The sequence below is a fragment of the Emys orbicularis genome, chromosome 3 (genome assembly GCF_028017835.1).
Source record: "Emys orbicularis isolate rEmyOrb1 chromosome 3, rEmyOrb1.hap1, whole genome shotgun sequence".
NCBI lineage: Eukaryota > Metazoa > Chordata > Testudines > Emydidae > Emys > Emys orbicularis.
The window spans coordinates 13578371-13720924 of record NC_088685.1 but is presented as its reverse complement, the minus strand read 5'-3'; the positions used below and the strand labels follow the sequence as shown (position 1 = coordinate 13720924).

General features: G+C 50.7%; 4 protein-coding genes across 4 annotated transcripts in view; 2 read left to right on the top strand and 2 right to left on the bottom strand.

Annotated features, from left to right (window-relative positions):
- The first annotated feature begins 32872 nt into the window (after positions 1-32872).
- Positions 32873-33934, top strand: PAQR8 (progestin and adipoQ receptor family member 8). Its single transcript, XM_065401929.1, has one exon. It carries the CDS (start codon positions 32873-32875, stop codon positions 33932-33934), a length of 1062 nt encoding a protein of 353 aa, XP_065258001.1.
- Positions 33935-44691: 10757 nt separating this feature from the next.
- EFHC1 (EF-hand domain containing 1) lies at positions 44692-61791 on the top strand. Its single transcript, XM_065401705.1, has 11 exons — positions 44692-44754; positions 48159-48380; positions 49812-50099; positions 51277-51426; positions 52650-52842; positions 53247-53467; positions 55627-55767; positions 57025-57238; positions 58182-58329; positions 59615-59828; positions 61720-61791. Exons 1-11 carry the CDS (start codon positions 44692-44694, stop codon positions 61789-61791), a joined length of 1926 nt encoding a protein of 641 aa, XP_065257777.1.
- A 6187-nt stretch (positions 61792-67978) lies between these two features.
- Positions 67979-117189, bottom strand: TRAM2 (translocation associated membrane protein 2). The gene is made up of 11 exons (XM_065401612.1): positions 117070-117189; positions 92900-92963; positions 81227-81336; positions 80830-80946; positions 74830-74888; positions 73207-73291; positions 72384-72454; positions 71461-71565; positions 70139-70282; positions 69188-69351; positions 67979-68052 (listed from the first exon to the last, which is right to left on the bottom strand). Exons 1-11 carry the CDS (start codon positions 117187-117189, stop codon positions 67979-67981), a joined length of 1113 nt encoding a protein of 370 aa, XP_065257684.1.
- Positions 117190-134148: 16959 nt separating this feature from the next.
- Positions 134149-142554, bottom strand: part of XKR5 (XK related 5) — an 18291-nt gene continuing 9885 nt past the window's right edge. The window contains exons 4-7 of the mRNA XM_065402016.1: positions 140752-140961; positions 139788-139957; positions 138801-138912; positions 134149-135446 (exon numbers count right to left, since the gene is read on the bottom strand). Of these exons, the coding sequence (XP_065258088.1) occupies positions 134149-135446; positions 138801-138912; positions 139788-139957; positions 140752-140961 (1790 nt within the window). The remainder of the gene's footprint in view (positions 135447-138800; positions 138913-139787; positions 139958-140751; positions 140962-142554) is intronic.

Here is a 142554-nt window from a genome sequence, read left to right as displayed (position 1 = left end):
GATTGAGAATCACTGAACTAGGCCGACCTCCTACGTAACACAGGCCAGGGAATTCCACCCAGTGATTCCTACATCCAGTTCAGGCATCTTTGACTTTGCTTTCCCTCAATACTGGCTTCACACACACACTACACCCATTCTCCCTCTTAGGCTTTGTCTACACTATGCACCTTTTAGCGACACAGCTCTGCCACTACAGCTGTGCTGCGAAAAGACACGCAGTGTACAGGGCCGGCTTTATGAACTGCGGGGCCCGATTCAAATACCTAGCGGTGGTCCGGGGCTTCGGCGGCACTTCGGCGGCAGGGGGTCCGCTCCGGGTCTTCCGCGGCACCCAAGGACCCCCCGCCGCCGAAATGCCGCCGAAGACCCGGAGCGGGACCCCCCCTGCCGCTGAAATGCCGCCGAAGACCCAGACACCCTCCTCACCCCCCGCGGGAGCCGGATGAGTAAAAAAAAAAAAATTAAAAAGGCACCTAAGGCGCGGGGCCCTCTTAGGCGTGGGCGTGGGGCCCTCTTAGGTGCAGGGCCCGATTCCCGGGAATCGGGGGAATCAGCTTAAAGCCAGCCCTGGCAGTGTAGCCACTGTTTGTCGGCAGGAGAGAGCTCTCCTAATGACAAAATACTTCCACCCCCAACAAGCGGCAGTAGCTTTGTCAGCAGGAGACTTCTCCTGCTGACAGCGCTGTTCACACCAGCACTTTTCATCGTTTGGGGCGGGGGGGGGGGGGGGGTTCACATCTCTGAACGTCGTTCAGGTTCCAGTGTAGACAAAGCCTTAGTCTCTAGCTATTTTCTCTACAGACTGGGAAGAAAATAAAACACCATCAGGAGACTGCTATTGGTATTTCTGTATTGAAATGCTCGAGGAAGTGCACAGATACTACAATGCTATCCTATATCCTGGCCTGTTCTGATTCGTGCATGGGTGGACATGCTACCTCCAGATGCTGCTGTGGGGTATATGTGTTGGGCTTGTTGCTTTTTTGTTTCCATGTTGTCTGGGACAACGAATAAAACAGATCGTGATTCCTAGCAATAAAAAAAAATGTCACCGCCATGGCAAACAGAAACTGAGGAGTGGTTGGATCAACAAAACTCCCAATAGTATAGATGACAGGGTGTGTGTATGTGATAGTGGTGACACGTAATTAAGAATGTATGTATCACCTTTCACCTCTATGCGCTGAAGGCTGATCCCCTGCCAGGATTCACTTCTGTATATGGAGCCTTTGAGGTTTTAAGTAGCTATTTTTATTTTCTTTTGGCTAATTCTCAAAATCAACAGCTCATCTTTAAGAGTAAAAGATGTTTAAAGCATGATTTTCTTTAAGTTATCTCAAAAACTGCCCCCCGCTTCAGCTACGGCACCCTCCAGGATCAGCTCCCAGCTGGCATGGAAAATCTGTTGGGGGAGGGAAATTTCCCAGGCCACTTCCACGAGCTATTTTCAGCACTGGGAAAATAGTAAATGTCAGGAACATGGCTGAGTAATTTTTTAAGCCATAATAATAATTGTAGAGTAACAATAATTATTTGATGTCTAGTAGTCAGCATCAACAGAAGTTAGCATGCAAAACAAACGGACTGCGCCGACTCAGGAGAGCAATTAGCACTGCAGTGCAGTGAGCTGTAATAAGGTTACTCAAAGATTATTCACAGGTGTGTTTTAAGGTAAATACGGAAAAGCAATCTATATCACAAACCATACAAGAGGGAAAGCAAGGGCAAACCTGATATAGGCTTTACAAATCAGGTCCTCTAGCAGGATGGTCAAGCCCAGTCTACCTTCTCTCATAGATCTGTTTATGGTACTTTTTCCTACAAATTCATTCTGGCCTCAATCTGCCAGTTAAGCAGATACTCCTTAATTTGACATCTGCAAAGTGCTACCATTCGGGAAGCTGTAGACTATAATAACACCTCACCCGTACACAATATTTTTCATCAGATCTCAAAGCTCTTTACATTAACCCCATTTTACAGATAGGGAAACTGAGGCACAGCATGACATGACTTACCTAAAGTCACCCAAAAGGCCAACAGCCTAGCCAGAAATAGAAGCCAGGTCTCCTGAGTTCCAGTCCAGTGTTCTGTCCACTAAACCGCACTACTTGATTGTTCAGCTATTCCTTTCTAGCCCTTTAGTTATGTCTACCCAGTAGTGAACCTCACAGCCCAGCTTGACAGACTTGGGTGCACAAGGCTTGTGCTACGTCGCTAAAAATAGCTACATAGATGTTGCAGCTGAGGCTCTGATGCCCAGGGTGGCGGGTGGGCTCCAGCCCAAGCCGCACCTTCACAGTGCTGTCTACACAGCTGTTTTTAGAGCGCTAGCGCGAACCCCACAAACCAGAGCCTGTAAGCCTGGGCTGGGAGGCTCGCTGCTGTGGGCTGTGTAGATATGCCCTTTGGTGCCTGCATTGCAGATAAAGCATAGGAGCCAGCTCATCCTGGCCACCCTACTGTGAGGAAAGGAAAAGTAAGTTCCATCCAGAGACTATACGTCCTTGAAGGGAAACTCACAAGGAACTTGCTTGTTCCTGGTGGCCGCTAGCAGGCATTTCCAGCCTTCGACTCTTTCGAGTCTTTCCATTGACTTCAGTGGGCTATGAATGGCCATTTAGCAAGGATTATTGCCATGGTTATAATGTTACTGACAGCCAGTCAAGGAGATCTGTTCCTCTGGTCCCCTTCACCCTGGGCTCTGAGTTCTTACCCAATTGTGGCTCGCAGGCTAAAACCATGTCACTGTAGTGGGTCATAATTGCGACCTACTGTTAATTCACAGACTGCTGGCAGCTTCCAGCTGACCAGATACATGGGTGCTTAGGAAGACGGGCTGAAGCCTCCAGAGGGTCAGAGGGGTGTTTGCAAGGTTGGTAGGCTCAAAATGGGGCCATCATTTCTTCCTCATATTTTTGCATATAATTCTTTATATGTGGCTCCCCCTCTCTCCCAGAATAATTTTTTTGTATTACTGTAGCGCCTAGAAGCCCCAGTCACGGACCAGGACCCCATTGTGCTAGGCATCATGAGCAACCCTACATAAACAAACCAAGATGCATTTAGACTGGAAGGGGGGAGGGGGAACAACAGGGATTAAACTTGTGCAAAAGGTTATTTCATTGCATTTTTAAATGCCTTGATTTTAGCATCTTAGCAGTGATACATAACCGTAATTACCATTATAAGAGAAGTTACGTTATAAATAAAACACCATAGGACCACAGAAATCAGAGCTGGAAAAGACCAGTTAGGTTACCTAGTCCACAGCCACTGCTTCTGTAGCTCTGTCCCTGTGCTGTGGTCTGCGTAGTGCAATCATGTAACGCAATGACTCAGGCCATGGGGGTTCCACCACTTTCCCAACAATCTAATAGACCTTGTTTTTAGGATTTGTTTTTTCTAATTTTCAGCCTCAGTTTCCCCTGCTCAATTTCTTTTTATTCCTCCTAGTGATATACCTCTTTGGATCGCACAATCTGTGGCTGTACAGTCGCAAGTGGCTCTTGGATGCTGATGTGATTGTGATCCAATCCTAATGCACATGAAGTACCATTGAACTAGTGGGACTGGAGTGGCCAGGATCCCTGCAAGCAGACAGGAATGAGACGGTAAGAAGGGTGAATAATTATGAGACCGAAACACAGGAGTTTATCAATCAGACTACAAACACCTACTGAATTCGGTTTGCAGTGCTGTTGTGGCCATGTTGGTCCCAGGATATTAGAGAGACATGGTAGGTGAGGTAATATCTTCTGTTGGACCAACGTCTGTTGGTGAAAGAGACCAGCTTTTGAGCTTCCACAGAGCTTTCCTTCAGGTCTGGGAAAGCTACTCAGAGTGTCACGGCTAAATGCAAGGTGGAACACGTTGTTTAAGCATGAGGAGTTAACACGTACTGAATTTTGTTTCATGTCTACTTTTAGGCATGCACTTTGCAAGCTCTATGCTGCTCTTGAGCCACATGAGAAATTTTCCTGATGTCAATGGGGGCTGCAACCATGGATTGAGGGCATGCTATGGCCCTGTCTGTGTCACAGCATCAGTGTAAAGATCAAATGCTGAATTTAGCACAGTTTATGTTACCAACTAGCACCTGGAATTAATACATCTTTCTTCTCAAAAAGAATCATTAACTATACATGGGCCCACTTCTGCGGAGGAGACCAGCCTACAGAACACTGAACAAGAGAGCGGGAGGGAAAATTTTGGTTAAAGACATCAGGGCATAGCCCCACTGCTTGTCCACCGAGAGATCAAACAGGAACTCATTATGAAGACACACACACAGGGCACTGAGTGGAACTCAGTTTATCATCTCCCTTGGGAAGATGAATGGATTTGAACCTGGGGTGCAAAACAATGTTTGCCTTCCCAACTGTGGACCTGACTCAGTGAAGTGCTGAGCGTTCAACTCCAGTGGGCAATGAGGACAATAAGCACTTCTCAGGATCATGCCCCTGGTGCTTAGAATATTAGGTTATTCCCCTCCAGCATGGGATAATACTCTAACCAGGTGTTCTCCCCCTTTTTCTTTCTTCCCCCCAACATGCTATAAAAACTCCACGGCCCATCTGTGCCACAACAACTGTTTTTCTGCATATAAAAGCATAGGTGCTGGAACTAGGGGTGCTGGGGGTGCAGCCACACCCCTTGGCTTGAAGTGGTTTCTATCATATACAGGGTTGACAGTTTGGTTCAATGGTTCACAGCACCCCCATTATACAAATTGTTCCAGTGCCCCTGTATAAAAGCCAGGGCTGGAATTAGGGGGTAGCGAGCAAGGCAATTGTGCGGGGCCCCCGCGAAGCTAAATTGCTCAGGCTTCGGCTTCACCCCCAGGTGGTAAAGCTCGGGGCAGAGGGGCTTCAGCTTTCTGCCCTGGGCTCCATGCTGACCCTGCTTGGTGGACCCCCCTGAAACCTGCTCCCGGCCCCCAAGGGGGCCTCAGACCCCGGGTTGAGAACTGCTGCTCTAACCACTAAAGAGAGAAGAAACCAGTCATGTGTGAGTACAGTCATGCTAGAAAACAGGGTTATTCGATACAATAAACTGTCTCCCCATGTCGGAAATTACAAAACAGCAGCTCAGCGGAGGATGCAGAAAGGGGTTTAGTATAGAAGCAGCTGTGAAACTAGTTAACTTCCTAATTGACTGCATTTACATCAAAGCGGTTGCAAACCAGTTCCCCTTTTAAGACAAAAGACTCTTCCCTCCCATGCACTCTCATCAAAACCCCTGGGGTTGGGCAGGGCAGAATTTGGTCCATGGTGAGCAAAGAAAATTATTCAGGATCCAGACTATGTATATGTTGCAAGACTAGACCTGGGCTGAACAGGTTTCAATGACATGGTGAATAAAATGGCAGCAGCTGCTGCTACCTTGTCTACACTGGAACTCCTACTGCCGGTACCACTGGTGGAGCTGTACTGGAAGCATCAACAGTGGCAAATTTTAGTGGGAAAAGCCTAGTATCAATACAGCTGTAGGCACTCATCCTCCAACTTCTTGCACACAGGTGGACTGAAGCACTTGTCTGGAGTTACACTGATTTCAATGGGACAGTCACTCCAGGCAGAAGCCCCACTGAAATCAATGCAGGGGCAGTAAGTCCATCCTCTTGCAAGTAGTTGCAGGACTGGAGTCTGAGTATCTGAATGGCTGCAGAGGGGCAAGACTTTTTTCTGGATTGCCATCTAGCCCCCTCAAAATTCACAGGAGATGCCTGATTTTTTAAAGGCTATTCCATGCCCCATAAAACTACCGTTAGGATATTAACGCTTCATACATGTGTACTCTGAGCTGGGTGCTGGGCCAGAACACCGTGATTTGGGGCTGTCACAGAAACGCCATTGTGATTTTGCAATATCATGGTGTGACTCAGATTCCGTCTCAGATAAAAATAACAAGGATCTTGTGAGTTCTTCCTATTCAGAAAATGGTGTGTTTCAATGTCACCTTTTTCATACATTGCCAGAACAGAATACACAGGTCTGGAAATATTACTGAAAATACAATCATCTAAAAGAGATCAAACCTTTGGATAGGGGATGTGAATAGGCTTTCTGCTGCTGGTATCTAGAGCTGAGGATTGCTGATTTTTGACAGTAACCGACAATAATGTAGATTAGTAAAGGAGGGAAGACAGCAGGGATAAAGGTTTATAGAGTATTATATTGTGGTATTATACAGCAAGCACACTTTAAAGTGGGGGTGGGGGAACAACAGGGATTAAACTTGTGCAAAAGGTTATTTCATTGCATTTTTAAATGCCTTGATTTTAGCAGAACACCATGGTCAGTGTGTGCCTGCCTGTATGTGACTGTGTGTGTGTGCAGGTGAATGTAACTGTGTGTCTGTCTTAACCTGTGTGTTTATGTGATTTGTGCATGTCTCCATGTGATAATGTGTGTATGTGAATGTGACTGTGTGTCTGTGTTAAAATGTGGGTTTTTATGTGATTTTTGTGTGTGCGCCTCTAGGTAACATGGTGGGTGTATGCACGTGAATGTGACCGTGTTAAATTGCGTGTGTTTATGTGACTGCGTGTCAGGGTCTGTGTATGTGTGTGTTTTAAAGAGTGTATGGGAATGTGATTCCTGGGTGTCAAGGTATGGGGGGGAGGGTCAAAATGTGTGTTTTATGTGCATGTGTCAGAGTGTGTGTTGGGGGGGGTCAATATATGTTTGTGTATATGAGGGGGGAGATTGGTATGTATGTCAGATCCGGCTGTGTGTGTATCAGGGTGTGTGAAAGGGTCACTGTGGGAGAGGGTTGGGCTGGGTGTGTATCAGGAGTGTCAAGGGGATCACTGTTTGTGTGTGGATCAGGCAGTGTGTCTATCAGGGGTGCTGAGGGGCACTGTGCGTGTGTGTGCAAGATCAGGCTGTTTGTATCAAGGGGGCACTGTGTGGGCCAGAGACTGGGCTCTGTGTGTATATCAGTGGGTGTGAAGAGGTCACTATGTTGCGGGGATCAGGCTGTGTGTATCAGAGGTGTGGAGGGGGTCATTGTAGGGGGGATCGGGCTGTGCATGTATCAGGGTGTGTGGAGGGGTCACTATGTGGGGGGATCAGGCTGTGTGTGTACCAGGAAGTGTGGAGAGATCAGTGTGTGTATGTGGGAGATTGGGCTGTGTATCAGGGAGTGTGGAGGGGTCACTGTGTGTGTGGGAGATCAGGCTGTGTTTGTATCAAGGGTGTGGAGGGGTCACTGTGTGGGGGAGAGATTGGGCTATGTGTGTGTATCAGTGGGTGTGGAGAAGTCACTATGTTGAAGGGATTGGGCTGTGTGTGTACCAGGCAGTGTGAGGAGGTCACTGAGTGTGGACCAGGGGTAGGAGGACACTGTTGGAGGAGTCAGTGTGTGTGTACCAGGGGTAAGGAGGGCTCACTCTGGGGGGCGTTGTACTGTGTGTGTACCAGGGTGTGGGGGGGAGGGAGTCAGTGTGCATACCAGGCAGTGTGTGGGGGTCAGTGTGTGTACCACGGTTTGTGTGTCAGGGGGAATCAGTGTCTGTACCAGGCAGTGGGAGAGGGTCCGTGTGTGTGGGATCAGTGTATACTAGGCATTGGAGGGGGGTCTCATGGGGGGAGGGGGAGGGCTAGTATGTGTGTGAGATCAGTGTGTACCAGGCAGTTGGGAAGTTTTACTGGGAGATCAGTGTGTACTAGGCAGTGGGAGGTCTCACCCGACGGGGGGCTGGGGGGAATCAGTGTGTGTGGGGGGGGGGGGGGGGTCTGTGTGTACCAGGTGGGGGTGGTTTCACTAAAAGGGTCAGTGTGTGTGTGTGTGTGTGGCGGGGGGGGGGGGGGGTGTCAGTGTGTATCTGGCGGTGGGAGGGGGTCATTATGAACCAGGCGGTGGGGGGATCACTGGGGAGTCAGTGGGGGGGGGGGTCACTGTGTACCAGGTGGTGGTGGGGGTCACTGGGGGTTAGTGGGGGGGTCACTGTGTACCAGGTGGTGGGGGGGGTCACTGGGGGTTAGTGGGGGGTCAGTATTGATCGGGCAGTGAGGTTGGAGTTGGGGGTCACTGTGTACCAGGCAATGGGGGACTCACTGGGCAGTCAGTGTGGGGGGGGAGGTCACTGGGGGTTAGTGGGGGAGGTTCAGTATTGATCGGGCAGTGAGGTTGGAGTTGGGGGTCACTGTGTACTAGGCGGTGGGGGACTCAGTGTGTGTGGGGATCACTGTGTACCAGGCGGTGGGGGACTCACTGGGGGTTAGTGGGGGGGTCACTGTGTACCAGGCGGTGGGGGGGGTCACTGGGGGTTAGTGGGGGGGTCACTGTAGACTAGGCGGTGGGGGGTGTCACTGGGGGTTAGTGGGGAGTCAGTATTGATCGGGCAGTGAGGTTGGAGTTGCGGGTCACTGTGTACCAGGCGGTGGGGGGCTCCCTGGGGAGTCAGTGTGTGGGGGTCACCGTGTACCAGGCGGGGGGACACTGGGGGGGCCGTTCGGGGCCATGCGGGTGCCCCCCCCCCGCTGTAATGCCGGGTCCCGGCCCGGGCTAGACGCGGAACCGGCCCGGCCAGGTGCCGAGCGAAGCTGCCGAGGGAGGCGGGCGCAGTAGGCGGCCGCTGTGGGCAGGGCATGCGCGGGGCAGGGCTCCCCGTCAGCCCCCGGCCCCGCCCGCCTGCAGGCAGCCCCGGCGGGAGATGCGCAGCCCGGCCGGCCGGCGGCTCCATCCCGGGTACCCCAGGGCCGTGGCTGCCGCCGCCGCGCTCCAGGATCGCAGGGAGCGGCTGCTGCTGGAGGCGCGGTGAGTCTGCAGCGACACCGGTCCCGGGCTGGGCCCGCAGGGCGCGGGGCAGCAGCACCGCCCAGTCTGGGAGGTCCCGTGGGGCACCCAGAGCGGGCACCCCCGCACAGAAATAGATGCCCCCCGTGTGCCCCTCAGAGCGGGCACCCCCGCACAAAAATAGATGGCACCCTCCGTGCACCCCTCCCCAGAGATGGGCACCCCCCCTGCACAGAAATAGACGGGCACCCCCGTGCCTCCCCCCAGAGATGGGCACCCCTGCACAGATATAGATGGGCACCCCGCGTGTGGCCCCCTCTAGAGATGGGCCCCCCATGGCACAGAAAGAGATGGGCACCCCCCATGTACCCTCCCAAAGATGGGCACTCCCGCACAGAAAGAGATGGGCACCCCCGGTGTGGCCCCCTCTAGAGATGGGCACCCTTGGCACAGAAAGAGATGGGCACCCCGGCACAGAAATACATGGGCACCCATTGTGTGTGTCCCCCAGAGATGGGCACCCCCAGAGTAGCACACAGACAGCACCACTGTCTCCCCCCCCCCCCCAATTAGGGCCCAGATATGAGCTCCCCTTCTACACCAACATAGATACCATTGTGCTCCACCCCCACTCAGCTGAGCGCCTAGATTGAACACCCCTCGTATGCCCAAAGGATAGATAGGTACCTCTGTCCGTCCCAGAGATGGACATCTTTTCAATTGGGCACCTTTTGCGCACCCACAGAGATAGCTGTGCCTGTACTACGCTCCACACGGTGTTGATCCTGGTGGTATGAAAGGAAGGATGGCCCAGTGGCTAGGGCATAAGCCTGGGAGGCTTTCAGATCCCTGGGCCAAAACCAGTTACCCTTGTGTAACACCGACAGACCCCAGTCGTCATCGAACCTGAGACCTCTGGAGCTTAGTGCGTGAGCTAAAAGTCAGCTGGCTGTTAGCTAAGGCTGTAGAGCAGACTCATTTTATCTCTCTCTTTACGTGGTCTTGGTGCCACTAGATGGGACAGAACACCACACCCAGGAGATGTGTGGGTTACACTTGCTCAAGCAAAACTCTTGATTAACAGCTGAGTAAGGACCTGAGGATTTGGCTCACTATTAGTACATCATGATGCTGGTCATATTTCTGATCTGCCTTTCTCAGGATGCACTATTTTGTTTGTATCTTTTCTGGGATGTGTTGTTTTACATCACACACAGTTGCAAGGTGTGTATTAGCTGTGGGCCTGATTCAAGGCTCACTGAAGTCGAACAATGTGAGTCTTTCCATTGATTTCAATGACCTTTGGATCAGGTCCTTTGTTGCTTGTATATTTCACTAGTACACCTCTACCGGGATATAACGCGACCCGATATAACGCGAATTTGGATATAACGCGGTAAAGCAGTGCTCTGGGGGGGCGGGGCTGCACACTCTGACGGATCAAAGCAAGTTCGATATAATGCAGTTTCACCTATAACCCGGTAAGATTTTTTGGCTCCCGAGGACAGCGTTATATCGGGGTAGAGGTGTATTTGGAAAAGAAGTACCCTGCACTTAAGGGAAAGTGAGCCCGAATTTGCTTTTTCCTTTGGTCACTTTCTCTGCCTTTGTACTTTATAATTTAAACTTCTGTAACCAGTACTTACAGTGGTTTGGAAGAAGTGGGAGTAGGGGGTCTATCAGCAACTCTGCTCAATTTTTTTTCCCTGGGTCTGTGTCCCCTGCCCTCCCCCTCACCTTAAGCACTGCTTAAAATCTCATGGCCAAATTCTGTTCTCAGTCACACAGGAGTCAACACACAGTAACTCCTTTGGGGCTCACTCCAGTGGGACTGAAGGTGAAATCTCAGCCCCATGTGTATTAATTTTTACACACATATACTCAGTTGCATGTAGTATATAAACATGCTGTAGGGCACCTGATACGTGAACTAAGAGGCCTCTGCCATCTCTGATTTCTTGGATTTTATGAGTGGTTCATCATTGATTTCATTCTGCAAACCACTTCCCCCTGCCGCTTGGCACTGAGTATGTTTTGTCCGGAGAGGGTTCAAGAGACCACTTTAGTTAGGCTCACTCAAGAGAAGTTAACTTGAGGATAGATAACTAGAATTAACTCTGCAGTGAAAACATAGCCTGAGTTTACAAACCACAGTTTGAGAACCACAGCTTGCACGTCTACCTTGACTGATTAAGATTTAAAACAGGGGTGGGCAAACTTTTTGGCCTGAGGGCCACATCGGGGTTCTGAAACTGTATGGAGGGCCAGGTAGGGAAGGCTGTGCCTCCCCAAACAGCCTAGCCCCCGCCCCCTATCCGCCCCCTCCCACTTCCCATCCCCTGACTGCCCCCCTCAGAACTCCCGACCCATCCAACACCCCCTGCTCCTTGTCCCCTGACCGCCCCCTCCCAGAATCCCCCGCCCCTAACCACCCCACCGGGACCTCACCCCCATCCAACCCGCCCTGCTCCCTGTCCCCTGACTGTCCTGCCCCCTATCCACCCCCACCCCCTGACAGACCTCCCCGGGACTCCCAAGCCTATCCAACCCCCCCTGTTCCCCATCCCCTGGCTGCCTCCGCCCCATCCAACCACCCCCTGCTCCCTGTCCCCTAACTGCCCCCCAGGACCTCCTGCCCCTTATCCAACCCCCAGCTCCCTGCCCCCTTACCATGCCACTCAGAGCAGCAGGCCTGGCAGCCGCACTGCCTGGCCGGAGCCAGCCACGCTGCCGCGCTGACCGGCCGGACCTCACAGCCCCGCCACCCACAGCGCTGGTGGCACGGCGAGCTGAGGCTGCGGGGGAGAGGGGACAGCAGGGAAGGGTCCGGGGGCTAGCCATGTGTTTGAGTTACATGACAATCTGACAAACCCTCCCGCACTCTTCGCTTCTGTGATTTGTATTGCTGATCTAATGGATTGTCAGCAGGAGATTTAAGATCTATTCCTATCTCTGCCACCATCTCATAAAGTAACTTGGGCCGCTCACTTAACCTCTCTGTGCCTTAGTTTACCCATCTGTAAACGGAGGCAGTAACCCTCACCAACCTTTGTGAAGTACTTTGCTGAAAAAGAGCTCTAGCACACAAAGTATCATTAGTCATGAAAACATGGTTGCTGGGTTTGAAAAAAAGGCCGCTTACCAGTACTGTACAATTATGAAAAACACAATACAAGGTAAATGTGGTGTTGATTGCTCTGTAGCTAGTATTATTTGTTTTCTGTATACTCCCCTTTTCCTTTCTAACAAGGCTGTCAGCCTAGAGGGCAGCTGCTGTTCCATGCAGCATGTTACAGAAATGGCACACATGCTGTGCCTTCTCATGGAGACATCACTCTTGTTCCTTCTTGTTTGATTGTTTCCCTATAAAAAAAATCATTCAGGCTGAAAGTATATGGTTACCTCTTTGTATATGGGAGAGAAACATAACAGTGGATTATATAAAGAGGTTGTGCTCCTGCTTTAGCATTAAGGGACAGTGTGAATTTATCCAGATGTTGTCTAACAATTCCTAGAAACACAGAGAAAAATCAAGCCAAACCACCAAAACATTCTTTATTTACTCCTGTTTGCTGCTAAGGGTGTTTCCCACCAACCCCATGTGGTTGCAAGAAGGTTCAGACTCTAAAAATATCCTATGCGTCATTTATTATTATTTAATATTTCCACTGAGGCTGTGCCCAGTGGCTTCGATCGGGATCAGGGCCCCTTTGGGTTAGGTGCTCTGTAGACACAGATATATGGGCCCTATCTCGAAGAGTTTACATCTGATTGCAACATTGTGCAGCAAGTGAACAGAACAAACAACAGAGGGGGAAAAATGAGGGAGGATGAGGGTAACAATGAGATCATGTGGTTGCACAAGCAGCTATGTGCACAACTTGATGTTTCTGAATAATTTACAAGGTTTAGCTATAGCTGTGTCAGGAACCCTCTCCCAGCAACCTTTACTGGCCCTTTAATGATAGTGTTCATGATTGTGCAATAAATTCCCCACGAGTTATAAGTTCCTGTGAAGAGTTTCTAAGCCAGGGCTTCTTTGCCTGGGGTTGTGACTCTTGGGGGTAGTGTCACAAACAGGTGTCGGCGTTGTGATCACTTTGTCCTTTTCATATTGCTAAATGGGAAGGGGCTCCTTGCTAGATTGGAGGAGGGTGGGGGATGGAGGTACTAGTATGTAAATGAGACCTGATGTGGAAAATATCCACAGCTCTAGGCAATTAGGGTAGGACTGAGAACATCTCACTGGTTGGGTTGCCAATTTTGGTTGGTTTGGTTTCCTGGAGGTTTCATCACATCACATAATCTTTAATTAAAAATTAGTCTTTAATTCCTGGAGACTCCAGGGTAATCCTGGAGGGTTGGAAATCTTACTCACTGGTGTCACATTCTCTGCTTACAGGCGTGGCTGATGATGAGCATGATGTGTGTACATTTTTTTCTAGTGATTGTGGCACCAGAATTCATAGCCTTAAAAGTATTTCTGTGCATTTGTCTTTGTGGGGATGACATGTTTATAGCAAAACTAATCAGTCCAGCAGGATGTGCTGTGGGAGATTTTCTTGGCAACCGTCCTGTTGCTTTTCACAATGGTCTCACAGTTTTGTTTTGTTTTGTTTTGTTTGTTTGGCATGCTGCAGTTGGTCATCTGATCACAAAAATCCCACCCAGAATTTAAATGTAATGCAGTTGGGAGCACAGTTCACGCAGTGCAGCACACTTGTAAACCCCCCCTCCCCCCCCGGTCTGGGTAGCAGAACTAAGAGCACTTTCTTAGCTCTCATCAAATGACCTCTCTGAGGGCCTGATCTGGCAAACTCTTGTGTGGCTAGGCCTTGCTCACATGAGTCATCTCCACAAAGTCAATGGATCTATCTGTGTGAGAAAGGGTTTGCTAGACTGATTCCTGATTCTGCATCTACAGTAGCAAACCCCTCCACAATACCCCTCCAGCAGCATAGCACTCCCTAACCCCGTACTGGGGTATTGGTCCTGTACTGATTCAGGAAGAAGATTTCCTGGTCAACAGGCCTTGGATCTACAGTGAGGAAATGGACAGATGGAGAGTATCCAAAGAGTCGAGAGTTGCCTTCTAAAATGTTCTTATAACTCCCAGGCCTAGGAGGGTAGTTCCTAGCTGTGGTTTTTCAAGCGTATCTGTGACTGTTCACGCTCGTTGTTACCGATTCCCATGACTCACCTCCGCCATAGCAACCGTTAACAATGCTGAGTCTGCACTCTAATTTTTCTTACACCTGGTGGAATGTATATCCATAACGGACCTTGGTCTGCTTCATTTCCACGGTATGCCCAGCCCAACCACTGGCTGATGCTGAAGGTGCATGGCATTGTCCAGGGGATAAGGGCAGTGGTGATGACCTCTTGCAAACTACTTTGTAGGCTATACATGTGCATTGGCTCTAAAATGCAGCCACCTCTGGGGTACGTAGTAACACTGCACAATGATTTGGGACAAGAGGTGAAGAAGGATCCTATATCCTATATTGAAACTGCAATTTGGGAAGGCAGAAAGTGACTTCATTTGGAATTTGGTTAGGACTACGGTCCCTACTGTACAAATGAGCGATATTGTCTTGTGACAGAAAGATTCTGGCCAAAATTTTCAATTTTAGATGCCTAAAGTGAGACACCTAAATCCATAGCCTGCATTTCAGAGGTGCTGAGCAAGTTAGGAGTTGCTCTGGGAGCTCTGTACCTCTGCAAATCAGGCCACGTATTTAGGTGTCTAACTTAAGGTATCCAGGGTTAAAACTGTGTGACATAGTGACTTTCCCCAGGGCACAGAGGGCAGAGTCAGCAGCCAGGATTAGACCTCAGTTCCTGGCTCACAGCCATGAATGAGTTCAGTCTACTTACCCGCTCTTGTCCCCCAGGCACCAAAAAACCCATGAAGAATTCTCCAGCACATCTCATCTTGGCAGGACTTTGCAAACTGCCTTTCCCTGTGTTGGAGCTCCAGGATCATTGATGTTTTTGTCTGGCGATGCCCTTGCACAGTTTTGTCATAACTCACCCTCATCCAAGGCCCTAGTACTCTGTTTGTTGTACCAGATGCACAACTCTCATCTGCTGGAGACAACACAACTGACCGACAATGCAGTGTTGGTGTTGAGAAGTACATGGCTCAGCACAGCTGAGCTGGCTGCTAGCTGAGTCTGCCTCCAGGCCAGAAAACAGGGAGACCTGACATTCCGGTGGCTGTCCCGGGATTTAAATGGTGACTCCAGCTCTTGTCATTTTTGATGGCTAATCTCTGTAAATTGGGAGACGCCAATTCCCAATACTTATGGGGACAAATCCTGCCTTCAGCTCCCTGTATTCAGCTCCCTTTGGAGCTGTACATTTGTGTGTCTGACGGCAGAATTAGGGCCATTTTCTTTTCTTTTGTAACCCTCCACAGACTTGCTCCAGTCTTTTCTCTTGCACCTTCTCTCTCTCCATCACTTCCTGCTCCCTCCACCACCTCCTCACTTCACACACTCTCATCGCTATTGGTGCAAGAGCCATGTCCTCTGCAGCTCTGCCCTTTGAAATAGTCTCCCTGTACTGTTCTGTTCTCACTGAGCTATGTTTTCAGGATTTAGACCAGGCCTGCACAACTCGTAAAGCGGCGAGGGCCATATTACTCCAAAGAAAACAGCTGAGGGCCGAAACCCCCCGAGCGCCGCCAACCCCCCCCCCCCAGCGCCACCCAGCCCCCCCGAAACACAACACACACACCCCCCAGCGCCACCCGCCCCACGGAAACAACTCCCCCAGCGCTGCCGAAACACTCCCACCCCCACCCCCCCGCGCCACCTGCCCCACCGAAACAAACCCTCCTTCCCCAGCGCCACCCCACCGAAACAGCAGTATTGAACCTCGGTAATTTGTTATAGCGGGCCCCTAAGGTAGTATAATTAAGGTAAAAGAAAAATGTCTTTTTGCTAGAAGTAGAATAAGATCTTCCCCCCACTTTGTAATCAATTGCCCTGTTGAATGAATGAGGTGTGAATGAGGAAGGCGTGGAAGGCAGGCACCAGCAGACAGCTGCAACCCTTGGAGAGGGCAGGGCCGGCTCTAGGATTTTTGCCTCCCCAAGCAAAAAAATTTTTGGCCGCCCCCCCCCTTTTTTTCGTGCCCCGCCCCAACTCCACCCCTTCTGAACCCCTTCCCCAAATCCCCAGCCCCACCTCCTCCCCCGGCGTGCCGCATTCCTCCCCGCCCCATTGCTTCCTGCGGGCCCCCCGCGACCTCCCGCCCTAGCTCACCTCCGTTCCGCCTGCTCCCCCGGGTGTGCTGCCGCTCCGCGTTCAGGGGAGCAGGCGGAGCGGAGGTGAGCTAGGGTCGGGGGGCACAGGAAGTAACGGGGAGGTAGAGGAACCGCTCCCCGCTCCAGCTCACCTCCGCTCCACCACCGCTGCCTCCCCCGAGCGCCCCACCGCTCGGCTTCTTCTCCCTCCCTCCCTCCCAGCCTTGCTGCGTGAAACAGCTGTTTCGCGCGCGGCAAGCCTGGGAGGGAGGGGGGAGAAGCGGAGTGGCAGCGGCACGCTCAGGGGAGCAGGCAGAGGCGAGCTGGGGCGGCGAGCTGGGGCAGCAGGGGCACTTTTTCCCCATGCCCCGGAGTACTTTTTCCCCATGCCCCGGAGTCGGCGCCTATGATGGCCGGCGCCAGAATGCCACCCCTAGAAATGTGCCGCCCCAAGCACCTGCTTGTTTTGCTGGTGCCTGGAGCTGGCCCTGGGAGAGGGGATGGGAGCCAGACCAGATCAATAGAACAGGTCAGCCACCGATTCGCCGCTCGCCTCCTCAGCCCCCCTCCCCCGGCTTGCCTACTTACTCCCTGCCACTGCCCGCCCGCTCGCCTACTCAGCCCCCCTCCTTCACCCGCCGCTTGCCTACTCACCCCCCCGTGGGCCGCACAGTGAGCCCACCTACTCAACCCCCGCGGGCCGCACAGTGAGCCCACGCGGGCCGCATGTTGTGCAGGCCTGGTTTAGACACTTCCACCTCGTGCCTATGTACTGTTTGAGTTCACAGCCCCAGAGGCTGAACACAGAACAGCAGCCATGCCACCGAAGCAGCAAATCTAAGTGGATGCACAGGACGTGGGAGTTGCCATAAGATTCTGTAGTACCCATCCCAGTTCCACACACTTCAGGCTGAGTGCATTGTGCTACAGATGCTATAGCCGGAGATATTATAAAGTCAGATTTGAGGAGCTTTGCACCTAGTTAACACGCCTTTCCTTTTGAAACCTCCAGGCCAAAATGTTCCAACATGGGTGCCTACGATTAGGCATCTAAATCCATCATTTAGGCCCCTAAGGGTACGTCTTCACTACCCGCCGTATCGGCGGGTAGCAATCAATTTATCCAGGATCGATATATCGCGTCTCGTTAAGACGCGATCTATCGATCCCCGAACGCGCTCACCGTCGACTCCGGAACTCCACCAGAGCGAGCGGCGGTAGCACAGTCGACGGGGGAGCCGCGGCCGTCAATCCCGCGCCGTCTGGACCCCAGGTAATTCGATCCAAGATACTTCGACTTCAGCTACGCTATTCGCGTAGCTGAAGTTGCGTACCTTGGATTGATCCCCCCCCCCAGTGTAGACCAGCCCTAAGTAAAAGCAGCCTGATTTTCAGAGCTGCTAAGCACCTGCAGCTCCTGTTGACTTTGGTAGGATTTGTGGGGTCAGCAAACTCTGGAAACCCAGCTACTTTAATATGGGTGCCCAACAGCCCCCACATTAGAGCATTTTGGCCCAAGCGAGTTTTAGGGCTTATGAAATGTGCCTATTTATGTCCTTCCCCTCTCATCTGAGAGAACCAGTGGTGGAGGTGGTTGCCATCTAGTGGAAACCAGATTGGAGCCACCAACTCACTATGGAGAACCAAGTAACCAGCAGGTCGGAATAGCTTTTGGTTTCTGCCTAGTCTGGGTTTGAAGGAGTGACCTAGAGGTAAAAGGTTCTACAGCCCAATTCTAATGTCCTGACCCATTCAGTCCCTCACTTGGGTGAGTGCTTTGAATGTGTCCTTTGACTGATAGAAATCAGATGGAGTTTGGGTGAAATTCTGGCCCCATTGAAATCAGTGGCAAAGCTCCCACTGACTTCAGTGGGTCCCGGATTGCCCCTTTGTGTAGAAATAAAACCTATCTATTTAATATATGATGTAGTAACCGCACTTTGAGCACCTTCTGTCCAAGGATTTCAAAGCACACACACACACAAGGATGTGCCAGTAAAGCTGGTAGGTATTATTAGCCCCCTTTTATAGATTCACAAACCGAGACACGGAGAAGTTAAGAAACGTATTCCAATTGTGCCCTCTAATGTTGGTGCTTTGATATTTGAATGCACAGCGTGAGACAGCTGGGATCTGATTTTACAGAAATGCTGCGCTCCTGTCTGTGAGAGGTGTAGATGCTCAGCATGTCTGACAACTGGAGCCTAGATCATAGAATATCAGGGTTGGAAGGGACCTCAGGAGGTTCTAGTCCAACCCCCTGCTCAAAGCAGGGCCAATCCCCAGACAGATTTTTGCCCCAGATTCCTAAATGGCCCCCTCAAGGATTGAACTCTCAACCCTGGGTTTAGCAGGCCAATGCTCAAACCACTGAGCTATCCCTCCCCCCAATCAAAATATCACTGCGTCCTTTACTGCCACCTATTAGACCTTGGGTGAAATTCATCCCTAGTGTAAATTCATTGAATCTGCCCTCTTATATGTTACTACGGGGATAGTGCAAACATAGAGACCGATTCTGATCTCAGCTACTTGAGTGTAAATCCAGAATAATTCAAGTGAAGTCTGGATTTGCACAGGTGTAGCTGAGATCAGAATCTGTCCCTTAGTTATCTGAATGCACAGCACTCAGCACCGTCAAGCTGTAGCAGTTGGCAGGAAATGTGGAGGTGACAGGTTTATGCACCACAGGAAAAGGAAGTGACGACTGAGAGTGCAGGGAGCTACTAACAGCAAGTATGTGATGTTCTCTCTGTTTTGCAGCCAAGGGCAATAGTAGTTCCCAATGGTCACGTGGGTTAGGGCTGGGAAATATTTACAGTCGTGCTAGGCTGCTCATTTCAAAATAAGTTCCATTATTTCCCCTCCCCCCCCCTCCCCCGCCTGCTATTTGCTTCTAGACCAAGTTACTTCTACGATTGTAGAGGAGTGAGTTTGTTCTAAGGCGATTTGACTGGGGAGTGCAAATGGGCAGTGGGCCTGATTAGATATGCAGAGCAGTGAGTGGAAAGACTCCTGGTTCAGTGGACTCTGGATCAAGTCCATGGTGAGTGCATCTCTCACTACATCCTTTCAAGCTCAGCTCAGTCGATACCCAAAGACATGATCATCTGGTGGCCGTTTGGTGGGAGGTGGTGCTCTCAGTCTAGTTCCTAGTGGGGGGTGCCTTTCAGGTGAGATGCAGAGGGGCTCCTTACTTGAGAGAGCCCCGTCATTGTCGGGGAGTGTCTAGCCCAAGGAACTGACAGCAGGTCTCCCGCAACTGGTCTTCACTGCTGAGAAGGGGCAGTTTCTTTCTAATCACTGTCGCAGAGAAGCCAAAGACGGCCAACACCTTGAACTGCAAGTGGAAACCAGTGCAGAGATTCAGTCACCAGAGCTATGTGCTCTAGGGTATGTCTACACTGCAGTGTAAGCCCAGGGTTAGTGGGACTGGAGTCAGTTAACCTGTGTTGGGAACCCTGGGCTTGAGCATCTACATTGTATTTAAACCCTTCGTTACGGATTTTCTAACCTGTGCTCAAACCTAGGGCTCTGGCATCTGTACTGCAGGACCCGAGTCAAAGTAACCACATCCCAGAGACCACAGCGCTCCTCCCCTCCATGTTGCCGCTCTAGACCGTGGTGCGCTGTGGGAAAACTTTACTGCCTGCACTACATGTTACAAGTTCGCTCTCCTTTGCAAATTCAGGAGGCTCTCTGATAGTGTGCTTGCAGATCAGTGGTCAGAAGAGAATGGGTTAACGCCGACCTGAGCTGCTGCCCTTTGCCAAGGGGCGGGGGCTTCCGTTTTCAATAGAGTGGATTGCAGGTTGTTGGGATAGAAAGGACTAAGGAAGTTGTCCCATGGAATTGTGGGATACTTGCGGATGACTCCTGGGACCTGAGTCAAGCATGGCTGCAGCTACACTGCAAAGCAATAGGGCTCGGACCCTGTTTCCCAGCTTGACTTGAGCTCAGACCCTCCAGCCCTGCAGGGTCCCGGGACTGGGTAAGCGCAATTGCAGTGTGGACATAAGGGGGTTGAGCTTTGAGCCTGGGCTCAAGCGCGGGTTTACATTGCAGTATAGACATACCCCTTGTGACCTGCCTCGCTCAGCCATTAAGCAGCTGCATTCAGCATCCGTTGGGGCCCTAGGACAGTGGTTCCCAAACTTTAACAACCTGTGAACCCCTTTCACTAAAATGTCAAGTCTCGCGAACCCCCTCCTAAAAATGAAAATTTCCAGGGATTTTCTTCTTTACCTGAGTATAAATTATAAAAGCAGAGATCTTGGAAATATAAAATTTGTTTTTATGACAAGCTTATTACACACTATTTATTATTAATTATTATTTATCATTACAGTATTTTTATTACATTATAAAAATGGCAACACTCTTCCAAGATCTCACTTTCATAGTTTGTATCACTTTGAATAAGCCTGTTATAAGACAAGGCTCCTATGTTTCATCAAGGAGTATCAGATGTGAAACAGCATGAAGGTATTTAAGAAGCCAACTCAAAGAGTTCCTCCTACACAAGCATTCAGGTCTTGAGCAGTCCAGGCAAACAACACACGTTACAACAAAGCTTAAACTTGTTCTTCATAATAATTTTATAAACAATACTAGCTGCCTATTTAATTTTAAAAACAGCAAAAAATATCCACCTCCCTTTCCATTTCTTATAAGGAGTCTTGACGTTTAAATCTCCTCAGTGTGATAGATACGCTTGCTTTGATCTGCTTAGCTCTTGGAAGTCCAGGGGCTCCAGGCTGCTGGCCCCGTGCTGCCCGGGGTCCCTAGGGACAGCTCTGTCTGCCATTAGGGAATTTTTTCCCGAGAACCCCCTGTAACATTTCGCGAACCCCCAGGGGTTCATGAATCCCAGTTTGGGAACCACTGCCCTAGGGGGACTACCAGGGTCATCTCAATTCAAGAACATTATACTTGTTGAGCCTGGAAATGACAGCCATGTGTGTAGCTGTGACGTGGCCCACATTAGAGAGGGATGGTCACAACTTCTGGCCAGCTACAGATAGTAGGAATGAAAGGAAGCAGTGGCCCCCGCTGCTATCTGGGCAGTCATGGCTCCAACAGGGACGGAGGCCATTATCCGTCATGACGACTGCTAAACATAACCCTTCAACTTCTGTTCTTCTACACACTGCCACCAAGCACTAGGCATATCTTGTGCAGGTTTGATCACTCCCTCTCAGCTCCCAGTCTCAGCTGGATAGTGGGAAGGTAATGAGCCAACAGAACCTAGCTTTATTTCAAAGGAGACATAGAGCTGTCAGCTAATAAAACTGTGCCCCTTAGTTTTTGCAGTCCCCCTTAGTGGCTTCACATACACATCGAACAGGAGGGATGGCAAGACAGAAGGCAGAGTTTCTTTGGGGAGAAGGAATTCTGGAGCTAGTCACGGAGAAAACTTTTATGACAAATTCCTAAGTTGTTTTGTGTGTAGGCTTCAAAATGGGCCCACTTTGCATTTTTAACAAACTTTTGGCAACATTTTTGTGAATTGAAATTGTTACCGAAAACCTTGTTTTGTAAATGAAAAGTTTCCATAATGTTGTTTGATAAAGATGCCCATGAAAAATGCTTCAGAAAATTTCACAAACAATTAGCTAACATCAATAGTTTTTGCAAAAATATTTTGATTTTTAAAAATGGCCCTTTTTCAACCCAAAAACTTTGTATTTCAAAAAATGTCAACAATCTCTAATGATTTTGCTGAAGGGCCATCCCATCCGTCCTCACAAGAGCCGGCAGGCAAGTCAACAAAACCTTGTAGCCGATGGCACTAGAACCTTGCCATAAGTGGCAAGCATGCTTTTAGCACTGCATAAATAGTAATAGTAATGACTTGGGCGGTTGCTAGGGGGAGATCATTCACCATTGCTATTGTCATGTTATAGAGAATCACTGTCTTTCTTAAACAAGAGACATTTATTAAAGAAAACAATTGCAAATACAGATACAAACAGACTTCCATGCAGCTCCAGTTCCAGCTTTGTCACCCTTGTTTACCAGGAACCACACAAAGACATCTAGTGACTGAATAACATATTGCAAGTAAACATACCAGATCAGTACAATCTCTGTCTCTCAGTTCTGAGGCCAAAGTGATGGGGAAATAGAGAATTGTCACATAGCATCAGATTTTCCTCATTTCCTCTCCCCTCTAGACTTAGACCAAAAGTAAAGGTCTAGAAACAGTTTGGGTTTGCTAACTCTTTTAAACCTGTTTTGTGGCATTAATAAAAGGGGGGAAAGGATCATTCTCCTTGAATTTGCACATTTTTACTGGGCTTGTAATGACACAACTTGGCTGTGGTCCCCTCAGTCTTTCCCTTTTCTCAGATCCCAAACAAATGACACTTAGTTGATGTTGTTTGGGAACAGGCAAAATAATTGAATCCCCCAGAGAGCGGGGTGAGGACAGATTCTGAAATAGATGCCCTACAAATGAATGCAGCTTTCAGCTGAGACAACACCCCCGCGAAAGGGAGAGAATAGAAGCTCTGTGAAAGGGAAACAGCCAGTGCTGACCTTGGATTTCTTTTCTCTGTAACATTAATTGCTTGTTGCTTTGTTCACCACATGACTGCTGGAAATTGCCAACTTGTTCCTGCTCACATGGGCTCTGTTTAAAATAAGCCACCTAGGAGAGTCTTAACTTAGGGTTGTTTATCCAGGTTTCAAGTGTGTTTCTTGTGATTTTTTTTCTTTAATGCCAGGATATTATTGTAAAAATGTCTAGCCGTGGTTTATCCCTTTAAACATTAGCGCTTTCCAGACTGTTAGCTACATGATTGCTTGGAGTGTCAGTCTGTTTTCTATCATCAGCTAAGCGTTTGCAGGTACACTTGAAGTCAATGGGAGCTTGAGGGCTCAGCACTTTTGAAAAGCAGGCCCTACCTAGATTCTGGATGGCCTACACTTTGACACACACCGTACTAATTGTAGCCAGTACTAGTCTAGTACAGACGCTGGCTGGCTGGATACTACCAAAAGTTGCAGCGACCTCGCTGAATGTCCTCTGTGGCTTGCAGTGCCAAGGGGATGTAACGGGTGTGACCAGGCACCCAGGGTTGTATAGTCCACATGCACATGCTTGTACCCAGCTGGCCTGACCTGCTCCTAACCCCTCTGCACAGTCTCCCCCAGCCTTTGAGCAGAACGAGCAAGGAGCCCTGCACAGGCTGAACCAGGCTTCAGGACCGCACGATCATGTTGCTTTGGCCGTGTAGGAGTGCCCTGTTTGCAGGAGAAGGGGTCATCACACCCGCGTCTGTCTAATCCATCTGCCTAGCTAGATTTGTACATTGTGCCCACCAGCGTAGTGTCCGCTCAGCTAGGTGCTAGCCACCGTCTGACTCCTCTTATGTCAGTGCCACAGCGTTCAGTTGAGCGTTGGTTAACTTAAACTCTCAACCAGAGCCCCAGTGCCATCCTCTGACCCCTGTGCAGGCGGCTGCAGTGATCCCCGGGGCCATCCAGGAGGTTTGGGCCCCAAGCCCTTCGGATAAACAGGTCTGTATTGTGTAGAGCCAGGTCTGCAGGCTCCAAAGGGTTAACGAGGGCCTTGGGTCGTCACTCAAGCTAGCGATACCCATTCCGTCCTCCCTGCTCTGGTAAGAGCTGTGCTCACTGGTAGCCTGGCGATTACCACCCAGCTTTCACTTTTCCGCGGTAGGGCTGAATTCTTGGCTGCTGTTTGCTTAAAGGAGAGATGGGGAAGGGTTAGCATGGTGCTTTGGTTACACACCATCTCCCTTGGGACGGGCCAGTGGGCATCCCCCAAGCAATGATTCCACAGAAGAGAGGCTGATGATATGCTGAAAGGTGAGTACCAAGTGCCTGCACATGGAAGCTACAGCTGTCGCAGGAAGTTGCTACACAACTGCCCTCCATGTGGCTTGGCCCTCAGTGATCTGTGTGCTGTGACTGCCTCTCTCCCCCTGACCACGAAGGCCAGCTGACGTGCTCCAGCCAGGGCCGGCTGCAGGCACCAGCACAGGAAGCAGGTGCTTGGGGCGGCCAATGGAAAGGGGCGTCACGTCCGGGTCGTCGTCGGCAATTCGGCGGCGGGTCCCTCAGTCCCCTCGGAGGGAAGGACCAGCCGCCGAATTGCCGCCGAAGAATGAAGCGGCGCGGTAGAAGTGCTGCCGATCACGGCTTTATCTTTTTTTCTTCTTCTTCTTCTTCACCGCTTGGGGCGGCAAAAAAGCTGGAGCCGGCTCTGGCTCCAGCACCCAGTGCCCAGGTTTAAACATCAGGGGCCTGGTGCAGGACATTCCCAGCAGGCGACCCTCGCCTCTGGACCTTGCTGGGGACAATCGATGCTGGATTGTGAGCTTGGAGAGTGCCATTGGGATAGAAATCCAATCTGGGGCTTGAACGGCCTTCACCTTGCTCTAATTCAGAGTCATCTGAGCCCTGAGGCGGTGTTATGGCTCCAGAACCGTGGTGCGGGGAGGAGCGTGTTTGGCTGCTCCCTGCATGTGGGAATGGAGGGCATTGAGGGAGGGTTAAATGCTTCAATTGAGTTTTCAGCATCAAAGCTCAATAATAATTAAAAAGGGCTGTATCAGGAGCGGGACTGGGAGCCCAGTGGGGAGTGCAAGGTTAGGGTGTATAACCAGCTGGTGTGCACAGTGCAGCACAGGGTCAGTGCTCATGCAGGGGCGTAGTGCAAAACCCAAGGACTGTTTGATTGTCAGCTGGAGACACCAGACAATGGGATCTCTGCATTACAATAGAGACCATCCTATCTGCAAGATGTGTGGTCGTGTTTTCCTTCCAGAGCGTTATGTTTATTATTATTTGTATTGGAGTAGCCTCGAAGTGGGAGTACAAGGAACCAACGACACACTATGCTGGGAGCAGTCGATATCCCATAAATGCCATGCAGAAAACCTCCGCCACATTTGTGATATTACAGGTTTATCGTGCCCTTACCGCACAGTCCTGCTTTGGGGTCCGTGCAGAGCTGCACCCCAGTGTGACCTGGTGGAGGGATTGTTCCTGAAGTAGGCAGGTGGGAAGGTGATTGCTGCTATGGCCTTGGGATGCAGCACGCACTCACTGCACTGCGGGGTCTGATGTGCTGGGTGGGCCAGTGAGGGAAGCAAGGCCCTGCAGTAGCCCTTGCCCATTGGAGGGTCAAGGGCTACTGCAGATAGGATGACCAGATAGCAAGTTTGAAAAAACGGGACAGGGGGTGGGGGATAATAAGAGCCTATATAAGAAAAAGCCCCCAAAATCTGGACTGTCCCTATAAAATCGGGACATCTGGTCATCCTAACTGCCGGACATAGTCTTGTGCAGCCCCAGCACTGCCTTGGTGAAACTCCCCCCTGTGCGGAGGGCCAGCACGAGGCCGAGGCATCCGTAACTCCCACCTCAAGCTCTGTTGCGGAGGCCTACGTGGTGCCGAGGCCTTTGGCTGCCCCTGCACGGGAGCGAGTGTCAGACACAGCAGTGCAAGGAGAGGCAGCTGCTTTGCACTCCCCTCCCCCCCCCCCACTCAGGGCCCGAGACAGCCTTGCTGTAGTGGGAGTTTTGCAGGACCTAGTGTGAGGAGTCTGGACCAGCTCCTGGCAGGTGCTGAGCTGAACGTCAGTGGGAATTGTGGGTGCCCAGCAGCTTCTAGGATCAGGCCCTTTATGAGTATCCAAGGCACCAGGAGACAAAATACTCCGAGTGAGTTCTGCTTAGCATTGTCAACCCATTCCCCCGCTAGCCTCTGGCCCCTCCTTCCCCATGATGCTTTGCTTCTCCTCGCTGTTTGCTAGAGTTGATAGCTCCGTGCCAGGCAGCGCTAGCCGGGGGCTGCTGCTTCCTGTGGGGGAGAAGCACTGGTCTGGTTCCACTCTCCGCACCTTCCCTGATGCAACTGAGCTCGGGTCAGTCATCCTTGGGGGTAGGAGGGAAGGTTAAAGCTAAATAGGGAAGGGATCTGAATAGCGAGAGCCAGATCCTCCAGTCTATTAGAGCTTCTTTGTGCCCTTCTGGTAGACGGAGCCACTGGAGGGTTTTCATTCTGCAGGGGGATCCTCCGGTGGCAGCCTCTGAACTGGCCCTTCCTGGCTGCTGACACGGGGGGCATGGCTGGAGAAAAGGGGGTGTGGCTGGTGCATCCTTATGCCATGACGATCTGTGGCTGCCAGGACAGCAGCATGGGCAGCCAGCATAAAACAGAGCAGCCCTGAAGCTGCTCCTTCTTCCTGCAGGGAATGGCCCAGCACTCCCATAACTCCAGGATTGGGGGATAGGGAGGGGGAATGGGACCCAAATGTAGCTTAAAACCCTTCCGGAGCTGCACCAAATGCTGCTCAGACACAGGCCAGGATCTGGACCACAACGTTCACAGGAAAAACGGCGCTGCAGCGGGTGACAACAGCAGCACTGCACAACACAGCTGTCGTGGCTTCAGCATACAGAAGTACTCTCCCATGTGAACCCTTCCGGGCCCTCCTAAACCAGTTCTTTTAATACCTTGCCGAGGCAGCAACCCTTAGTGAGGGCACTGTCCAAAAGAGCTTTCACGCTTCAGGGTGGTTGTTTTTTTGCCATAGCCCTGTTTAAAACAAAAAACGAAAAGAACGTTGTAAATTTCCTCTCCTGAAGTGACCGAAGGGGACTTAGTCAGACTCACCAGACAAGTTCCCCATTGCCAAACATGGCAAATGACAGCCCCACGAGGCATTATTTTCAGAAAACAAAAGAACCGGGTGCTCTGCCAGAAACTCTTTTGCAATCTTAACGGCGGTGACCAGTGCCTGCTGGAAGCAGGAAGTTCCACCTAGATCTCTATTTACGGACTGGTTAGGTTGTTGGAGGAAGTGGGGAAAGCCGGGTCACTGCAAAATCAGACTCAGACCCTTCATTTCTGGCTCTTCTACGACTTTTTTAGTTCAGGAGCGTTGGCTTCAAATGTGGATCTCCTCCTGTGGTGTTTGCCATGTCCCGGCCTTCTCTCCCTTTGTGTTTGAGTGAAGTAGCTTTGGGAGGATCCATGGAGCCATTAGTTAACAGGCCCTTCCATACCAGATCATACAATGGGTCCAGTAAACCCTATATCCCGTCTCTGGCAATAGCCAGTGTCTGTTGCTTCAGAGGAAGGAGAAAATAGTTCAGGGGTGGGCAAACTTTTTGGCCCGAGGGCCACATCTGGGTATGGAAATTGTATTGTGGGCCATGAATGCTCACGAAATTGGGGGTTGGGGTGTGGGAGGGCTCTGGCTGGGGGTGTGGGCTCTGTGGTGGGTCCAGAAATTAGGAGTTCAGTGTGCAGGAAGGGGCTCCAGGCTGGGGCAGGAGGTTGGGGTGCAGGAGGGGGGCAAGGGCTCCAGCTGGGGGTGCAGGCTCCGAGGTGGAGCTGAGGATGAGGGTTTGGGGTGCAGGAGGGTGCTCCGGGCTGGGACCAAGGGGTTCAGATGGCAGGAGGGGGATCAGGGCTGGGGCAGGAGATTGGGGTGTAGGAGTGGGTCAGGGGTACAGGCTCCAGGCGACACTTACCTCAAGCAATTCCCAGAAGCAGTGGCATGTCCCCCCTCCGGCTCCTATGGAGAGGCGCGGCCAGGCAGCTCTGTATGCTGCCCCACCCGCAGTCACCACCCCTGCAGCTCCCATTGGCCGTGGTTCCCAGCCAATGGGAACTGCGGGGGTTGCACTTGGGATGGGGCAGCATGCGGAGCCCCTCGGCTGCCTCTACTTGTAGGAGCCGGAGGGGGACATGCCACTGCTTCCAGGAACCGCGTGGAGCGGGGCAAGCCCCCGACTCTGCTCCCCGACTGGAGCGCCGAAGTGGGGCAAGCCCTGGGCCGGATTAAAATGTCTGAAGGGCCGGATGCGGCCCCCAGGCCGTCGTTTGCCCACCCCTGAAATAGTTCATGCCCCCCCAAAAAACACTCCTCTGTGTTTACTTATATATGAACCGTCTCCACAACAGTGGTTGTTGAGTGCATGTCTGCTGAGGAGATAGGCACTGACCCTGCAAACATAGATACACATGCTTCTCTTTATCTGAGGAATAGGAGTTCTATAATGAGATCAATGGAAGTACTCAGATGCATAAAGTACAAGCATAGATAGGTGTTTGCAGGATCGAGTCCAAAGCTTGTCATTATTGTTTGTATTACATTAGTGTCTACAGGCAACAGTAGTACCCAGAGTTGTAATAGTAAATGCTAAACTAAAAGCGTTTTGGAAAGGAAATTAACCCTTGGGCTTCCGGGTTTCAGACAAGTTCTAAGGGATTAAGATGAGACCTTCATGGAGGCAGGTTACCCTACCTCTGCCTACTGTGGGGTTTTTACACCTTCCTCTGAGGCATCTGGTGCTGGCCACGGTCAGAGACAGGAGAGTGGATTAGATGAATCGTGGGTCTGATCCAGTCTGGCAATGCCTGTGTTCCTAGAGGCCCCAATTTAGGGATGAGGATGTCCCTGTGCTGGACACTGTACAAACCTATAACAAAGAAATGGTCCCTGCCCCAGAGAGCTTAGGGGCTGTCTACACTGTAATAAAAAACCTGTGGCTCAGAGCCTGGGTCAATAAACTTGGGCTTGTGTGGCTCAGGCTATGGGGCTAAAAATTGCAGGGTAGACATCTGGGCTCGGGCTGGAGCCTGGGCTCTGAGATCCCGCGAGGCAGGAGGGTGTCAGAGCCCAACCTCCAGCCCGAGCCTAAAGCCCAAATGTCTACACTGAAATTTTTAGCCCCACAGTCTGAGCCCTGCGAGCTCGAGTCATCTGATTTGGACAAGTTGCAGCCATGCTGCAGGTCCTTTATTGTAATGTAGACATGCCCTTAGTGTCTAAGAATAAAATGGGAGATGAGCGGTGGACTCAACAAACCAAAGGGAAAATCGTCTGGTTACCTGGTGCACATGCCCGATGGCTGACTGTGGCTCTTTGGGGGCAAGGACCTTCTCTGTTATGGGTTTGCACAGCGTCTGTGGCAATGCACTTAGTAAGACCATTCTGAGTATAACAGAGAGTGGTCATAGCACACCAGCTGCCTGGCCATAGCTGAGGGCATCATAGGCATTGCCGCAGAGGGGAGTTTTAAGGAAAGATTTGAAAGTGGCTTTGAGGGTTTTCACAGGGAGATCTTCCCATGCAGTATAGCCCTCCGCCTCCAGACAGCAGGGAAAAGGCTGAGGGCTAAGGTACAGCTCTGCAAGGGGAGTTGTGTGGAGCTACATCACCTCCCAGGGAGCCTCAGATGGCATTGCATTTCAGGGAAGTCCGCTGTGCTGCTGCCCAGCGTGCAGGAGGAGTGGGCCTGTTCCACCACCCCTTAGGAGGGTGCTACCTGTGCAGCCCTCCGTGGCAGGGGATGGTACTGCTTGGGTTGCTACAGACCCCACAATTTCATGCTGCAGGTTTCCATCTGCTGCAGAAATGTGTCTGGAGCTCCCAGGCCTTGCGAGTGGTGGGGGAGCTCTAACCCTCTCCCAATCACACACCACCCCAGTGCCTCGGAGCTTAGCAATGGTGGTTGCCAGGGAACAGAGCACTCTGGTGCAAGAATCCCAGACAGCGGTGGCTGTTTCTAGGGGCCAGGAAGGCCAGCCCACTGGGACTTGTGAGGGTCAGGTTATATGTAAGAACATAAGAACGGCCATACTGGGTCAGACCAATGGTCCATCTAGCCCAGTATCCTGTCTTCCGACAGTGGCCAATGCCAGATGCTTCAGAGGGAATGAACAGAACAGGCAATTATCGAGTGATCAATCCCCTGTTGTCCAGCTTCTGGCAGTCAGAGGTTTAGGGACACCCAGAGCATGGGGTTGCGTCCCTGACCTTCTTGGCTAATAGCCATTGATGGACCTATTCTTCATGAACTTATCTAGTTCTTTTTTTAACCCTGTTATACTTTTGGCCTTCACAACATCCCCTGGCAAGGAGTTCCACAGGTTCACTGTGCGTTGTGTGAAGAAGTACTTCCTTATGTTTGTTTTAAACTCGCTGCCTATTCATTTCATTGGGTGACCTTTGGTTCTTTTGTTATGTGATGGGATAAATAACACTTCCCTGTTCACTTTCTCCACACCACTCATAATTTTATAGCCCTCTCTCGTATTCACCCTTACTCGTCTCTTTTTCTAAGCTGAACAGTTCCACTCTTTTTAATCTTTCCTCATATGGAAGCTGTTCCATACCCCTAAATATTTTTTGTTGCCCTTCTCTGTACTTTTTCCAATGCTAATATATCTTTTTGAGATGGGGAGGCCAAAACTGCACCCAGTATTCAAGATGTGGGCATACCATGGATTTATACAGTGGCATTATGATATTTTCTGTCTTATTATCTATTCCTTTCATAATGATTCCTTCCCAATATTCTGTTCGCTTTTTTGACTGCTGCTGCACATGGAATGGATGTTTTCAGAGAACTAGCCACAGTGACTCCAAGATCTCTTTTTTGAGTGGTATCAGCTAATTTAGACCCCATCATTTTATATGTACAGTTGGGACTATATTTTCTAATGTGCATTACTTTGCATTTATCAACACTGAATCTCATCTGCCATTTTGTTCCCCAGTAGGGATGTAAAATGTTAAACGATTAACCAGTAAGCATCAGTGTTACCGGTTAACCCGCCTTAACTGTTAACCTCCGGGCCAGCCAGCTGGCCCCAGCAGCCCCACGCCGGCCGGCCCACTGGCCCCAGTGGTCCTGCGCCGGCTGGAGCAGCCCCAGCCGTGCCTGCCAGAGTGGTCCCGGCCCCAGCTGTACCAGCCGGACGGCCCTTTAATCAGTTAACCGTTTAAACAATTAAAAAATATTTTGTGTAAACGGTTAACTTTTTAAATGATATTTACATCCCTATTCCCCAGTCACCCAGTTTTATGAGATCCCTTTGTAACTTTGCAGTCAGCTTTGGATTTAACTATCTTGAGTAATTTTGTATCATCGGCAAACTTTGCCACCTGACTGTTCACCCCCCTTTTGCAGATCATTTATGAATAGGTTGAACAGCACAGGTCCCAGTACAGATCCTTGGCAGAACCCTGCTATTTATCTCTCTCCTTTGTGAAAACTGACCATTTATTTGTATCCTTTGTTTCCTCTCTTTTATCCAGTTACTGATCCATGAGAGGACCTTCCCTCTTATCCCTGACTGCTTAATTTGCTTAAAAGCCTTTGATGAGGGACCTTGTCATAGGTTTTCTGCAAGTCCAAGTACATGTCTCCCCAAGCCTGACTGACTGGATCTTAAAACAATCGGAGCCACATGGCTGCGTTTCAAGGCAGGTCCTAGAAAGAGGAGAAGGGATTGGCGAGGCTAAGCACTCCCTGGGTCACATCATCATTGTCTCTTGAAAACAGCATCTTCTCTCTGGCCGCTCCTTGCTGCCCAGCTGCTAAACTGCTGCCAGGGAAGGGAGAGGTCTGGAATGTCAACTGAACCAGCTGCTTGCTCCGTAGTGGAGAGGGGTCTGGCCCCATCCGGCGGCGCCCAGTGCTCCCCATCCAGGAGGAGGTGTGCATTTGGTTCGGAAGTTAAGTGGCTCAGCCTGCATCGCTAATTTATTATTACAGCAGCTCCTAGTGTATGTGTACTCTGCACACTAAGCCCGGGCTCTGACTCAATTTTGAGCCCAATCCCTCCTTCCATCCACACCCAAATCAGTCTGACTCGGTCAGCAAGCACTCAGAACCCAGATCCTGCGATCCTGCTAAGGGATGGCTCAGAGCCCGAGTCCTGCTGTGACTTGGGTCCAAGCCCTGTTATTTTGCAGTGTGGAGGCAGGTGAAGCCACAGAGCTGAGTCAGACGGTCTGTGAGTGCAGGCTTCCACAGACCCAGGCTTAGTGAGCTGTGTAGACGCACCGCTAGAGGCCGCCCATTAAGGCTGGGACCTCCCGGCCTTGGGAACTCAAGCTCTGTTCAGCTCTCGTGCTGTGCTTCATGGTATCGGAGCACCCGCGGGGGAAATCCTTAGCACTTTGCAAGCTCAAAGCACGGTGCGGGCCCTTGCTTGCTGTTGTGCAGTGACTCTCCCAATAATTAGGGCAAAACCTCCCAGATCCAACCCCACCCAAAGCACCCCTCTGCCCTGAGCAGCTTGGCCCAGGGAGGGGGAGAATGCTGCTGTTCTCACCACTGGCCACTAGAGGCTGCTGTGCCCCATTGGCTGCCTCTGTAACCCTGCCTCATGGCTTCCCCAGTCTGGCAAGCAGAGCAGCAGGTGACGCTCAAGCCCTTCCCCTTTCCTCAGGTGGGGGAGGGGGAAGGTAATGGGGAGAGAGGAGGGACTGGGCTGAGGGAGGGAGACCTTACAGGGGGCTGAGGGGAGAGGAAGCCCTCTTGGGGCGACTGCCCTTTGTCTCTCATCTCCTGTGTTTCCCCCACTCCCTTCTGCTGCCACCCTTCCGGTGGGGTGGGGGACGCACAGCAGAGAGAGAGCAATGGGGGAGATGTCCCAGGAGTGCTTATTTCCTAGGAGGGGACCAGCCGGCTGGGCTCCTCCAATCACAGTGAAGGGGGGATGGCAGATCTTAGACTTCCCCCTCAGATGATGACAACGGGATGGAATCCAGGGGCTTCTTGTTATTTGTTATCCTGTGTGCTTGGCGCTGTAGGAACCACCGGGATCAGGACAGTCCTGTCCACGGAGCTGTGGCATTACTTCAGGCTGTGTTTTGGCCCGCTAGGTTGTGTAGAACCCCAACTGAGCACAGGCCTTTGCATGGCCGATAGCCTCCTGTTAGCTGCGCCCAGCACACACCCTGGGATTGTGTGATTCACATTCCCTGGCTCCGTTCCGGCTTTATTCTGCTGTTCACTGCTCCCATTTCTCTCCTCACTGCAGGGCGAGGATTGGCTTTACCCGTCTGCGGACTCCCTTCTGCCGTGGGGAGCATGATGACAGCCATCCTGGAGCGTATCAGCACCTTGTCCGTCAGCGGGCAGCAGCTCCGCCGCCTCCCCAGACTCCTGGAGGAAGGCTTCCCCAAGATGCCCTGCACTGTCGAAGAATCCGACGTGCCCCAGCTCTTCCGGGAGCCGTACATCCAGACGGGGTACCGCCCCATCGGCCAGGAGTGGCGCTACTACTTCTTCAGCCTGTTCCAGAAGCACAATGAGGTGGTCAACGTCTGGACTCACCTGCTGGCGGCCTTGGCTGTGTTGCTGAGGTTCAAGGCCTTTGCAGAAGCAGAGGAGCTGTCCTTGGACGTCTCATCCTTGCCTTTGTTCATCTTCGTGCTGTCCTCCCTCACCTACCTAACCTGCAGCCTCTTGGCCCACCTACTGCAATCCAAGTCGGAGCTGTCTCACTACACCTTCTACTTCGTGGACTATGTCGGGGTCAGCGTCTACCAATACGGCAGCGCCCTGGCCCATTTCTACTACAGCGCGGACCAAGCCTGGTACGACAAGTTCTGGCTCTTCTTCCTCCCCGCGGCTGCCTTCTGCGGCTGGCTCTCTTGTGCTGGCTGCTGCTACGCCAAGTACCGGTACCGGCGCCCCTATCCCCTCATGAGGAAGATGTGTCAGGTGATCCCAGCAGGGCTGGCGTTCGTCTTGGACATCAGCCCAGTTGCACACCGGGTGGTCATGTGCCACTTGGGGGGCTGCGAGGAGCAGGCTGCCTGGTACCACACCTTCCAGATACTGTTCTTTCTAATCAGTGCTTATTTCTTCTCCTGCCCAGTCCCCGAGAAGTATTTCCCGGGCTCCTGTGATATAATCGGCCATGCCCATCAGATCTTCCACATGTTCTTGGCCCTTTGCACGCTTTCGCAGCTGGAGGCCATCTTCCTGGATTACAAGATCAGGCAGGAGATTTTCCTGAGTAGACATGGACCCCTCTCCATCTACCTGTCCTGTGCCTCTTTCTTTGGCCTGGTGGCCTGTAGTGCCATCACGGCTCACTTCCTGCAGTGCAGGATCAAAGTGGGGCTGGCTAAAAGAGACTCCTGAGAGACCGTTGCGAAGACTAGACAGACACTGACTGGCTGGTACTGATTCGGTGGAAACCAGCGGAGGATAATTTATAGAGACATAACAAATTGGTTTGTTTGCATAACAGTTTGTCTAATTTATAACTGAGAAATGGGTGGCAGGCTGGAGTCGCTTTATGAGAGCCCTTCTGTCTAAGGCATTTTTACTTGAGTGGCTGCCTCTTGCAATGCAGGGGTGTTTTTTTAAGCCAGATTGGGGCATTTAACCAAGGATGCTTGGATTAGGCGGAGGTTTCTAGTTTGTTCCACGCTAGTAAATCTGCAGGGAATATTACATTGAATATCAGGAAAAACTAAGGGTCATTAAACTGTAGAGCAGTCTCCTAGGGGAAGCACATGGCTAGAGTCATTTAAGACTTTACAAAGCACAGGAGACTGTGCAGTGTGGATCAGTCCTGCACTGGCAGGGGGCATGGACAAGATGACCTACTAGGTCTTTTCCATCTCTGCTATACGTGGGCTTGATCCTGCTCCCATTTAAGTCAATAGCAAAATTTCAGCAGGAGCAGGATTGGGCCATATGAATCTCAATTTTCAGGGTGTTGCTGCGGAGGTCTGGGTGGCACAGTGCTATGTAACGTACAGCTGCACACGCCCTTTATATATCTCCAAGTTAGATTCTTGTGACTCATGTTCTCTCAACTCTTCCCTCCTGAAATAAATCGTACCAGGTTCTTAGGATAACTTTGCCAAATCTTTGTTGTAGAGATGGGTCTGGACCAAAACTCTAGACCCATCTATCCCGAGACTTTGGGGATGTTCCAGACCAGATCACAACTTCATGCTTCGGGCCCATCTCTGCTTCACTTTTTGACTCTGACCCAGGTTTTCTTCCGGGAAACACCTGACCCAGTAGTGACATGAGCGAAATTCCCTCTTCTGTCACTGGGAGATTTCACCAGGGGTGTTTATAGAAATTCAGTACCAGGGCTGCTCATGAACATTTAAAACAACGAGGCGGACTCTCTCAGGGGCTGCTAATGGGATATGGAGCCTTTCCCTAGTAGATCTGTTGTTTGAATCCAGCCTGGGTCGGCAGTGATGCCGGTGACTGTTTGGTGGCCTGCATCAAATGAGTTTACGCTCGTAGCTCAGTTACTGGTGGAGCAAAGAGAACAAAGACCCTTCATTGTAGGGACAGTCCCCTTCCTGCCAGGAGCAGTGCTCTTTGATGGGGCATTTTGGGGAAGCTGGCACTTGCTATAGCCGGTGTTGTACTTATGAGGGTAAACAGAGGTCTTCAAGGTTGTGAGTCTGCTACCTTTCATCAACACTAAATAACATTAGAGATTAAAACGTAATCACTGGAGAAAAAACGGGGGGGGGGAGAAGCAAAATGTACACTCGTTCTCCCTTCGATGATCCCGCCTGATGTCCCCAAATGTCTGTTGTACTCAGAGCAAAATTCTTCTTCCATTTGCACTGCAGATTTCTATTGAATATTCGCCTCCTGCTGATGCCAGTGGAGTGGACGTACCATAAGGAACAATCCCACCCTGGCAGAGGAATGGACTGGATGTGTAATAGGCCTTTGCCCTCTGCTGCGGGAGCGAGCTGTCAGCGGATCATATGGCTCTAGGGCAGTGCGTAACCCTGACACTGTAGTATAGCCCTCCTGTAATATGGAAATGAGGGTAGCAGACAGTTGAATATTTCATGCTGATGGTTATGGGTCAGTCCCTTCTACCGTCCCAAATGAATGACAAAGGTTTTGGGTTGCTTAGAATGAATTCGCCAATTGGATAAGTCCCTTCTTTGTCTACTTGAGTGGGAAGTAGGCGATTGGAGGCTATGAGCCGGATCTCCAGCTGGTGTGAATTGGAATGACTGCACTGAAGTCAATGGCGCTTACATCAGCTGTCTAGGAGGCTCCGACTAAGTACAGTCCTCACAGGCCTAACTGGTAAGCACTTGTCTTGTCCATTCTGTCCTCTCCCAGTGTTAAATCCCAGTTCCCTTGTAGTAGATTATACCACTGCACTACCCATGTGTCCTGTGCAATAGCTTCACACCCAAATGGTCTGATCATCACCTGGTGTAAATCCCCATTGACTTCAGTGTAGCTGCGCTGATTTACTCCAGCAGAGGATCTGGCCCATCAAATCCAAGCAAAACTGGATTACTTGAGTGAGTTGAAACTGACCTTGGAAGTGAGGCTTAGAGATGTGACCGAAGGTCAGTCACTACAAGCCTGAGCTTTAGTGTTTGGTCTGGTTTGGGGGATTTTTGAACTCTCTTTTGTGTGTGTTACAACTCCCAGAAGGGCTCCGTTTTGCTTTGATGTTAGCAAACCCTTTTGCAGGGTGAAGGTCAGTCAGGGAGGGAAATGGTTCGCTGGTGGAGGGGAGCAGTAGACAATGGCAGCTACGGATGCCTGGACTCTTTGAAAACCAAGCCACTAATTTAGGTGCCTTTCTGTAGATAAGTGCCTACATCTGGGCACCCTAATCTGAAACTACTGGCCTTAATGACAAGTTAAATACCTTTATGGAGGTGGGGGGGAGGGGATTGGGTCAAGGGGGATTATGCTAATAGGATACAGAGGCTGTGAACTCTGCGTTCCTGATTCAAATTCAGCCCAGGTTGGTAACGATAAAAAGATGTTTATATGAGAGAGCTGGTCAGGGGCCTTTGTAAAATTACTTGTTGGTCTCTTGTCAGTTTTGGTGAAGAGTCCATCAGAGCGGATTTTCTTCTTTTGCCTTGTTTACACTCTAAAGTTGAACCACTGTAATTGCATTGGGTTAAAGCAGTACAAGCCCTCTAGTGTGGATGCAATTATAGTGGTGTGAATGTGTTTCTGTATAGGGAAGGGAATAAAGTATTCTGGTATAAGGCACCTTTGTACAATATAACTGCATCTACATTAGAAGTTGTACCAGTATAACTATAACATCCCTACCCTAAATACTTTGTTATGCTTGTACGAAATCTTTGTGTAGACCAAGCGTTAGCTCCTCTAAAGGATTTAAACTAGGCTGCACACTGTGACCCAACAGAGGAGGATACACCAACCCATGCCATCTCCCTGCAAGTGTTTGCAAACCACAGAGGACAAGAATGTGCATCGCTCTTAATGGAAGGACTGAGCCTGATGCTTTCCGTGACACTATATCGCCACCTACTGGTGTCACAAAGCAACTTATTTTTTCCTGTTACCTTTCCTCCCCGGTTGTTTTTTTCATTGTTCCCATGTTAACTCTCAGTCTATACCCCCATTCACCCCTGCAAATGAGACCAGTGACTGACCTCTCGGGGAATGATGGGGCTGACTTTGCAGGAAAGTACTGACCAACGCTGCTTTTCAGATAACGTCCTAAGGACACAGGGTGCTTCGTCAACACTGGAGTTAGTGCCATCCCTGCCGTCCTTCTCCCAGTGAGAGAGCCAGTCTTGTCAAACCCTCCCTCTTCCCAAGTTGTCTTGTACTCGTGCCTTACACATCTGGCTGGAGATTGCTCATGCGGACCTTGTATGTGTGCACTCCTGGGCTGGCTAGGAACCAGCAGGCCGCTGACAGTGCTACTCTAAACCCAATGAAGTCATCGAGAGTCTTGCCTTTGACTTCACTGAGGGTTGGTCCTAAGAGGACGTAAATGCCGTCATGTTCGGCTGTCAGCCTGTTACTCCTGCCACAGCTCCCACGCGGCCACTTGCAACTGGTCTTCCTCCCGCTCCTAGAGTCCTTTGCGCCGGATCTGGGTCCCCCCACAAGAAGCTCAGCCAGAACTGATGCAATGGTTCGTAGGGTATCTGATGATGACCTGGGCGCAAGAGGTTGAGTACATCAGCTTCAGCAGGTTGGCCATGGGAAACGGGGTCACAAACCTCGTTGGGGGACATGACCCTCAGGTGGAGACCAAGGGCCAAGTCTTTAACAGGTGTGGATCAGTGTTTCTCACTGGAACTATGCTGATTAACACCAGCTGAGGATCTGGTCCAGCATATATTACGCTGCTCACTCTTCGGACTTGCTCATTGGGAATGAGCAGGTTAGAAGCAGCATCTTTGTCATCTGCAGCCTCATGATTACACTTACTGGTTGATTTTTTACCAAGAGAGCTGCTTTGGTATTGACGGTGAAGGCAGAGGGGGTCAGTTAACCATGAATTTACTTTGCCTGCTTCATGTAGCAGAACAGGGGTGCGTGCTTCAGGCTACACATGTGCCTTGGTATTTACATCTCGTGCTGGCTGGGTTTTAAAAGCATTGCTTCCTACTAAACATGAGTAGTGAGTTTTGCATTTTTTTCTTTGGGAGTGTGGGAGGGGTGGGAGTATTATGCACCAACTATCCCCCATTTGTCCCCCAGCTTTGTATTGTTGAGACCACTGAAAACTTTGTACTGTATTGACAGCTATTCAAAATCCTCAGTAATAAAATCTATAAAAGCAAGACGAAGGGGTGCAACGTGAAATCTGTAACTCCACCAACAAAAGGGGGAATGTGATGGTCATGGCTGTAAGTTGTTCAGCAGAAAGTCTGGCCTTAAAGAGTTGATAATAAATAATAATAATCATAATTAATGTGCTTTGTCTTTCATCTGTAGATCTCAAAGCACTTTTCAAGCCGCACAACAGGTAGGTATTATCCCCCTTGTCCAGATGAAGCACAAAGTGGTTAACTGTGACTAGCTGGAGAGATTGTGATGGTGCATCAGTGGCAGAGCTATGAACGCAGGGCCTGATTCAGCAAAGCACTTAAGTGTGTGCTTAAAGTTAAGCACGGGAGAGTAGTGCTCTTGACAGTCAATGGGACTACTCACATGCTTAAAGTTAAGCACATGCTTAAGTGCTTTTCTGAGTTAAGGCCAGAACTCCTGATCATTGTTCCTCCTTGCTATAGCCATCTGGTCACCTACAACTACACACTGTTTCCCAGCGAGCTTGTAAACCCTGGGAGAAAAGCTTGACTCATACAGGTTGTCTCCAGGAATCTGAGATGGGAATATTTCCTCCTTCTATTAACGAGTTGGGTTTTTTTTAGGTTTTTTTTTTTTTTTTTGGCCCTTCATATATAACAACACATGGGTCTGTGTTTCCCCTCCCCCCGCCCTCCCTCCGGCTACTGCACTGTGTTTGCATTTCCTTCCACCAGATGGCAAGATTTCCTCACCCTCAGCAGCAGAAAACACGCTGGTTCATGCCACGAATGCAGTATCTGCATAACTAACTTCCAAATGAACTAAGAAAAAAAAAGATTGAATTTGAGTCGGCATCAACTCAGTGCAGTGTGGCTATTCCCGTGCAGGGGATTCCTTTCTTTAAAGTGTTATTTGTCATGGAAATTACAAAGACAATCTTTTAAATGGGTGGTTTGGGCTCAAATCTTAAATGTTTGTAAAATACAAAATTGAGGGGATGGGAAATTTACAAAACAGAATAGGGGATTTAAAAAAAAATCAATGAGGACAGGGATTTTTGAGATGCAGAGAGGAGAGATTGTTTTTTTTTTTTTAATTTATACATCTCAGCCATATTGGAAACAGCTGCAGGAAAACCTGAAACTGACTATAAATAGAAAAAAAGTGGACTTGACTAACCCAGCCCAAATTGAGTGAAGTGCAAAGAGTGAAACAACATCAAGGGGAAAAATTACAGTGAGGTTTAAAGTTTTTTTTTTTTTTTAAATATCTTCTGGTGTTATTAATAGCAGTGGGAAAGATTTTATTGAATGCATAACTTGTCACCTGGGGCGCCCAGATACTGCAGTAATGAGCATCCGCCGTGACTCAAAAGTGTTATCTGGTCTTATTCCTGAAGCTTATTGTTAACATGCATTAAATAGGCCAGGGGCTGGGAAATGGGTTTAAATTATGCAGGCTTCATTTTATTCTTTCCACAGCCAACTACCCAATTAAAGGAGAAAATCTCATTCCCTGTGTCAGAGCTGGACCAATGTCCATCACTGCCTGGAGCTCCCATTGACTTCAGTGAAAGTTGTGGATGTTCATTGCCTCTGAAAATCAGGCCATAAGCGGTTTGAACCTGAAGCTTACGGCTCCAAGCCCTCCCTTGTGGTCTTAAACAGTGCAGCCATCTCCAATGTCCAGGACCTCACAGCTCTTTGCTTTGTTCTGGCTGAAGATAAGAGAGACTTTCTATCACTCTAACAGAAAATGCTCCTAGACGGAAATAAGAAAGCACTAAAAATCACTCCTTCCCACTACCTGGCTATCATAGCTGTGTCAACTAGTAGGGACTTGCTCACAGGAGGGGAAACAAGGTCATGGCACGTCATGGGATGGCTGCCGTTAAATTAGCCCCATGCAGCACCAGCCAATGGAACATAGTGGAGTAGCTCACGTGGGAAGCCTGCTCACTCCTTTTGTGGCTTGAATGTTCACAGGGTCTGACCTCTTTGTAGTGTTACTCAGTATCTGTGTGACAGGACGAGCTAGTGGCCCCAATCAGGATCTGTGTTCCTGAGTGTTAGGTGCTGTACAGACACATTCTAAGCCCCTGCTCCAAAGAGCTTAAAATCTGAATAGATAGAGACAAAGGAGGCATTATTATCCCCATTTTACAGGTACGGTACTGAGGCACAGGAAGATTGTCCCAGGACACAAAGGGTAGAGGCAGGAACTGACTCCAGCTGCCCGGAGTCCCAAGCTGGTGCCTTACCCACAGGACCATTTTTCCTCCTTTCTGCTTTACTGCAGTCATTAAATGTTTTTTTCTGAACTGTCCCACTCCTCCCAGAATATCTGATAGGAATGTGTTGGGAGCATGGGGCAAGAAGGGATTAACTGACTCACCACCTGGTGGACTCAGGTTCCGGCTCTGCTGCAGCTTTCCTATATGGCCGGGGGCAAGGCATTTAGGCCCAGCTCCTCAAAGGTATTTGGCCCCCTAATTTTCATTGACTTGAATGGAGGTAGGCGTCTAAATACATTTGAGAATCTGGGCCTTCGGCTCTCTGTGTCTCAGTTCCCCATCTGTACAATGGGGATAATAGCACTACCCTGCCTCCCAGGGGTATGGTCCATTCGAGATTGTGAGGTGCGCAGATAGCACCATGATGAGGATAAGTACATTAGCGTGATAGCGTAGGCCCAGTGGCTGGTTGTGCCTCTCTTTAATCTCCTCTCTTTCAGAACTGGTTGGCCTTGAATCTATCATTTTACTTTCCAAGCTCATCAGACTCCTTTTTTATCTCAGCACGGCTGGTTTTCTTCTCTCTCTCCCACTCGAGGGCCAGGGTTGTGTCTCTCCCTGCCCGACCTCCATTTGAAGAACTCCGCGTCCCACCGCCCGTTCGCACGCTACAGCGTGGCCTTTGTTGTACTTTTCTGATAAAGCAAGGCAGGAGGAAAATAATCCCCCTTGCTGACTGATCCACACCTCCGCTGTCGGTCGCTTCAAGGATTTGGGGATGAGGAGTGCTTTCTTCACAACACTCTTCTTTGAAGGTCTCTCCACTCCCTTGTTGTTGCATCTTTTTAAAGGAGATAAAAATTATGTGTAGAGGAGGGGAACAAACCTCAGCGTAAAATGCAAAGCGCACAGTTAAAATTCACCAGAGTCTGATCCCCGCTTTCTTTGAAGCCAATGGGAGTTTTGCAAGTGTCTGTAATAGGAACAGAACCAGGCCCGGATCAGGAAATGTTAAGTTGCAGGGGTCCAGCAGTCACTTACCCCATGGCATATTATGATGTACATTTGCAACATAAACAACAGCTGTGTGCAAGATAATGCAGCAAACCCGTTGTTCCTGTGGCTGACAACAAGCTCTGAATATCTCAAAGAAGTGGTCAGTGTGTATCCCTATTACTGCTGTAGAATGGCAATTGGAACTGCTCAGTGGTATGTCATAGAGTCTGTAGTGCTAACAGTGAATGGTGATTCTCCTGTGGCTCAAGTAGACCCTGTGATTTGAAAACAGGAGGATCTGAGTGCTCTCAGAAAAGAAAGAAGTCTCACAGGGGAGAGAAGAGCAGTTGGAGGAGGAGAATAAAGGAACGGGGGGAAGGAGTGGGGGGCAGATGGTAATGGAAGGAGGAGAGACCAGAGCCCTTTTGTGCCCATTTAATGCTACCTTTAATTGTCCCAGGCCTAAATATCATGGTGATAGGTGCCTTTGAAATGTTTGAGGAAGATGGACAGATGGATAGCTCCTGCTGCTGCCTTGATGATGTGAAAAAAACCATGGTGTGCAGTTCAGGTGACCCATGGCCTTCCAAGGAATTAAAGGACAATGGTATGAAAGATCTAGGAGCCAGCTTCTTTTTTAAAAGTCAACCTGCCATTCCCCTCCCCCCTGAATGTTTTATTTACGGTACAAAATCATACGTAGCAGAAAATCCTTCCTTTCCGTCACCGCGTTTGATCTTTTGCTGAAACATAGGCCAGGGTGGGTTTTACAGCGAGAAGGACACTAGGCAGTAAATAAAGATACTTCAAGTGCAGCTCAGTAAGAAGCATTTCTAAGTGTCTCTGCATTTTATTATTTATTTGCACTATTAGAGCAATGGCGTGGCCATTCTCAGGTTTTGCGGGCGGACCATTAAGGGGACCTTGTGTCCTTGAAGAGCAGGAATGTCCCAGTCGTCAGGGCCTGTCCTGATGTCCCTGTTGTATTTTGTCCAGGTTTTCTAACTCTTTGCAGCCCAGCCACCTGCAGGAGCCCTTAGCCGACTGCTATGGTGACACTGACCACAGGCACGCTGAGGGCCTGTGAATTTCCCAGAACCTTCCCAGGCAGAGCGGCTGCATGTTGTCACTTGGCCCTCCCCACCCTCACACCTTTCCCCACCAGCTTCTGCCCCCTCCACATGAGTCCCCGAGCTAGCCTGACCCCTCACTTGGTGTGTTTGTGGAACGATGGAGGGCTGTTGCCCTAAAAAACAAACCCGTCCTGGGTGCACCCCCTGGGTCCTACCCACACCGCAGCTGTCCCTGTTTTCCCGTTGAAGAGCTGGTCACTCCTGCATAGATGCTGTTTGGACACGAAGAGAGTGTGTGAAATGGGGGGAGGTTATGGGATGGCCCTCAGTATGGCCAGCCCCAAATGTTCAAAAATCATGAGTAGGGCCCTACCAAATTCATGGTCCATTTTGGTCAATTTCACGGTCATAGGATTTTTAAAAATCATAAACGTCATGATTTCTGCTATTTAAATCTGAAATGTCATGGTGTTGTAATTACAAGGATCCTGATCCAAAATGGAGTTGGGGGGGGTGTGGGGCAGAGAAGCAGCCCAGGGAGCAGATCCGTGCTGGGAGTAGAGCTACACCAGCCAGAGCCAGAGGGACCAGAGAGCTGTGCTGGGAGGAGAGCTGCAGCAACCAGATCCAGAGAAGCAGCCCAGGGAGCTGTGCTGGAGGTGGAGAAGCAGCAGTGCTGGGGCTGTAGCAGTCCGGAGCCAAGTGCAGTGAGCAGCTGGGAAGAGCAAGGTGGGACCCGGGGCAGCGGGCCCCATGCAGGGAGACACCCCCAGCTAAGAGGTCTTGCAGGCCAGACCTGGAGGGGATCATAACCCTGACCGGGGGATGATGCTGGGAAGAAGAGCTCTCCCACCTAGAGCCTGAAGGCATGTGGCCACCGCCAGAGCAAGTGTTCGACCTGCAGCACAGCCAGGGCCTGTAAAGGAGGCCTGGCACATCTGATGAACAGACTGAACTTCCCTTACATTCCAGAAACGGCTGTTTGTGATGTCCCCATGCCACAGAGCGGGGTGATGTTTCCCTTTAACCTTTCCCAGTTTTTCCTTATTTTTTTTAAATTGGTTGCTGTTTAATAAATTGTATTTGCTTGAACTATGTGTAATGATCAGTGAGCCAGGAAAGCATCCAGAGCGGGGAGAGTATCCCGGAATGGGGATACCCTAGCCCCTGTCCTAAGTGACCACAACAAGATCAGGGGGTCGAGCCCCTCACGAATCCTGGGCCCAGCCTTGTCGGGGTTACGAGGACTCTGCCACACAAGAGACTGGAAGGGGAGTCCTCGAGGTCAGGTAGGCCTCTGGGTAAAGGAAGTGGGAGTGATGACTCAGATCCTTTTGCTAGCCCAGTCCACCGGGATAGTGTATAAGCCAGGAAAGTGCCTCACAATAGCGGGACCATTCCCCCTCCCCCTGATTACACCTGGATAGTGTGACCTCTCCCCCAGCCCAGCAGGTGGAGGGGACCTGGTACACACTCCCGGGGGGGCAGGGTACTGGCCAGCCCAGGGTGTGTGATTCCCCCCCCTCCCTCCCGCCCAGCAGGTGGAAAGGGCCCTAGCGCACAGACAGAGGGGTGGGCAGGGGACCCCCCCAGCCCAGCAGGTGGAAGGGGCCCTAGCGCACAGGCAGGGGGGCAGGGGACTGGCCAGCCCAGGGTGTGTGACGACCCCTCCCTCTCCCCCCGGCCGGTGGAGGGGGCCCTAGCGCACAGGCAGGGGGCAGGGGCTTGGTGCTGCGAGTCCTTGCCCAGCCCCGTGCTGGCTGCGCTGCACCCTGGCACGGGGGGGGGAGGCGGAGGGGGCTGCCAGATGGGGCTTGGCAGCGCTCTTTGGGCAAAGCCCCCACCCCGGGAAACACTCGCACTAGCCCCCGGCTCCCGCGGCAGGAGCCGGCTGCACCCAGCGCGCATGCCCAGAGGCGGCGCATCCCTCGCAGCCCGCGCGCTTAGCGAGCAAGCAAGCGCTGGAATGTTTACGGTTGCCAGGGTGACGGCGTTGCCGGGCGCCGGGGCAGGCTGGGGACCAGAGCCGCCGCGCCAGGCGCCCGCTGGCCATGAGCGCCCATCCCGTCCAGGGGCTGCCCCTGCTGCCGGGCAGCGCCTTCGGCGACCCCACGGTGAGGAGAGCGCGGGCCCGCGCCCCCGGGACCCGATTCCCCTCCCCCACCCCGAACCGAGCCCCCCGGGACCAGGTCTCCCTCCCCCCACCACCGGACGGACCCCCGGGACCCGATCCTCCTCCCTCCACGGGACCCGATCCCCCCCCAGACCGAGCCCCCACGGGGACCCGATTCCCCTGGTGCCCGATACTCTCCCCCAGCCGATTCCCTGGGACCCAATCCCCACCCCCCATCCTACCAGGATTCAATCCTTCCCCCGACCGGATACCCCTTGGGACCCAATCCCTCTGCCGATCCCCTCCCACTCCTGAGCCTGGGACCGGATCCCTTCCCGAACCAATACCCCCTGGGACCCGGTACCTCCAACCCAAGACCCGGTACCCCCGGCTGATACCCCCAACCCTGGGACCCAATTCCACCCCTATCCCCGGGACAAAAACTCTCCCGGGACCGGATACTTCCCCTCATCCCCCGACCCTTGGACCCAGCCCCCCCTGGGACCTGATACCGGGGGACTGATACCCCTGACCCCAAGATCCAATCCCCTCCCCCGGATCTGATACCCATGGATCGACATGCATGACCCTGGAACTCAATCCTCCCCTCCCCCCGCACCTCATACCTCTGATCTCAAGTAGGGTGATCAGATGTCCGGATTTTATAAGGACAGTCCCGATTTGGGGGTCTTTTTCTTATATAGGCTCCTATTGCCCCCCACCCAATTTTTCACATTTGCTGTCTGGTCACCCTGATCTCAAGATACCGCCAGATGGATATGCCCGGGACCTGATCCCCATGTCTTCCCAATATCCCTCCCTGGACCAATCCCCCTGCCCCCAGGACCAGATCTGCCCCCCATAGGACCCAATATCCCCAGACTGATACCCCTGGGACTTCTAATGTTCCCTGGCGCCTGGAATCTCCACCCCTCCAAGATGACACACTCCCCTGCACAGGATCCCCCCTCCCCTGGACCCAGTCCCCAGGACCTGATTCCCCCGACTCCAGAAACCTGATACCCCCAAAAGTGACCCCCAGTTCCCCTGCAAACCAATCCCCCACTTCCTGGGACAGGATCCCCTCTGGGACCCAATAACCCGAGAACAGGGAACCTTGTGCCCTCCCAATACCTCCCATGGGACTCAGTACCCAATGACAACTGCTACCCCACGACAGGGATCCCTGTGCCCTTCCAATACTCGAGGATATGGGACCATTGGTTCCAAATTGTCCTCAGACCCCCATGGGTCCTCACACCCTCCTTGATAGGGATGGGACCCTCATGAGAATCTGATATCCCCAGGATAGGTACCTCTGTGCCCCATGGGGCTTGATAGCTCTGTACCCTCCTGATATCCCCATGGGACCTGATACTCCATGATAGTGACCCTATGCATCCCGATACCTCCATGGGAACCCAATGCCCCCCAATGGGCTGTAGTGTTCCCCAGATACCCTTCCAACTGCACTCTAACACCCTGGTTGAATATCTGCCCCCCTGGCCCCTGATAGAGCCTGCTATCCCTGAAGGGATCTGATTCTCCCCTGGGCAAAGATCCCATGCTCTCTTGCTACCCCCGTGGTACCTATGCTAACCCCATTACTGCTGATTGGATACCCCCATATTCCTTTTGAAACTCAGTGTCCCGCAATGGGACTTAATTTCCCCAATCGTCCTTGATGGGATCTGAGGACCCATTAACCACTCCTCTGCTTTTTTTCACATTTGCATGGATTATGATTTTCATGGAGACACGGGGCTCAGCTCAGCATGCAATTGTTGGCCAGTTGCATTCTGAGGCACGCAATCAATCAGCCTGACAAGCCACTGAGAAGTCAGCTGTTCAGGGAAGAGCTGTCACTCCTTGCCCCCACACCGATCAGACACAGTTAAAAAGGCTTTGTCCCAGCTGTTCACCATTTAAATTTTTTTTCTCACCATCGTTTATAGCCCCTTACCTCAAATCTAGTTCCTTGCCCAAATGTTTCTTTCCTCTGGCCTGTAGAAATCCTGCTTGCCCTACTCATGTGAGTCGTTTCATTGACATCAGCAGGACAACTGGTGTCATTCACAGTCACTTCTAGATTCGAAGGCCAGAAGGGCCTGTTGTGGCCATCTAGCCTTCCCTCCTCTATAGGACAGGCCAGAGAACTTTGCTGAATTAATTTCTGTTTGAACTGGAGCGTATCTTCTAGCAAAAACATCCACCGCGAGCAGGAGTTGGCTAGTCGGGTTATTATTAACGGGTTGCTCAGAAGTGTTGAGCTGGGTGGCAGCAATTTGCACTAGGAAGGCAAAAAATGGTTGATGTGTTCATTGAGGGGGAGAATGGGCTAGGAACTGCACTGAAGTCAATGGTTGTTCCTTCAGATACTTGCTGGCGTAGCTGAGACCAGCTGCAGCAGCTTACATTTAGGGCTCTCTCTTTACATTCACATCAGTCATTTGGTAGGAGAGTCCTGATCTGGAAGCCAGACTCACTTGATTGGTCCTCTTAACATCACTGGGAGTCCTTATGGGCCCGATCTGTAAAGGCAGTTAGGGGCCTAAGGACACAGATAAGCACTTTTAAAAATTCCATTAGGTGCCTAGGCGACTGCCTTAGTGCCTTTAAGGGCTGCAGGACTGGGCCCAAATACACTGCAGTTTACTCTGTCTTAGGATTGCTGTTCCCCGCTTTAATAAATAAGCGTCCTGGTTTTGTCTCAGCTGTCTTTCCCACAAACACCTCCACTTCGCCCAGGCATTTATTTACCACCAGGAAATGGTTATTCTGCAGCAAGTATAATATTTATGCAACTGTCCATTAATTTCCCTTAAATAAACCCTCTTGCTTCACTGCTGCTCTGTCCTGAGCAGCGCTGGCAGAGGCCACTGTATTTAAGTTTAAGGAAAAATGGGCAAGTACTTGGAATGCTATTGGTGCCTTGGGATTAGAAATAGGATTAGAGGCTTAACAATTGGGCGGTTTGTTCACATGCTCAAGGCTGAACTGATTGCAAAGTCAGGGCACGGAAGGAGTTTTCTTTCCATATATTGTAAATGTGATGGTTCCCACCTCCTTCTATGGCATAGAATGAGAACGGCTCAGCAGTGTGTCAGAGGCTCTATCCTGCTAAGGACAAATTGAGATTCTCCTTTAGATCTATTGACACTGATCTCCTGATTTCCAAACCAGTGCCTGCTCCCCAAAACACCTGTCCTCTCTGCAACCTCCTTTGGCTGAGTGGGACCAGGAAAGGTTAAAGTAATAATTGTTGCAAGAGATTACAGTAACATGCGCTGCCATTTTTCAGGATATTTGACACCTGGAGCTGTTTTTTTGGTGAAAGAATTTGCTTTGTGTATCAAGATCTAGCTGGTGCCAGATTGTATTTAATGGTTGAATTGCTTTCCTTAGAAATCGGCTTTCCATCGCTCCCAGACACTGGGCTATAGGAATGGCTTTGCCTGTTCACGGCTACCGACGATGGGGATAGGCAGGGAGCGACTCTATGTGAACCAGCTGTCCCAGGCCGAATTAGATGAACTGTCCAACAAGAGACCCACGCTGACCTACGGGCAAGCCAAGCAGGCCCCACCTTCCGACTTCATTCCAGCACATGTGGCTTTTGACAAAAAGGTACAGAGAGCCTTAGTTCAGGAGCATTGCTAGCCAAACCCAGGGCTGTGAGCCGTGAATACCAGGGTCTGGGGAACAGACAGTATAGAATGTATTTTCCAGATGCTGTAGTCCTTAGTCATAGACAACTGATGTCTGGATTGAAAGAGGCTTTCTTTGCTTGCGAAGAGGATTACAGTAAGTAAACATTATAAAGCATTCCCCACGAGCTACGCAAGGACATTTCCAGTAGTTTAAAGAGAACTCGGATGAACTCTGGATGCTTCACTTTATAACCATCTCCCTGTAAGTCCCACCCTCTCATGTTCTCCTTGCAAAATGATGCTGGAGCTGCAACAGAGCCAGGCTCCTACAGGGCCCATGCAAAGCGGGCATCTCCTGTTTGTCGAGCTGGGAGTTTATACCGTGCTCATCACCACAGTGTCCGTGTGCCTGTACTGCCCCATATAGACTTCCTGCATTAGTCGTCGTCAGCGTATCTGCTTCGGGCCAGACTGTGTCCTTAAGGAACGTGCTGCACCACCCCTTGCAGAGCCTGGGAGGGATCATGCCCCAGCAAGTTGCAATCCTGCTCTGAGCTCGGAGAGCCCAAGGGGGAATGCGTAGGCTGGGCCAGCTTTTAGGGTGGCACCATCTGCTGCCCACAGCATGCCTGGCCAGCTCTGTGGGCTGGTATGGAGAAGCAGGCAGCTCCATGGCCCTAGCTACTCCACACCCCTTGCAGCCTGGGATCTCATGGAGGAAACATTCCTTGAGCTTCGCCCAAGCACAGGAACTGTGATTGTGGCTGTACTTGGGTGACCAAGACAGGGCAGTTGCCTTGTGCCCTGACCCTCCCTCGCCACCACCTCCCCACGCACAGTCTGGGTCTCGGTGTCAGCCTGCAGGGCAAATGCAACTGCAGGAGAGCGAGGCAGATTCTCAAATCCAGTAGAGCACAGGAAACCTTTTCAGTAGTGGAGCCAGAGAACGTGAGAATGGATTCCTCTGTTGGCAGCTCGGCAGCCACATTGACTCAGAGAGGCTGAGCATATTAAAGAAGCTTGTGTATGTCAGTAAGCTCCACCAAGGGGAACCGGAGAGCTCAGTAACTTGCTAGGCGGGGCCCCTGGCTGTAAAGGGCTTGGAGATCTTTTGGGGGGGCAGGTGCTATGTTTATTCAAGCCACTTACACTCGGTCCCTGGGTGCCTCGGACAAGGGAAAAATTTACAAAATATTGGGCTCTAGAAAAACCACCAGCAATGAAAGCTCCCCTGATGCTCTTGCAGTCAGTCTGTGGTCAGACTCTGGGGCCCTCGATGGCATGATAAGTACTAAGCCCAGTGACCCATGTTGTCAAAGCAGAGGGCAAACGTTAACAAGACCTTTGATTAATGCCGTCACTAATGTCAGTTCCTTCTCTCCTTCTGGGGTCCTTCCCCACGTTGCAGGTGTTGAAGTTTGATGCCTATTTCCAGGAAGATGTTCCTATATCCACAGAAGAGCATTTCCGGATCCGCCAAGTGGGTATTTATTACTACTTGGAGGACGACAGCATATCTGTCATGGAGCCCATCGTGGAGAACTCGGGTATTCCTCAGGGCAAGCTCATCAAACGCCAGCGGATACCCAAGAATGACCGAGGGGACCATTACCACTGGAAAGACCTGAATCGGGGCATGAACATCACCATCTATGGCAAGACTTTCCGCATAGTCGACTGTGACCCGTTCACACAGGTGCATCAGGGATGCAGGGAACTAGCCGAATAAGAGAATCCTAGGAGTTAGCGATGGGCAAAGCTCACTAGAATCCCTGCTCTGTTCCCAGCACACAAATGAGTAAGATCAGGGATTCTCAGCCTCTTCCATACTGGGGCCTCACCCCACATAAGACCATGGGACAGGTGTGATGGTCACTCATGACCCCCTGACACCCATTTCTGACACTCCCACCCCGCAGGGTTGTGACAACACATTGAGAACCTGTGATGTAGACTGATCTCTTTTATAGAGCTGGTGCAAACTGGAACTGAGTGACCATTGAAGTCAGTGGAGTTATGCCTGTTTACACCAGCTGTAGATCCAGTCCCTGATATGACTCTAGGGTCATTTGGTGGCTTATGTAAAATGAGTTGATGATGTCGTCCAGTTCCCATTTCAAAGCGTCTGCATCTCAAACCTGCCACTACATTTAGCATAAAGTGGCATCCTGAAGGCCAGAACTACTAAGCCATGCAGCCCGACCCTTCCTTCTCAGCCCTGGTGGTGATCTCTCCAACTCAGGGGTCAATTCCCTGGTGGGGAAGCTTGTGCTGCTGCTTCCCAAGCTGCCTGTGTTCTGGGCCAAATCTTGGTGACGTAGGCAGGCGAGCAGTCCCACTAGCTTCAGTGGCTCTCCCGGGTGAGTGCCGCAAGCGTAGAAATAGGGCTCTGCTTTCCAGAGCTGGCGCCTTCCAGGAGCATCGCAAATTAAACCAAAAAAGAGAGACTTGCCCTCTCGATTTGTAATAGAAACATAAAGGGGCAAGACCTGAAGTCCTTCTTCAGTCTTTACTCCGGCAAAACTCCCAGGAGTGAAGCCAATGGGAGGTTTGCCCGAGTCTAACCTGAGGCAGGACTTCAAGATCTGGCTTGCAATGAGGTCTGAAAGGTCCGTGGAAACAAAGAGGCAACTGACAGTTAAAAACCTTTATGAATGATGATATGATCACAATGATCCCTTCTGACCTTAAAGTCGATGAGTCTATGATTATTGTATAGCACCTAGCATATTGGGATTGGAGCTCTAGGTGCAACTGCAAACAGTGAGCTTACAGGCTCCTGCTGATACCCTCCCAAACCCAGCCCAGAGCTTTCCTTGCCTCCTGACCCTAAGAGCCCATCGCAGCATTAATGGCCCAGACACTTTCCCTAGGTATTTCTGGAGAGCCAAGGAATTGAACTGAACCCTCCTGAGAAAATGATTTTCGACCCATACACGGAGCTCCGGAAGATGCCCATGCGCATGTACGTCACGCCATCGAGCTTCGACCAGCTCAAACAGTTTCTGACCTTTGACAAGCAGGTGAGTGGGGTGCAGGTGCCTTTCCTTGGGGTGGGTCATTCCCTGTGTGTGTCTGTGATTCAGAGTGGTACTTATATGTGACTCTTATGGGTGTCCGTGAGCAGGTGCCTCCCCCAGGCAGCTCTGCAAACGCAGTCCATACATTGTGCAGAGGCCAAACACATCCTACTTCTCTGGGTGTCTGGCTTTGTCAATAAAGAAATCAATAAAAAGAGAATACAAAGTTCAGCTCTTACCTTCTCCCCAGGCTTGGCTGCTTCTAGAGTTCCTCCTTCAGAACAGCTCAGCCCACACTCTAGATTCTCCTCTCTCTCTCTTTCTTGCTCCAGAAAGCCTTATGTCCAGGTAGGGTAACCAACCACTGGCCCGAGTGCATCAGAGGCATTGACTGTTTGGCATCTGAAGACTCCTGATTTCACATCTGCTGTCATGAAAGGCACATTATAATCCAGCTCTGCAGCTAGCTGCTACCTCAGTGGGTAATGACGTTGCATTGCAAACATCCATTGCTGTGTGATGATTTTGACCTCTGAGGCAAATAAACCACAACCCCACCCTAGAGTAGCTATGGTGTTTAGGCAGCCTGATGGTTGAGAGCAAGATGCCTGCCACCCATGTCTCCCTGTGATCTGGGCTGGAAGGAAGTTCTGTCATGAAGAGGTCACAGTTCGAGCCTTGTTGGATCAGCTAGTCTGGCTCATGGGGCCGGTGCTAGATTATTCTCTAGTGTGTTGTCCAGCCTAGTTATCAATGTCCAAGCGCTGCCCTTGGGAACTGATACATTTCAGTGCTAGGGCATTTTCCCCAGTATTTCCTTTGATCACTTTCTTCCCCCTCCTGTCCCCTGAACTACCCTGAATAATTCCTGTCCCTCCGTGGTGTTTCAGATATTTGTAGATGGGTCTTCTCTCCCCTCAGCTGCTGCCTAGCCCAGCTAGTTTTGTTTGGTTCTCTTAGTCAAAACCCTCCTGCTGCTGAATCATTTCTGCTTCTCTTCTTTGAACTGCCTCCCTCAATGACTTTGCTGACCAGAGCCCATAAATCAGTGCAGGATTTCAAGGCCAGTCTCACCAGTGCTTAACACAGGCAGACTGGCATCCCTGTGCTCTGGGCACGATCCTTCTGCATCCACAGCCCCCAAATCACACCAGCCTAATCCGGACAGGGCATGTTTTAGTTTCATGTTGGGTTCATGGCCTTGCTTGGCTCTCCACCGCCTGCAGGTCCTTCGCTTCTACGCCATATGGGACGACACCGAGAACATGTTTGGCGAGAACCGGCCTTTCATCATCCATTTCTACCTGGCTGACGACACGGTGGAGGTTCGGGAACTCCACGAACGCAACGATGGCAGAGACCCTTTCCCGGTGCTGATCAGACGCCAGCGCTTGCCCAAAAGCTTTGTGGACAAGATGAGTAAGAGTCTGTGCTTGGGGCTTTACCCGTTTTCTGTTAGCCGGAAGAGAGAGAGGGAGAGAGAGAGAGAGAGTGTGTGTGTGTGTGTGTACGTGAGCATAGATGGGTGGACATCTGCGTGTCTCATATTATAAATATACTGTCTATGTAATTAATCCCAGGAACCTTTCTTGAGTTTACAATTTCTATCCAACAGAAACAATCTATTGGTTTTAAAACATTTAACCTTTTGCTGCCGATTTGCCAAAGCAAGTGCGACATCTCCAGCATTCCACCACTGGCCCACTGAAGCTGTTCATACCTGTCACATACAGACAGGCTTTTCTCGTCTCTTGCTTTGTATGCGGTAATAAAGACTACGTCTAGCTCACTGAGCTGCCTTTTCTACCCCTGATCTTCCCCAGAAACCTTCCCCCGCTGCGTGCTGGAGATCTCCAATCAGGAGGTGCTGGAGTGGTACACTGTTAAAGATTTTGCCGTTGGCAAGCCCATCACCCTCCTAGGGCGCAGCTTCTTCATCTACGACTGTGATGAGTTCACAAGACAGTTCTATTATGAGAAGTTTGGCATCACTGACTTCCAGCCGGTGGCTGTAAAGAAGAAGCCACCAGAGGAAGTGCCACAGGTACTGGGAGAAAATTCACAGGGGGCGGGAAAGAAACCCATCAGTCTGTACAAGCCACATACCCTTAGGACTCCTCAGTGCCGTTATCGTAAGCCTTTTAGAAATACTTTCTCCTAATGTTGTTGTGTTGCTCAAGAGGGTCAGATTAAGGGGAAGCCAGAGGGAAAGACTAGTGTGTGTCAGCCAGGGCAGCAGGGCTGTGAGTCTTAACCTATATAGCAGTGAAATACTGGATAGCTCTCTACTTCTAAGGTTAATTCCACTGCTGAATGACACAGCGGCTGGAAGACAAAACATCTGCTAATGCTCTGGAATGCACCTTGTGCCTTTCCCACAGTGTTGAGTGGACTTGTGGAATTTGCTTTGAGTACTGAAATTTAAAAACCAATAAACCTCATTAGATGTTGATATGAATAAGTCGCCACAGGACCCTACTCAGAGCCAAATTCTGCAGCCCTGACTCACAGAGCAGCAGTTATTCACATGTCCCCAGCGCTGGAGGTTTCTCAGAACAGGTTGGATAAATGCTTGTCAGGGATGGTCTAGGTTTCCTTGGTCCTGCCTCGGTGCTAGGGTTTGGACTCGAGGTCCCCTCCAGCCCTACATTTCTATGCGAGTAGAGTCCTACTAAAGACTCCATGAAAACTGAACAAATAACTCAGGCTTTTGGCCAAAGAGAGTACACACGGTTAAGTACAGGGGCTATCACCGTGATTCAGGGGGTTGGGTGAGCAGCTGGGCTAAGGAGACAACTGCAGCCCCTGTACACTGTACACTTGCACACAGGTAGGCACATTATTGCCGAAGGGGCCCATGTCTTTCTCAGGAATGTCCAGTACTGGCCCGTCGTAGAGAGAGGATACAGGAGTAGATGGACATTGATCTGTTCCACTATGGCAATTCCAGAGCGGCTAGTACTTTCATTGGGATGCCATTCCAGCAGCGGGGAAAGGCTTAACATCACAGCTCATGTAGGAAACATCTGCGTAGCTTGGTTACCTCCAACCAGCGGGCTGATCAGGTTGAGTTGGTGAGTCAGTTAATTTGGCCATGTTCTCCGCTCTCGGGGCGGCTGCCATAGTACAGAGCAAATGTTATAGGTAACATTTGCCAAGATGCCTAATGCCCAGATCCTCAAAGATAGTTCGTCTCCTAACTCCCATTGGGCCTAAGTGATTTAGGCGCTTAAGTCACAGGATCTGTATTGTCAGCAGAATGGGTTAGTTAGCTTCAATCAGGGTACGTCTACACTTACCGGAGGGTCCGGCAGCAGGCAATCGATGTTCTGGGATCGATTTATCGCGTCTGGTTTAGACGCGATAAATCGATCCCGGATCGATCCCGGAAGTGCTCGCCGTCGACGCCGGTACTCCAGCTCGGCGAGAGGAGTACGCGGCATCGATGGGGGAGCCTGCCTGCCGCGTCTGGACCTGCGGTAAGTTCGGACTAAGGTACTTCGAATTCAGCTACGTTATTAACGTAGCTGAATTTGCGTACCTTAGTCCGAAGTGGGGGCTTAATGGGGACCAGGCCTCAGTTACAGCTTATAGGGTTGCTTGGAAAGGAAAGCACCCAGCTTGAGCCTTGAGCTTGAGGCTGAATTGGCAGGGTTTGGAACTAGGAAAACAAACATCATTTGGCTGGAGCACATTCGATCTGGAGTCAGAGACAATAAACCTGAAACCCTGCAATGCCATCACTTCCCTGCCATTGCAGGGGCTTCTGGGGATTGGTGCACCTCTCTGCCTGGCCCATTGCGGGCTGGTATACTTTGATCTAATGCTGGTCGTTGGCTTGGGGAGGGGGTGGCTGTGGGGGGTTGAGTGGAGATAAGAGGTCAGACTGGATGACCTGCTGGTCCCTCTGGCCTTAAACTCGGACTTGTTCTTCCAGAGCATGTAAAACATAGGGCCAGCTGCTGTAACTGAAGCCATGGGAGGCCTGCTGATTTACAGCAGCTGAGGCCCTGGCCCATGCTGCCTGGCTGTACAGTCCAGGGTATCATGGCACAGCTTTGGGGAAAACGGCACTGCCCGTGGGGAAGGTATTCAGCACTGGCACAATTCTCGCTGCAGAGAACGGTTGCCCGGAGCTGCTTCCTGACCCTTGTCTTTTTGTTAGTTGTCACCACGTGTGCCTCCTGTCTCTTCTGTGTGCAGATCATTCCTCCCTACAATGGTTACGGCTTCCTGGAAGACTCCCTGCAGAACTGCTTCTCCCTACTGCCGCAGCCTCCCAGGAAAAACTTTATTAAGATGCTAGAGAATGACCACAAGGTGCTGCGCTATCAGGTTGCACTGGTGAGAGCTTGGTCCATGAGTAAGCGCTACCTGGTTACACTCTCCAAATCAGAAGGGTTGGGGGAGAGGTGTGTTCTCGGTTAGCTGCCTCCAAGTGCTATCCTATGTTAATGCTACAAGAAAGGTCTCCAGCAGCCACCAGCGCACAGCCCTCTGCTTGAGGATGGTCATGTGTTCCAGTATGGCCTTTAGGACAAGCAGTAATAAAGACAGAATAAAAGCAGGACCAGACAATACTACATGGCCCTGCACCACTCCCCCATTGAAGTCAATGGAAAGACTCCCCTTGACTTCAGTAGGTGTTGGATCAATGCTCAGATGAGCAGTATTGCCGCCTGAACCTGACTTTCATCCGTCCTCGCCCCCCACGTCCATGCCACGTCACATCATCTTCTTCCAGTAACACCTGCTAGCACCTGTGCACACTACCCCCTCCTCCCCAGGGCTAATCCCAGCTTCAGAAGCCAGCTGTGGTCCGTTACATCAGGACTGTCCAGCGGTTTGCAGGCTTGGAAGCTGGCGAGGGAGCCCAGCTGAGAGCTGTGCTCTTCACACAGAAGCAGCTTTTGGGCCGCCATGTGCATGGCCTCTGTGCTGTAGCAGTAGTTCCTATGCTACCCTTGGGTCAGCTGACGTCTGCCCCTCCCAAATTCTAAGGGGGATGCCATGGCTGTTCTCTCTCGTTGGCTGTATTTGTTCCTGAAGGCCATAGTTTAGTGCTCAGATCAAAGCTAATTTTAATCTAACCACATAAATCCAGTGGCGTGCTCAGAGGGTTCCGTCTTGTGGTTAGGAGCTGGGATCTGTCCAGACCTCACGGCGGTACAGACTTTAATTCTACAGCTAATCCTTCTTTGTGTGATGAATCACTTCATACGGGATACACCTTGCTCCTGGAGTGCTGAGCATGTGGACGTAATGAATGGACCAGATTCTGCCACAGTTAGGCATGAGGAGCAGTACCTTGAGCTGGGAGTAGTCCAATGAGCCACTGATATCCCAACGTTGAACGTAGTCTGTGGTTTTATTACAGTGCAGCAGGCTGGTTACTCCTCTTGCCTTCTTTAGGCAGGGGCTCGAACCAAGTGTTGTAGGTGTTTAGACAGGTGTAAAAAAATGAAAGCTCCAGGTTCGGTCCTTGGCTGCTTGGGGGTGTATAGGAGTAATCTGTGAGTATCCAAGAAAAGCAGCTAGCTTTGAATGTCCAAATATGTGTTTCCTGACCACACAACCCACTCCGGTCCTTCTCTTCTCTAGGAATCGCCAAACCCTGAGGAGAGAAAGCGCCAGTTCATCCTCTCCTATTTCCTCTCCACTGACATGATCAGCATCTATGAGCCGCCTGTCCGCAATTCAGGCATCATTGGAGGCAAATACTTAGGAAAGACCAAAGTCCCCAAGCCAGGCTCCACTACAGATAACCCTGTTTACTATGAGCCAGCAGACCTCACCATCGGTGCCACGGTTGAAGGTAGATCTGGAACTGGCTCGATGGAGCCATTAGAGCATCTATTCTTTAGAGCAGGCTCGTTGTTTTAAATGAGTTTTCTGATGCACTACAGGGGGAGATCAATCGAAGTTATGCGACTTCAGCTACGTGAATAACGTAGCTGAAGTTGACATACTTAGATCTACTTACCACGGGGTCCACACTACGCGATGTCGACGGGAGACGCTCTCCCATCGACTCTCCTTGCGCTTCTCGTTCAGGTGGAGTACAGGAGTCGAAGGGAGAGTGATCGGCGGTCGATTTAGCGGGTCTTCACTAGACCCGCTAAATCAACTGCTGATGCATCGATCGCCGCATGTCAATCCCCCGGTAAGTGTAGACAAGCCCTTCCTTTTTGCACAGATATTGCACACAACATCCTCCGCCTACAAACTGTTAGTTCTGGATCAAGTGTAAAATGCAGCAGATGGTGGGAAAATGGTATAGTTCCATTCATTTAGCTGGTCCTCTCATATATATATATATATATATATATATATACAGAGAGAGAGAGAGAGAGAGAGAGAGAGAGAGAGAGAGAGCACTATATTTTCCTGAGCATATGTGCAGCTGGTGTTCTGGGGTATGGGCTAGATGAAATCCAGTAGCCTACGTCATCAGTTCATGCATGGAGGAAAATAACCCTGATCCTGAAGCATGTTAGAAAATAGACAGTGTTAAATGCATAATTCCTCTGGGCCCAATCCTGAGGCCTTTACTCAGTGGCTCCTGACCTAGGCAAAAAACGCCCATGGAATTCATGGAGATCTGTTCCTACACCAAGACAATAAAAAACTGCGTGAACTGCTCTGATTTGGCTCTGACATCGCAAGTTCCTCAGGGCAGGGACCTTGTCTTCTCCTGCGTCAGTAACATGACTCGCCCATACCCGGGAGTAACACTTGGTTTGCTGTCGCTTGCCCAGTGTTTGGCCACAGGTTTATCATCACCGATGCGGACGAGTACGTCTTGAATTACATGGAAAGCAACGCCGAGAGTTTCCCTGCAACAACGCTGCAGTCTCTGCGGGATCACTTTGCCCCTCGACGAACGGCAGTGCAGACAGCTGAGAGGTAGGTTTCAATGGCGAGCACCCGAGAGGCAGGGAGCGCTGGGGTTAATAAGTCATTCAACTTTTAGCTGGTCAAATGGCTATTATTTATTTGCAGTAGCTCCCCTAGTGCTGTGCGTTCTAGTGCCACGTTGCGTAGAGCGTCATTAACCAATGGGACCACGCTCTAGCCTGTTACTCTGGGACTGCTGGCTAATGACTGATCAGTTGATTGTTCCACTCTGGGAACCCCTCCTTGGGCACAGAGAGAAGGAATTCAGTGTATGCAAGGTACCAATAAGGCTGCTTATGTAAGAACTGCTGAGCTGGGCCTGCCACAGCTCAGGAGCCTGAAATCTCCCTTAGAGAGCATTGGCTCCGCCCTGAGGCCTGTAGCAAAGATTTCTCTTCAGCACTGCTTAGGAGCAGTTAAGTAGTCCTCCTTCTGTGGAGGACGGCAGCGCTCGGTAATAGTGCTGCTCACAGTACCAGCACCAGCCTCTTGTTGCACTTTGGCTAAGAGAAGCCTAACTGAGAGTTCTCGTACCATTGCTATTAGGTCATTTGGGCCATTCCTTGGCCTGTGAAGGATGGGACGTACCCTATTGTCTAGGGTCCAGCCTTATTTTATATGACCTCCCTTCTCCTCTCCGTGGGGCTAGGGCTTCCATCCCATTCCTTGGGAGACCACGCCACAATGCTGAGCTGTTGTGGGCTCCAGCCACTGATTTTTATGGCAGTGCATAGAGGCTTCAGCTGAGAATGGGGCCACTTGGCACTATATGACCACACAGAAGGAGACAGTCCCTGCTCCAAAGAGCTTACACTCTAAATAGACAAGACAGACAAAAGGAGAGAAGAGAAACAGAGGCACAGGGGGAAGGGGCAGAGCTGGGCAGAGGCCTCTTGGCCCCTGCCTTCCACCCAATGTCCTGTCCACCAAGCAGGTGACCTTGTTATTCAAAGGAGCGTGTCTTTGGAAGCCTACTACAGGCTGTCCTTGACTTTACGACATTAGAGTTACAACGAATGGCACTTATGTTTATAAATTGTCATTGTGTTTCGACTTTATGACGCCTGTTTTGACTTTACAACTCTCGATCCAACATTGTTCCTATGGGAAATTAGAGTTACGATGTTTTTGACTTAAGACGAGATGTTCAGGAACCAATTGTGTCATAAGTCCGAGGAAGAACAGCTGGCCACCAGAGATTTTAGTTGGTGGAACACATGAGAGAAGGACTTAGCTCAGATGTGTCAAGCATGACTTCTGCATGCAGTCATTTCCTTCCTTCCTTCCTCCACAGCCAGTCAGCAGCGGGGATGGGCAGGCAGGAACTGGAAGAGCTAGTGAAGCAGGTTCAGGAGCAGCTGAAGCACCATAACTACTTGAGTAACAGCAGCATGCGGGAGGCGTTCCTTCACCACGACAAGGATGGCTCCGGATTCCTCGACAAAGAAGAGTTCTTTGCCCTCTGCAACCGCTTCAACCTGCCGGTCAGCGACGCCCTGGTTAACAAGGTCAGGAGGCAGCGCGGTCAGTGTGTGCGGAGTTTGGCTTTTAGCTGAAACGTTGACCTGGGAGCCACGTAATATTGCACACAGCACTGTCCTCTCTTACTTGTCTCGGCTCTTCCAAAGGAGCTTCCCTCTCCATTTACAGAAGGCAGCCAAGCCCAACTGCTGGCAGTGCCCCATCCCCGGGCAATGCCATGAACTAGACTGTGTGCTATCTCCCCCCCTCCCCCGGAGCATCTCTGCTCAGGGCCCCAGAGGCGGAGGAGACCCACACATACAGTCTGGCAGTGGGGCTAGGAAGAGGTGGGAGAAATTCCTTCAAACCCTGAGGTGAAAACCACTTCACCCCAGTGCGTGTTAAACAGAAGCCGGGGGGAGAGGGGGAAATCCAATCCCATATAGGCCCCAAGATAGCACTGGAAGCCAAGTATTTAGCCTTCCTCTAGGGGTATGTTGTCATGGGCACCACAGTCATTCCTCCTGCAGGGCAGCTTCTGATCACCAATTGCCTTTGCATACCGCATCCCAGTTGAATTGCCAAGAAGGTACAGTAAGCCCAAGCCTGCGGGGCATCTCCGCCATCTCCACCTCAGGCCTCCGCTAAGGCCGGATAACCTTATGGGCTTAGCGAATAAGGGTAAACGGCAATACAGCTACGGGGCCATGAGCAGAAGCCAGCCGAGATCACAGGCTGCCTTGCAGGAAACAGGACCGAGAACCATGCGTGTGAGGGAAGAAACCAAACATAGTTGAACACAAATGTTAACTTAACTGCTGCGTCTGTTAGAGATACAAGTGCAGAAAACTTCTCCAGCTGAAGAAATGTATAAAACCTGGGGACTATGTCCCCCGTTTTCTTAATAAAATTAGCAAAAATTAGATTGGATGGTAGCCAAGGGATCAAACAATGCATTCGAGCTAGACTTGTTTCTTTGGTATTATAGTAAAGGCAACAAGGTTATTTCATCACCAGGGCCCTGCTGTGCTAGATTCTGCGGGAGATTCTTCCCGCCATACCCAAAATAATGGGAGAAAGGAGGGATTGTTATCCCCATTCTAACACATGGGGGAACTGAGATTCAGAGCAGATTAAATAACGTGCCCTAGGTCACCCTGGCCAAGGCCAGGAATTGAACCCAGCTTTGAGTCCCAAGCCAGGGCCTTAGCCCCAGGACCACCCCTCCAGTCTAGCTGTATAATACATAAGGTGCCTAGAGCCCTAGTCTAGATAACAGAGCCGCAGGCTAAAAATAGACACCAAGCAGCAGCTAATGCTTACCTCCAAACCAGAAAAGAATTAACCAACTATGCAAGTGACCATGAAAACAAGGTGACGAAGGGTGAGTAAATCTTTCAAAGGAGTTATGATAATCCCATGGTGTTAAAGAGGAGACACTAGCTACCCCATTAAAAACTCTACCCACCCCCTAAAAGCCCCCAGGGATAGTAATACAGCCAGTGCCAGTTCATATATGCTGTTCCCTCCGCTGCCTTTAGGCAGGGGCTGGGAGCTGCTGCCACAGGGAAACGGTTCCTTAGGAGCTGTGTCAGTGGGACCTTCTGTGTCTGGACAGCAGAGGCAAGGGGCACCCATGTGGGTCCCTCTCACTTCCTGTGGATCCCCCGAGGTCTGTAGGTGAAGGGCGGGGAACATTTGGCTTCTTCCTGCTAGAATGAGGAGGAAGCTGGGTTGAAACTTCATGGGGCAGGTAACTCCCGAGTGAATGGGGCTATTTATTATAAGGGAAAGTTTTCCTCTCCTGTAGGGGGGTGCTCCCTACAGGGAAGAACAGGGCCCTTTGCCCTGGCCCACAGGAACTTCTCACTGGAGTTCTCGTTTAGGGAAACGTGACTGTACTTCTCCCCTGTCCTCACGCTGCTGTTTCTTTTCCAGCTGATCAGCCTGTGTTCGCATGGGGAGAACCAGATCAGTTACCATGACTTCATCAGAGCGTTTTCCTGCTGAGCAGCCCCCAGAAGGGGAGACACAACCCAGCCAACTGTCCCAGCTGAAATGACACATATTCAAAGGTTGTACCTCTAGACTTCCCCCCCCCCCCCCCCCCGTCGCTTCATTGAGCGCTGCTCGGCCCTTCGGCACCAGGTCACCTCATCTCTGCCCCACTTACCTTCCTCCCTCACTGAGCTCAATGTCCCAAATGCGGGGCCTGCAAGCAGAGCCTGTAGAAAAAGCTTCATTTGTATTAAAGAAATGACTCCACATCGTTCCAGGTTGTCTCTTCCTGGGCTCTGAGGCGGGACGGGGTGGACTGGATGGATTGAGAGCTCCAGGCCTTTCATACAGACTGCCCGAGGAGGACTGACAATCTCCCGAGAAGCAAAAAGCAACTGGGTACCATTTCAATTTATGATGTTGCTGCAGAAGGGCCTAAAGGCCCCAGCCATGGAGCAGGGCCCCATTGTGTGAGGTGCTATGGTATCCGAACCCCGGCAGCCATGTCTGCTGCGAAATGGCAGATACGTGTGTCTGCTGTAAATACACCCACCAAGTAGCCTGAATAGCTGAGGATTAAAGCAAAAGATCAAATAAATAGCATTCTGCTGGCTTAAAACAGAATTTAATGCTGCGCTCTTGTACGGTTCGTGACAGCAATTCCCGGAGAGGCAGGCCCCTGGCAACAGCCCTGCTGGGCTAGATTCTGCAGGAGACTCTTCCCGCCATACCCGAAGTAATGGGAGAAAGGAGGGATTGTTATCCCCATTTTAACACAGGGGGGAACTGAGATTCAGAGCAGGTTAAATAACGTGCCCCAGATTATGGAGAATGGATATAGATACATATTCTCCCACCACCCCCGCCCCCACACACACTGGATAGTCTCTCACTTTATTTGCCCTACTAGAAATGCTGGCCCCATGAGGAAGTGATGCTATTGCCTGGACAGTGCTGTTTCCCTACAGTGACGAGAGAGACACGGTTGGGGTGAGTTTATAGCACTCTCACCGTTTAAAAAGTCTGGTCGCTCCCCCTTACATGAAGAAAGCTGCCACAGACCCACCCACCCCCATTGTGCCGTAGGTCAGCCAGCCAACTGCGCCAGTGAGGAGCAACTAGGACAGAGACCGTGCAGGTCTCCACCATTAGCCACCCTTTCTGAGCAAAATGCTTATTTTATCCGTCCCTTTTTTGGGGTGGGGGGAGTGGGGGTTCCCATTTCCTCTCAGATACTTGAGAATTCCAACACACAACCACACACGGGGCTCAGTCACACACCGGATCCCACCCTCTAGGTTACGCTCTCGCCTTCCGGGGCGATCCGTGTCGTTCTTTATTCAGAGCATCGACAAGGGCACCACCGGGCCACCTCCGCGCCTCCTCAGCTTCTAGAACCTGCTTCCAGCCCTCCTCACCCGTAGGCCCAGAGCTGCAGCCCGATCCCCAGCCTGTCATAATCACCGTGAGTCTTTCCATGGACGTCAGTGGCCCTTAGCACAGGCCACTGGTGCATTGAGCCATAGAATCACCCTTCAGAATCCACTTGCTTTCTCAGCATGTTGGGCAGGAATCACTTACCCTACATGTTGCCTGCACCCAAACCATGGAACGGGTCCTAACCATGGAAAGAGCCAGTCACCGGCAGATGTGTTGTCTATGACAAAGACAGAAGGTCAAACACCAAATGGAGCAGATGGCACCTCTCTCTGCCATACCTGGTGGGTCTGTCCCGTCATGCTTTGGGAACACTAGAATAGCTAGTCATAGCAATGAGGTATTAGCGAATTGAGGAAACACACACACCAGTGTTAAGCACCAGTTGATGATTCTATGCCTTTTATTATTTCAGAAAATATCTTTGTTGAGAGTTTGCTCACAAAAGCCATTTAACAAAAAAAAAAAAAAATTCCGTACAAAATTGGTTTTTATTTTTTAAATGACGGGGAAGAATAAAAACATGTGGTGGTGGGGGAGGAGAGTTGAAACGGTTATCCAAACCCCCCCCCCCCAACCAAACCAAATTAAAATACACAACAAAGGAAGAGAACGTTTGCACTAAAGCATAAATATGGAAGAACAGAATTTTCCTTGAGTTTCTTTGTTGAAGTTTGGTCCGCAGAATTAAACAGGTTAAAAAGAGATACAAGCACCCACCCAAACTTTGCATCTTGTGTCCATCCCTCCCTCTGGCAAGAAGTACACATGACATAGGGAGACGAGTGACCCAGTTTATAGCATCAATATAAAGACTGCCAACTCGAGCCATCTGTTACGCACTCAAAGGTCACAAAAAGGAGCGGCTATAGCTGTACAGTCAAGACAGCTGTAGACGCCCTCTACTGTAGAGAAAAGTCAGCTGTAGCTGCAGCTTCCAACTACTGGACTCCATAGTCAGATGTAGCTGTAACTCCAATCCACTGGAATGAAGACCACCCATCTACAGATTTCATGACTAGTTCTGAAAAGAGACCATCCTCCACTTAATAGAAAAACCAGGGAGAACCCCATCCCTTATTCGCTACATCTGTGCATGATAGGCAGGGAAAAGTCATCCTACAAAAATACAAACTTGAATGCCCCGTTGAGCAAGGAAGATTCATTCAACAAACTTTTTTAAAAAAAGATACTGATCTGCAAAATGCTACATTCTCCCCAACATCCACCCCTCTAAGATCCATCTGGGACAAGGAGAGAGGGAGAAGAACTGCTGGTTCTTAAGAGACTTTGCCAAAGCCCGGGTGAGGAGGCGTTCTGTGCTCCATGCAATTATCACAATTTGACCTCATCTCAGGGATCCTCCCCTCCCAGGGTTTGGTGACGGATGCAAGCACTGCAGGAGTGACCACGATCCAGGTGGGTTATTGCACAACCCAGGAGGGAGTGGAGTAGCGGTGCTATAACACTGAATCCGGGACCCAGGTCCCAATTCTGCATGATCCTGAGTACCCTCAGCCTTCTAGCAGATGGGGGCACTCAAACTGTTGCAGAAGATGCGCAGCACTTTGTGGGATGGGGCCCAAGAGAACCCATTCGAGAAGTGGGTCTCCCCTTCCCCCGGCTCTCTGCACCTTTGTATGTGGATTGGTCGATGAAAGAGTTAACACTAGAGACTGGAAAAGAAAAGAATCCGTCCAGGACGAGGTTCTCCAGGATACAGGGGAAGTTTTGGTTTGCTAGGAAATGCAAGGAGAGCTGCACCAGTGACTGCAGAGCCAGGGACGGTATGTGCACTGGAGCAGAGAGGAGTAAGAGTTTCTGTGTTGGGAGGGATGGGATGGGAGCCCCTCCGGCCACAAATGACCCCAGCGATGCCTCTGAAATGGCAGCCAGTGGGCATCGCTGCAGGGGCCAACCCATCTAGGCAGAAAAAGGGAAGGGGATTTTAGCCACCGAGGAAGGAACCATTCTACAAATCGAAAAGGCATAGAAAACGAGGGGCTACTTCCAGCGTGAACTGTCCCTTTCCCCAGTGACTAAATATGGAACACACACATCAGACATATACACAGAGCCTGGGGGCACGGAGCTCTTGAGGCAGCGCATAGGCAAGAGGGTACAGACTATACCGCAATGTAAGGCACTTGGTATATAGAGAACAATGAGCTACTTTACGGCCTCGCAGGCTTGTGCCAGAGGAAAGGCTGCCTGGAGCAGGGCAGGCTGGGGGAAGGAATCATTCAGCAGCCTGGTTTATTTGGATCTGACAACAAGCCACCTTTTAACCAGGTGGCTCAGCTCCTCAGCTGACGTCAGAGGCGCAAGGCCAGTGCCGGCTCTGGAGAGATCTGGGGAGCAGTCACTCCCTGCAGGGCTCAGCGACCCCCTCCCGGCTGGGAGCGGACGAGAAAGGGGAGAGGGATGGAAGGGTGAACTGTGCTAGGCCCAGGGGCCAACAGCTTGTGGCCCAGCTCGCTCTCCCGCTGGTGTAACATTCCTTTCCCGCCCGGTTCCTCTGCTCCTCCCATAGAGCTCCCTCTGCCCAAGTGCTGGCTTTGCTAGTATCTGTCCAGCCCGGGCTAAGGAGGGACAGTCACAAGGTGTTCCCAGGTGCTCTGCTCCAAGATACTGGGGGAGCGGGAGGAAGATCCCTGGGAGATGCCAGCTAGTGGCGCTCCTTTGACATTCAAAGCTCCTGGGGGATGGGGGAAGGAATGGAATCTGACCAGCTGCATTCAGGCTCCCACGTATTCTGTCTCCCCCACTGGCAGCCCCTGCCCGTGCTGGGGAGAGAACAGGTGTGGAGAGGACTCAAAATCTGTGAAAGCAGCACAGCCAGCCAGGTCCTCTCACCACCCCGAAAAACAAAAGGCCGGAGAGCATGAGTTACAATCGCATCGAGCAAGGCAGGCCACAGGGAGGAGCATGAAACAAGCCAGGAACATCGTGTTTGGTTTATTCTGGCCCATGTCACTCACCCCAGCTAGGAAGGAAGAACCCTGATCCCAATCTGCATTAGAAGTGATTCCATGACCCTTCACCCCTGCTACCCCCTGCCTGCCTCTCTCCCTGCCCCTTCTGGAGCAGCAACACCCTCTCCACGCTCAGCCAAAGGGAAATGCTACCCATCCGGGCGGCAGCAGAAAGGGCAGCCGAGCCAGCGTTGCCGAGAGGGAAGCTCCCACCCCAGCGAAGCAGAAGGGAAGCGCCAAGTCACCTCACTGCACTGAAACATGCCCACTGCAAAGTCTGGCTTACGGGGACCTTCCTCAGAGAGAAATATCCTCCACTGCAGGGCAACCTGGCCAGTCTTGACCAGCACATGGCACTGGAAGAGCCCTGAAAGTGGGACGGCTCCATCCATTCGGAACAGGGCAGTGGACAGAATCAGTGGGTGCTCGAACAATTCCCGGACATCTCCTCCCAACATACGCAGCCAACGAGGGGTCGAGGGAGAGTGGTTGTATGAAAGAGGCGGCCTCTGAGGTAGATTTGAGATGATTCCACCCACCAGCTGGGGAGGGGAGGGTGGCATGGATCGAGCGAGAGGCACTCCCACTTCCACAGGCTGCTCTCTGCTATTCCCACCCAGCCCAGGAAGGGAGGCATGGGCTGGATCCCGGATTAACCAATCCCCTCAGGAGATATGAGGCCTGTGAAGCGGAAAGACAAGCTGGTGGCTGCAGCCAGAGCAGAGAGGGCACAGCTGGCCTGGGATGGCAGGGGCAGCAGTGAGGTATGAGGTGAAAGGCAGATAAACTCTGAGTGGCAGGGAATCTGCTCTCCTGCATGCAGCACGAGTACTACGCGAACACAGCGCCACAGGATTAAGCCAGCCCTTGGGTGAGGTAAAGCGGCACATCCTGAAGGAGCAGCGAGGTGTGGGACCAGGGCTGACCTGCTGGTGTGTGGCTCAGGGCTTACACATCCTCAACTGAGTTTGGCCTGAGCTACTCCCTGGGTGACATCATCCCAAGTAAGGCACTAGGAATTGCAGGGCAGAGGCAGAGCCCAGTCACCGCACCCAGGGGAGGGAGAGAGGTGGGCAGAACCGGCCGCAGACTGCCAGGGATGCCACTTGCCGGAGCTCCAGCACGATGCAAAGCACGTCTGAGGTCACCTCCCTGTGCCCTGAGGCAACAAGCCCAATCCAGACCTGACCCGCCTCTGCAATCCCGCTGGGCGTGCTGGAGGCAAGGCTGCCCTGCAGTTCACCCAAGAACTCCAGCAGCGGCAACACCACCCATGGACGCCACCCTGATACCGAGAGGCGCTCTGCACACAGGGCATGGCTCCCCCAGCTCCCCAAACCTCTACCCTCATGATCACAGGGCACCTTAAAGCAGCCGCCTGCCCCTCCAAGGCCAGGACGCAGGGCAATGCCCAGAGGGGCAGGGGAAGAACCTGCTTTAGAAGAGGAATTGTTTGCTTGGAACCATCCCATGGCGCATTTGTAACAAAAACACAACAGGAAGAAAAAACACTCAAGAAGGGGGGCGGGGGGGGGGGAATTGCACGCTGATTGACGATAAAACTGAGAGGAAGGAGAGGACGGGAGGTTTGGGTCTGGCTCCTGCAGGCCATGTGACGGAGCAAGGTTTTTTTGGTTTTATTGCAAATGGTTTGGGGAGGGGGGAAGGGAGAGAGACCTTGGGAAGATGAGACGTTTCCAAGCCATTCAGCACCTGGGAGGCCGAGGGAGGGGCTTGGGCTTAGTCCTGGTCTCTCGCCCTCCTCCCCGGCAGAGGAGCCTTCAGCTCTACGGAGACTTGAGCTTCTTGGTGCGTGGGGAGGTTCCGTTCTCGGCTTTCACCACTCCGTTTTCATGGTAACCTGGGGGCAGGGGAGCGCAGCGAGTCAGGGACACTCAACTGGGGCCTCATTGGCCTAGAGGGGGCAAGCGCTTAGCGCCAGGGGTAAGAACGGTCATCTCCTCAGCTTCCTCTGGCCTGGGCTCATGCAGGATTGCAGAGGGACATCAGCACCCTGCAGCCCTTCCACCTTGTGCTGTGGTGCCACCAGACCCCACGGGCTCAGGTTGCCTCATGGAACACTGTCGCTCCTGAGCAAGGCCCCAGCACAGCCTTCGGGGCACGACACTGCTGGACAGGCAGAGTAGGGTTGCCAGGCATCCGGTTTTCGACCAGAACGCCTGTTCAAAAAGGGACCCTGGTGGCTCCGGTAAGCATTGCTGACCGGGCTGTTAAAAGTCCAGTCGGTGGCACAGCAGGACTAAGGCAGGCTCCCTGCCTGCCCTGGCTCCGCACAGCTCCCAGAAGCAACGGCCAGGTCCCTGCGGCCCCCTAAGCTCAAGGGCAGCCACGGGGGCTCAGCGCGCTGCCCCCTCCCCGAGCACCAGCTCTGCAGCTCCCATTGGCTGGGAACCATGGCCAATGGGAGCTGCGGGGGCAGCACCTGCAGACGAGGGCAGCGCACTGAGCCCCCGTGGCCGATTCTGCCCTGTGCCTAGGAGCTGGAGGGACATGCCAGCTACTTCCTGGAAGCCACCTGAGATCAACGCTGCTCAGAGCCTGCACACCAAAACCCCTCCTGTGCCCCAACCTCTGCCCCATCCCTGGGCCCCCTCTCGCACTTCCAACCCCTCATTTCTGGCCCCACCCGGAGCCCTCACCTCCCCTGCAGCCCAACCCACTGCCTCAGCCCGGTGAAAATGAGTGAGAGAGAGTGGGGGAGAGCGAGTGACGGAGGAAGGGGGGGTGGAGTGAATGGAGGGTGGGGCCTCGGAGAAGGGAGGGAGCCGCAGGGCTGGGGGCGGGGCAGTGGTGTTCGGTTGTCTGCAAACAGAAAGTTGACAACCCTAGGACAGAGCTGGGGCCCTGATGGCTCCTGGCCATTACTGATCCCTCTGCAGCAGAGGAAGGGACCCGACAGCAGCCTGGGCCCTTACCTCTCTCCCCCAGCTCAGCCACACCCGGCCCTGCTCTCAGCACCCCACCCCGGCACTTACCCGACTCCCTCTTGACGGGCTTGGACTGCTGTTTGGTGAGGGCAGCGGCTCTCTGCCTGGCGCTCTGCTCATTCCGGTACTCCCGCCAGCGCCGCAGCTGGAACCGGATGAAGTGCCACATCAGCCAGGCCTGGAAGAGGCACACCAGGGACAGCACAAACATCCTGGGGGCGGGGGCAGAGAAGAGTCAGGCTGAGAACGGAGCAGAGAGGCTGAAGCCAGGGGCCCTGCAGCCACTTCCACACCCAACCAAGCCAGCTAGTAAATGGCCCTTCACACCCAAAGACCACAGCGATCTCAATGCTACAGAGGCTGGTGCTCTCCAGAGCCCACAGAGCAGTCCTGTGAGGACACCTGAGGGGAGGGAGTAGCTGTTCCAGGTACCAGCCCCGACGTCAATTTTTGCTTAGGTACAATCACGCCTGCCACGTCCCTAGGCTCCTCTGACAACAGGAGGGAAGACACGGCCAGACAGAAGTAGGAGTCATGTTGACCAGGTCCCTTAAATTGCAGTTATGGCTAGAAAAGGGATTGTACGTAAGTGCCATCTCCTTACATGACAGATCTGCTTGGAGGCTCTCTTCATCCCTCTACTGAGCAAACAAGGATTTTTCTTTTCTTCACGCTATGGTTCACAGACAGACAATTTTGCTGAGCCTCAAGACAGCCTCGCATCCAGCGTGCTCGCCCAGTGTTATGCTGCATCTACAGAACCCTCGGTACGGGAGAAGTTCCAAGCAGAAGACAGCTGGCTTTTCAGACCCCTCGGACTTTGCAGGCCCAGCCCTGAGGAGCTGAGTGGGAGTGGATGGGTAGAGAACCTGAACACGGGCATCCCTACTGCTTTCATCAGTCCCCTTCCTGACTAAGTGAGCATGCGTTAAGCAATCCGGCAGAGCATTTCAGCCTACGGACAGAAAGCCGATGGAGCAGCACATGGCCATGTCTTACCTGGAAGACAGAGTGCTGAAGTTTCCTTTCTCTATGTTGAACTCCTGGTTCTCCACCCGATCCAGCCCAAAGCCAATGACCAGCACAGAAAGGGTGAGGGTGAAGAGCCGGGTGACCACGAACACCACTGCCCAGGCATTAAACCTGTGTGAATTCAAACAGGAACGTCACTGGGACAAGCCTCCATCCGCAGTGGGGGCGCACACCCAGCCTACCCGGAAGGGTAGCAGGAGTCGCAAGACGCAGACATTCAGGCCAGGAAACGGCCTCAAGATGCCCAGGAGCAGCACGTTGTTCATGGGGACCCACTTTTAATAAGGTTGAACTTTGGGGGAAAGAGAGGTGATTTCAGCCTAGGAGTGCTATGCAAGTGTCACAGCTGGCCCCCTTCCTACAGCCTCAGCACGGGTGCCATTGCCTGAACAGGCCACGCGTGAGATGGCCCTGCCAAGTCAAGCGGGAGGCAGGTTGGCTGGTGCCCGTGCTGAACAGGATGGGCAGAGCTTAAGTCCCCAGGGCTGTCAACCTTCCACTCCAGAGGACACCACTTGGTGCATGCGCGTAGGGTCTCCTGGCACATTTGCCCACAGTTGGCACTCGTGAATTTCAGGCCCGGGGGACTTCGAGTCCGATTCTCTGATGCCCTTTGCTGTGTGTGGTCATGCACCCCACTGCAACAGGAGCATCAAACGTCACCACCATTCCAGTATCTTTTTATATTCATTATTCTTTGTGTTAGGAAAGCACCCTGCTGCCCTAACGGAGATCAGGGCCCCACTGCGCTGGGCTCTGCACATACACCTAGTGAGAGTATGTCTTGACGAGTTTAAACAGACAAGACAAAGAGTGGGAGGGTAAACACAGGCACAGGGAGAAGGTGGGACTGGCCCAATATCTCTCAGAAGGCCAACAGCGGGGCCAGGGATAGAACCCAGGTCTCCTGATTCCCAGGCCCGTGCTCTATCCACTAGACCACACCACCTCCCCAACTTTGCACCACCGTACATGACTACACAAGGTCCCAAGCCCTTCACAGGCTGCACTGATCAGGTGTTCTTATACCTACCAAATCAAGCCTGGGAGTTAATCCAGCGTTGAGTGCCCTCTTCGTACCTGTGCTGTGGAGATCTCCCAGCCCACTCCCAACAGGCTAGTCAGGAACTGTAGCACCCATGACCTCTCCCACCAGCCCCAAGGTGAGAGACATCTTGGGGATCCGTTCTGGAGAAGGAAGACAGACTTCCCTGCTCCCCCTAGACTCCATTTGATGACAGCTCTGGCTGGCAAGGGGCGAATCTTTCCTCTCAGCTTGGCGTACTTACAGCTTCTCGTTGTTCTCATCCGTGAAGTAGAAGAGACGGGCCATGTGGAAGAGGAATTCAGCGAAGTACTGCAGCAGCAAGAGGATGAGCCCCAGGCGGGTTAGGCTAAAGAGAGGAGACACAGGCATTGCCATATTGGAACAGACCTGAACTCCAGGCAGCCATCTACCGTATTACCACTACTTTGTGTTTGTTCTGCGGACTACATGCTTCAATCAAAATCAGGACCCTGTTATGCTGGGCCTTGGACATACACATGCCTGCCCAAGACAGGTTACAATCGAAACAGACATGACACAGTTTAAGGGGAAACCGAGGCACAGAGCCCACTATCACTGAGCAGATCAGTAGCAGAGCCGGGAACAGAAGCCAAGGTCTCTTGAATTGTAGTCCAGCGCACTAGTCAGCGGACCCTGCTTCCTCTCACACAGGCTGCGTGCTTCACAGGAGGGTGTATGGAAACCTTTAGAATGCATTTGTCTAACTGTGCAATACCAACCCTGTGAGAAAGACTTTCCTGACACCAAAAAGGGGATTACACCTTCCAGCCTGAGACTGACAGCTCGCAGACGTTTGCGTTGTACGATGCTCTGAAAGTATTAGGTGCCGGCATGTCATCCGTCCTAGCTGATGTGACATGACAATATCTTCATTCCTAAGAGTAGCTATTCTCCTATTTGGAAACTGTTGGCTTCAGTAACACACTGTAGCTGGGAGTTCCACAGGCTAATCATTTGTTGCATTTATTGCTGGTCCTTAAATCACCTTCTTTATTCAAGTCTCAATGTGATGTCCAAGATTTTCACAGTGACCAGCAATTTTGGCTGCCCAACCCTCAGCAAGTACTGAGCACTTGCCCTCCGGAAACCAGGATTTTCCCATCATTCTTAGCAAGCCCATAAAGCAAACTCCGCAACACTCACTTTAAGAGGTATGCTCCAGCTATATGCATCAGGTAGAAGCTGATGTACCGCAGGTGACGAGGAATCTCCTCCTGGCAAAGGAACAAAGGTTTAAGATTAAGCTCAACCTTCCTCACTTGGAAATTTGAATCAGTGCACACCATGGAGCAGCAAAGCACGGAGGTAAGTCCGGGGCTCTCCCTGCTCCTCCAAGATTTGTGGAGCGCTCCCCAGCGGTACATGCAACGTCATCCTGCGGCCGTGACGATTCAACCTAATCGGCCAAGTGTAAAGGCAATGTGGTGACAAGGGAACCTATGGCAGCTGAGAGAAAGCAGCTTCCAAGCTCGCTCTCAGTAAGTCTAAGTTCAGCCTGGTTAGCTCAGTTGGTAGAACCTCAGACTTTTAATCTGAGGGTCCAGGGTTCATGTCCCTGGTCAGGCAGAAGGACACTTTCACCCTGTGATATCCCCCAAGAACTTCAGAAGGCATCTCTTGAGGACTCGGGGGGAGGGATAACTCAATGGTTTGAGCATTGGCCTGCTAAACCCAGGGTTGTGAGCTCAATCCTTGAGGGGGCCATTTAGGGGTCTGGGGATTGGTCCTGCTTTGAGCAGGGGGTTGGACTAGATGACCTCCTGAGGTGCCTTCCAACCCTGATAGTCTGTGATTCTAAGGGGAACATGCAGCAGCTGTGCCTTTCCCAGCCTTGCGCTTCTCCCCACATTCCACGCATGCAGTCTGGTATTTTGCTTCTTAAAGCTACTGCAAATCCACTGGCCAGTGGTTCCACCTGATGAGGCGGCCTTTGCAAAGCTTGCAGCGCGGCCTGTCCAGCACTCACCTTGCGCACCTTCTGGAAGTACAGCTCAGGCAGTGCGTGCAGCCAGTAGGCCAGCTGGCAAAGGTAGAAAAACTTCACCTGGAACCTGAAATGCAAGGACAGGACAAGTGAAAGCCTGGCGGGCAAACCCAGCTCCAGACTGGAAGTTCAAGGTGTGTAAATATTCCCTATACCATGGACTGGGATGGGGCATCACCCCTTTGGGGGTCGCGGGGAGAACTCCTCTGAGCAGAAAGCACATCCCCCGAGCTGACCCCTGGAAATCAAACCAGGCGGGGGAGAAGACTGCCTGATCTACTAGGCCAATTAACTCAGCAGGAGGTATGTCCCCTGCTGACTTTCCCCAGAAAGAGGAAGCTTCGGGCAAGGCAGAGAGCCTGCAGGGAGCAGCCCTTCCCCTGGGCGATGAAGGTCAGGTTCAGGCTAGTTTTTTATTCTCTTATTTGAGGACTGGGAAACAGGCACTGGCCTAGGGCCTTAGGCAAAGAAGTCAAGTGGTTACTGCTTTTCAAGAGCTAATAGCTATGGCACCCCAGGAATGGGAGGGAAGAGAGAGGAGAATTTTCCAGCAACCAAAATGCAACATTGGGGGTGTGCTGGCAGGCCTGGCAGCCTCAGCCTCGTTCTGGATTTGGCCTGCGGGTGCTAGAACTCCATGCGCACTGCACGGGGCACCACCGAGCACTCCACTCCCTACTACTTTGCACCTACACTAGGAGTCGTTTACCCACTAGCATTCAGGGGAGTGCACACATAGGAAGGAGGGGCCAAACGTAAAGATTTAATCATTCACGGAATCCAGGATTCCTGGGCCAGGACAATGTGGAGTCACAGATTTCAAGGCCAGGAGGAGCATTGTGGTCACCTCCTAGGCTGACCTCCTGCGTAACACAGACCAGCCAATTCCACCCAGGGATTCCTGCATCCAGCCCCTAACCCCACTGAGCTCCTCCTGGGGATTTAGCATGGAAGTGGGAGCCAGGAACCGCCTAACTTCTAACCCCAGCTCTGCCGCTGACTGGCTGGGCAAGTCCCAACTTCTCTGCCCCCATTAGCATCCTAATAAGTGGACAGATCACCCCTGAATTTCTGAACCCATGGTTCCCAGACATTGGCTATACACTGACTGGAGCACCCTCTTTCTGTCTGGGTACTTATCTATTCCCCCAGCCTCACAAACCTTCCCAAATTCACCATTACAGCATCCCTATGAGGAGGGGAGAATTATCATCCCTCATTTTACAGATGGGAAACTGAGGCACAGAGAAGTTAAGTGACTTGCCCGAAGTCATTGGGAGCTTGGAACTGAACCCAGGCCTCTCGAGTCCCAGACCACCGGGGCAGGCGTGCTCTGAAGCGCCTGATCACACAATGCCCCCCCCCACACCCCGCCACCCCCTGAATTTGTATTAAGATTTCAAATGTCCCCCAAGACCTTTGTAGAAAGCAGGGTTTACTGGCAATCCCAGCATGGGACGGGGCTGTGGGATCCTTTGTACAGTGCTTTGAAAATACACAGCAAGGTAAATGCTGCCTATTCACACGGCACTGACTCCCAAGCCTCGTCCTCACATTAACGTAAAAAGAGGAAGGAAGCGGTCAGCTGAAGAACAGAGCGCTTACGGGAGAAAAACATGAGGGTAGTTTTCCCACCAGCTTCTCGGGTTTGACAAGTATCCTTCCTGAAAGAGAAGAGGAGAGGCAAGTTCTAAGCAAAGGAAATCATCAGCCCGTGTCGGCTCTGGGGTTACCCACATCACTGCCAGTTCTAACCACGCAGGCTAAATGCCGGGTCAATAATGAGAAACCGAGAAAAGGGGCCTGGAGGCTGGATTCTTTCAGAGCGGCTGCACTTACTACAAGCTGAAGCACGTTAGGTAAGGCCAGCATTAAGGTTGCCAAAACACTGCCATTCTAATAGGCCTCTTACGGCTGATAATAATGTTGTCCAACTTCCACATAACGGGGCTGCACCTCTCCAGGTCTCCTCTGTCTCTGAAGGGGAACTGAAATAAAGATTGGGCAAAACTCCTTCAGCCATTTTTGAACATCGGGAGCGTTTTCTGTTATAAAGCTGCTGCAGCCCAGCTAATCTCTCAGTGGGAAAGGGCAGAAACCTGACAGTTCAAGGATGGAGACGGTCCCATTTGCCTTTTAGGGTTCCAGTGAAAGATTCCACCAAGCTATAAAGGGCTTACAAGAGTGTGCACCGTCCGGCCAGCACACTGAACAAGCTCTGGGTCCGGTAGAGGTGACGGGATGAGATCCTGTAATTAAACCCCATCATAAACCCAAAGGGGTGAAGTTCAAGTTGTGTCTCAGTGTTTCCTTGTGCTCCCCTGCTGGCCTGTATCCATCTGTAATCACTTGTCTTAGACTGTAAGTTCTTTGGGGCAGGGACCCTCTTTTCATTCTGTGTTTGCACTGTGTCTAGCACAATGCGGCCCTGGCTCCTGGTCCTTGACTGGGGCTCTGGGGTGCTAGGAGGATACAAATAAATAATGGTTGTGCGGGAAACCTGAACTTGGACATTCCCAGATTTATTTTTTAGTGCTTTGCTCTGCAAACTTAAGTGCTCTTTTAATGTAGCATCTTTGCATGGAATCCATATTTACTTCGGTTTACCAGACACGTGTCTTCAACACTGCAGGCTGCTTCGGAATTGAGAGATACAAGTGGCTCAATATTCAGGGCTTGTCTGCATGGAGCAGCTAGTGCGCACTAAGCCAGGGTGTGATTTTACAGCGCAATAGCTACCTTGCGCTAGATCCTCATGTGGACACACTGACTGGGCACCTTGGAAGCGTACTAAGCTGAAGCAGAGTGAGGCGCTGTTAGTGCAGAGTAAGAGTGTCCACACGGGGGGTTAGTGCAGATTTGCTGGGGTGCACACTAACGATTCTGGGCTTTCTTGCCGTGCAGACAAGCCCACGCTCAGGGGCGGCTCTAGCTTTTTTGCTGCCCCAAGCACGGCAGGCAGGCTGCCTTCGGCGGCATGCCTGCAGGAGGTCCCTGGTCCTGCGGATTCGGCGGCATGCCTGCAGGAGGTCCGCCAGTCCCGCAGCTTCGGCGTACCCGCCGCCGAATTGCCGCCAAAGCCGCGGGACCGTCGGAGCTCCCGCAGGCAAGCCGCCGAAGGCTGCCTGACTGCCGCCCTCGCAGGGACTGGCAGGGCGCCCCCCGCGGCTTGCCGCCCCAGGCACGTGCCTGGAGCCGCCGCTGCCCACGCTCCCAAACCAAAGTAGGGTGACCAGATGTCCCAATTTTGGGGTCTTTTTGTTATATAGGCTCCTATCACCCCCCCCCATCCCGTCCCAATTTTTCACACTTGCTGTCTGGTCACTCTAAACCAAAGGGAAGTCTCTTCCCATCAACTCCCCCTCCCTTAAGGAAAGGGTGGGAGAATAGAGGCACCCTGGAGGCCGACAGATCTTGGCTTTGTCGGACATAATTCCACCTGGTGCCAAATTGAAGTTGGGGGGGAAGTTGGGCTCTGGAGGCGAAACGCGCAGCCAGGCCCAGCTCTGACAATTCACCCTCATTTACAGCGTCTTCTCTGCAAACCCGCCCTGGATACCGAGCTGCAGTCAGAGAGAGGGGCTGGCTGGGGGACAGAGCACACAGAGTGAGAAAGCTCAGAAGCCTCTTTCAGGCAGCTGGCACGCCCCTCGGGGCTCCCTGGCACAGCAGCAGCTTGGGATGTTTACAGAGGAGGCGGCGGCCCCCAGTTAGAGGCAGGAGGGCGGAAGCTCCCTGCAAAATGGGGGAGGGGGACAGAGGAATAGAAGGGGGAGTATGAGACTTGGCCGGGGGTGGGAGCGGGCAGCCAGCTTCAGCCTTGGAAGGACAGTCCTGGGGCTTCCATTTCAGCTCCTCCAGGTCCTGCTCCTTGGCCCGGTCCTAGGCCCTGACGCAGCCATTCTAGCCCCTCTGGGTTCAGCTCTTGCCTCTGCAATGCCCCCCCCCCCCCAATCCACCTAGGCATGTGCAAGCTGATGCAGGGACAGCGCCCCCACAATATTTCCATTGCAGGGGCTCTAGCCCCCCCCCCCCCGCCTACCAGTTCTGCCACCCCTGGCTAGTGGAAATGTCTGAAGCAGGATGGTGCTGGCGGTGAGGAGACTGCAGCCGTGAAGCACTCAAACAAGGGTGATGCTGCTAATTCGCTCTCAGGGGGCACGAGCAGCCCACACTAAGGGCATAAGAGATGCTGGAGGATGGACAAAGTCTTTTTAACCCTGTGGACACCAGGCTTTCCTGATGGGAGGGAGAGGGGAACAGAAATAGGTACCTACATGGGCAGTCTCCAAAGGGTTAACGCCGCACTAACAAGAGACAAGGTGACCACCGCCAGCAATGAGAGAACAGGCACCATAGGGCGGATGCAAAGCCAATTGAAGCCAACGGTAGCTTTGCCACCTGTTTCAATGGACCAGGCCCCATATCATTCATAGGAGCATCCACCAGTCACAGGCGTCTCAGGAATGAATGGACTTTAAAGTAATAGAGGCTGAGGCCTGGTCCCCACTAAGCCCCCACTTCGGACTAAGGTACGCAAATTCAGCTACGTTAATAACGTAGCTGAATTCGAAGTACCTTAGTCCGAACTTACCGCGGGTCCAGACGCGGCAGGCAGGCTCCCCCGTCGATGCCGCGTACTCCTCTCGCTGAGCTGGAGTACCGGCGTCGACGGCGAGCACTTCCGGGATCGATCCCAGAACATCGATTGCCTGCCGCCGGACCCTCCGGTAAGTGTAGACGTACCCTGAGAAAGAGGGATGCTCTGTGATTGGCTTGCAAAGCAGTGCAGGTCAGGAGGGGTTGGCAGGTCCAGGTGAAGCTTCCAAAGAAGCATTTACTCGGTGGTTTTAATTAACTGGAAATTAAAGAGTCACTGGGAGCCCTGGGCCTGGCCAGGAGCCCATTACACCAGACTGGGAAATTATGTGAGTCAGAAACAAAATTACAGTGAACCTGCTTTTTTTTTTTTTTTTTTTTTTTAAATAAAGTGTCTCCCCCCCCCCAGATAGTTAGCAACAAGAACCTTAACCCCTAACACCCTGGCTAATTCTTAACAGTGGAGAACAGTCAGTTCCCTGGTCACAGCTAAGGGGAACTGAGCACCGGCAGGAGGCCAGTCTTAGCAAGTGGTCTTGATCCATTTTTTGTGTGCAAATCTCTCTTTCCCCCGCTCCCCCCACACACTGCAGGTTCCTGATACCCACCTCCCTCAGGCTGGGCCCAGCACTGTGGAGGTGAGTTACATCTGGAGGGGTAAAACTGGGGTGGAGTCAGCGCGCTGGAGGTGGAGTTGGGGCCTGAGGCAGCATGCAGTTGTCAGCCTGCTGGGAAGGACATGGTACTAGGGTGGTGAGGCAGGTGCTGTAGATGGAGTTTAGGGTTATTTACTGAGGGGCTGGAATCGCATGTAATTTGCGACAGTGAATAGTCAGTTACTATCCAGCACTGGCTGGATACCACATACTGGGGCATTCCTGACACTGGGGGATGTGAAAGGCTTAATACAGCTGGTTAAGTGGTAACTCTCTTTAGTAACTGTTAGCACCCTTTCAATTCTTTGCATGAAGCTTTTTGTGTGGGACATGTATTAATGCACGTATTTAAGAGCAATCCAAACATACCTCCCCGCCACACACACCCGGCTGAGTTAGCCTTGCCAGGAGCAGGGCCGACTCCAGGCACCAGCTTGCCAAGCAGGTGCTTGGGGCGGCCACTCCGGAGGGGGGCGGCACGTCCAGCTATTCGGCGGCAATTCGGTGGACGGTCCCTCACTCCCGCTCGGAGCGAAGGACCTCCCGCCAAATTGCCGCCGCAGATCGCGATCACGGCTTTTTTTTTTTTTTTTTTTTTTTTTTTGGGTGCCGCTTGGGGCGGCAAAAAGCCTAGAGCCGGCTCTGGCCAGGAGGATCCTTAACTTTTGCATTGCCTGACTTTTGTCCACTGCATTTATGTTCTGTGGCATTAAAGTTGAAATTACGTAGGTTTTGGTTGGGATTTTTGGGGGGAGAGGGGGACATGGATGGGGGACACTGGCTAATGCGTTAAACCCACATATTACAGTATGTTTGCACAATGCCTCTGCCTTATCTAGCCTCCTGCCCCCCAGCAAACTGATCCAAATCCAATGGAAAGTCAGTTTACATTTTCATGCAGATTAAAGTCTCCTGGCATCTCCAGTCTTTTATGCTATGCTGCTCCCCCAGCTTGGAATCAGAATGTGAGCAGAATAGCAATTGGTACTAAGACACTTGGAGTTCAGAGACCTTAACTGTGTTTAGCAGAGTTTATCCCCGTCTCTCTGCTCATTCCAGGGGTTTGGTATCCTGGGTTAAGAGATCTGCTCTTGCTAAAATGCACACAGCTAGCCCCACCCCCAGCTACTCCTTGCAGCAGCTTTGTTGACTATACAGTACTGTGTTGGCTCCAGTTGATCGGATGGCTCCCTTGGTTGAACATTTCCCGCTTTCTCATCTTGAATAAAGGGGCCTCACGTAGCAGAAAGCCAGAACAACAGGCTTCCCAGAGAGGGGGGAGAGCAGGCTGCCAAGGGATTGTAAAGCAGGGCCCAGGATACAATGCAATTCCATGGTTAGGGGTTTTGCCTGAGAATCTTCTCCTTGTCATAGAAATGTGCTCCAGAATCTTTCCCTACAACACAGGCTAGGTGAAACCCTGGTGCCATTATAGTCAGCGGCAAAACTTCCCCCAGCTTTAGTGGGGCCAGAATTTCACCCTATGTTTGTAGCCTTCATGCTTGCAAAGAAAACCTTGAAAACATGAACCAAGTGTAAACTGACATGGTGACGTCTGCCTGAGTCTGCCGGCAGCCTGAAACAACAGCTTAGAGGGGTTAACTGTCCCATTCACCTCAGTGTGTGCGTGTGCTGACTCTGAATCCTGAAGTGACAGTTTAAATGACAGCTGCTGTCCCAAACTGTCTCCTACCCCTCACCGAGGTGCCAAGATCCTCCAGCGCTCTCTATGACAACTTCTACAATGCAGCTTCATTGTGCGCTTTGCGAGCTGGTCATAAAAAGTGCTATATAAAAGGCAGGTATTTATTATCATTATTATTACGCCTTGTCAATACAGAGTCGGTGTCACATTGACAACGTAAAGTCTGGAGACAGCTTCAAATCAAGTAAATGTAATATCAAAATGAACAGCACAGTTGCTGCCGCACCGACTGCATGATTCGCTCTCAAATCGAGTTCATTCAAGTCCGTTTTTAGCTCAGTGAAACGGACACAGAATTTTCCATCTGCCGTGCAATCCCCTAACTCTGACAGAGACTAAGTCCAGCTCGCCAAGCACTACACGGAGCCTCCACTGTACGTGCTGCTCTGGAGTCTGGTCGCGTGCTCTCTTGAGACTCCCTGACCCTGCACAGTAAGTAACTTTGGAGGGATTCCTACCAATGAGAGCATGGGCCGTGCCTGCCTCAAACCAACACGCACAGAAAACACCCAGCAGAGGGAATGCTAAAGTACCCATGCGGGCAGGTATCTGCTGCAGACTCCTTCAACCTAGGCCCAATTGCTGTAAAAGAAAACCTGAAATGGACCATGCCGAGTCTCGGCTGGGCTCTCGGCCATAGCTTACCGTCACTACTACATACAAGCACCAGATCATGGAGGTGAGATGGAACGCTACCAGCTGCCCTGATTCGTTGAACTTGCTGTGTTTGACCTTGGAGAGGTGGAGCCGCCTGTTGATTTTCTAGAGGAAAAATAATAAGAGGGCATAAGCCGCAATGCTGGCAATTCACCCTCCTCACTCCCCAACACCAGCCACTCCCTCCTGCCCCTGAAGTGAAAGCTCACCTGCCACCATGTCAGCCCTAGAGAGACCCCCTCCACCCAGATCAAACCAACCAGCACAGAAAGGCCAGCCAGCATGCAGAGGCCAGCTGCGGCCACTAAGAGTCAACATAGAGGCCTGCGGCTCTTTAACAAGAGGCCCTCCAGGGATTTTACCTCAGAACCGAAGCAGAACTTACATCGAGGACGTAGTCCTGCAACACCATATGCAGGATGATTGCTATGAAGACGTAGAAGAGGATGGTGATCAAGTCCTTTAGCCCGTAGCGGTAGTGAACTAGCTCGCCGTCTGGGGAGAGACACGAACATCATCACTGCAACTGTTGGGGCGAGGCCAAGAGGCCATTGTTTTCTGACGCCAAAGAGGGGGGCAGGGGTTGGGTTTTAAAGGCACCCAGAGATGCAGTGGTTTTTTTAAAATAAGCTGGATACCAAGCCTGGAGGTCTCTGTTCATCTGGGCCCAGCATGGGCAGCGGCAGGGAAACCTCCCCCCATACTGACACGTAGCTGAGCTAGATACAGCTCCCTAGTGCCTTGCGGTCTTCAATGGATTTATCCTCCGAACACCCCTGGGAGGCAGGGCAGTGCTATTATCCCCGTTGTACACATGGGGAACTGAGGCACAAAGAGACCAAGTGACTAAGGACACACAGGAAGTCTCTGGCATAGCCAGCACGTAAGCCCAAGTCTCCTGAGTCCCAGACTAGCAGCCTATCCATTGGGCAGGCTTCTTTTTGACAGAAGTCAAACTGAGGCCCTGTGAATGGCACCCTTGTTCCCATGGGACTAGAAACACACACGGCAGCGCTAAATGGCTGCGGCCTTCCCGGGCTGTTGTGTGGCCCGTGGGGAAATGCCCTGCCTCACAGGAGTGTCGATGCTCAGATACTATGGTAACGAGGGCCATAAGACAGCCAGCTTCAGATTCGTCCCTCGGACGTTTTAAGCATCACCCAAAAGGGGGTGGGGGGGGACCACACCCAGTCTTATAATACAGCTTGCAACACAGTCACAAAAGAGTGCAGCTGGGTAACCCAATCACCACTTGCAGGACAGTCCTCCAGCAAGCCTGGCTCCTGGGGTGGGTTTTCTGGAACACCACCCACACGACAGACAGAACCGCCTGACAAGGGACTCTTATAAGAGAGGGGTTTAATTCCACAGCTCACAGCAGTCACTGTTCAAAGAGCGAGAGACCAGTGACTTCTCACTATTCAGATTCCAAGTGAAGGTGTCCCTCGCCCAACCCCTGCTGGTGACTCAGCCCAGACCCAGGGCTAGAGGGTCGAGTTCACTGCTGACCGGAAGCCACAGGCTTCCCCCACTAAAGCTACACCCACCCCATGAGAGAGTCACCAGCTCACAATAGCCGAGATGCAGGCGGGAGCAGACGGACAGGCCCAAAGCCCATTTCTCATGAGCACCCAAAAAGCCTAACCCAGTTAGCACTGCATGGGGACTGTGGTTGGCCGGTTGCTAAGACTGGCCTCCTGCTGGTGCTCAGTTCCCCTTAGCTGTGACCAGGGAACTGGCTGTTAAGAATTAGCCAGGGTGTTAGGGGTTAATGTTCTTGTTGCTCACTATCTCCAGGGGGGGGGGGGACACTTTATTTAAAAAAAAAAAAAAAAAAAGCAGGTTCACCCACACTCTGGCTCTCCGGTGCCTCCGGAAGGCGGCTCATCCCTGCCGAGCTGCTGCAGCAGCCCAAGCCCTGCAAAGCCAGTGAGTGGACTCAGGGCGGTGGCCGCCGGGGTGGGGTGGGGAGGGGAGGGCTCGCGGGGGGGCTGTGCACCCTCCAGGGGAGTTCAGGAGGCGGGAACCTGGTCTGGGGAGCAGCCCCTGGGCACGGCTGGCCCCTGGGCAGGCTGGCCCCTGGGGTCTATAAAGGCTCGTTGGGATCTGCCCCTCAATGAACCGATGTGCAAGGGGGGGGGGGGCGCAAGGTGGAAGTTTCGCCTAGGGCGCAAAATATCCTTGCACCGGCCCTGCTCACTCCACCCCTTCCCCCAAGGCCCAACCCCTTCCCGGGCTCTTCCCCACCTCTTTCTGCCCACTCCTCGGAGCGCACCCTATCCTTGCTCCTCCCCCTCCCTCCCAGCAACTCGTGCACACCCTGGAACAGCTGGGAGGGAGGGGGGGGGAGTTGATTGGTGGGGCCTCCGGCAGGCAGGAGTTGAGGGGGCAGGAGGGCAGCTTGGCTGCTGGTGGGTACTGAGCACCCACTAATTTTTTTCCGTGGGTGCTCCAACCCTGGAGGACCCATTGAGTCGGCGCCTATGACTATGGGGTCACATCAACAGGAAGGACTAGGATTACGGCATGAATGGTAGCACTGAACTCCCTCAAAAGAGGAACTTGCTCATGTTAAGAAAAGCACAAAGATGCTTCTCGTTCAGTATTGGTTAATGCAACCTACATTTAGGGCCCCTGCCAAGTGAGGGTCCAATTGAACAGAGCACTGAAGCAAAGGGTTAAACTCACGGGTAGATGCTTGGCTGAACAGAGATGCACTTAAGCCCACACTAGGGGCTTAGCTTCGCTGGGGCCTGTGAGTGCCCTTTAAGTCTTAAAGTTTAAGACACACTTATACCTTGAATAGTGATAAGACTCTCGTTCAGCAGGGCACATGGGGAACCCCACGGGACTCCTCCGCAGGCTGATGTACCTTGCAGAATCGGGGTGTAAAAGGACCCAGGAGGATTCCATGTTTGTCGCCTCTCCCTGACCCTCGACAAGACTGCTCAGTTCACAAGTGAACGGCAGTTTCCCCTAACTGCCACCTCACCAAGCTCTGCCCGAGATCAGAGCTCGGGTAGGATTCTCTCTGACGCAGGCACTAGCAGCTATAATACAGAGCGTGCAGGCCACGTCTGCTGCCTGAATCAATGGAGTTACCGCGGCTTTACCCACTGGCGTGACTGAGAGCCCAACCTGCCCCTCCGGTAGGAATTCTGGTGATGAGCAAACCAGACAGGAACCCCGCTGACCCTCCCACAGCTGGGTCAGTACCGCACTTCATAAGCGGGATCAAGTTTAGGAACCAGGTTGTGACTCAAGTCTGCAGGCACAGCTTGAATACACGCAGGGAGCTGATCTGTTCAAACAGGTGGCACCATTTTTACTTTTCCCTTGTAAAGCCACTGGAACATGCAGGGGTTGTCTGTATGGGGAAATAGCCCAGGACAGCGAAGGGCGGAGTAGCCACTCAGCAAAACTCCCCGCATGGATGCACTTACTCCACTTCAGAGTGTCTTTGTCCAGTCTAGGTTAATCCACTTTGGAAGAGGATTAAACTAGACTGCAAAAAAGTGCTCGGCGGGGTACGTCTACACAGCAGCCGGAAGTGTAATTTCCAACTCAGGCAGACACATGCGTGCTAGCTTCCATTGAGCTAATGCTCTACCAAGCAAACTAGCAGCATAGCCCTGGCCGCACGACCGGCGGCATGAGCTGGTGGGCACCCTTGTACAATCCCATCCGAGATCACAGGTACGTACTTGGGCCACTACCTGTGCGGCTGCGGCTACATGGTTGTTCTTGGTGCACTAGCTTGGTCAAAGCTAGTGTGTCTACCCGACCTGGAAATTATGCCTTCAGCTCCACGGTAGAGACACCCCCTTGATGCAGAATAAAAATGTCCGTATGGGGGCTAGTGCACAATAGCCATTGTACTTTGAATTCATACCCCAGCTTTTCACAATAGCTTCTCCAGGTAGACGAGCCCTACGCTAAGCTGCCTTAACTCTCCTGTGGAGTGTTTCCACCCTCTCTTAATATCTGTGCAAGGATCCTTTAACCAGGGGGCAGGGCTACTCAGGAAGAGCAGAAGGTTTAAAAAGCCAGCTCCTAAGTGAGCAGAGGAGCTGGCGAACAGCAGCAGCCAAGGGAAGTTTTGTGAGGGAGTTGAGAAAGGCAGCATGAAAACCAGATACACCTCACATTCTCTAACCTGAGGCCAATAAACAAGAAAACCCCCTAAACAGCCCTCCTACTTTTTTGCAGGAGTAAAAAGAATGCAGGCAGAAGTCCAGCAGCAAAGCAGACACTATCCAGTTTATTGCACTGAATGCATGATTACCTGCCTTGAGGGCAGGTGGTGTATTTGTGCATTCGGTGCAAGGAGCTCCTGGCCTTCAGAGACCAAGTACGGGCTCTGGAGAACAGAGTGGCTGCACTGGAGGAGCTAAGCAAGACAGAGGTACATAGATGAGACTTTCTGGGACACAGTAAGAGCGGTCACACCTCCAGTAGGACAGCCCCTGGGCTGTTAAGGAGGATGAAAGTCTCGGGGAAGGAGAACATCAAGCTGGAGTGGACGAAAACAATCCCATAGTGGTAACCCACTTTCCAAATGATGTCATGGTATCCTCTCCCGCTGAGGATACCCCTCCAGGGGAGGGAACCCCAGTTATTAGGAAGAGATAGGTGAGAATAATGGGTGATTCAATCATTAGAAATATAGATAGTTGGGTTTGTGATGACCGGGAGAACTGCATGGTGACTTGCCTGCAAAGGCTGCAGATTTCTCAAGCCATCTAGGCAGGCTTATGTGCAGTGCTCAGGAGGAGCTGGTGGTCATGGTACATGTAGGTACCAGTGACATTGGGAAAGGTAAGAGAGAAGTCCCAGAGCCCAAATTTAGGCTGCTAGGTAAGAGATTAAAGTCCAGGACCTCCATGGTAGCATTTTCTGAAATCCTTCCAGTTCCACGCACAGGGCCAGTTAGATAGGCAGAACAGCAGGGTCTCAATGGATGGGTGACACAATGGTATAGGGAGAAGTGTTTTAGATTTATTAGTAACTGGGGAACCTTTTGAGAAAGGAGGAGCCTATGCAGGAAGGATGGACTCCACCTAAACCAAAATGGAACCAGACTGCTGGTATGTAAAGTTAATAAAAGTCGTAGAGCAGTTTTTAAACTCAGCGCTGGGGGAAAGTCGACAGGTGCGGAGGAGCATGTGGTTCAGACAGAGACATCCCGTGCAGGAGGCTCTATATTCGAGTAAAAAGGAGAAGACACAAGTTGATAAAGTACAGGTAGGAACTGAAGAGAAATAGTCAAATGAAAAGGAGTCCGAATCAATTACATCACATGAAGGCAGACAACTAAAAAGTGACAAATTTGTAAGTGCTTGTATACAAATGCTAGAAGTCTGAATACTACGATGGGTGAACTAGAGTGCCTGGTATTAAATGAGGATATTGATATAATGGGCATCACAGAAACTTGGTGGCATGACAACCATCAATGGGACATGGTAATACCAGGGAACAAAATATACAGGAACGGCAGAGTAGGTCATGCTGGTGGGGCAGTGGCACTATATGTGAAAGAAAGCATAGAGTCAAATATATTAAAAACCTTAAATGAATCAAACGGTACCATAGAATCTCTATGGACAGAAATTCCATGCTTGAATAATAAGAATATAGCAATAGGAATATACTACCGACCACCTGACCAGGATAGTGATTATCAAATGCTCAGGGAGAACAGACTGACTATAAAAATAGAAAACTCAGTAATAATGAGGGATTGCAACTATCCCCGTATTGACTGGGAACATGTCACCTCAGGATGGGATGCAGAGATAAAGTTTCTAGACACTATTAATGACTGCTTCTTGGAGCAGTTACTCCTGGTACCAACAAGAAAAGAGGCAATTCTTGATTTAGTCCTAAGTGGAACACAGGACCTGCTCCAAGAGGCGAATATAGCTGAACTGCTTGGTCAGAGTGACCATAATATAACATGTCTGAGGGGGTGAAAAATATCAAAGAATCCCACCATAGTAGCATTTAGCTTCAGAATGCAATGAATTCTTTGCATCAGTCTTCACTGCAGAGGTGGTTATAAGTCTGAGGAACTATCCCAGATTGAGTTGCCAATAAAGGAGGTTTTGGAACAAATTGATAAACTAAACAGTAATAAGTCCCCAGGACCAGACAATAGTCACCCAAGAGTTCTGAAGGAACTCAAATATGAAATTGCAGAACTACTAACTGTAACATGTAACTTATCACTTTAATCAGCCTCTGAACCAGATGACTGGAGGAGAGCTAATGTGACACCAATTTTTTAAAAAAGGCTCCAGAAGTAATCCTAAAAGGTACAGGCCGATAAGTCTAATATCAGAACCAGGCAAATTGATTGAAACTATAGTAAAGGACAGAATTATCCGACACAGAGATGAACTGGATTTGTCGAGGGAAGAGCCAACGTGGCTTTTGTAAATGGAAATCATGCCTCACCAATCTATTAGAATTCATTGAGGGGGGTCAACAAACATGTGGACAAGAGTGATCCAGTGGATATAGTGTACTTGGACTTTCAGAAAGCCTTTGAAAAGCTCTCTCAACAAAGGCTCTTAAGCAAAGTAAGCTGTCGTTCGATAAGAGGGAAGGTCCTCTCATGGATCGGTAACTGGTTAAAAGACAGGAAACAAAGAGCAGGAATAAACAGTCAGTTTTCACGAGAGAGGTAAACAGTGGTGTCCCTAAGGGATCTGTACTGGAACCAGTGCTGTTCAACAGATTTATAAAAATGATCTGGAAAAAGGGGTAAACAGTGAGATGACAAAATTTGCCAATGATACAAAATTACTCCAGGTAGTTAAATCCAAAGCTGACTGTGAAGAGCTACAACGAGATCTCACAAAACTGGATGACTGTACAAAAAAAAAAAAAAAAAAAAAAAAAGGCAGATGAAATTCAATGCAGATAAATGCAAAGCAATGTACATTGGAAAACATAATCCCAACTATACATACAAAATGATGGGGTCTAACTTAGCTGTTACCACTGAAGAAAGAGATCTTGGTGTCACTGTGACTAGTTCTCTGAAAACATCCACCCAATGTGCAGCGGCAATCAAAAAAGCTAACAATGTTAGGCACTATGAGGAAAGGGATAGATAAGAAGACAGTAAATATCATGCCACTATATAAATCCATGGTACACCCACACCTTGAATACTGTGTGCAGTTCTGGTCACCTCATCTCAAAAAAGATATATTAGAAATTGAAAAGATACAGAGAAGGGCAACAGAAATGATAATGAATGTGAGCTTCCATTTGAGGGGAGACTAAAAAGACTGGGACCGTTCAGCTTGGAAAAGAGACAACTAAAAGGCGATATGATAGAGCTCTATGAAATCATGAATTGCGTGGAGAACGTGAGTAAGGAAGTGTTATTCATCCCTTCACATAACACAAGAACGAGGGGTCACCCAATGAAATTAATAGCCAGAAGGTTTAAAACAAACAAAAGGAAGTACTTCTTCAGGCAATGCACAATCAACCTGTGGAACTCATTGCTGGGGGATATTGTGAAGGCCAAAAGAATTAGAGAAGTTCATGGAGGATAGGTCAATCAAAGGTTACAACCAAAATTGGTCAGGAATGGAACCACATGGCTCTGGGTGTCCCTAAGCCTCTGACTGCCAGATACTGGGACTGGATGACAGGGGCTGGATCAGTTGATAGTTGTCCTGTTCTTTTCTTTCCTTTTGAAGCATCTGGCAACGGCCACTGTCGGAAGACAGGATACTGGGCTAGATGGACCATTGGTCAGTCCCGGTATGGGCATTCTTAGGTTTTTATATTCTAAAATAGTTTGTACTGTCAGCTTTAATCTGTGTATCTTTAATGAACATTTTGGGCAAAATTTCCAAAGGGATTTAGGTGCCTAAAGATGCAGATATGCACCTAGGGGGATTCTGAAAAGCAGTTGATGTGATTAGACTCCTAAGTGCCTAAATCCCTTTTGAAAATAAGATTTAGGGTCCTAAACCACATAGGCATCGTGATGCTGAAAACAGCAACGCTTAAGTACTTTTAAAGAGTGGGGCCTAATCTTTTAAACAGGCAGGACTCATTTTAAATAGGCCAATTTTGGTGTTTGAGGCCTAACAAATGTGGACAATGTCACTGTGACATTGAGAGGCCAACTCAGATCAAAGCCATGGACCAATTCACTTGTGGGTGAATATCAAAGAAGTGTTAATATTATTGTCTTCACTTACCTATAACCTGTCGTTTACTATCGCTTTACACTATGTATACCTGGTAATTAGATAATCCTAGATTAAAGGATGCGTTAGTATTAAAATGTGAATGTACTGGATGTGTAAACTCCATGAAAACTAATGAAGGATTGTTTCTGGCTATCACATTATGTTTACATTAGGTTTAACCATCACACAAGATTGAAGCCTTGGAAATGTAAAAGACTGCTAACTTCGAAGCATGGGTTGTTGTGTTTGACAACGGAAAGTCACCAGCTCAGTTTGTATTTAGTCCGCAAAGAGAGAGCCCATGCTGTGATGAAAACCCTTGCCAGATTGCTTTCCACAGAAAGCAGCTGTAAGGATGGATCCAGGGATCGAGCCTGTATCTCTGGACTGTTTGGACACTCATAGGGGAGCACGCCAGAAGCAAGACAGAGATCCCCAAAGTTATTTTGGGTAACTCTGAGAGGGGTATGGAAAACTCGCAAATCACTACATCTACACTATCATTTTGGACTTACAAACTTTGACTCATCTGTTAATGTATTTTACCTGTTTTAACCTCTCAGTAACTCTCATTTCCTTTCTTAGCTAAAAAACTTTTAGTTAGTTTACTAGAAAAATTGGCTACCAGAGCTACCTTTGGTGTGAGATAGAGACCGGGGTAAGTGACTGACCCTTTGAGGTTGGGAGTAACATAATGTCAAGTGATATTTGGTATAAGGGACCATTATCACAAAGTCCAGTTTGTCCGAGTGGCAAAATTGGCTGGACAGCCTAAGGGAACTGCTTGTGACTCCATGGTAAGGCTAATACAGTGATCCAGAAATTCACAATTGTTACTGGCTTGGTAAAATCCAATTATACCACCAGTTTGGGGTGTCTACCCTGTTTTCTGACAGTCTGAACTGAGGGCACATCTTCACTACCCGCCGGATCGGCGGGTAGCAATCGATCTATTGGGGATCGACTTATCACGTCTAGTGAAGACGCGATAAAATCGATCCCCGATGGCTCTGTCGTCGACTCTGGAAATCCACCGCGGCAAGAGGCGGAAGCGGAGTTGACGGTGGCGCGGCAGCGGTCGACTTGCCGCCGTCCTCACAGCCAGGTAAGTCGACCTAAAATACGCAACTTCAGCTACGCTATTCACGTAGCTGAAGTTGCGTATCTTAGGTCGACCCCCCCCACCCGTAGTGTAGACCTAGCCTTAGATTGGCACTCACAATTGTGAGCTACTCCAGACAGCATGAGTCACATTTTAAATATGGAGTTTGTATAATGCCAGCTACTTGTGGTATCTGATCACATTTAAGTTATTAAAATAAGTACTGAAGAACTGGAGGGGGCTGAGAGAAGAGTTATGAAAATGATCAAGGGCCTGGAAAAACTCTCCTAGGAAGGGACTGATACCTTACAGATGAATAATCGGAGTCCTGATAAAAAAAAATAAAAATAATTACTGGTCTAAAGAAGGTGGATTGGGAGCATCTACTCTCCCTGCCTCATAACACAAGAATCAAGGGACATGCAATGAAACTGAAAGGTGGGAATTTCAAAAACAACAGGAAATACTACTACATGTAAAACTTAAACTGTGGAACTCATTGCCACAGGAAATTGTTGAGGCCAAGAACTTTGCAAGATTCAAAGCACTGGACATTTATCTTCATAACAAGAATATCCAGAGTTCTAATTAAAGACAACGAACATTTTGTAAAGGATATTAGCCCTCAGAGACAGGGACAAAACCTGTGTGTGATCTGCCCATTGCATGGTTCTTACACCTTCCTCTGAGGAATCTGCTGCTGGCCACTATCAGAGGCAGGATACTGAGCTCCATGGAGCTTGGGTCTGAGCTAGTCTGGTAATTCCGATATTAAATGTTGCAGGGTTTGTGAGGTTTTTAGCAGTTTCATTACTTGACACACCATAGTTGGACCATCCCATCTCCTTTAAAGTATTTCACAGACCTTTCTACCTGCAATTGTTCTTTTGCTAACTGCAGGAGAAGGTACCGCTCAGTAACTTAATTAGGGTCTGTTGGATTTATGAGCAGCTAGTGTGACAGTGTCTTCATCTCGAGATGGAGATGAAGCTGAGCCAAGAAAAATTGAAGCTAGCAACAGAAGTTTCCTACAAGTGCGTTCTACTGCACTACCGAAAAATTGGGTCAGAGATGAAAGGAGCCCTATTAGGCTAGCTACTCCATCTCCCTGCTGCCAATGCTGGGCTGTTCCCTATTATACCCAATGGTTGGTCCTGTTTTTACATGTCCCAAATGACGGGGCTTCCCCCACTTGCCTTGGGAGATTATTCCATAGGTTCACAGAATTCACTCCACTGGGTGGAATTCTCTGGCCTGTGCTATACGGGTCAAACTAGATGATCAGAGTGGTCCCTTCTAGCCTAAACATGAATGTCATGATCAGAAACGTTCCCCTTTCATCTCATTAGCCTTAGGCCTGGTCCACACTAACCCCCCACTTCGAACTAAGGTACGCAAATTCAGCAACGTTAATAACGTAGCTGAATTCGAAGTACCTTAGTTCAAACTTACCGCGGGTCCAGACGCGGCAGGCAGGCTCCCCCGTCGATGCCGCGTACTCCTCTCACCGAGCTGGAGTACTGGCGTCGACGGCGAGCCCTTCCGGGATCGATCCGGGATCGATTTATCGTGTCTAGACAAGACGCGATAAATCGATCCCAGAAGATCGATTGCTTACCGCGGGACCTGGAAGTAAGTGTAGACCTGCCCTTAGTTATACCCCACACTGTTAGGTTATGTCTTCACTCCAAATGCTACAGCAACACAGCTGCAACACTTCAGTGTAGACACCAACTACAGCGACAGGGAGGGATTTTCCCATCGCTCTAGTTAATCCACCTCCCAGAGAGGTGGTGGCTAGACTGGTAGAAGAATTCTTCCTCTGATCTAGGGCTGTCTACACGGGTGTTAGATTAAATTAACTTGATCTCTCAGAGGTGTGAGTTTTTCAAGTGCCCGCCCCCCCAGGTGGTGGCTCTGCAGATGTAACATTTCAGTGCAGACCAGCCCTTAGTTCCCTTTCCTTCCTTGGCGTTTACACACATTAAATATCTGCAGATTGCCACGCACCACACACTCATCCCCTCAGGCACCACTTAACCAAGCTACATATAGCGAATGCTTAAACCTAGTCTCCCAGAGAACACAGCAGATGGGTCATTACTTAGGACAATGAAAGTAAGACTGGACAGAGCACTGGAAGAGATACCGTAGGAAGAGCTCTGGGTAAGAGACGGGCAAGACAGCCTAATAGATCTTTTCCATCTCCAGTGGCTAGGATGATCAGAAACTGCAAGCTCTTTGGGGAAAGGACTGGCATTTACTATATGTCTGAACAGAGCATGGTAGATTGTGCTGCATTTCTTTTACTGGGGCACTCACATCTGACTTCATTTATACAATAATAATGTTTTTCAGTGATCTTGTTCCCTATCTTTTTCTTTCCACCCAGCAACTAACTACATCAAGAATTAAAAGTTGTAGGAATTGCCAAACTGGAACAGGCCAATATCCCATGCAGTCCAACATGCTGTCTCAACCAAATGCTCCTTAGCAGACAATAAAAAACACCCGGTGCATAGAGCCAGGCAATTCTCTTTTGTCTGAACGTTAAGACAGTTTGGGAGGATTATGCTGTGAAGTGCCCCGATTGGTTTGGCCAAGTGGTTTTGTGGGAGAGGGATGGAAGAAGCATTACTACTACTATGTGTCATTAGGGAAATTTTCTTCCTGATCCCAGCTAGTGGGAAGTTTATGCCCTGACTCATGAGGATTATGGTGTGGCTGCTCTTACCTGCTGTAGGCACGCTAATGTTATACTGAGGTAAGATGAATAGGAAGGCAGTCTTGGCTGTCGCCTGTTAAAGACAAAACACACACCTGGTTAAAGTAAACCATAGTATTTTCAATGAACCAGGTACAGATTCCCCCCCCCCCCCCCCAATATCCCAGTCAGAACAATCCACCCTGCAGGAACCATCCCCACTGAAATCCCAGCTCTATACGGCTCATGGCAAAGGGTTCCCTGTTTAGAGCCAGCTACATCTGTTTGTATCCCTCTGCCTCTTCCTAGCCAGCTGCCTCTGCTCCACAAAGAGGACTGCTCAGTAACCAATCACAAGGAACTCCATGCAGGAGACAAAGTCCAGTCCTGTCAGCAACCTCTTTCCCCCTGGGTCACATGTCCCATCCCCAATCACACTGCAGTGCATGCTGGTTAAGTCCAGATCCTCTGCCCAGCCAACAGTCTAAACTGATTTATGAGACTAGGTGGGTGGAGACTACGATTTGCTGGTGTCCTGGGCAAGGCTGGTACTTTCTGTCCAATCCAGTTTGCAGGTGAAGTCTGTTACCACTATTAGCTCCCGTTAATCATCGCAGCTCATTGCCTAGAGCAGATCCCTTAAAATCAGGGTTGAGACATACCAGCAGGGCAGCATGGGGGGAGGAGATTACGCTGCCCTGCTGCACCACTTCTGTGGGTAAACAGGAGGCATCAGCTGTTTCTTTGGGGCCTTCACCTTGCTGCAAAAGATTAAGCTTAAAAGGGAAACGGCAAAGGGGCAGACGGGACCACGTTCTAGTCATGATATCATATCATGGAGGGGAGTTAAACTGGATTTAAACTTAACTACGGAGCAGCCATGCAAACAGCCGGACTAAGAAACAAAGTGCCCCATTGGAAAGCGCGGGGAGGCGGGAGGGGGGGGGGGGGGGGAGAAAACAGACTTACAGAAAGTTGTGACGACTAGCGATCAGGATGGAATTACACGCCCTGCGCCCTTACGTGCCCAGTTTGTCCATTTGTGAAGTGCTCCCAAGTCCTTCAGGATGAAGCATGCTCCATTCATCCTTGCACATTGTGATCACGCAAGATCAGTTCAATCTAAGGATGCTTTACACGGAGCCTTGTAAGGAGGAACCAGGATTTCTAGTCATAGCGTGACAAAGCCCCCAAAGGACTGAGCAATACATTAGGCTGAGGGACAGGCCCTCACTCACCACCCCAGCCTCTTACTCTTAAAAAGGAGAGGAACCAGAGAGGGCTAAAGCATTATAGTGTTTGACTTTGAAAACTATTTGGTTTTAATAGGCTCCTAGGGACACCAGCACAGTACGTTAACTGGCTTTGGTTCACAAATGAATGCCCAGGCTCCCCAGAGTAACCTCAGCCCTGTGCTGGGTGCAAAGCACTGTAGATTGTAAACAGGTTTAGCCAGCAGATCTTTACCATAATCCCTCCTACTGGTGACAGACACAGGGATTAGCCATGCCAGAACCACTGAGGAGAGCGGCAGATGCTTGTTAAGACTCCTTGGGTGGGGAGGAAAAGCAGCTTTAGGAATCAAATGGAAGCTGTTGCAGATGGCACACATCTATAGATACATCCCGTAAAGTCCATGTTTTGGGCTGAGAGCCTGGAAAGCACATCAGGGTTAATTCTATCCTGCTCGCAACACCTCAAGGATACCAGGGCTACGATTTTTCAAAATCATGTGTCTGTATTGTGCATGGTAACCTCAAGTTTCCATCCAGCATCTGTGCATGGTTTCTTTGCTCCTTGAAATCCCACGTGTGTTCGGTCCTTAGCGAGCTGGCTACTCTACGAGCCTTCTGGAGTTCAGGAAGGTGTTAAGGCTGGGGATGAGCAAGGGCTGCCCAATGCAGGGAGGAAGGCCAGAACTTACAGGTGATTATTCCCCTCTATTCGACACTGGTGAGGCCACATCTGGAGTATGCGTCCAGTTTTGGTCCCCCCACTACAGAAGGGATGTGGAGAAATTGGAGAGAGTCCAATGGAGGGCAAGGAAAATGATTAGGGGGCTGGGGTATACGACTTACGAGGAGAGGCTGAGGGAACTGGGGTTATATTTAGTCTGCAGAAGAGAAGGGGGGGGGGATTTGATAGCAGCCTTCAACTACCTGAAGGGGGGTTTCAAAAAGGATGGAGCTCGCCTGTTCTCAGTGGTGGCAGATGACAGAACAAGGAATAATGGTCTCAAGTTGCAGTGGGGGAGGTCTAGGTTGGATATTAGGAAACACTATTTCACTAGGAGGGTGGTGAAGCACTGGAATGGGTTACCTAGGGAGGTGGTGGAATCTCCATCCTTAGAGGTTTTTAAGGCCCGGCTTGACAAAGCCTTGGCTGGGATGATTTAGTTGGGAATTGGTCCTGCTTTGAGCAGGAGATTGGACTAGATGACCACCCGAGGTCTCTTCCAACCCTAATATTCTATGATTCTATAATTCTGGAAGGCTGTGATTGGGCGCTGCTGCTGGATCTCAATCCGACCCTCGGGCCCAGAACCAGAAGAGAGGAGGTTTGCACTGGGAGCTCAGGTGGGGAGAGGTTAGCATGGCAGTAGAGGTCAGTGTGAAGTCCGTCAGGGGAGGGCGGGAAGAAGTATTAGTTTCCAGTTCCTCATTGCAGGAGCACGGAGCTCTGATCGCTCCCATGCTCTCTGGGACTCCAGTCCACGCTGCTCGGCTGGGGAAAGGTTGGGAACAAGGCAACCAGGCCATCTGGAACCAAGAGCTAAGGCTGCGTTTTCATTGGCGTTCAGTCACAAAATGGATCCATCTGCCCCCAGGCTAGCAGGGTCCAAGCGAACGACAGGCCAAGCGGGAGGTGTGGCTGCAACGCTGAGCGAGACAGGACTCCCTATGTCACACCCCAGGAAACAGAGCCAAAAACAATACCAGAAACCCGACCCTGAGCGAGATGGAAGGGAGCAGGTCCTGAAGCGCACGCTCCCATAGCAAAGCCTGGGCCACCAATGCTCAACTGAGCCCCAAAGGTGGGCATGCCTGGGAGAAGGCAGCATTAAATCAAGCAATATATACCACACCCTCAATTTTTGCAGCATCTGCAAACTTTATTAGAGATGATTTTATGTTTTCTTCCAAGAGGATATAAAACCTCATACTTTGAGCTATGACTAACAGAGGTCAAGAAGAAACTTTCCTTGGGAGGCAGGCTAGCTCATAATAGCAGTTTATTTTACCTTTCTTTGAATCACCTAGTACTGGACACGGTCTGAGACAGAATACAGACCCAGATAGGCTGGGTCTGATCCAGTATAGGCATTCCTAAATTAAGAACAAAGAAGAGAAGACAACAGCGTAAAATTGCTTAGAAGAAGGGAAATACAAGTGTCTGGGAGCATTGTGTGGTCTCTGGGAAGCTACTTTATATAGAGAATCATTGAAACATAGGGCTGGAAAGGACCTCAAGAGCCCATATAGTCCAGCCCCTTCCACTGAGACAGGACAAAGTATACCTAGACCAGAGGTTCTCAAACTGTGGTCCGCAAACCACCAGTGCAAGCTCCATTCAGGTGGTCTGTGGGTAGCTCCCTTTAAGGTGCGCGCCTGGGCGGCCGCACACAAGAGAATGAAGGGCCACCCACCTAATTAGTGGAGGCGCGCAGGCGTGGCTCCACTAATTAAGTGCCTGGACCCTGGAGCACACGTAAGGTGAGGTGGTGGCCTTGGGGGGAATAGGGGGTAGGTGGGAGCGGGCAGTGGGGCAGTGGGGTGAGAAGAGGGGGTGGGGGGGAATTTGGAACATGCAGGGCTGCGGTGGCCAGAGAAAGAGACCCCACTCCGTCCCAGCCCCAGCCCCAGCTCGGGGGCTGCCGTGGTGGGCGAGAGACCCCACTCCGTCCCAGCCCCAGCTCGGGGGCTGCCGTGGTGGGCGAGAGACCCCACTCCGTCCCAGCCCCAGCTCAGGGGTTGCCGTGGCTGAGGAGAGAGGGCACATCCATCACATTAGAAAGGTAAGACTACTGATATTAAAATATGAGTTGTATGCTTTTATTTGTAGAACAAAAACACATTAAATTATTATTACTTTTTTTATAGCGCTTTTATCCAAAGTCCACAATACAAACAACAACATTTGAAAAGATCATTAAGCGGTCCGTCGAAACCCTCAGCAATTTTCAAGTGGTCCGCGAAAGAAAAGTTTGAGAACCACTGACCTAGACCATCCCAGACAAGTTTAACCTGTCCTTAAAAACCTCCAATGATGGAGATTCCACAACCTCTCTTGGAAGCCTATTCCGTACTTCAAGAGTTAGAAAGTTTTTCCTAATATCTAACCTAAATCTCTCTTGCTGCAGATTAAGCCCATTACTTCTTGCCCAACCCTTGGGGGACATGGAGAACAATTGATTACTGTCCTCTTGAGAACAGCCCTTAACAGATTTGAAGATGGTTATCAGGTTCCACCCAGGTCTCTTTTTCTCAAGACTAAACATGCCCAGTTTGTTTAACCTTTCCTCATAGGTCAGGTTTTAGATAATCATAGAATATCAGGGTTGGAAGGGACCTCAGGAAGTCATCTAGTTCAACCCCCTGCTCAAAGCAGGACCAATCCCCAGACAGATTTTTTTCCCCAGATCCCTAAATGGCCCCCTCAAGGATTGAACTCACAACCCTGGGTTTAGCAGGCCAATGCTCAAACCACTGAGCTAGCCCTTCCACCCCCCTTCTAAACCTTGTATCATTTTTGTTGACCTCCTGGAGACTCTCTCTAATTTATCCACATAGTCCTTAAAATGTGGTGCCCAGAACTTGACACAGTACCAAGTAGAAAGGGACAATTACTTCCCATGTCTTACATATGAAACTCCTGTTAATATCAGCCTTTTTCTCAACTGCAACATATTGTTGAGTCATATTCAATTTGTGATCCACTATACCTGGGCTTGGAAGGGTTGGATTTTTACTGGTAAGTTTCAGTAAAGGTTGATTTTACTACACATACACACAAACAGATGGAAAAATACCTCCATCAATGATAACAGAAATTTACAGATAGGCAGAGTAAGAAACATGCTACTTGAGACTGTATTAGAGTTTGATTTAAGGATATTTACTTTGTGTATTTTGACACATGATGTTGACAATTTGTGTTTTAATGGTTATAAAAAGTTTTTACCTTTTGAATCTCAAGGTCTATTGTCATTAAATGACACCCCCCAATAATTCCCTGCAACAGTGAAAATGTAAATCAATAATAGAAAAAAATGCTTAAAAATAAGCATCAATATTATCCATCAAATTTATTTTAAAAATAAATAAAAATCGTACTCTGCCAAGCCTAACTACAACCCCCAGGTCATTTTCAGCAGTACTACCACCTAGCCCAGTTATTCCCTATTTTGTAGCTATGTATTTGATTTTTCCTTCGTAAGGGAAGTACATTGCACTCATCTTTACTGAATGCCATCTTGCTGATTTCAGACCAATTCTCCAGTGTATCAAGATTGAATCAAGAATCCAATGTTTTGAATTCTAACCCTGTTCTCCAAAGTGCTTGCAACCCCTCCGAGTTTGGTATGATCCATAAATTTTGTGAGCATATTCTCCACTCTATTAGCCAAGCCATTAATACTGAATAGTAGCAGACCCAGGACACACCCTTGAAGGACCCCACTAGATATGTCCTCCCAGTTTGACAGGGAACCATTGATAACTACTAGTTTTTCCAACCAGACTTGCAGTCAACTTGTAGTAATTTCATCTAGACCACATTTCCCTAGTTTGCTTATGAGAATGTCACGTATCAAAGGAGTTACTACAATCAAGATACATCATATCTACAGCTTCCCCTCTATCCACTAGGCCAGTAACCTTCTCAAAGAAGGTAATTAAATATCTAGAGTAATTTTTACAATGTAAAATATATTGTTATTACACAGACACACACAAAGGTGATTAGAGAATTCAGATAAGTATCAACTAGCACTGATGCCATTTAATGTAAAGGCCGTATTGTCTAGTTGATGGAGCAAAGACCTGGGACTCAGGATACCAAGGAGCTCTGCCCAGCTCTATGACTGGTTTGCTGGGTGACTTTGGCCTAGTCACATGCCCCGTGCCTCAGTTTCCCCATCTGTAAAATGGGGATAATCATACTGACCTGCTTTGTACATCGAGTTGAGATCTACTAATGAAGAGCACTGTATAGGAATCAAGACTCCTGGTTTCTATTGTCAGAACTACTGACAAAGTAAACTTGGGCAAGTCACTTAAACTGTGTATCAGTTTCCCCAGCTACCAAATTGGAGTATTTACCCTACCTCGCAGGGGAGGTGGAATTCACGGTTTGCAAAGACCCCCTTCACCGCAGCGTGCAGTGTTAGCAGCCAACACTTGACTTGGGGATAACAAAATGCGACAAGCTGAATCATCTGTATTGAAATCAGAGAATTAAAACCTGGAACATTGGGAATGTTAATGTTTCCAAGCAAGTGGCAACACACAGGTTTTCTATTCACCCCCCATGAGCCGTCTAGCTTCTTCCATACCACGCAGGCAAGTGGAGATCTTTAGCAACAAAAGACTTAGTGCATTGTGAGCTTCAACACAAATAGACAGAAGCTGCATTTACTAAATGTTAGCTACTGCCATTTAGAAGACTGCAATCTATAAAACACTGCAACTATCTGTCTCAGTGTCTTTCAGATAAGGCCTTAAAAAAACAAAGATTCTGTGGGGATATTAAAGGTCTCATAGCACTTAATACAAGAAAGGGATTTGCCCACCGTCTTGGCCAAACATTCCCTTCTCTCCCGCACAACTACTGAGCATGACAATTGTTTACCCAGCAACCACCCTCCACCCCAGAGGTTGCTGCATTTCAGTTGTATTCTAAAAAGCCCTACATGATAACTAGGCAATAATAGCTAGTGATATTATGACTTACACAGTGCTATAATCTGTATGTCTCAGATTTGTAAGGAGGAGCCCTGTAACATTTCCATTTTACAGATGGGTAACTGAGGTACTTGCCCATGGTCAGACAGCGAGTCAGCGGCAGAGTGGGGGAACAGAATTCCGGTCTCCTGCAGCCCACCTGCAATCCAAATCCTTAGTGAATATCTCAGAGACCTTGTGCCACATAATAGGGACACATAGTAGAGAACAAAAGTATTTCTTTCTATTCACTGGATCAGGGCTTTGTAAAGTTTACTGGTCCTAAAGCACTTATGACTGGAAGTCCTTCTGTGAGCAGTACAATTGGTTGCAAGATTTCATACCTTAACACCACAACATCCTTACCATTTTACTCCCAAAGCTCTGGTCAATTCCAATGTGATTTTAGCAGACAATCTCATGAATGGCTAAAGTTAACAATTTCTGCTATTTCAAAGCGGGGTTCCAAACTTTCAGATGGCACAAAACACTGTTTTCTACTAGCTTTGGCAAATCAAGATAGCAACTACTAAAATCCATGTCTGAACTGAAGCGGAAAGGAATCAAAAGCAAGTTAGTCATCAGAATGATTCAGTTTTAAATGTCTGAAGTCTCATGACCAGCCAGGTTTGGAAACAGATGTGGTACATCAGTGGGGAACTGAGAATCCCAGCCTTTCTGGGCTACGCAGCAACGGCTTTGCAGGCCTGAGGGCTCACGAGATTTGTGACAGTAATGTTGTTGCCAGGCCTTCTGTCTAACACTACAGCAGGTCTAGCCATGGACCTTGGACCAAATATTTTCATTCTCTGCATCTGGAAGCTGATTCTCTTCCCAACCCCGCCTCCTTCCCCAATTCCTATCTGCATGTGAGGTGGAACCAAAGCACAAGGGCAGCTTTTAAAGAGGCTGATATGACAGGGACTGTGAAATTTTCCTTCACACTAAATCAGAATTTCTATAAGTGTGAAATTATTCCACACAGTGTCAGTTACCACCGATAACACCTGTCTCTTCCTTGTCCCTCTAGGGAGAAACCCAGGAGCACCATGTGATCAGAGATTCACAGGCCTAGCGAGTTTCACCTGCTGGTGACTATATCTGCTATGCAAGTCCAGCAAAGTGGGCTGCCTAGAGAGTCCAAGTCGAGGCACACAGTGTTTCTACAGCAATTCACCGGGTTACTCTGGTTTTCTTTAGTGTGACTGAAGTTGCCTTGGGGCACTAGCAGGGTCAAAGTTCATACCCTGAGTACTGCTTCTTGCTCCCAAGTGGGGAGGAAGCTTGCATTGTTGCTGCTTTTACTGTACATGCTCTATGCACAGAGGACCGAAGCCTCTGGAGCTTTCATTTGGATACCCACCACTGGCACTAACTTCACACGAAGGCTTCAAACCATTCCAGGTGTGGTTACAAATTAAAACTAAACTCTGCTCTCTATGGTCTCCACTGACCCGGAAGCGCCCAGATTAATAACAATGAAGTCACTGGAATAATACAATTGGAACCACTGTTTAACCTAATTGGCAAGATTAGCTGTGCCCTCTCAGGGCAAATAAAATTTTAAGGCCAGAACAACCCACTCTCATCATCTAGACCAGGGGGTCTCAAACTCAGTTTACCTTAGGGCCAGTGCCAGTCCTCGAATCCTCCCAGCCAGCCAATAATGTCACTCATGACGCCCAGAACCCGCCCCCCAAAACTCCACCCCCCACCTGCCTAAGGCTCTAGGAGGGAGTTTGGGTGAGGGAGGTGGTCTGGGGTAGGAGATTGGGGTGCAGGCTCTGGGAGGGAGTTTGGGTGCAGAAGGGGTGAGAGGTTGGGCTCTGGGAGGGAGTTTGGATGCTGGGTGCAGGCTCTGGGCTGGGGCAAGGGGTGGGGGTGCAGGAGGAGGGGGGAGGGGTGCAGGCTCTGGGAGGGAGAAGGGAGGGGTGCAGGCTCTGGGAGGGAGTTTGGGGGCTTGGGGTGTGTGGGAAGGGGGTACAGGCTCTGGGAGGGAGTTTTGGGGCAGGGAGGGGGTGGGGGTGCAGGCTCTGGGATGGAGTTTGGGTGCTGGGTGCAGGTTCTGGGCTGGGGCGGGGGTGCAGGAGGAGGGCGGGGGGTTGCAGGCTCTGGGAGGGAGTTTGTGGACGGGAAGGGGATGGAGGTGCAGGCTTGGGGAGGGAGTTTGGGGGCAGGAGGGGGTGTGTGGGAAGGGGATGCAGGCTCTAGGGGGGGTTCAGGGTGCGGTGCTTACTTGGGGCTCCAAAGCGGGGTGGGCCAGGGGGCACCGCCCCTGCAGCTTCCCATTGGCCGCAGGGGCACTTGAGGCGGGGGCAGCACGCGGAGGCACAGCCCCGCCCCAGGGCCGCAGGGAGGGGCCAGTAGACACGTGGAGTGAGCAGGCAGATGCCGCTCAGCTCCACTGCACTGCCAGGGCCCCAGGCCATTTAAAATCACCTGCGGGGGAGGGGAGCGCTCGGGGGCGACAGGTGGAGCCAAGGGAGAGACCCGGCCCCAAAACTGCTGGAGCCCCACGGGCCACATTGGGGAAGTTTGCAAGCTGCAGATGGCCCATGGGCCGTGAGTTTGAGACCACTGATCTAGACTGACCTCCTGCAGAACACAGGCCATCATCATTTCACACCCCCCCCCGATTCCTGCTCAGAGCCCAAAGTGGTGGGGCTGAACGAGGGCATTTCTGTCTAGAAGCACCTCCAGTCTTGATTTAAAGACTGAAGCCTGGTCTACACCAGAAAGTTAGGTCGGTTTAACTACGTTGGTCAGGGGTGTGAACAATCCACACCCCTGAGCAGCAGCGTTAATCCGACCTATGTCCCATGTAGACAGTGCTAGGTTGGCAGAAGGATTCCTCCATCGACCTAGCTACCACCTCTCAGGGAGGTGGATTACCTGTGTCGATGGAACAACCCCTCCTATCTGGATGGCTAGTGTTTTTTACATGAAGCACTATAGCAGATGCCTCACTGTAGCATCTTAAGTGTAGAGAAGCCCTGAGATCAGAGCCCCATCATTTTGGGGGTTGTGCAAACACACTCAGATCCCAAAGTGCTTGCAATCTAAACTGAAACAAAATGCACGTAACAAGCAAGCAGAGAGAATACAGAAGGGACAATCAGGACTCCAGCAAGATGAATACATGGCTGTGTAGACAGGCTACATGCACCATTGGCAGGCAAGAGGGGTATTTAACAGGACACCTGTAATGTCCTGCTGGCCACATGTAAATTAGAGTGTCAAATTCTGCTCAGTCATACCAGTGTTTACCCATCACAGTGAGGTCACCCCAGTATTTGACCCCCTGTGTATGAGCTGATGTGGCTGGATAATTTCATTTGGAGCAGGACTGGCACCAAGTATTTACACCACCCAGTGTACTGCCATATGCTGTTTAACATAATCCAGGGTATTGTGCAGACAGAGGGGCATGATCTATTGGCCCACGCACAGGACAGTGATACAGGAACTCAGGAGCTCTAGCCCTGGCTTTGTGCCTCTGGGCAAGTCACAACTGCTCTGTGCCTCAGTTTCCCCATCAGTAAAATGGGGATAAGACTTCCCAAACTCACAGGGGCATGGCAAGCACTGGTGTTTGCAAAGCATTAGGATGAACCGCATTAAGTGTCCAAGAAAAGATCTAACTATAAAAGAAATTTAGAATAGAAACAGCAACTGTAAAACTATTTGGTCCAAAGATGGGCATGCAGAACCTGGAGGCGCTGGTGACAGCTTTTTCTAAGTTCTTGAAGTAGAAAAGAACCAGAACCCTTTGTAAGTCACGTGGGAGGTACTGGTGGATCCAAAGAGGAAGACAGCACCAGAGCGGGAAAGTTCAGACTGCAGGTGGCAAGTTGCAATCAGCTCAAAGCTGGCCACGAACTAGGCACATCCTAGGATTTGTGTTATACCCAGAATCCTTCACCTCAGCCTGCTTGTCTCATTTACCTGTTATGTCTTATCTTGTAGACTGGCACTTTCAGAGACGAAGGGAGTGAGACACCTAAATCTCACTGAATATCAACGGGGTCTGGAATGGGCTTATCAAACCACCCTAAGTCATTTAGGAGCATCAGCCCCAGGGACTGGGGGAAGTTACAGCCCTCCCAGGAACTTGTGCTCCTAAGGGTACATTGACACTGCAGCCAGGGGGTGTCACTTCTGCCTTGGGTAGATGTACACACACTAGCTTTGATCCAGATAGTGAGCCAAAAATAGCAGTAGCGCTGGAGTTACGTGGGTGATGGGACAGGCTAGCTGCACCCCTCACATACTGGGTATGTACTCGGGCAGCCAACCCGTCTCACTGCCCATGTAGCCATCGGCCACACTACTATTGGGAGTGCATTAGCCTGATGAAAGCTAGCACAAGTACATCTACCCGAGCTGGAAAGGACACCCCTGGTTGCCGTGTGGACGTACCCTAAGTCACGTACACTCTTTTGGAAATCTCACCTCTTGGTTGTCGGCTCTTTAGGACAGCGATTGTCATGTGCTGTCTGTGCAGCACCCACCGCCATAGCTGTTTGGCCTCCAGGTGCTACCACCGTACAGATGTTAAACCATCACCACCACCCTCAGCCTGGGACCATCTTGAGAAATAGACACCAAACCACCTTCCCTTTAGCACGAGAACAGCAGCTCAGCCCCGCCTCCCTCACAGGCACTACAGGCGAGAACATAAACCGGTGTCTCATCTCCAAGATGCCTTTACCTTGCGCTCTCTTTGCAAGGCTGTGCAGCAACTTGGCCGCAGGCCGTTTGCCAGGCTCTCCTGCTGCCTGCGTAAACACACTGGCACCAGCTGGAGTTTGGAATCCATTGAGTGCAATGCCAGCTGGTGACGTGGAGAACAGTCAGATTAGGGGAATGAGTAATGAGCAAGCGGGTGGGAGAGGAGCTACTGTTTGCACAGAACTGTTTGCAAGGGTTAGGGACGGCATTAGCCAAAACGAAGCTTCCCGAATGCTGTGCAAGTTACAGCCCTCCTGCCCTACTCCAGCTACTAGCCAGATGGGTTTTAATCTCCCAGCCACTCAGACGGGAATCTGCTCCTGTGAATACGATACTGACACCTGATCCAATGAGAGCCTAAACTGGTGACATTAAAACCCCAATTCTAGCACTAGGCTGGCATCCAACAGTCACTCAGTATATCTACACTGCAAACAAAACAAAAAGAAGCCTGCAGCAGTAAGCCTCAGAACCTAGGTCTACACACACAGACTCATGGGGCTTGTGCTACGGGGCTAAAAATAGCAGTATAACGTTCCCACTCGGACCGGAGCGGAGGCATGGAAACCCGGCGAGGGGGTGTATCTCAGAGCCTGAGCAGGAACGTCTACACTGCTACTTTTAGCCCTGTAGCGTGACCCCTAGTATGTAGACCTGGACTCAGACTCTCTGCTGTGGCACTGTTTGTTCAGTGTAGACATGCCCTCAGTTGCTTGCATCTAGCAGAACCCTTGGCAAGGGGGGCCACATGCTAGAATAGCCTTCAACACCCTTTGTGTCCAATGCAACAAGCGCCATCCTTGGCAAATGGTGCAACAAATCAAAACCTTGTGAGGATGTCAGAATAGCAGCTTCTTGTGCAGCTAAGGAGAATATCTGGGCCAAGAAGAAAAATCCAGCATGGGGAGGGGTACAGTCACCTCTGGCAAATACAGCACTGCCAGTATTAGAGAAACTTCACATTGGGAACTACTCAACATGCCATAGGGAAGTGAATGGGATAATGGGATCCAAAAATTAAAAGGAACACCGCACAATTATTAGGACAAGTATTTGAAGACGTATAGTCACAATGCACAGCCCACCTGTTTACTTATAACTGAGAGTGAATGACGTCAAAATAATTCTTAGTGTGGGAGTTGCTTATCCCAGATAAATGCTGGGATGCCCTTTCCCCCCTTTAGAAGAGAACCTAGAGCACGTGCAGCTCCATATATCAATAATTCATGGCCCTGTTACGGACGTACCTTGGATTATTAAAGCTGGAATTTTAAAATGTCAAGCTTTTTAGATGTGACTAGAGATTCTGAGCATCCAAAACAAACCTATTAAACGGCATCCCCTCCCCCTCAGAAAACCAGGTCCCTTTAATAATCCTGACCCCATGTACTTTATTGTTCAAGCTGTTGGCACTTTGCAGGTCATGCAGCAAAATCAAAAGTGAAACTGACAAAAGTTTCTAGTCAGAACCCGGTTAGTTTCACTTTCAGGTGTGCCCACATACTTGTCCGCAGCTAACGGGCTATTGGGTTTGGTTTACAACACCTTTAAATGCATAAACCTGGCCCTGCCCAGGAAGTTTGCTGAGAAATAAATCATAGAAATGTAAGACTGGAAGGGAACCTTCATATGTCATCTAGTTAGGGTAACCAGACAGCAAATGTGAAAAATCGGGAGGGGGGGGGGCAATAGGAGCCTATATAAGAAAAAGACCCAAAAATCGGGACTGTCCCTATAATATTGGGACATCTGGTGACCCTACATCTAGTCCAGTCCCGTGCACTGAACCAGGACTAAGTATTATCTAGACTGTCTGTAACCGGTGTTTTTCTAACCCGTTCTTAAAAACCTTCAATGACAGAGATTCCACAGCCTCCTTACAGCATTAAAATATTTCTGTTCTTATGAGAGGTTTGTCAAACAATTAAAAAAATATACACATTGCTTCCTAATGTTGTCCTCTGAGGGCTTGAGTGCCCATTGAAACAAAAATAAACACCTGTTAATCCGAAGTACATTCCAGATGCAGAATAGGACCTGCACATAATTTGGACTCCCAGATTTGAACGCTGAGGCTCAAGGATAAAAAGGAGGGCTTTTTTTTAGCATCTGATTCACAACACTGTCCAAATATACCTGCCTATTTTAACATACAACAGTTCGTCTACCACGCATTTCCCTTTTACTTATTCCCACCGCACTAGGAGATCTAGGTTCTAATCCCAGCTCCGCCACAAACTCTGCAACCTTGGCCAGGTCACTTCACCTCTGTGTTCTCCGGTTTCCCTGTCCATCAGACACAGATGACACACTACCCTACAACAAAGGGCTATTGTGAGGCTTCATTCGTTACTGTTTGTACGGCGTTTTAAGAGCTTTTCGTGGAGGGTGCTATAATAGGGCAGAGTATATTTAGTATTAGTCTGGAAACAGGAGCTCATTTGTCAGCCTCCTCCCTTTGGCAGGGTCATATTTGGGAGATCAGGATTCAGGACCATGACGGCGGTGAACGTTCCAAACAAGGATGGGAACAAGAATACAGGAAAAAGCATTGCAACTTGACCTTTATCGGCTCTGGGTAAAATAGTTTCATCTCTCCTCCCACCAAGCTGTGTGGTAACCCTAGAATCCAGATGTGCTTTTGGTTTAGACTAACTAAAACCACCTACTTTCAAGGCATAGGAAGTTTCCAAGTTTAGTGAGTACAGGTTATACAAAGTAGCATTGCTGCACCTCCCAAGTGTGCTTTAGCAACAAGCTTATCTGAACAGTTTGAGACAAATAGGAATTTAACACAAGTCAGCAAGATTTTATTACCATAAATGTCTACAGCTCTGCAAGCCAGAAGAGAAGGCCCTGGACTAGGACTCAGGAAATAGGGGTTCGATTCCCAGCTCTGCCACTGGCCTGTTGGGTGACCCTGGGCAATTCAGATCATCAACCGGTGCCTCAGTTTCCCCATCTGTAAAATGTGGATAATGATACTGACCTCCTCAGTAAAGTGCTTTGTCGATCGAGGGATGAAAAACACTGTGTGAGAGTTTGGTATTATTAAGGATAACCTGGTCAAAGCAAGAGCAACTGGTGGTGCAATCATCCATGTCATAACACTGGCATTGCAAATCAAATCCTTTTTAAGTTTCATTTGTTGCTAGAACATGGCTTAAAAATGCCAGTGAAATAAAAGCAATTTGGGGCTTGGGTTAAAAGAACTTATTTTAATTTAAATATGGGGTAATTTTAATCAGTAAAATAGTGGAAGTGATTCTTTGCCGTCACTTAGATTTACTTTTAGAATGAGCAACCATGTCTTTTCAAAGCGTGGTCTGTCCTGTAGCTTCCTGCACTGACCCCGGACAGGAGTAGAATCCCATTTAGACAGCTTGCCAAAGAGGCCAGGAGCTGTAGAAAATCCAGCGCTGCTTTCTGACTCTCACACCAACTTTCACACCAGCAGTCTGGACGGGAACCAGATCCAACATGAATTAAGAGGGGACTGAAACTGGGTTCAATCCAAAACAAGATTTTCATCACATCAGCCTTCATCCTAGAAGCGACAGATGGAGAAGCCTATAGTAGATCACGTGCTCCATCTCACTGCCAAGACAAGACTGTTCCCTATAGTTAGGGTCCTACTGAATTCACAGCCATGAAAAACATGGCACAGATCATGAAACTGGTCTAGTTGTGTGTGGGGGGGAGAAAGGTGTCACAGTATTGCTACCCATACTTCTGCGCTGCCTTCACAACTGGGCAGCCAGAAAGTGGCGGCTGCTAGCCAGGGGCACAGCTCAGAAATAAGGGTGGCGATACCATACCATGGCACTCTTACTTCTGTGCTGCTGCCGGTGGCGGCTCTGCCTTCAGAGCTGGGCACCTGGCCAGCAGCCGCCGCTCTCCGCCTGCCCAGCTCGGAAAGTAACGCAGAAGTAAAAGTGGCAATACCGTGGCCCTGCCACAATAGCCTTGCAACCCCCTTTTGGGTCGGGACCCCCAGTTTGAGAAATGCTGACTTAAGGGCTTTACATGTATCAGGGGGTAGCCGTGTTAGTCTGTATCCACAAAAACAATAAGGAGTCCGGTGGCACCTTAAAGACTAACAGATTTATTTGGGCATAAGCTTTCGTGGGTAAAAAACTTCACTTCTTGGGTTTTTTACCCACGAAAGCTTATGCCCAAATAAATCTGTTAGTCTTTAAGGTACCACTGGACTCCTTGTTGTTTTTTAAGGGCTTTACATGGTTATATTTTTAAATACATATTCATGCTTTGTGACAACACTGAAATTTAAGATTTAAATATCTAAAACCATGAAATTTTAAAAATGCTATGACGTGAAATTTACCAAAATGGACTGCGAATTTGGGAAGGTTCTACCTATAGTACATTGTATAGCATTGTGCCCAGTCCAGTTTCAAAGGCATCTACCTAGTAAGGGACTTACAAGGCTCCCGTCACAGAGTGCCTCAATCTTTAATGTATTTATCCTCACAACACTCCTGTGAAGTGGGGGAAGTGCTATTATCCCCATTTTAGATGGGAAACAGAGGCACAGAGAGGCTAAGGGAGTTACACAAACCTTTTTGTGGAGCAGAGACTTGAACTCAGATCTCCCGACTCCTAGGCTAGCGCTCTAACTGCTGCACTGTCCTTCTTCACCATTTGGCAACTGCCCACAGTCCGAGACAGAATACCAGGCTACAAAGGGCACTAGTCTGACCTGCCAAGGCAGGGCCTTGGTTACAAAGCGCACTCTGCACCGGGATTTCCCACGGAAGTCAATAGAAGCTGTGTGTGTGAAGAGGAGTTGCAGGGTCAGGCCCTAAGAAGTTGATACTCACAGTACTTTCTGTGTGAAATGCTGTACAGCTGTTCAGAGTTGTATTAGCCACCATGTTCATAGAATCATAGTAGTGTAGGACTGGAAGGGACCTCGAGAGGCCATCTAGTCCAGTCCCCTGCACTCAAGGCAGGACTAAGTAATAACTAGACCATCCCTGACAAATGTTTGTCTAACCCAGTGGTTCTCAACCTGCGGCCCGCTTCTAGTCCAATCAGCATGCAGCAGCGGCCCATGTGACATCCTTAGGGCCATACAGGTAGTGTATATATATATATATTGTGTGGATGCGGCCCACGTAACACAGAGAGCTGCATATGCAGCCCACAGTGGTAAATAGGTTGAGAACCACTGGTCTAACCTGCTCTTAAAAACCTCCAATGACAGAGATTCCACAACCTCCGTAGGCAATTTGTTCCAGTGCTTAATCACCCGGACAGTTAGGCAGTTTTTCCCTAATGTCCAACGTAAACCTCCCTTGCTTCAATTTAAGCCCATTGCTTCTTCTCCTTAACCTCTGAGGATAGGACAACAATTTTTCTCCCTTCTCCTTGTAACAACATTTTACATACTTGAAAACTGTTATGTCCCCCTCAGTCTTTTCTTCTCCACGCTAAACATACTAAATGTTTTCAATCTTCCCTCATAGGTCATGTTTTCTAGACCTTTAATTATTTTTGTTGCACTTCTCGGGCCTTTCTCGAATTTGTCCACATCTTTCCTGAAATGTGGTGCCCACAACTGGATACAATACTTCAGCTGAGGCCTAAGCAGCACAGAGCTACACAGCAAGCTTTAGGGCAGCAAGGACTGCGGCCGGATAGTAGCTCACCACCTGTGAGCAGACAACTCCACAGGCCCTCGCAAACACACAACGGCGGCTGTCTAGGTCAGAAGTGTGCCAGCTGTAGATTTGGAAGGAAATGGTTAAGTAACAGTCACACATTCACAGCCTCTGTGAGCCCAGAGAAATCCTTCCCTACAGGAAATGGTCTATTGTGAGGCAGGTTCTGACATTTCCTTCCGTCTCTCCACGTCTGTATTGCCAGACAGCAGGAGTGCCAAACCTTTTGCCAGCTGAGGGCAGCATCTAGCGGTGTGGCCTAGGAGAGAGCTTGAGACTCTCCGCTTTGATCTGAGCTCTGGCCACTACAGTCTAGAAGGGCTCTGTAGATGATGCTCTCTGAGCTCCACCACAGGCCACACCAGCCTGAGGAAGGCCTAACGCATGGCCCAAAGGCTGCTCAAAGCCCCTGCGGCCTGCATTCACCCATCCCTGGTGAAGAGACTCCACCACGCAAACAGTCTCCGACGCTAGCAGACGTAGGGCGGATCTTAGAAATGTCATGGAGCAGCAAGCGGCAGGACATGGAAGCAGCATGCCAGTGCGGGGTGAGAAAGGAAACAAGGAGTCAAAGGGGATTACCCGGGTTGTGGGTCCGAGCAATGAGGATGATCAAGACTGGGGGGAGGAGAGGAGGGATAAAGGCGGCTTTGGAAAGAGATCACCAGCTCAGCTTTAGCCATGGTAAATGCACAGTCAGGGATGCTGGAATTGTCAGAGAGGCAGAGACACAGGGCAGGAGCAAGGGAGGCAGGGCAGGAGTGGAGAGAGATGTCATTCCAGCAAAGATCACTGATCAGATCTCACAAGGAGAGGCTGTAAAGCGAGGCGGAGGCAAGGGCAGAGCCCTGAGGCACCTCACCAGAGTGGGAAGGGGGAGAAGCACCCACGAAAAGAGACTCCAATCAGAGAGGTCGGAGGAGAACCAAGAGAGGACAGAGCAACAACAAAAACCAAGGGAGGACAAGACGTCAAGAGGGGGGGTATGACTGACGCAGCCAAAAGCGGCAGTTTAGGGGGCTGGACCAGAGTCTGAGGACCCCCCTGGCCAGGAAGAGGCCATTAGAAACCTCTGTGACAGCAGTTGAAGTGGGACATAGAGACCCAGGGGATCCAGGATGCAAGACCGGAACTGGAGGTGCTGCCTGTGCATGCTGCATTCAGTGGGTTCAGATGTGAAGGGTACAAAGGCAATGATGTGATAGTAAGAGGCAGTTGGGGCCAACAAATGACTTTCTAAAAGTACATCTACACTTACAGAGGCGTGTAAAGTACAGACACCCCACTCCCAGCTAGAAGGGCTATAAATAGCAGTTTAGAAGGTGCGACACGGCTTAAGCAAGCAGAATGCCATACACGTTTGAACTTCCAGCGTATCTACCTACACGCCCAAGCAGTGCCTCCCACCTCGACACTGGTATTTTTCAGGATACTGCCCCACTGCCACAGCCTTTTCCTGCCGTGGGAAAAGGCCCCAGCAGCTCCCTGTTTCATTGTGACACGTAGATACACAAGTAGTGCCTGTATTCTACATGCTGCCGTATGTGCAGGCACAGCTCAAGGGTGTGGGGACCATAGCATACTTGTACTATGAAAGGCAGCAGTAAAAGGGGAGAAGTTGAAGAGAAGAAGCGAAAGGAGATCAGAAGGGTGTGAGGTCACTGGGACAGGCGAAGGTGGAGAGTAGGTGTGTTGTGACCCTCTCTTCCCTTCCCATTTAAGCAGGTTTCATTTGCATGGTATGTCACACATTCTAATCTTACAAGTTCTCCAGACATGCATAGAGCCTTCTAGAGGGTTGGGGAGAAAGCAGGGGATACAAGGCCAGCATTTCCAGCACAAAACACACTTCAAATTCGCTCTATATATCAAAAAGAAAAAAGAATAAAACCATTTTTGTCCCGTCACAGGTCTCCTTTACGCTAATACGGACTCTGCCTGGACTGTCCCTACACTAACATTCTTCTTCGATTCTCCTCCGTTGTGGCAGCTCCAGTGTAGAGAGGACACGGGTGTTTTTATTACTGTGTTGTCTCAGTGCAGGTCTAGATGAGGGAGTACAATTATCAAAGGCACCTACGCTGAATGAACTCACACAGGAAAATGATAAAAGACAAACACCCCAGCAGCTGTGGGTGACCACTTTTCACAGAGCCATCGCTCTACATCTGACCCATCAGTCCGCATCCTTGAACGAAACCTGCACAACACTTTCCAAAGACAAGCCTGGGAGCTTAAATTCATAACTCCACTAGACACTGAAAATCATGGATTTAGGGCTTCTAATAACAACCTGTAACCCACTAACCCCGCTTTTTTCCCCTATGACTGCAGATGTATTAATGGGCTACTTCACCTTGAATGGTTCCTTAGAATGTGAGCTAACCACTGATGCTAAACAATCTGTTCCATCTTGTATTTAGCTGAAAAGCTCAGAGTACCTTTCCCAGACCTGAAGAAGAGCTGTGTGTAGCTCAAAAGCTTCTCTCTCTCACCAACAGAAGTTGGTCCAATAACAGATATTACCTCACCCACCTGCTCTCTCAAAAGCGTCATTTAGGTTCTTCTAACAATTTTCTTCTGAGGTCTAGATGGTAACAACGCCCTGTCTACACAAGGATTCTGACTAGTGCAGCCGCAACGGTGGAACATTAATGAAAATACCAACGCAGACAAGTCCCGTCACCAGGACTGTCAAGCCGACATCTTCCAACTGTGCAAAAATTCAATCAGCTTTTTCTAAAGAGAGCCCAGACGAGCTTATTCCACACGCAGCCCTGAGGCTAAGGCCACGTCTACACTAGACAGCTTACAGCAGCACAGCTGTACCGCTGTAAGATCTCCTGTGTAGCCTCTCTATGCTGATGGGAGAGAGTTCTCCCGTGGACATAATTAAACCACCTCCAACAAGCAGCAGTAGCCACGTCGTCGGGAGACGCTCTCCCAAAGACATAGCACTGTCCACACTGGCAAAGTTATACTGACAAAAGTGCCAGGGTAGACAGAGCCCTAGAGAAAGAAAGTTCGGTAAAGTGAACACCAGCAATGATAAAGGGCAAACCCTCGGCCTGCTGTGTTAGTGGGAGACAAAACCCCCTCCAGCTCAAAGTCACTGCTTGTTTTGTTTTGAAAGTACAACTCTGAAACTTGCAGCCGGTGTGTCCAACTCTGCAGCATTTGCATGTGGTTTTGGAATTTATACCCCAGCCAGCTGGCCTTTCTGGCTCAAATTTAGATGTTTCCTTTAAAGACATTAAGATTTCTATGTACTGAAAACTACTTGTTCATTCAGTGCATTGCAAGGAAAGGGAGGGAGAAACCGTCTTTTTTTAATTTTGTTTTGTTTTTTTAATTAAGGAAACGGGTTTCCCGTTTCTCCGATGAGTTCTCCGCCCCACCACCACCTTCCATCTCGTCTCCATTTGCCCTGAAACGTGGCACTCGGCTGGGGGCCCGGGAGGGACACGGTTCTATCACACACACATGGTTCAGACTGACCGCAGAAGCACGCCCGCCCCTGAGGTGCCAGGCTGGCCAGACTCCATGTATGGAGCAAGCCTGAAGGGCTGAGTTGTTCGGCAGGAATCCTCAGCCCCCTCCCTATCCCGTCTCCTCCCCTGAAAGAGGAGAGGAAAGAGAGGAGAAAGCTGGGAAGGGGGGTTGGGGGGGGGAAGCTCCACATTCCTGACATTTCTATGCAAAGCACTGGGGCTGCAAGGAGCCTGCTCTCCCCGCTAGGGACAGGGAGGAAGAGCCCTGATGCCAGGCTTGGGAGAGGCGAAGCGTCTGCTCCTCTCCCACTACCAGGGGTTCCATTGTTATCATATGTACTGGGGAGGGGCAGATAAATAACTCCCCCTCCCACAGGAGGAGTGGACACTGGTGTCTAAGGTTTCGTGGGGTTCCCTCAGGTGGGGGCTGGCTGGAGGGAGGCAGGAGAGCACCTCCGGCTTCTGGGATGTCTCTAGAAAGAGGGAGAACAAGGCTCCTGGCGAGCTCAGGGGTTGGTGGCAGGGAAGATGCCCCAAGCATGGGGAAAGGGGCACTGGGGACCGTGTGGCCTGGGAGGGGGCACTGCTCTCCTCCATCAGGACATTTCTCTAAGGTCAGGATCACAACTCCCTCCAGGAAAGGGGCAATGCTGGGGAGGGCGGGAACAAAAGGAGGTGGTGGAAAATGGTAGGCCAGTTGCCCCCACTGATACCTAACCCCAAGTACCTCAATAGTAGGGTTGCCACCTGGCCAGATTCTCCCAGGACTGTCACTGTTTGAGATAACTATCCTAGGTGTCGGTCAGGGTGCTTCAAAAACTGGCCAGCTGGTTGTGTGTAACGTGCTCAGGACCATCCCGAATGTCCCCGTTTTTTGTACCTCAGAGATGGCAATCCTAGCTTATGGGCAAAGGAAAGGGACAGCTGCACCACCATTAACTCCTCCTCCCAGGGAAAGGGAAGGGGCAGACGTCCTCCACCAACACTGCCTCTCACCCTCCGCAGGCAAAGCCATTTTTCTTCTTTAAATGAACCCTATTTACAGAAATGTTTCCACTTCTTTAAAAAAAAAATCCTCCGTTTGATCTGGATTTACATATTCCCCTGCAGAGTTTGCACCCCAAACATTGCAACCAGGTGCTGGCACACAAGAATCCAGAGCGAGAAAGGGGTTATAAACAAACCCAGAAGTAACGACAGCTGCGGGAAACTCAGAGCAAGCTACACAAATGGTGAAAAGTGGGCTGGATTTTTAAACTTCTTTTGATTTTGATAATCAAAGATATCAGCAGTAACCTAGATAAGGGATTAAAAAAAAAAATTAAAATCTGATAGTGCCCCTTTGACAGAGCCCAGCAATCCATCCGCACTGTACTGAGGACAGGAGGCAAAGAACTGCATGGAGGGGGAATCTAGGCAAATGTAACACCGCAAGTCAGAATTTAGGAAAGACACTAAGATCAACAGCCAATCCTGGCAGGAAGCACCACAGGTCTTAAAAGGCCAGGAGCAATCAATCTCTCAGTTATGCGCCTCACCTGAAATCCAACATTGCATCTCACGGACACAGTGCACCTGAAAGATGGGGAAATCCAGGAGCACAGGGGCATTGGATCAGACTGAGCATTAGCCTTCCATTTGAATTGCCATCACCATTCCCAGCAGCACCTACCGGCTGTTCAGAGGTCTCCCAGCCAAGGAATGACCTCACCTAGCCTGCTCTGCTTAGCTAGAGAGCTGCCAGGATCACAGCATCAGGTGGCCTGGCTGTGGGCACTCACTGCCCCCTCCCCTGCTAACCACAGCATGACAGGACACTGCAGGGTTCCCCACCAAACCTCAAAAGGTTGTGACCCCATCACAACACGTCCCCCCACATCCCCTGCCTTAAAGCCTCTCCACTTCAACTCCAACCACACCCAACGGAGCAGTTTGGGCAGAACTTCCCCTCACCCATCAGCTCCCCCAACTTCTGGGGCACAAACCAACGCCATCTGTCGGCTCATCCCCAAATCCTGGGGAAAACACTGGCCAGAGCCAGCTGTCCCCCTCCCTGGAGCTCTAGCTCAGGGAGAGCCTCACCTCTTTTCCTCCACCCCCCAATGGAGGAGTGCAAGGCGGTCATCACGCTGCTGGCACCATGCCCAATCACAGAGACTGGCAGGGTGGCATCATTCAGTCTCTTGACACAACGATATTATCCCACCCCATGGACAGGGGTCCCACAAGCACTGCCATCCCCTGGCAGTAGCTAGTCAGTGTCCCCCTACGCCCACCTACACTCAACCAGACTCAAGGAGGGCAGCAGCTAGAGGCCAGGGGGAAATCTTGTTCCTGGTGGGCACTGATTCAGGTCTAAGAGGAGCTGGGGGGGGGGGGGGGGGAGGAAATGGAGATTGCAAACTGGAGGGGGAGAAGGAGGCACTGGGGAGGGGGAAGGATGTACTGAGGAGACTGGAAGTTGCAGGGGTCCAAGTTGTGGGTGTGGACAGAGTGCAGAAGCAGCTGGGGGTATGGAAGAGGGGAAATGAAGTTACCTGGGGGTCGATGGCTGTGTATGGGGGTGGGAGAGGACAGGAAAAGTGGGAAGGATCCCTGGCGAATGAAAGGGGGAAGGAAGTGCAGTGTAGGGGAGGGAAACTAACCCACAAAGGGGCTGGGAAAAGGAGGATGGTGGGATCTGGGGGGCTTAGTGCACGGCGCTCCCCATGATGGGCGCAATGGGGGTAATGCCGAAAGACAGAGTCACTGGGGCTCCCTCCCCTGGCAGGATGCGGTGGGGTCATCTTCTACCCCACACGTTGAAGGGGTGTATTGCAAAGGTGCACTCTCCAGGGGAGCACCCTGGGAGGTGGGAATTTGCTTCCACTGACAAGGAAAAGATCTGCTAGAGATCCTTCTATTCAGGGAGCCCTCCAATAGGGGTGGGGTAGTAGGCTCCGCTGGGAAAGAATTACATTGGGATCCACCTCCCAGGGGGGTGCAGTGCATTGGGGTCCCCAGGGAGGACACCTTAGGTGGAGGGACTGCCTTGGGGTCCCTTGGAGAGGCACAGAGAATACCCCTAGGAAGGGGTGCAGTGTCCCATGGTAGGGGGCTGCAGAGGGGTCCCCCCAAGGAAGGAGTGAAGTAGGGTCCCGTGGGGTGCAGCAGGCAGTATACCGCGAGGGCCTGGGGTGTATCTGCAGAACGGGGTGCAGCAGGGTCCCAGAGTGGTGAGGGCAGCACCCCGAGGGTGCACAGGGCGAAGTCCTGGGGAAGGGTCCCAGGGAGTCTCCCAAGGTGGGTGCAGCGGGGTCCCCCGGGAGAGGTGCAGGGGGTGCCCCCGGGGGGGTGGGGCCCCCCGCTCTCACCTCGAACATGAGCGCGATGAGCACGCAGAGCACCAGGCAGAAGCCGATGTCCGCGTGGTTGTGGATCAGGAACTCCTGGCTGAAGAGCGGGTAGCTCTTGGCCCGCCGGCGGAAGGCCATGGCCGGAGCGGAGCGAGCAGCCCGGCCGCCCGCCGCTGCCTCCGCCCAGCGCCGCAAACTTCTCCCGGCCCGGAGCCCGGACAACTTCGGCAGCGCCGGGCCCGCGCCTGCGCCGACCGCCCCCGCCCGCTTAACCCGTCCCTGCCCGTGGGGCTGGCTCTCCGCCGGCCGGCCGGGCTCGGCTCCTTACCGCCACACCCCCCCGCCCCCGGCTCCCTGTCCCTCAGCTACTCCCCCGGCTCCCTGTCCCCCGGCATTCAACCCACCCCTTCTTCAATCCTGCCTCCCACTGTTCAGCCTCCCCCCTTCACCGACCTAGTAGGTCAGTATCACGATCCCCGTTGGTCAGACGGGGAAACTGAGGCACGGAGCGGGACACTGACTTACCCAAGATCGCCCAGCAGGCTAGGGGCAGAGCTGGGAACAGAAGCAAGGTCGCCAGAGTTGCAGCCTAGGCGATGCTGCCTCCCAAGCCCACTTTATTCCACCTCCAGAGGTCCTAGAAACATACAGCCTTTACCTGCTGAGCATTATTCATGTGAGCAGCCTGACTAAAGCCTATTAGTGAGGATTGGGCCCCTATTTTCAGAGGCATTAAACCCACACAGGTCCCACCGACTTCCTGTTCACATCCCTATTATCTTGCCCTAGGCTTCTCCCCTTTTAACATGGACACGAACACCTATTGAAGGATAATGCAGCCCATTTTGAACACCTTTCAGACGCCAGTATTCAAGGTGCTTCCCAAGTTATACACACAGAGCAGCACTGGAATGCAGCTGCTTCTGGGGTAGAGAGCAGTAGCCAGGCCGAAAGAGGATAATTTGGAGGACAAGAATAATTTGGCCAAAGTGTCCAGGGCAGAACTCTTCGCAGAGTGTCCTGGACTCATTAATATCCATTCTTATTTATTGATGGCAGCACCCCAAAGTACGAGGCGCTTTCCAAACAGTGGAGTAGGGGTGGGCTCTGTCTAAAGAGCTGACAGTCTAAGGACAGACTGACAAGCAGACAAAGGTAAGGGGAGCGGGATCAACAATAGGCAATTTACGTACAAGTCAATCAGTTCTCTATAGCCTGCAAGGCAAAAGTGGGTCATTAAGAGGGACTTAAATGTGGACCAGGTAGGCAGAGGCGTAGCGAGCGCCCTCCGTACCCTCCGACCGGAGGGGGCCCCGCAAGGAAGGGGGCCCCTAAAAGTGGCAAAATAAATACCGCATTCCAGTTTCTGAATTGTAAGGGGCCCCGCCCGGACATATGTTCGGAGGGGGCCACCGTTCAGAGGGGGCCACGTTCTTTGTTGCTACGGCCCTGCAGGTAGGGTCTTGCAGATGAGTTTGGGGTCATGCCATGCATGGGTGGGGGCCACCGAAGACAGAGGTGACTGCAAATAGCTTAGAAAAACTGGAAATAGGCACTTTGTTTTTAAGATGTCATCTCAAAGACCTACACAGTTAAACCCACTAGGTCAGCTCCTCAGCTGGTGTAAGTCAGTGTAGCTCCATTGGCTTCAGTGGAACAATGCTGATTGACACCAGCTAAGGATCTGGCCCATTCTGTCCTGGGAGAGTTAGAAGAAGGATGAAGGACTGACTGCGCTCCAGCTGGTTTGAAGGAGCTGCGCAGTTTCAAACCGGACACTTAGAGCATTGAGTGCCCCCTCCAGTCACATGCAGCACAGGGAACAGATTCCTGGCCTTATGCTCTACTGAAGCAGACATCCCTATTAGGTCCTGATGAACTGGTGCCACTGACTGTGCTTTCCTCTCCATAAAACCCCTACAGTGTTGTTTAGACTGAGCACTGGATGCTGCTTAGAATGAGCAACTGAGAAACTCAAAGGTTCTTTCACTAAGGCCTGGTCTACACCTAAAACTTAGGTCAATCTAGCTACAACGCTCAGGGCTGTGAAAAATTTCATGTCCAACCCAACGTAGTTAGGTTGACCTGGCCCCTACTGTAGACTCAACTAGGTTGATGGAAGAATTCTTCTATCAGCTTAGCTATTGTCTCTCGAGAGGATGGATTATGATGGAAAAACCCTTTCTGTCACTCTATGCATCCGATGAAGTGGGCTGTAGCCCACGAAAGCTTATGCTCAAATAAATTTGTTAGTCTCTAAGGTGCCACAAGTACTACTGTTCTTTCTACATTACAGCGGCATAGCTACAACAACGCTCGGAGCCTGATCCTAAGAGTCGGATCCAAAGCCCATTGAAGTCAATGGATCAAGGGCTAACCCCTGACATATAATTTAGTAACAAAGGATTGAGCTCCGGGAACACTAGTCAGACAGGAGAAAAAGGTTTCATAGATTCATAGATTCTAGGACTGGAAGGGACCTCGAGAGGTCATCGAGTCCAGTCCCCTGCCCGCATGGCAGGACCAAATACTGTCTAGACCATCCCTGATAGACATTTATCTAACCTACTCTTAAATATCTCCAGAGATGGAGATTCCACAACCTCCCTAGGCAATTTATTCCAGTGTTTAACCACCCTGACAGTTAGGAACTTTTTCCTAATGTCCAACCTAGACCTCCCTTGCTGCAGTTTAAGCCCATTGCTTCTTGTTCTATCCTCAGAGGCTAAGGTGAACAAGTTTTCTCCCTCCTCCTTATGACACCCTTTTAGATACCTGAAAACTGCTATCATGTCCCCTCTCAGTCTTCTCTTTTCCAAACTAAACAAACCCAATTCTTTCAGCCTTCCTTCATAGGTCATGTTCTCAAGACCTTTAATCATTCTTGTTGCTCTTCTCTGGACCCTTTCCAATTTCTCCACATCTTTCTTGAAATGGTTGATAAGCCTTGACTCAGTGGGAAGGAGAAACTAGGGAAGCACAGATGTTGAGGGAGACCAGACTAGCCTAGGACTTGGGAGACCTGTAGTCAAGTCTCTTCTCCGCCACAGACTTCCTGTGTGACCCTGGGCAAGTCACTTAGCCTCTGTGAGCCTCAGTTCCCCATCTGTTAAATGGGGAAAATAGCAGTTCCCAGAGGTGTTTTACATTAGAGACTGTGAGGTGCTCAGATACTATTGTAATGAGGGCCACATAAGTACCGTAGGTAGATAGCAGTGAATTAGACATGCTATACAGTAAAAGATCCCTGGATTTGGGGTTATGTGCTCACAAGCATCACATCCTGGAGCCGGCAGACGATGGTCCCTCCCTGATCAGCTCCGGCATGGCCACACCTGAGCCACTGTGTTTTATTCTGTGTCACTATGTATTGCCTGTGCTGTGTTAGTGCCCAGGAACCCTGCTCAGATTTGCAGTCCCCACTGTGCTTGGTGCTGTCCAAACCCCTAAGGAGATGCAGTTCTCTTGCCAAAAAGATATTGACAAATTGAACATTGCTCGGAAAAGAGCGAGAAAAATGAGAAGGGAGCTGGAGGGACCAATGAAGGAGGAAAGATTAAAAGATAAAATCGCTTGTCTAAGTGACTGCTAAAGGAGGGGCTTGAGAACAGTCTAATCTGAAGAGTGCCATCACCAAGGGTGGGGAGGAACTGCTGGGTCAGTACCTAGGGGTTGTAATGGGGGTGAAATTAACAAAGTGGGGCGTTTAGACTGGGTATCAGGAAAACATGTACAAAACCTGGAGCTGGAGAAACAAGAGGAATACCTTTTCATGCAACAACACAATTAACCTGTGGAACTCATAGCCATGGGATGTTGTGATAACCAAAAGTATAAAGGGGTTCAAAGAACTAGATAAGTTCATGGAGGACAGGTCCATCAATGGCTATGAGACAAGATAATCAGGGATGTAACCCCATGCCTGGGGTGAGGAACTGATTTTCTAATCACTGACACCGGGGCAGAACAAGATTGACTCCACCTAAATCCATGGAGTTATGTTGGAATAAGGGAGAGAAGGATCAAGACCCAGGGTCATGATCCTCAATGGAGCTGAGATGCCTCAACTTGGGCTTGTTTCACAGGATCAGGTCTATGTTCAGGGGCCGTTGTTTTGCTTTCAGTCTGCAGCTGGGAACTGGAGTGGGCGGGAAGAGCTCACAGGGGAGTCAGCTGGCGAATCAGCTGCACCGTGTTAGAGTCAGCATTCCTGGGCTATGGCGTGTCAGCCAGACCCTATATGGAGCTGGGCAGAGTTTGCTTTTTAAAAGAAAAGCCGTTCCAGTTGGTTTTCTTTCCAACGGCCAAAAACGTTAGGCCTTTTTAAAAAAAAGTGGAATGAAACTACCGCTGATAGACCAGGGGGCTCAGTTATGCTCTGTTACAGGGCCAGGGAAGGTATAGGAGGGGGCAAATGAGCATGAATCATAGACAAGGGGATATTCAGAAATGCAAGACAATCCAGGCCTGTCCTTTGGACACGTATCCTCCTGGAGGTGGAGTGGAAGCTGCTTAGAGTGAACTTGGACATGGTGACACTCCGTTCTAACTAGAGGTGGGCCCAGGTCAAAGCCTAAGCTCTGAACTTGCCCAGGCTTTGGGAGCGTTCACAAACCCAGGAACAACAGAGCTAGCTGAAAAACACCAATTATTTTTCCTGGGAAATACTGAAAAAATTGCAGCTTTTTTGTTTTCACTGAAATTCCTTCAAACATTTTTTGGTTGATAAAAATCAAACCCGTAATACACACTGATTTTTGAAATCTGTTTTTCAAAACCTGAAAAAACATTCACTTGCAAACCAGAAAAAAAAAAAATTCTGCGAAAAAAAATCATTTTTTCATCAAAGCTACATGGTACAGAAAAACATCAACTAGCTTCTCACTCCCAACCCTTGCTTTTGGGGTGAGGGGCCCAGATCCATCCCTGCTTTACTGGTTAGACTGGTGTAGAATGAAAGTGCTGCATTGATTAACTGAACTGGAATGTGCAAATCCTGTTTCTAGGAACCCGCTGCTTATAGTGAAGTTCACTTGCATCTGAAGAAGTGAGGTTCTTACCCACGAAAGCTTATGCTCCCAATACTTCTGTTAGTCTTAAAGGTGCCACAGGACCCTCTGTTGCTTTTTACAGATTCAGACTAACACGGCTACCCCTCTGATATAGTGAAGTTGTTTTTTTAAAAAACGACAGGCCAGCTGCGGTTATGCTGGTTGGCACCAGCTGAGGATCTGTCATTTATATGGCACTGTTTGCCTGTGTGTAAGCTTTGGGTCTGAGCATTCCGCTGTATTGACTCCTTGTTGGAAGCCGCAGCAGAAAGCTCAATGATTGGATAAGTCTAAACAGCTGCACATCAACAGCGACATCCCTAGGCAAGAGTCTAGTACTTGGATTTACGAACAGTAGGAGCACCAGGATTTTTAAAAGGGCAAAAAATCCATAATAAACGGCAGTAAGGTGGGAGACAGCCACTTCCTTAAGGGCACCTGGGGACATTCACACATGGAGGAGTTGGATCCTAACACTAGAATCCAATGCATACCTAGAACTTCATCACAACCATGACACCAGTGCTGGGTTCCAAAGGTGAGGTTACAACACACACTGGCTGCAGGTATTAGGTAGGCATATCATCCTGCATACGTGTTACACACTGGCTACCGCCCATCTTCCTCGGCTCCCCTCTGTTCACAGGAGCGGGGTGGTATCATATACCAGTGCAAGCAATGTTGCAAGCTCTCGTCCTCCTGTATCCCGAGCTATGCTCCGTTTGTAACAGATCTGCTTTGTGACTTTGAACGGCAGCTCCCTCTCATGGCCAAAGAGAAATCAGCATGAACAATCTCAGCCCCACCACCACTCAGTGGCCCAGGTGTTTCTGTGTGGATCAGAACCAGGGTAAAAGAGCTTTTGGCCTTGACTATGAACTCCCTACCCTTCCCTTACAAAATTGGATGCAAACGAACGAGGAGGTGGCAAGTGCCATTATTATGAAGAATAAAAGCCAACAGCAGCAATCGCAAAAAGGAATTTCGGAGAATATTGAACTCCATTTCAGAAGTGATGAACACCTCCAACCCCTGCTGAAGTTGGTAGGGCCACCTATGAAAATCAGACCCCTGATTTGTAGTGTGACAATGTCCCTTTAAATACACAGGGGTCAGAGTGGCTGGCCTGGTGATTTGGGGATCCAATGTACCCTTTGTTAGGCTGGAAGGCATGCTGCATTTAGACTTCCAGTGGGAGAAAATCAATGCTGAGACAAAATAGGAAGATGATCAGCAGGGAGCTTATTTATTTGTCCAGTTTATAACATGTGCCCATTGCGATCTCTAGCTGCATGTACCAAAGAAATAACCCCTTCCAGATTAACAGGTTTCAACTGACACAACAATTAATGCCAGGAACAGACAAAATATTTTGTGCCCAATTGATAATTCCAAACCCCTCTCTCCTCCAAGTATGTTATATGCAGCTGGGAAATCTTCCAGCCAAAACTAGGCATTTAGAATGAACTAAATAGACATCAGCTCAAGATATAGGGCCTGTCTTTTTTGCTTTGTGTTGGTACAGCACCGAGCATAATGGGGTCCTGCTGCATGACAGGGGCTCTTAGGTGCTACCCTAAATTCAAATGGGGGCGTGTGACACTCTGTACTTCGGGGGAACACCTTACACACCCATGTTCATCCTTGTAAAATGACTGTGTGGGATCCAATGCAAAGTTTGTCATGGCGGGTGTCTTCGGAAGGCTCATGATGCACTGAGCATTGTTGTTACAGTAATGTTATAGGTTATAATTTCATGTATGTAGTTATGAGGCAGAAAATGTATCCTCAGGGCTTAAAATAAGCCCAGGTAAAAACTCCAAGAGCTGAGAGGCAGTTCACACCTCATCAGGGCATGTATGGGAGAAACCGAGCCCAGCCTCACAGTAACAAATGACACTGGCCTAGACAACAACAAAAGAATCTGTTGGACTCTCGAGGGAATCACCCCCCTTCCTTTGGTCAGTTTGGGACTGCGATGAGGTAATGCTCACTTGACTCTGAAGGGGTAAATCTGACCCAGAATGACTTGTTATGCTTTGACTTATAATCACTTAAAATCTATCTTTCATAGTTAATAAATCTGTTTGTTTATTCTACCTGAAGCAGTGCGTTTGGTTTGAAGTGTGTCAGAGGTTCTCCTTGAGATAACAAATTTGGTACATATCAATTTCTTTGTTAAATTGACAAACCCATATAAGCCTGCAGCGTCCAGCAGGTATAACTGGACACTGCAAGACGGAGGTTCCTAGGGTTGTGTCTGGGACCGGAGATATCGGCTACTGTCATTCGCTTGCAAGTAGCTGGGAGCAGCTTACATGCCAGAGGCTGTGCGTGAACAGCCCAGGAGTCGGGTTCTCACAGCAGAGCAGGGTAAGGCTGGCTTCCAGTCAAGAATTGGAGTGACTTAGCAGCTCACCGTTCCGGAGAACACCGGGGGAACGTCACAGGGAGTTTGGTTCTAAGAGCTTGATCCAGAGCCAGGTGTGCATAGGGTATGTCTACATTACAATCACTCGGTATGACTGCAGCTTGAGTGGCCGCACCGGAGCTAGCTTTATTCGAGCTATGGCAGGCAACAGAGCAGCAAAGCTGTGGCAGCATGTGCTTCAGCACCGGCTAGCCCTGCAAGTAATTAGCCAGGATTCCTGACAGGCTTGTACAGCTCATGTTGCTACTGCCATAGTCTAGCTACATGTCTATGCCAGCTGCTATCACACCCTGTGATTGCAGGGTAGACATTCCTATAGAATGCAGTTGCTTCCCCCGCCTTGGCTGTAGCATCACTGCAATGTTATCCTCTAATGAAGCTGCAGAATGGGATTGAGCCGAAAAGACTGGCAGTGCCTTTTCAGATATGCTGTCCCCTGTGTGCATGTGGCTGTTCAACTGAAACATGAAGAGATCCTGCTTCGGGTGTGATTGTGCAAACACCCCTGGCTGAATTCTGCTGGCTATAGGCAGAGTATGGCACCAGGGCCGGCTCTAACTTCTTTGCCGCCCCAGGCAAAAAAGAAGAGCGCCGCCCTGCCGTAACACCCTCCCCCTCCCCCCCCCCCCGAGCGCTGCGCCAGGCCGGGCCAGGCCAACCAAATCCCCGAAGCACCGAGCCGCTCAAACCCCCGCCCAGTGCTGCGCTGGGCCGCCGAAACCCCCGGAGCGCCGGGCCGCCCAAACCCCCACCCCCCCAGCGCCACACTGCCCAAACCCCCGAGCGCCACGCCGGGGCGCCCAAACCCCCGCCCCGAGCGCCGAGCCAGGCCGCCCAAACCCCCGGAGCGCCGGGCCAGGCCGGGCCAGGCCAGGCCGCCCAACCCCCCCCCCCCCCAGCGCCGCCGAAGCCCTCGCCCCCCCCAGCGCTGCGCTGCCAAAACACCCCCGCACTGCCCAGCCGAAACAAAAAACAAAAAAAACCCTCGAGCGCCCCCCGCCACCCCAACATTGGCCGCCCTTTCTGAGGTGCCGCCCCAAGCACGTGCTTGGTCGGCTGGTGCCTAGAGCCGACCCTGTATGGCACTACTCACCATGAACAGAGGGGGCCGTATCAGCTCTTAGTGCAGGAGTGGCCAACCTGTGGCTCCGGAGTCACATGCGACTCTTCCAAAGTTAACATGTGGCTCCTTGTATAGGCACCAACTCCGGGTCTGGAGCTACAGGCGCCAACTTTTCAATATGCCGGGGGCTGCTCACTGCTCAACCCCTGGCTCTGCCACAGGCCCTGCCCCCACTCCACTCCTTCCCGCCCCCTCCCCTAAGCCTGCAGTGACCTCGCTCCTCTTCCTCCCCCTCTGAGCCTCCTGCACGCCACGAAACAGCTGACTGGGAGGTGTGGGGAGGAAGGGGGAGACACTGATTGGCAGGGGCTGCCGGTGGATGGGAGGCGCTGGGAGCGGGGTGGGGGAGCTGCTGGGGGGCTGCTGACATATTACTATGGCTCTTTGGCAATGTACATTGGTAAATTCTGGCTCCTTCTCAGGCTCAGGTTGGCCACCCCTGCCTTAGTGCATGCTACCATGACGATTCCCATTAATTTCACAGTAACGAGCAACAGGCTCAGTGATGAGTTTGCAAAATTGGTCCTGCCACGTGCCCCCATGGATGAAGCCGCCCTGAGACATCAGCAAATCCCTCAGCCTGGCAACCCAAAAAGGGAGGGTCCAAAAACCAAACTCCTCAGTAAAATGGCTTTGCTCAGGCTCTGGGGTGCCGTGCCGACAAGCGTTTACACTTCCTTTGATATACAGTAACCAAGCAGAAAGAAAGAAAAGCCCTGGTGTTGCAGCCTGGATTTCAATGAGAGGCCAAAGCAGGCTGGAGCAAGGTCAGAAAACATTTCCATTGAGAAGAAATGAAATCCCAGAGAAAGCTCTCCCGGCGATGCAGCCAGGCTCCCAGCAGACACTAAGCCATAGGAGACAGCTTGTCCCCGCTCACGCATGTAGGAGAGTTCCCTGTGCATCTGGGAAGACAAGTCAGGTCCTGGACCAGTTATTTCCCCAGCTCACTATCTGTATTCCTCATTTCATTTAAGGGTGATTCTACCCTGGGATGAAAGATTCAGGCAAGATCCTCACTAGCCATATAAGTCCCAACTTTGGCCTCCACCAAGGAGGAGGCAGTGGGTGGGGCATGTGGACAGGTGATCTCTGTTACAGTGGGCTCCATGTCAGCCCCTGTGGGATAGAGGGGAACAGCTTTTTGTTTATCACCAACACCACACACAGTCCCCGCCCCAAGGTGCTCACGCTATAATATTCAATGGATCCGGCAACCCCATGGCTCCCACACTACTGGGACAGAAGCTGCATCCATAGATCACACCTATGAATTGACGGGGCTGCAGCTTGGGGTGGGGGTTGTATTTTGTTTCCCCCTAACTCTGCACACATCAAGCTTTTAAAACCAGGCTGATTAAGCTTCATGAGCATCCTCCATCTTCCCCTCAGCCCTGGGTTTCATCTGCTTGTAACCTAGACAGAAAGTTCTTTGGGGCAGAGGCAGTTTTTTAAATACGTGTTTGTACAGCACCCAGCACATCCCGGGAGGGGGGGGAGGGTACATGTTACCGTAATACAGTAACGCCTCACTTAACGTTGTAGTTATGTTCCTGGAAAATGTGACTTTAAGTGAAACGATGTTAAGCGAATCCAATTTCCCCATAAGAATTAATGTAAATGAGGGGATTAGGTTCCAGGGAAATTTTTTTCACCTGACAAAAGACTATATTATATATATACAGACACACACAGAGTATATGTTTTAAACAAACAATTTAATACTGGTACACAGTGATGATGATTGTGAAGCTTGGTTGAGGTGGAGGAGTCAGAGGGTGGGATATTTCCCTTACTGCTAAATGATGAACTAGCAATTGGCTGAGCCCTCAGGGGTTAACTCTCTCACTCTGCAAGGCAGCAGGAATGGAGGGACATATGCGCATTTCCCTTAAGTACAGTGCCTTGTTAATTAGATCAGCTTGCTGAGACCGGCAGCTGCTACAAGCTCCCTCCGTCCTGAGTCCTGCTCTATGGAAGATGGGGTAAGCGGGGTGCAGGAGCAGGGGGGAGGGGGATACCCTGACATTAGCCCCCCTCTTCCTTCCCTCTCCCCCCCCCCCCGGCACAGCAAGCAGGAGTCTCGGGGAGCAGCTCCAAGGCAGAGGGCAGGAGCAGCACATGGCAGTGGGGGGAGGGACACAGCTGAACTGCAGGCAGCTGCTGCACAGGGAACTTAGGGGAGAGGGGAGCTGATAGGGGGCTGCCAGTTCACCCTGGTTGCAAGCCCCCACCAGCTAGCTGCAACGGGCTGCTCTTCCTGCAAGCAGTAGACAAAGCAGGCGGCTGCCAAAGGACGTTAGAAGGGAGCATTACACAACTTTAAACGAGCATGTTCCCTAATTGATCAGCAACGTAACAATGAAACAACATTAACTGGGACGACTTTAAGTGAGGAGTTACTGTACATATAAATAATAAACAAGGGCGAGGATTTTCAAAGCAGCCCAACTCCTACTGCAAGTCAGGGGGAGATGGGTCCCTAGCTCCCACCTGTTCCTTTGAAAGTCTCCCCAGTAGCAAGATGCTGGTGAAGTGAACTCCAACCTAACACAAAGCAGAATCCCCTGCGTGGTAGAACCATTTACACTGTACAAGCAACAAGGACAAAGTATATCAATGCTGTAAAGGGGGGCAGATCTCCAGCTGGAGGTGGACACCAACCTCCTATGAATCCCATGGGGGAATTATAAAGGCAGTTCTCTGACGAGAAAGGATGGTCCAGCAGTTAGGGCAGGATTCTAGTACTTGGGACATGAGCTTTCAAGTCCCTGCTCTGCCACTGACTTGGTGTGAGACCTTAGGCAAGTTACTTAGCCTCTCTGTGTCTCAGTGTCCTACCTGTAACATGGGATACAGTGCTTTCCTAACGCCCAGGGCCGTTGTGTGGAAAAATACTTCCTAGAGTGTAAGGCAGACATTAGGGTAAAGGGAGCTATAAAAGTAGCTGAAATAGAGTGCATCGACTCATCTAGGAAAGCCAGGATATTCTGAACTAAGGCAGAAACACTGGGTCACAGTCACCCCTGCTGGGATGAAATTGGCTCACATGCATTAACTCCCTCTGGGGTGTCCCCGGCAGTCGTTGCACAGAAAATCAATCAATGGCTGCATTATTTAAATACAGCAGAGCTAAGCTAGAATCCGGCTTACCTCCAGCTCTCCTTGCTTTTGTCCAGCTGAGGACGGTTAACGTTGCCACACAATAGGCGTGTTGGCTTTTTGTTTGAAGGTCCATCTGGGCCTGGAATACAGCAGACCTCTTACATGCAGCTTGTCACACTTTCACTAGATTACACATTTCAGCAGGGGGGATTTTAAGCACATTATGGATCCTCACTGTGAAGTAGATACGATGGCAATATCAACTGGAGTCTAGTAGGGCTAAGTGACTTTCCCAAGTTCCCACCCACATTCCTACCCCCTGCTGACCTCCAAGCTCCCTTCACAGTGGCTGCAGGCACCCACCTTGGCTTTGCCTGCAACTAGAGCAATATGCTCCCCCTCGGCCCACAGGCCTCTGGCTATACTTAAGATACTCATCTGGCTTCCATCACTCTAGTAGTATCTGAGCACTTTAAACTCTAAGGGCTGTACTGTTATCTCCATTTACAGATGGGGAACTGAGGCACTGAGAGACTAAGTGAGTTGCCTAAGGCCACACAAAAAATGTCTGTGGCAGAGAAGGGAATTGAACCCAGCTCTCAAGCCCTAGACAAGTGCTCTAACCCTGGGGCTGATTCTCCATGCTTCCCTAGGCTGCAGGAGATGCAGCCACACCCATTTCCATCACCCCTCCATTTCATTAGCCTTGTTGGGCAGGGGGAAGTTGTGTGATGCAGGAGAGCTCCCTGCAGAACCTCCTTTCTCCTCATTGAGAGCGACTCTGGCTGAACTGTTCAACATGGTCACGCTCGCGTTTCCTTTTCTGGGGCAAAATGTCAGCGTGAGAACGGCTGAATTTCTCAAACAAAAGAAGGTTGTTTTGCGAAACAAAACAAAACCAATCAGCACGTATCAAAAATGGACAAAAATAAAATGGAATCTAAAACCTGAGCTTGTCTCAATATTGTTTTCTGGTTTTTGAGCCTGCTCTAACCAGAAATAAGACACATTGAATCAAGGCGGAGACCTTCATTGGCTATTCTAGGTGTGACTTTTTTGTGTTTAGGGACAAATCACTTTTTTCCTCTTTTCTACAATGGAAATGGAACGATAGTGTATTTGCATCAGAGCTGCCCTTCGTTGTTGTTTGCTGTAAAGCTCTGCAGTGGCTTTGTTTTCCAAAGGTGAGACAGAGCAGCCCAAACTACATTTTTGGGGATATATTTTGTCCCTTGAGCACCCCTCAGTTAACAAAACACATCCAAAAATTCAGACAGGATTTGTTACTTTTCGTGGTTTTTAAAACACCAGTCAGTCAGAGATGCTGTCCAAGGTAAAAGCGTAATAAAAGCTGAAGAATGGAGCCACTACTGTGCCTCCATAATATATCTGCTGATGTAGTTAGTGAGATTAGAACTCACTACAACTGTCTCTTTCCATACCGAGCACATCCAAAATGCTATTTTATAGTCATAAAAAAATACAATCCCGAGTTAGTTACACTGGAAACTAGCTTCAATGTGACATTAGCACCCAAGCGTTAGTTAAATACATGAAAATCCATCTTGTGAAACCTGCCCAACTAGGCACGTCCAAGCTGTTAAAACTCAATCAAAATAGGGAAGGCAGCTTTTACTGATTGCTCGCCTGGTCAGTAAATCACGGCTCTCCTCCTTGGCAGCAGGCCATGTTAGCGGCACAGCAGGCCAATTCTGCCAGGTGTAGTCAATACGAGTGGGATAGTGCCCAAAGACCAATGTGACTTCACTTCTTTTGTTAAACGAGGAGGGAAATGAATTTGCCTGGGCTTGAAATCAATGACTCCAAACATTATTGTTCTGGCTAAGCTAAGAAACGCCCAATTCCATCCCCACCTGTTTTCTGTTCCTGCTTCAGCTGGGCTGGAGTCACTGCCTGGAACTGACAAACCTTCCATTTTAACGGAATGCTCAGACATAGCAAGGACATTTTGGGGGGCCATTTATTCACCCTGTTCTCTGTGTCTGTGCACTGGATACTGGCACACTACAGACTGTGAGCCAAGCCAGCAGCTCGCTGACCAGCCCTCTGAGCTGTAGTGCAGTGTGTCCCTTTAAGGGCACGCATAGGTCCAGCCACCCCTGCTCCAAGGCTCAGTCCCTCAGTTTCCCCCGACGGATCACGTGACCAAGCGGGAAGTCAGCCCTGGTTTGAATTGGGGGCAGGCAAGCTCTGTGCTCAGTCTGGGAGACAGCAGGATTGAAGCAAGATCTGGAGTGAGGCCTTCCCTAGGGAGCGGGGAAAGAGGCCTGGAGATGGAGCAGTTGGGTGGAGGACTGCAAGAAGGCTGGAGAGAAAGCCTGAGCAGAGGCCAGCGTAGGAAGCGGCTCTGTGACAGGCAGGATTCTGCTCCTGATTTAGAGTATGTCTACACTGCAGCTGGGAGCGAGACCCCCAGCTTGGGCAGGCAGACTCACGCCAGCTGGGCTTCAGCTAGTGCGCTAAAAATAGCAGTGTGGAGACTGCGGCTTGGGCAGCAGCTCAGGCTCTACTGGATCTGAGCTCATGTGGCCAGCCTGAGTCTCCACTGGAACCACAACGTCCACACTGCTATTTCTAGCACCCTCGCTCAAGCCAAGCTAGTGCAAGTCTGTCTACCTGGGCTGGGAGCTCACCCAGCTGCAGTGTAAACATACCCCGAGGGGCTTCAGCCTGGAGTAGAAAGAGGAGCGGGGCTCCTTCATGGTGCCACCCGGAAGTGGAGGTGAAAAAGTCCCCTGGGGGCAAAGGCCTCCTGAACCCTGCAGCAGGGATTGGTCGGCCCGCCCCACCCTAGATGGGAAGATCACGGTGCCTGGTTGTGAACTCGTGTTTGCCCTGAAAGGGAAAGACTCTGGCTTCGGGCAGAGGTCAAGATACAAAAACCACCCAGCCAGCAGCTGTTCCTCCAAGCTGGGGAGAAGCAAGCAGCTGGGGAAATAACCCTCTGGAAGGAGGGCTGCTAATGGCCGAGTTTCAAGACGTTGTCACAAATACGTAAGAGGCCCCATGCTTTAGTTGCTTAGTAAGATCTTTAAATGCCCGATTTAACATCTGTACCTTCCCTTTGCTGCAGGCAGCAGAGCTAGGCCATCGTAGATGAGACTACAGTTCCTACTGCTGCAGCCTCAGCCCTAGAGTCAGAGCCAGGCAGAGAGGGTCTCTGGCATTCGTCGTATCCGCTGGCATTGCTAGCATGCTCTGTGGAAGACACTCGGCCCGTTTTCCATCAACCCCCCGTCCTTTCCCAAGTAGTTAATGCATTAGAAAAACGTTGGCACTTTTGCTTTGATGCACTTTTAAGCTGTAAAAGTGACTGAAAATCATGTCTGGTGCTGGATATGCTCTCGTGCCCGAGCAGCGGAAGATTCTGTAGCCCAGTGTTAGTCCCCTGAGACAGTCCCTTGCCCATTCCAGTGAATGCCTGCCATCGCAGGATTTCACATCTAATGGAACACCCCTCCTGGCCCACCCACAGAACCCCAAACATACCCAAGTACTATCGTCACAACCTCCATTAAGCAGAAGAATCGTTGCCCCACTACTTACAGTAGGTTCTGCTACTGCCAATTTACTATGCATCATGTCCCCAGATGGCAGAAGACCATGGCCATTTCAGAAGGAGCAAGCGCACAGCTCCAGAGTTGGACTCTAGCAGGAGTCAGGGCCGGCTTTAGGACGTGCGGGGCCCAATTCGAACATTTTCGGCGGGGCCCCGGCAGGGATGACTAAAAAAAACCGATGTTAAAAAAAGCCTTTCACTTCTTAGCAACTGGTTCCCTATAAAAAGTTCTGATTTAAGGGATGTGCCACAGTATGTATTTTTTGTACCAATAGGGTTACCATACGTCCGAATTTTAAAAATTCCTCCCGGACAGCGATTTAAGAACCAAAAAGCCTGCCATGTCCGGGAAAATACGGATGTATGTTAACCCTACCTAAAGTTCTTTTTTAAAAAGATGGGCCTGAACTAGAAATGAGCTCCGTTTCACATGTGTGGGTCCCAGCTGCTCCCTGCCCCCCTCATTGAAGCAGGTGTGCAGGGTTACTGCCCTGGGAACTGCAGGGCACCAGTGGACATGGGGCTGGCTGGAGGCAGGGCAGGGGCTGACTGGAGGTAGGGGCTGGCTGTAGGCAGGGCAAGGAGTGCGGGGCTGGCTGGAGACAGGGGTGTGTGGAGCTGGCTGGCTTCAGGCAGGGCCGCAGGGGGGTGCGGCAGGGGTTGGCAGGGCTGGAGACAGAGGAGTGCGGGACTGGCTGGCTTCAGGCAGGGGGGTGCAGCAGGGGTTGGCTGGAGACAGGGTAGGGGGTGTGGGGCTGTCTGCAGGCAGGGCAGGGGGTGCAGGGCTGGTGCGGACGGGAGGGGTGTGGGGCTGGCTGGCTTCGGTCAGGGCCGCAGTGGGGTGCGGCAGGGGCTGGCTGTGGGCAGGGGGTGCGGCAGGGGCTGGCTGTGGGCAGGGGGTGCAGGGCTGGTGCGGACGGGAGGGGTGTGGGGCTGGCTGGCTTCGGTCAGGGCCGCAGTGGGGTGCGGCAGGGGCTGGCTGTGGGCAGGGGGTGCGGGGCTGGTGCGGGCAGGGCAGGGGGTGCGGCAGGGGCTGGCTGCGGGCAGGGCAGGGGGTGTGGGGCTGGTGTGAGCAGAGGGTGCGGGTACAGCCCACCCTGTACGGTAAGTGCCCCCTCCTCCTCCCTCCCCCACCAGGGTAGCAGCAGCAGCAGCCCGGGGTTTGGGGGCTATTTAAAGGGCCCGGGGCTCCCCTGCTTCCACCGCCCCAGCCCTTCAAATAGCCGCGGGAGCCCTGGGAAAGCAGCGGGGCTCCAGCATCTATTTAAAGGGCCGGGGCGGTAGAAGCAACGGGAGCCCCGGACTTTTTAAACAGCCCCCAGAGCCCCGCAGCCCTACCCCAGGGCTCCAGCAGTGGGGCTCTGGTGGCCATTTAAAGGGCCTGGGGCTCCAGCCCCTGCTGGGAGCCCCAGGCCCTCTAAATTGCCCCCTGGGGAAGCCGGGCCACCCCGGTACGGCGCACCGGCTCTTGCCAGTACGCCGTACCGGGGCTTGGGCGTGGGGCCCTCTTAGGGGCGGGGCCCGATTCAGGGGAATTGGTTGAATTGGCCTAAAGCCGGCCCTGGCAGGAGTGGTAAGAGACAGCACACAACTGGGGAGCTACTCTGCATGATACAGTACGTGGGTGCAGGAAGGAGGAATCTAGCAACGTACCCCCAGCAGGAGGGAAAGGTTCGAGCTCCAGACAGACAAGAACTGGAGTTGTATGCTCCTATGGAGACTTAAGAGTAAATTATTAACACGATGTCAGAGAACTGGATTGGACACCAAACACACGGCCCCAGCTGGTTCATTTAGTCTCACTCTATTACAATTGCTCCATCAATCCCGTCAGTTTCGTCCTCTCCTTTGCCTCCCTCAACCTGCAGTCCTGGCTGGGGGGGTCAGCCTTGGGAGTGGACGTGTAGCACGGTTCCTCAGCTGGCCGTAGTCTCCTCTTCACAGCAGCAACCCAAGTCCCAAGGGACGCGGTTCCCCAGTGGTGGCACTGTGCCTGCTCCATGAGCTCCGAGGTCTCCTCGGATGAACTCAGTGCACTGCACTGACTGGTGCAGCAGAGGGACGGACGGCTCTGCAGAAAGCCAGGAGTGCCAACACCCAGGATTGGACTGATATTAGCCATGGTAATGGGGAAGCCCTCTCCTTTACCTACGATGTTGTCTGGTACAGGCTTGAGCCTGCTGTCCTCCACCAGCTCCACAAGGCCATCAGCCACACAGCTGGCTGCTCCCCCACCTCCGTTCAGAGATGCAGTGGCCTCTGCATTGGCACTGAAGTACAGAGTTAGACTCTCGTGCATCTGAGCTGTCCCTTCTGGGTGCTCCACAACAGCTTCCAAGTCAGTGCTGCCGTTGGCACTGCTGTTTGAAGCGAGAGGAGCAGACAAGCCTCCCGCTTTGTCTACCTGAGCTTCACGTCTGCTCATCGAGTCTGTGCAGTCAGGGGCCTTTGGTGTTGGCCTGTGCTCCTCTTGCAGGGTTGGCATTGTTCTAACAGAGCACATGTTGTGTTCGCTGCTTGCTAGAGTGACGTAAGTAGTCTCCTTCTTGCTCAGGCTTTCTCCAGCGCTGTTCTCTTCTGCCTGAAGTCTCTGTCCTACCACTCTGGCTTTAGGGGTTCTAGGGCATTTTCCCACCGAAGAAAAGCCAAGTTTGGTCTTTGGCCCAAGCACGGCACTGCAGTGTTTGCTTGCCACCCATCCTGAAGGGTAAAGCTCCCCAATTCCACCGTCTCCAAAGGCTGCGTTGATCTTGGACATATCCCCAGTTTTCAAGGCTAGCTTTACCAACAGCCAGTGATGATGGTTTACCCAGGTGTCTTTCACAGAAGTATGACCTTCAAGTTCTCCAAGTGAGGTCTCACTGTGTGCTCTAGAAGCAGGCCTGGTATGCACCACCTTCGAGACTTCTGCATTTGAAGAGACAATGTCCCCCTGACCTGAAATTCCAAAGCTCTCCCCAGCTTCGTTTACGGACCGGAAAGTGGATCCTTCTGTCCCGTTATACTTTGCAGCTGTGATGCTGCAAGATTTCTTCAGGAAACTCTGCCAGATCTCTGTGGATTTGGGATGTAGCAGACTGTAATAGATGACCAGAGCCGCAGAGCCTGAAAGAGAGCAAAAAGGAACAAGGTGACGTTTTTGCCAACACCTCACTGTGGCATATAGTGCGAAACAGTTAGGAATACTGATGTGATTAGGTATCCAAGCAGTAGTACCATTGCTGATATTCAGTGGTACGTAAAGTTTTTGAGGTAGGGTCTGTTTTACAATTTAAGCATTTTCAATTGCTTATGTAAAGGACGCAACTGTGGCTGTGTCATGGGGAGGGAAAACACACCAGTAGCTAGATGCAATCTGGCTGCATGGAATCTATCCGAAGAATGCTTCTGGGAGCATCAATACCACCTGCTAGGGCTGTCACTCGACAGATTCAAGTGCAGAGATAAGCAGTCCCTAAGTATTGGGAGGTGATATGTGGGGGCAGCCATCCACCTAAGACAAGGATCCAACCGGAGACTTGAGCAGAGCTAAGCATCTCTGTACCATCGCTACCTAGTCAGAAGGGATGTCACTTCGTTTTAGACCCAAATGTAGCACTTGTTCAATGCAGACTTACTGCTTGCCAGTGGAAATTATTCTAGAGTGCTGACTCATAGAATATCATGGTTGGAAGGGACCTCAGGAGGTCATCTAGTCCAACCCCCTGCTCAATGCAGGACCAATCCCCAGACAGATTTTTGCCCCCGATCCCTAAATGGCCCCCTCAAGGATTGAACTCACAACCCTGGGTTTAGCAGGCCAATGCTCAAACCACTGAGCTATCCCTCCCCCGCTCATAACATTTTCTTTAAATCAGACTGAACTGCTTCTATGACTCTCCCAGCGTTCCAGCCTTCCTGTTGTGCTGCGGGGTGTTCCTCATTTGATTAGGGCCACCAACGTCCTTTGTCACTGGCAGATTGAGGTTAAGAGCTTGTGGTTAGCAGAGGATGTAGGAGGACCAGGCGTGGGTGGCCGAATAGCAGCTCAATAATAAGAACATACGTCACTCCTGACGCCAGTCCAGAAAAGCCTTCTGAATCAGGTTCAGGGCACAGCCATTAGGAGGCCGGGAAGAGGGTTGTGTGAAGTACCGCCTCAAACTCTGCAGTGCTCAGTATGCAGAGAGATGGTGTTAGAGCAACACCTGGGTTGGAGGCCAGACGCCAACAGTGAAGAACAGGCGCTGCTGGGATCCGGGATTATATTTCTGGAAATGGCATTCAGAAAACAAGCTGGTGGAAGGGACAGTGGATTAGCGGTGCCATCGCACAGTGAAACAGCAACACGGAGCTGCTTCTGAAGAACAGCTCCTTGTCTGCCCAGGAATAGAGAGACCCACAGGAGACGTCTAGGGCAACATTTTCAAAGGCTCCTAAGTGACTGAGGTGCTTTTGAAAACATTACCCCCAGACACTCTGAAAAATAAAGCCAAGGGCAGGAGAGAAGTTAATGGAATCAGTTAGACGGCGCGATTCCCTCTGAGCCTCATCTTGATGAAATGCAGGATCTGCTCAGTGCCAGATAGAATACTGCCCAAGTCCCGGCCGCTGGCATGAGTTGCAGTGCATGGAGTGATGACGGGGGGCAGGGAAGAAAAACAGCGACGGTGGTTTAGTGAGGAGTTAGGTGCTTGATGCTTCCTCCCCCACACAGTAAAGGAAACGACTTACCAAGGAGATCCTGACAAGGTTGGAGCCAGGCTCCCTCTACAATGGAAGGGTGCGCAACTTGGAGAGCGGGATGGGGGGGAGGAGGCAACTGGCAAATCCCCAAGGGTCAGCAAGGAGAGCCGAGCACAACAAAGCGGATAGAAGGACAGCCATGGGGCTTCCCTACTCACAACCCTGCCCATGGCAGCTGGTCCCTCCTGAGGTAGCTGTGCTCCTCCTACCCCGACTCGAGTCCCAAGGTCACTGCATGCCTGGGACAGTCTCTTGGGGGTGGAGAACATGTTGTGGAGAAGCCAGTTCCCCCACCCTGTCTACGCAGGTGGAGAGGAACACCAGGCATTCGCTGAGCTGCAGTAAGTTACAATGGGGAGGATATTGTGGAGAGCAGGCACAATGCGAGAGAATCAAGGCTAACGTTTTCCCGTGCAAGTCACTACATTGTTGCAAAGGAATAGTCATGCCCAACATCCTTCACAATGCAGGGCCGCATTCAGCCCTCAAGCGCATGCACCTGACTGAATGGGAGCACGATCACCCGCCAAGGACCAAATCTGGTCCCTGAAAGAGGGGGATCTCCCCCCCCCACATTTCTGCACAGTCCTTCATCAACGTACTCTCAGCCAGAAGAAAGGAACACACCTTAACAAGACCAATCCCTCTTGTAACCCTACTCATTTCACTGGCAAGAGTTTCCGAACAGTGATCCTCCAAACTACAGCACCACCAACCCCAAGTGCTCACAAATCACAAGTCAGGCCCCCAAAATAACGAGACTTTTTTAAGCCAACCATAGCATTTGCTTCCTGGTTTCGGGGCCTTCAGAGTGCACTGAAGTCACTTTTTCAAGCATCCCTCTGCTACCGTGAGGGCTAGGAAGTCACCCTTTTAAAAAGGGAAGGCCAAGATCGACTCCATGTTAGAAACCAGGACGCAGGTGGTCTGGCCTACTGTCAGAGCAAGGGGGTTAGATCTAGTGTGCAGGCATCCAGGCAGGGAATGGAAGCGAAGGGTCGGAGCTGGCATTTACTCCCACATACCGGAGCCAGAAGGCTGAGCCAAGTTGGGGTCAGGAACCAAAGCTAAGGATCAGAGTCAGGGTTGGATATCAAATGCCAGAGCCAAGGGTTGAGCCAGTCAAAAGTCGGGGGCGGGGTCAAAGCCAGGGTTGGTAGCCGATGGTCAGGAGCAAGATGAAAAGGCAGGAATCGGGGAGAGGCAAGAATCAGGCACGAAACAGGATCAAGGCAGGAGCTGGAAGTGAGGAGAAGGTCAGGAGTGGAGCAGGAATCAGCACCAGGCTTAGATCAGGGTTACAGGAGACAGGCAAGAGCAGGGTCCGATGTGGCCGCAGCAGAAAGTCTTCACAACAGGTTGGACGGCCCACTCGGTCACTTCCTGGCTTAAGTAGCAGATGTGAGCCAATCAGGCGGCTGCAGGCCTTTAGTGCTCTGACAGAACTTCCCGTGGGGCCTGACTTTCCAAGTTCAGCGAGATGATGCTTTGCCTATCTCCCTTGGCTGGCCCTGAGGGAGTGTCAGTGATCCAGAGACCCCTGGGTTCTAGACCTGCACCCTCGGATCCTCCCAATATGACTCCAGGAACCAGAGCTTTTAGAAAAGATACCGACCCTCATGAGAAAATTGTGAGAGCTGGCAACACTATTCTAGGCAGGTTCTTACAGTGCTCTCATCAACATAGTATCCGAGCACCTTCTGATTCAGAGCGTGAGAAAGCAATAGACCTTACCAATCACGAATCCAGCCATCACAGCCCCTGTCATAAACAGGCTCTCCCGCCGCGCCCCCTGCAGGAGGTCTGTGGCCAGCATCAAAAGGAAGATGTTCTCTATCAGCATTATCTGCAGGGCAAAGGAAAGATAGCTGTCCGTCAGAGCTGCATGTGAGCCAACTGGTTGTAGACACGGCTCCTACTGTGGAGGGAGTTAAATGACACACATGAATACATTCTAAGCTTTACCTATTTATTTTGCTCTCACTTGCTATCATACCCTGAGCTCCCGCTACCATTCTGGCCTTCTCCCCCACGTAGGTTTTGAATAGAAATGAAACACGGCTCTTTGCTTGTGAAAATAAATTGCAAGTTTTTATAGTACCTTTTCTGTGCCAAAGCATCTCCACACCAGCAACATGGAACAGGTTCAGCACAGATCTGAGAGCAACGCCAGACACCACAGAACCAGCAATGCGCACGTGTTTCCCACGAACAATAATAATAGCAGCCTTTATTGTATTTAGAAGGAGCCTCCCAGGGCTGCCACTCTGCACCTTTCATGAGCGCTAAATTCACTTAATCTTTATAACCTCTTCGATTCTAGGAAAGTGTATCCACTCCAATTAGTGTAGCAGGATTTTTCAAGTGGAACTGATGTTGCCAACATAAAAATTTAGCTATGCATGCTAAACTAACGGTAGTCAAATATCATGCCCCAGGGCAGAGACTGATCATTATAAGGGTCAGAAAGTAAGCGCCACCCCAGGGAGCACTGCTGTTAGAAGCAGGAAATGGGGAAATGGCTCACCGGAAGCATTAGGTGAAGGTCACTGCTGGAAACCCGTTACTGTTTATTATGGCCAGACTCTATGGGCTCCATTGTAGGACACACAGAAGCGGCCACGGCCTTTACTGCACAGGTCTTACGGTTAGATTAGTTCTTAATTGTTTTTGTTGTTAGTGACTGTGACTCTAAGAGCCAAGAGGAGACCAAGCACTTACCGCATAAAACACAGCCACTCTGTACCTGGAGGGGCCAGCTTGGAAGTTAATGTAGCAGAAGATGTACACGGCCCCCACCAGGAAGTTGAACAGTCTCCAGTGACAGGAACTCGCTATGATGTCAGTTTGCTGAGACACCAGCCAGAAGGACATCACCAGCCAGTGAGCACCTCGGCGGGGAAGGCAGAGAGTAAAAAGAAAATTAGCTGCTGTGGTGAGCTGAGGGGGGGAAGCTAGCCAATCTCACAAGCATCAGCAGTGAGGGACCACTGGCAAGAAACCCTGAAGGTGGATGGAGAAATCAGATCACTGCCAGGATAGACGTGCAAAGGAACTGACTCTCTTCCTTACACCGTGTCCTGCGGGGCAGCACAGGGAAAGCTTTGCCCGTGTTGTACCAATCTTGGATGGGAGCGGGATTGCAAGCCTCAGAGCTGTCAAGCCAACACTGATCATGAGCTGTGTATTTACTGAAAAGAACAGAGGAACCCTGGATTCACTGACACCGCAGAGAAAAACCTGCAGCGCTGAGTCTCAGAGCCTAGGTCAATGGATTCGGGCTTGCGGGGCTAAAAAGAGCAGTGCCGACATTAGGGCTTGGGCTGGAGCCCGGGCTCTGAAACCCAGCGAGGAGGGAAGGTCTCAGAGTCCGGGCTCCAGCCCGAGTGGGACTACTCTACTATTTTTAGCCCCGGGCCCCAAGTTTACTGATCCAGGTTCTGAGACTGAGCGCTGTGGGTCTTTCTTTGCAGTGTAGACATGATTTAGTTGGTGTTGGTCCTGCTTTGAGCAGGGGGTTGGACTAGATGACCTCCTGAGGTCCCTTCCAACCCTGATCTTCTATGATTCTATGAATCCTCCTCGGTGAGAGAAACAGGAGAATTACGCCACCTAGTGTCAGTTCACAACAGGGGACACAGGAGTCTATTAACTGCACAAGCACACACAGGAAATCTCATCTTACCTGCTGCGACAAAAACCCAGACAGGATAGACTCTGGCAAAGAGCACCAGGGCCACGACCCTCGTTCCTAGCATTCCTGTCCTCCACAACAACTGGCACAGGAGGGCCGCTGCTGGCATGTAGAGATGACCTGGTTTCATTAGGCATGTAAAGCGGCTGTAAGAGACTAAAGACCAGGAGAGGGAGAGCAGGGAAAGTCCAGCACTCACACCTACAAATGAAGGAGGAGGGACATTATTCAAAAGGCACCATGAGGGGTCAGAAATCCACAGCACCTGCATTCCACAGGACAGATGGTTTTCACTCCAGCTGGAGCACTTGACCAAATGTTCCTCTGCTGACCTGTGTTTGTTCTCCACTAAACCCTCACCTCGATTTCTTTCCTTCCCCAGTTATCAGTTATCAGTTTTATTAGGATTAAAAGTATATTTTGCAACAGCCATTAAAAGACCATCAATCCACTGACAATTGTTCTCATGCTAATACACACCAGTGCATCAAGCACACCTTCTTATTACTGGCAGGATACTGGGCTAGGTGGACCTTTGGTCCGACCCAGTATGGCCGTTCTTATGTAAGTTCTAATTCATCAGTACTGTCACAACTTCAGTGTAACTGCATCTCTATCTCCTCCCCCATGGTCCAGTCCAGGGACGCCCCGTCAGGTCTCCAGCCATCACCTGTCTCTGGGCAGGGACCCTGCCCATTCCTTTCTGAGCTGGGGGTTTTAAGGCTGCACAGCTCCCTGCCTTACACCGTGATACCCCAGCAAGCCAGTCTGCCCAACAGCCAGGCCCTGGGTGTTGCTTTCTCTCTGAGGGTGATGAACAATGTATTGCCCTCAGTTACCACGCAGCTCCTTCTGAGCAAGTGTAACACCGACAGACCCCGGTCGTCGTCGGGCAGAATCGAACCTGGGGCCTCTGGAGCTTAGTGCATGAGCCTCTACCGCAAGAGCTAAAAGCCACTAGCTGTTAGCTAAGGCTGTAGAGCAGACCCATAATCTCTCTCTCTAAGTGGTCTCAGCCCCACTAGATGGGACAGAACACCACACCCAGGAGGCGTGTGGGTTACACAAGCACGTTTATTCTTAAGGTAAAAGCATTACAGAGAAAACATAATAAAAATAATACAGATTTAAAGCCACACGAAACATACCAGGAGTCACCCATCCATCTTATGGGGCTCTCATAGGCCAAAGTCTTTCCAACCCTTCTGCAAGGGTTAGTCAGAAAGAAGCCCCTTTCATTCTTTTATACCAAAAACCCTTTCTTTGTTCCCTAGTCTCTGAAAAACCCAGCCTGAGCCAGTCTAGGCAACCCCCCCCCCTCCAGAACTGTTTAGTCTCAGTGACTCGCCTTAACCCCTCCCCGCCTTCAACCCTAGTTTTAGTTCCTGGAGGCGCTGTGGGTACCCCTCCTCCATGGACTAGAATACACTCACACAGAAACCATTCATAAATGTAATACAATGGCCCCCCAAAGATACTGCCTGCAATTGCAATCGCTCTCACAAGTACATTCCATTGCACACCTATGGGGAAACCTTTGTGTGTGAGAGAGGGACTCCTAGCACTTGTGGGACTGATAGCCCTGGACAGCTGAGTCTTCTATTCCCGCACACACACACAGTAGGAATACCACAGGCATTGGCAGGGCAAGTTTATCCCATCCTCCCATACCCCTAATCTGGAGGAACCAGCAGTTCCTCTAGTAGGGTGTTTCTAGTACTGAATTACAGTGCGACCATGGGCAACTCACAACCTTTATGTGCCTCAGTTTCCCTATTTGCAAATCAGAGCTGA

Bases quoted from the DNA above. Each gene is read 5' to 3' on its own strand.
- PAQR8 (XM_065401929.1), top strand. From the start codon at position 32,873: ATGATGACAGCCATCCTGGAGCGTATCAGCACCTTGTCCGTCAGCGGG.
- EFHC1 (XM_065401705.1), top strand. From the start codon at position 44,692: ATGAGCGCCCATCCCGTCCAGGGGCTGCCCCTGCTGCCGGGCAGCGCC. The intron at 52,843-53,246 runs GTAAGAGTCTGT...GATCTTCCCCAG, and splicing joins AAGCTTTGTGGACAAGATGA to AAACCTTCCCCCGCTGCGTG. The intron at 57,239-58,181 runs GTAGATCTGGAA...TCGCTTGCCCAG, and splicing joins CATCGGTGCCACGGTTGAAG to TGTTTGGCCACAGGTTTATC.
- TRAM2 (XM_065401612.1), bottom strand. From the start codon at position 117,189: ATGGCCTTCCGCCGGCGGGCCAAGAGCTACCCGCTCTTCAGCCAGGAG. The intron at 81,337-92,899 runs GTAAGAGCAGCC...GTCTCTCCCCAG, and splicing joins CATTAGCGTGCCTACAGCAG to ACGGCGAGCTAGTTCACTAC. The intron at 68,053-69,187 runs GTAAGTGCCGGG...CCCTGCCCCCAG, and splicing joins GCCCGTCAAGAGGGAGTCGG to GTTACCATGAAAACGGAGTG.